General features: G+C 39.0%; 4 protein-coding genes and 1 long non-coding RNA gene across 11 annotated transcripts; 1 reads left to right on the forward strand and 4 right to left on the reverse strand.

Annotated features, from left to right (window-relative positions):
* Positions 1-19,819: 19,819 nt before the first annotated feature.
* On the reverse strand, positions 19,820-29,392 carry LOC121479683 (killer cell lectin-like receptor 3). The gene is made up of 7 exons (XM_041735410.1): positions 29,241-29,392; positions 27,653-27,820; positions 25,947-26,033; positions 24,507-24,719; positions 22,340-22,482; positions 20,585-20,691; positions 19,820-19,982 (listed from the first exon to the last, which is right to left on the reverse strand). The coding sequence occupies exons 2-7, from the start codon at positions 27,762-27,764 to the stop codon at positions 19,820-19,822; spliced, it is 825 nt and encodes a 274-aa protein (XP_041591344.1). The 5' UTR covers positions 27,765-27,820; positions 29,241-29,392.
* A 14,262-nt stretch (positions 29,393-43,654) lies between these two features.
* On the reverse strand, positions 43,655-51,362 carry MAGOHB (mago homolog B, exon junction complex subunit). The gene is made up of 5 exons (XM_041736698.1): positions 51,200-51,362; positions 48,398-48,456; positions 47,427-47,537; positions 45,240-45,322; positions 43,655-43,995 (listed from the first exon to the last, which is right to left on the reverse strand). Exons 1-5 carry the CDS (start codon positions 51,291-51,293, stop codon positions 43,896-43,898), a joined length of 447 nt encoding a protein of 148 aa, XP_041592632.1. The 5' UTR covers positions 51,294-51,362; the 3' UTR covers positions 43,655-43,895.
* A 1,436-nt stretch (positions 51,363-52,798) lies between these two features.
* On the forward strand, positions 52,799-75,545 carry LOC121480266. Its single transcript, XR_005984921.1, has 3 exons — positions 52,799-52,877; positions 68,123-68,317; positions 71,876-75,545. It is a non-coding gene; the product is annotated as an uncharacterized LOC121480266 (long non-coding RNA).
* Positions 58,170-90,654, reverse strand: STYK1 (serine/threonine/tyrosine kinase 1). Of its 5 annotated transcripts, none has more exons than XM_041736696.1 (11): positions 77,252-80,483; positions 75,721-75,870; positions 72,467-72,615; positions 71,894-72,028; positions 69,141-69,407; positions 68,195-68,376; positions 66,273-66,356; positions 64,778-64,986; positions 63,146-63,186; positions 62,258-62,354; positions 58,170-60,196 (listed from the first exon to the last, which is right to left on the reverse strand). In XM_041736696.1, the coding sequence occupies exons 3-11, from the start codon at positions 72,510-72,512 to the stop codon at positions 59,971-59,973; spliced, it is 1,287 nt and encodes a 428-aa protein (XP_041592630.1). In that variant the 5' UTR covers positions 72,513-72,615; positions 75,721-75,870; positions 77,252-80,483; the 3' UTR covers positions 58,170-59,970. The 5 variants fall into 5 exon arrangements, with proteins under 5 accessions (XP_041592630.1, XP_041592629.1, XP_041592628.1 ...); XM_041736695.1 differs by having other exon boundaries at positions 75,717-75,870; XM_041736694.1 differs by lacking the exons at positions 75,721-75,870; positions 77,252-80,483 and adding an exon at positions 90,449-90,654.
* Positions 90,655-114,496: 23,842 nt separating this feature from the next.
* Positions 114,497-141,550, reverse strand: YBX3 (Y-box binding protein 3). Of its 3 annotated transcripts, none has more exons than XM_041736257.1 (10): positions 141,036-141,550; positions 136,455-136,518; positions 135,369-135,402; positions 132,618-132,707; positions 129,820-129,942; positions 125,598-125,801; positions 119,901-119,998; positions 117,452-117,623; positions 116,694-116,793; positions 114,497-115,062 (listed from the first exon to the last, which is right to left on the reverse strand). In XM_041736257.1, exons 1-9 carry the CDS (start codon positions 141,304-141,306, stop codon positions 116,728-116,730), a joined length of 1,122 nt encoding a protein of 373 aa, XP_041592191.1. In that variant the 5' UTR covers positions 141,307-141,550; the 3' UTR covers positions 114,497-115,062; positions 116,694-116,727. The 3 variants fall into 3 exon arrangements, with proteins under 3 accessions (XP_041592191.1, XP_041592193.1, XP_041592192.1); XM_041736259.1 differs by lacking the exon at positions 141,036-141,550 and adding an exon at positions 138,647-138,719; XM_041736258.1 differs by lacking the exon at positions 125,598-125,801 and having other exon boundaries at positions 141,036-141,545.
* Between the last annotated feature and the right edge of the window lie 2,629 nt (positions 141,551-144,179).

The following is a 144,179-nucleotide window of genomic DNA, read 5'->3' on the forward strand; positions in this document are numbered from 1 at the left end:
TCACCTGTCCCCAACAAATTACCTAGAAAACCTTCCAATCATCCTGAAAATCTACGAATTCGGCCTGAGATTTAAAGAGAGAACAGCTGGAACGCTACAGTGAGAAGAGTTCGCGCTTCTATCAAGGTAGGAAGACGGGGAAAAAGAAATAAAGAAACAAAAGGCCTCCAAGGGGGAGGGGCCCCGCGAGGAGCCGGGCTGAGGCCGGGGCGAGTGTCCCCAGGACAGGAGAGCCCCATCCCGGAGAAGCAGGAGCTGCACCAACCTTCCCCGCGGAAAGGGGCTCGCAGGGAGTTAGAGCAGGACCCAGGAGGGCAGGGATGCCCTCGGGCTCCCCGGGACACTAACAGGCACCTGCCCCCGGGAGATGCGCCGAGCTCCCTAAGGGCTGCAGCGCGCAGGACGGGACCCGGAGCAGCCCAGAGGGGCTCGGGCGGCGGCTCCGCGGAGGGGGCTGCGGGGCGGGAGCGCGGATCCAACAGCGCAGGCTCCGGAGCACAGGGCGCCAGGACACAGCCCAGGACCCGGCCTCCCCCGGGACAGGCAGAGGCCGGGAGGGCCCAGGACAGCAAGGACGCTCCTGACCCGAGGTGAGCAGATCAGCGGCCCCGTCCTGGAGCCTCCAGGCCTCTGCAGGCTGAGAGCTCCTTAGTTACTGCAGGAGCTGAATCCAGGGCTCCAGGGCTGGCCGCCTCCCCTGTGGTTGTTCCTCCTGGGGCCTCATGGGGTAAACAACCCCCACTGAGCCTCACAGTGGCCTCACCTGATAAGCCAAGCCGGATAAGCCGCTTAAACATCCTTCACAGAGCCCTGCACCAGGCAGGGAGCTGAGCAGCTCACCCAAGTGCTAACACCTGAAAATCAGCACAACAGGACCCTCCCGAGATCACCAGCTAGACGGACAGGGGGAAAAAAAATATTGACCAAGCAGCACTGGAAAGTTCCTGGGGAAGTCAAGGGACTTACAATATACAGAATAAGAGGATACTCCCCCTTGTGTTTTAGTTTGTCTTTTATTTACTTTCTTTTTTTTTTTTTTTTTTTTTTTTTGCTTTTTGATTTCTGTTTGCTTCCCCCACCCCTTTTTCTTCCTTCCTTCCTTATTTAATGTGATTCATCATATCAGCAAGAGAAAAACCAAGAACCACATGATCCTCTCAATAGATGCAAAGAAAGCATTTGACAAAATACAGCATCCATTCCTGATCAAAACTCTTCAGAGTGTAGGGACAGAGGGAACATTGCTCAGTATCTTAAAGCCATCTACGAAAAGCCCACAGCAAATATCATTCTCAATGGGGAAACACTGGGAGCCTTTACCCTAAGATCAGGAACAAGACAGGGATGTCCACTCTCACCACTGCTATTCAACATAGTACTAGAAGTCTTAGCCTCAGCAATCAGGCAACAACAAGAAATAAAAGGCATTCAAATTGGCAAAGAAGAAGTCACACTCCCTCTTCACCGATGACATGATACTCTACATAGAAAACCCAAAAGCCTCCACCCCAAGATTGCTAGAACTCATACAGCAATTTGGTAGCTTGGCAGGATACAAAATCAATGCCCAGAAATCAGTGGCATTTCTATACACTAACAATGAGACTGAAGAAAGAGAAATTAAGGAGTCAATCCCATTTACAATTGCACCCAAAAGCATAAGATAACTAGGAATAAACCTAACCAAAGAGGTAAAGGATCTATACCCTAAAAACTATAGAACACTTCTGAAAGAAATTGAGGAAGACACAAAGAGATGGAAAAGTATTCCATGCTCATGGATTGGCAGAATTAATATTGTGAAAATGTCAATGTTACCCAGGGCAATCTACACGTTTAATGCAATCCCTATCAAAATACCATGGACTTTCTTCAGAGAGTTAGAACAAATTTTTTTTAATAAATTAATTTTTATTGGTGTTCAATTTACCAACATACAGAAAAACACCCAGTGCTCATCCCGTCAAGTGTCCCCCTCAGTGCCCGTCACCCATTCCCCCCCACCCCCCGCCCTCCTCCCTTTCCACCACCCCTAGTTCGTTTCCCAGAGTTAGGAGTCTTTATAGAACAAATTATTTTAAGATTTGTGTGGAATCAGAAAAGACCCCGAATAGCCAGGGGAATTTTAAAAAATAAAACCATAGCTGGGGGCATCACAATGCCAGATTTCAGGTTGTACTACAAAGCTGTGGTCATCAAGACAGTGTGGTACTGGCACAAAACAGACACATAGATCAATGGAACAGAATAGAGAACCCAGAAGTGGACCCTCAACTTTATGGTCAACTAATATTCGATAAAGCAGGCAAGTCTATCCATTGGAAGAAAAGACAGTCTCTTCAATAAATGGTGCTGGGAAAATTGGACATCCACATGCAGAAGAATGAAACTAGACCACTCTCTTTCACCATACACAAAGATAAACTCAAAATGGATGAAAGATCTAAATGTGAGACAAGATTCCATCAAAATCCTAGAGGAGAACACAGGCAACACCCTTTTTGAACTCAGCCACAGTAACTTCTTGCAAGATACACCCACGAAGGCAAAAGAAACAAAAGCAAAAATGAACTATTGGGACTTCATCAAGATAAGAAGCTTTTGCACAGCAAAGGATACAGTCAACAAAACTAAAAGACAACCTACAGAATGGGAGAAGATATTTGCAAATGACATATCAGATAAAGGGCTAGTTTCCAAGATCTATAAAGAACTTATTAAACTCAACACCAGGGATCCCTGGGTGGCGCAGCGGTTTGGCGCCTGCCTTTGGCCCAGGGCGCGATCCTGGAGACCCGGGATCGAATTCCACGTCGGGCTCCCGGTGCATGGAGCCTGCTTCTCCCTCTGCCTGTGTCTCTGCCTCTCTCTCTCTCTGTGTGTGACTATCATAAATAAATAAAAAATTAAAAAAAATATAAACTCAACACCAAAGAAACAAACAATCCAATCATGAAATGGGCAAAAGACCTGAAGAGAAATCTCACAGAGGAAGACATGGACATGGCCAACATGCAGATGAGAAAATGCTCCCCATCACTTTCCATCAGGGAAATACAAATCAAAACCACAATGAGATACCACCTCACACCAGTGAGAATGGGGAAAATTAATAAGGCAGGAAATGTTGGAGGCACAAATGTTGGAGAGGATGGGGAGAAAAGGGAACCCTCTTACACTGTTGGTGGGAATGTGAACTGGTGCAGCCACTCTGGAAAACTGTGTGGAGGTTCCTCAAAGAGTTACAAGTAGACCTGCCCTACGACCCAGCAATTGCACTGCTGGGGATTTACCCCAAAGATACAGATGCAATGAAAGGCCGGGACACCTGCACCCCGATGTTTATAGCAGCAACGTCCACAATAGCCAATCTGCGGAAGGAGCCTCGGTGTCCATCAAAAGATGAATGGATAAAGAAGATGTGGTCTATGTATACAATGGAATATTACTCAGCCTTTAGAAATGACAAATACCCACCATTTGCTTCAACGTGGATGGAACTGGAGAGTATTATGCTGAGTGAAGTAAGTCAATCGGAGAAGGACAAACAGTGTATGTTCTCATTCATTTGGGGAATATAAATAATAGTGAAAGGGAATATAAGGGAAGGGAGAAGAAATGTGTGGGAAATATCAGAAAGGGAGACAGAACATAAAGACTCCTAACTCTGGGAAACGAACTAGGGGGGTGGAAGGGGAGGAGGGCGGGGGGTGGGGGTGAATGGGTGTCGGGCCCTGTGGGGCGGCACTTGATGGGATGAGCACTGGGTGTTATACTGTATGTTGGTAAATTGAACACCAATAAAAAATAAATTTATTTTTTAAAAAAAAGATGATGTGCAGATGGACACCAACAAGAGAACTTTTTAACATAATGGAACAGAAAGCAGGAAATATCCCAGTTGACCTGGGTCATGCATTTTCTACCACCTACCTCTGGTCTTTGGGTGATTTAATATCTCAGCAGTTCTGGACACTTTTAAGCTCTCCTCCAGAGAAGGTAGGATACTTGGTCATCCTATAGGGAGGTTGGAACCACAAAGCTATCATTTTGACCCCTGATCGAGATGGAACTGAATTGAACTAGTTCACAAATGAGATTCCCTTGAGAATAAGGCAGCTACAGAAGGAAGGAGTGAACCTTAGTGAAGGGGAAAAAAAAATGTAAACCTTCATTCTGAGAGCAAATCCTATTGTGGAAATAGGATTTAATCAGAAAATATGGCTCTGAAATGGAAAGGCTAATGGAGACTTTGAAGAAATGAACAACAGTTTCTCTGATCAGAAAAAGCAATTCCAAGGAAAGAATCTGAGACACACCATAGGGAATTGGCAAATATAGCTAATACTTTCATTGTGAAATAATTAAAAATAAACAATAACAGAAGGTCTTGAAGTGTGGTCCTGGGACCAGAAACATCACCTGAAAACTGTTTAAAATGTATTCTCGGGTTCCATTCCAGAATCACTGAACAAGGAACTGAGGTGGGTCCCAACGATTGTACTTTAACAAGCTCTCCAGGGGATTCTGAGGCAAATTAAAGTTTGAAATCTACTGGTATTGACATCAGAAGCAAGTGAGTCATAGCTGTGAAAAGTCCCTAACCTTAAATCTATGAGTGGGATAAATAACAAAGAGAAACTAAAAAGTTAAATAACCAGAGGCTGACCATAGTTCAGAAGTAAAGATGTCCCTAGATATAAAATCCCTTCTTAACACAAAATGGGAGTATATTGAATCATTTATGTAGCATCTCATTATATTTCTATAGAATAAGAACCAGACTGTGGGCTCCCTGAGTGGCTCAGCAGTTTAGCTCTGCCTTCGGCCCAGTACGTGATCCTGGAGTTCTGGGATTGAATCCCACATAGGGTTCCCTGCATGGAGTTTGCTTCTCCCTCTGCCTGTGTCTCCGCCTCTCTCTCTCTCTCTCCCTACTTCTGTGTGTCTCATGAATAAATAAATAAAATCTTAAAAAAAAAAGAAGAAAAGAAGAAGAACAACAACAACAACAACAACAACAACAACAACAACCAGACTGAATTACACTTTATGTTTCTGCCTCCACACACGATTTTTGATAACTGAAAAAGGTCATCTCCAGGCCCAGGCTAGTAGAGCATCATCCCTCACTTGATGGTAATACACCAAGAGCAGGCACAGTGTCAAGAGGGATTCTAGTCATAGCCTACAGAGATACAGCTCTGAACTCACCTGTCAGTGTTATATCCCAAAGACTTATCCACTTAATGGATTTACATTTGCATTTTCTCATGCTCACCTAGTTACCTACCAGCACTTCAGTCTTCTTGGTCCACCTTCACTAATTACTAATTGGTTAAAACTCAGATACTATCATCATTTGGTATTGCTTTATCAAAGTATATTCAAGCCAATAGTAAAAATATAAAATATAATTAACACATCAGTAAGTTTTAGGTCACCTGCTACTTGTCTCTACAACCTCAACCCTCCACCACCATGAGGATAACCTAAAGCCCATTATAAAAGACACTATCAGCCCTGGAAGTTATACTATATGTTGGCAAATTGAATTTAAATTTAAAAAATAAATAAATATAAAAATAAATAGAATAAAAGGCACTATCAAATACTCTATGAAAATAAAATGTAAAAATAGACCCAGATACTTCCTGAGAGATTATCAACATATCTAACCCAGCAGCTGGGGACTGCCTCAGTATTTTAGCTAAAACCACACAGGAAGTCTCAAGCTCAAGGATCTCACTGTGTACCATGAGGCCTAGTGCAGACCCTGTTCAGTGTGTGGAGGCACAGTGACCCTGACAAGGGCCTCCTCTCTTCCCTCATTTTCCTGCAAGGTCTAGAAACAAGGCAAATGGTAAATTTTTAAAATAACTTTGACTCAATATGGACCTTTAAATCCTTGGCTTACTTTAAATTTGGCCTCTTGGGTATGGATTCTTCCAGTATGGGCAGTAATCAACATTCATATGAGAATCTGATATTGTGTTAAAGAGACTGATGCTTGAAAATGCTGTGTTTGTGGCCAGAACTTGTTTTTACCTTATTGTTTTTGTGTTTCAGTATTTTTTTGTCTCCCTCCGATCTTGTGGAAATCTGTATTAGAAAAACTGATTCCAGGGATCCCTTGGTGGCGCAGCGGTTTGGCGCCTGCCTTTGGCCCAGGGCGCGATCCTGGAGACTCGGGATCGAATCCCACGTCGGGCTTCCGGTGCATGGAGCCTGCTTCTCCCTCTGCCTATGTCTCTGCCTCTCTCTCTCTCTCTCTGTGACTATCATAAATAAATAAAAATTAAAAAAAAAGAAAAGAAAAACTGATTCCAGCCTCAAAATCCAAATGGCAAACTCAAAAGCCAAGACTTTTTAGTAACAGTGTTCTGTACTGTAATCTACCTGGATAACAGTGTCAAATAATCTATTTCTCACAGGTAGATAATATCTTTTCCATCAGATAAATACTTGCAAATATTATTTGCTCATGTATCATGTTTCCTCTTGGAAATCTTTACACAATAAAAAATATGTACAAAGTTCAGTATGTCACACTCATAAATAGAATATTTGACAGTTCAAATTGGGAAAATTGAGACTATGAAAATGTATTATGCTGTTATTGATCTTTTGCATCTGTCACCTTACATTACAGAATATCTGCCTCTCTCTCTCTCTCTCTCTCTCTCTCTCTCTCTCTCTCTCTCTCTCTCTCGGCCATATGTTCCCTAAAGGCAGAAATTGTGTCTTACTTCTGTATAACCAGCACACAGTGTGATATCTGGCATATAAAAGACACTAGATAATGAAAAATAAGTGAATACTTTTATGGTTTAACATAGTAGAGGACAAAGAATTTTAAATTATAGTAAGTGAAAAAAAGCTTCCATTCCATTGCTTTGTTGTCCTCACACGTGACTTCTTACTGATAACACACAATGTTACTTCTAGCTAGCCATTGTTAAAAACTGGGGCAATAAAGAAAATATGAAGAAAAAAACCTGATAAAATATATTTCTATATATTTTCATTTCATGTTTTCTATATATATATTTTGTACATGATAGGGACCACACATTATTTTGCAATCCATTTTTTAATTAACATTAGTCAAAAGCATTTGTCATATCACTGAACACTTCATAAAAATAATTTTAAAGTTTTCATATATTTCAATTCAGATAGTTGTATCATATATACTTAACCCTCCCACTATTGTTGGACATGAGATTTTCCCTGGTATTCAGCAATTAAAATAATGTTGTGATAAAAATCTGAGTGTGTACGATTTTGCTCACATATTGTTTTCTGAAGACAGATTTCTAGAAGTAGAATCATGAACTGAAAAAGTAATACCGTTTTTAATACTAAAATATATTTTGCTAAGTTCATTTCAGTAATGGCCTGCTAACATTCCCAATAGCACTTTATGAGAATAGATATTGCTTTATTCTTTGGAGCAAGATTTATCTCTAAATTTAAGAGCCTTGATTTTATTTTATTTTTTTATTGGAGTTCAATTTGCCAACATATAGCATGACACCCAGTGCTCATCCCATCAAGTGCCCCCCTCGGTGCCCGTCACCCAGTCACCCCCACCCCCACACCCGCCCACCTCCCTTTCCACCACCCCTTGTTCCTTTCCCAGAGTCGAGCCTTGATTTTAGAGCTAAGTCTGTGCAGTGATGCCATCTGGTGGTCATACTACAAAATTACAACATCAGAAATGAAAAAGATCTTTTGGAAACTATGTAGTAAGCAGGATTCAATTTATATCACAGGTCTCATAAGTTTTCAAAAAGCACTCTTGTTATTTGGGTTTTTAAAAATTATCAGTAACCAGATAAAATAAAGCTTAAATAAAATTCATGGTGGCTATTGTATTAAGTGCTGGATAAGAGATGAGTCACAGTGCACCACCTCAAAGAGTTTATAGTTTAATCAGGACACAAATTAGGAAACAAACTGACCAATACAAACTTGATCAATGGCTTTTGCAAATGGAAAATAATATTTACTAAAATTTATAATTTGAATTATTTAATTTAAAATTGCCTCCAATCATCTTCCCCACCTTCTGGTATTAATGCCATTGTGTAATCCTTTTCTCAGTAGTGTGAACTAGTTCCTATATCTCTCCCCCTTTTCCCCCCACCCCCACAAGAAACAAACAGCTATGATGTGAATAGCCCTATGGAGAGATCCATGGAGCAAGAAATTGAAGTCTCAGGCAATAGCCAGTGAAGTCCTGAGGACAGCCAATAGCCACATAAGTGAGCTCCAAAGCAGATCCTTCCTTATCAAGCTCAAGTTGATACCCGAACTGTGGCCCACCCCTGGGGATGGCTTTGTGAGAAACCGTGAGTCAGAGGGACCCAGACTAGCCATGCCTAGCTGCTGATGCACCAACACTGTGAGATCAGTTGTAGGATAATTCATTACACAGAAATAGCTATTTCACAAATACAGGAATTTGAAACCTGCTTAAATATTTGAACATTAATTTCAACTTAATTGCTCAAGTCCTATACAAAATTTAAAATGCAGTAAGAGTCTCTTTTTAATACCTCAAATGCCTTGAGTGCTAAACGTATGCAAATAAGATTATTTCAAAATCTATTGCTATTCTTACACTTAAACTCAACTTAAAACATAACTAGTTTTTAAGCTTCATTTTGCTTATTATTCATATAATGTTTTTATACTTCTCTAAGTCAATAATTGTACTTTCCAATTACTATGTCCTTTGATACTTTCCTGGGCTTACGGTAATATCCTTAGAACAAAAAGTAAAATATTTCAGGAAATGTTTTATCAAACAATTGAGTGTAGGACCTGTTTCCTTTTCCCACTGTGATCTTACTGAAACTATAGACAATTAAATTACCTACTGTTTTAGGGTTAAAATTTAGTTGTTACAAAAATACCATACTTAAAATTCTTATCTTTCACATAGGTTTCAGATTTTTATAATTTAAAATTTTTACTATAAATAATGTGTTTTAAATCTCATTTAGTCAACATTTCATTATGCATTATTCTATTATTATTATATACTAATATGTGTTACACTATTTCAAACTATGTACAGGCATACCTCAGAGATATTGTGGGCTCAGTTCCAGATGACCCCAATAAAGCAAATATCACAGTAGGGTGGGTAATGAATGTTTTGGTTTCCTAGTGCCTAGAAAATTATGTTCACACTATACTGTATTCTTTTAAGTATGTAAGAGCATTATATCTTTACAAATATGTATGCCTTAATTTTAAAATATTTCCTTTCTAGGGACAGCCTGGGTGGCTTAGCGGTTTAGCGCCACCTTCAGCCCAGGGCGTGATCCTGGAGACCGAGGATCAAGTCCCACATCAGGCTCCCTGCGTGGAGCCTGCTTGTGTCTCTGCCTCTCTCCCTCTCTCTCTCTCTCTCTCTCTCTCTCTCTCATGAATAAATTTTTTAAAAGAAAAAATATATCATTTCTTAAAAATGTTAACCATCATGCGAGCTTTCAGTGAGTCATGATCTTTTTGTGGTAAAGGAACTTGATGATGATGGCTGCTGGCTGGCTAGGGTGCTGGTTGCTTAAGGCTGGGGTGGTTGTGGTAGTTTCTTAAACTAAGATAACAATGAAGTTCACTGTATCAGTTGACCTTTCCTTTCACTTGAACACAATTCCTGACATTAGTATTTATCTCCTTTTATGACAAAATGCCCTTAAATACCCCAAACACACACTGACTCTATGTCAAATAAAGTAAGATTATCTTTCCTGTGTTTTCTGTGCTGTGATGAATTCTCAGACCCAGGAAGAGATGATGACCTATTCTCTGAGAAGTTGGACTCGGTCTCAGAAGTCATGAGGCATGTGAGACTAGTATTAATTCTTCTTCACCATTAAAATGCTTCTGATGAGTAATTGTTCAAATCTGATGCAAGGAGAAAAATTTTGATCCAGAATAAAGAAGAATATTCTAGAAGCAGTTAAAATCCGTGATTGACTAGCTTGGGGGGAAAAAATGAATTTGATTTCCCCAGAAGTGTTCAAACATGCTAGCAAGTCCAAGCTAAGTGTTCACCACTTAGCAAGGACTTTTGAACAGAGAAGGTCCTGTTCAAACACTACTATTCCCCAAAAATAAATGTTAACTATAATTGTATTTCCTGTTAGAAGTCCTGGATTGTATTCTCTTCCTTTTGTCATGAGAGTTCACATTGTGTAAATATCCTCCTCAGTCATTTCTGGAAAGTAGAGAAACATGGAGAAAAAATATGACGAAGTAAGAACCTCTTCCATAATGGTTCAAGAAAAAAAAAGTCATTACATACAATTCCTACATCCCATGTGACATATGGAGTTTAGTTGTCAAGAAAAAATAATATATGAGTAGGCTTTCTTCCTTTTTGATGACAGTTCCTTTGAAGGGCCTTTCTAATAAAGTTTACATTCGAATTTCCCATTTGTTATCCTCTGTAGATCTGAGGGATGCTACTGTACCAATCATGGATGGAGAAATAGCTTAACCTAAGGAGGGTGGAAATATTAAGTGTTAGGACAAGGCATCACAACCAGAAAAATTAAAATTACAGGTCAGGAACTAAAACACATAAGAACAGACCTATCAGAGAAAAGCAGGCTGAGAAGCTGTGGCTTTGGCTGCCTGAGATTGAAAGCACTTTTATTTCTAAGCCACAAATCACAAGATTTCCATTTGTTTTGCCTTGTTTTGTTTTTAATCTTAAACCATCTTGTTTTATAGCACAGCACATCCTCTGTACATTGTAAAACCAGATGATAAGAACACAGTGTATAGCTACAATAATAGTAAATACAGAACTCTTCTGATTTCTCCACCCTGTCTTTTCCATGTGTCAAATTATGTGTTTATGTTTCAATTTAGTGCGAGTTCCCTCTTCTGGGTGATCAGGAACCACCTGAAGTTGACAACCATGGGCAGGTGGTTCTTAGACATAAATTTCAACCTAGATAACAAATCCAGAGATCAAGTGACTAAGCACTGCTCTGAGAGTTCAACAACATCAGCAATGCCATTGACTCTCAAAATCTTCCTAATCTGTCCCTGGGCATGTTGACAACCTCATTGCTACAGTATAGCTGCCACAGCTCCAGGAAACTCAGTATTCTGGAAAACAAAAAGAGAATAGAGAAAATGCAAGCCATTCCAAAAATCTAGCAAACTTTGTCTTAAGTTTCAAAGGCCAAAGTCAGGCTCTATGGCCACTCTCACTGCAAAGGGGAACCAGCAAGGGGAGTAACCTATGAGAATTACAGGAAGAAAGATGATTTACAGTGGCTCATGGATAGGCCAATAGTCTCTGCTACCCTAGGCTAAGGCTAACACAAGATTGAACTAGATATCAACAAATGTTTGATTTACTTACTACTTATTCCCCCAAATAAATGTAGAAGTAACAGATCAAGAGGTACTTTTACCTTTCAGATAAAGAGCTGGGAACTATATACCACAGATTATAGGGAATAAAGAAAAACCTTCTCTGTATCCTCTGCTAGTTTATCTATAGCAGTCATCAGTAAAAAAAATAAAATAAAATAAAATAAACAAATGAATTAATAAAAGACAAACTGTAAAAGCAAAATAATCTAAGTAATTGCCTTTGAAAAAATAAACTCAGTAGAGTTAAAAGGACTCCACCTGAGGTATATGTCCAGGGTAGTGGTGATACTAAAGAATATCCGAGTTAGGAAAAACTGTAATGGAAAAGAAAAGAGGGATTAGTTTCTGGACTTCTATCAAAGAAGAAAAGAGAAACAGTTTGGGCCTCAGCAGGAATCTTCAGACACTGCTTGATCTCTCTAAAATATCTATTCTCACATCCATTCTTTACAAAGCTGCCCTTCAGTTTTCTGCTCTGGCTGAAGACCATGCTGGCTTGTCCCTATTCACAGCTCCTCCAGCAAAGCCCCATATCATACCTTCAGGCAGAACAACAGTCTGTGGAAAGTTATGCGTTGGGATTACAATCACTCACAGTGAAATGCATTCTCCTGTCTTGTCCAACTGACAAAATACATACGCTTCCTGCAAATATAACTGAATGGATTTTTCTGAAAAAGTCTTCCCTGTGCCTGCCTGATCAGAGTTCATCCCATCCTTCCTATGGGTTTTCAGAGCACCTTAATTATGACCCAATTACTTAGGCTTTCATATTCTGTTTCGATTATTTGTGGATATTTCTCCCCAATGAGGTGTGAGCACTCCAAGGGGAGGGCCTGTGATTTCATTACAGTAGCACTTCAGTACTAACTATAATGCCTTACACATAGTGTTAAACAACTGTTGAACAAGTAAATAAAAGAACAAATGAATGCTCTTTTGAGGGACATAATTATAAACAAAACTAAAAAGAAGGAGCCATTAGTTGTGTTTTAAAGTATCTAAGAAACAATAATTGGATTCTTTCAAATGGGTTTGTCTCAACAAGAATACAAAGTGTTCATCTTCAAGAAGTTTCAACTTGTAAGGAAAAACGAAATCTCGTGTAGTTATTTATCTGTATGCCTCCAGAAAATTTTTAAAAACATTCCTCATCTGGATTATAGTTTATAATTAAGAATAAAAGCTAACTAAAAAGGATGATATGAATATTCACAAAAAAAATATTTCTAAAGAAAGAAGATAAATGTGTATCTTCACTTTTCTTAGTCTTTGAAATTCACTTCCACATGAAGGAAACTCTGGAGGACCAGCATTATTCCATCACCAGAATAGAAATTCTTCTACTCAATGACCTCCTTTTAATTTAATATGATTTGAGGCAACCTGAGTGGCTCAGCAGTTTAGTGCTGCCTTCAGCCCAGGGCCGGATTCTGGAGACCCGGGATTGAGTCCCACGTTGGGCTCCCTGCGTGGAGCCTGCTTCTCCTTCTGCCTGTGTCTCTGCCTCTGTGTCTCTCATGAATAAATAAATAAAATATTTTTTAAAAATTAATATGATTCTACTTGAAAATATTCTGATACAGAAGGTTTATGCCCTTCCCCTAAAGTTTTTTTTTTTAATTTTTTTATTGGAGTTCAATTTGCCAACATATAGCATAACACCCAGTACTCATCCCGCCAAGTGCCCCTCCTCAGTGCCCATCACCCAGTCACCCCAACTCCCCGCCCACCTCCTCCTCCACTACCCCTTGTTCATTTCCCAGTTAGGTGTCTCTCATGTTTTGTCACTCTCACTGATATTTTCACTCATTTTCTCTCCTTTCCCTTTATCCCCTTTCACTAATTTTTATATTCCCCAAATGAATGAGAACATATAATGTTTGTCCTTCTCTGACTGACTTATTTCACTCAGCATAATACCCTCCAGTTCCATCCACATCGAAGCAAATGGTGGGTATTTGTCGTTTCTAATGGCTGAGTAACATTCCATTGTATACATAGACCACATCTTTTTCATCCATTCATATTTCGATGGACACCAAGGCCCCTTCCACAGTTTGGCTATTGTGGACATTGCTGCTAGAAACATTGGGGTGCAGGTGTCCTGCCATTTCACTGCATCTGTATCTTTGGGGTAAATTCCCAGCAGTTCAATTGCTGGGGTTGTAGGGCAGATCTATTTGTAACTCTTTGAGGAACCTCCACACAGTTTTCCAGAGTGGCTGCACCAGTTCACATTCCCACCAACAGCGTAAGAGGGTTCCCCTTTTTCCACATCCTCTCCAACATTTGTGGTTTCCTGCCTTGTTAATTTTCCCCATTCTCACTGGTGTGAAGTGGTATCTCATTGTCTTCCCCTAAAATTTATTGTCCTGAGTTTATTCCCCTGCTTTTGAATTTCAAATATTAATCACCATCAGGCAGAATTAAGGATGTCAAAAAAATCTCTAGCAACAGCGGCTGATCACACCTCTGACATGATTGGAAAGTACCACAGTTTGGTCAGAAATAGTGGTGAAAGCGATTCACTTTCCCTCCTATAGTCTGAACAGAAAGAAAAGATCTGAGGTGCAGGACAACTGACAATATTCCCAAGCAGTAGGACAGGGGATCTCAACATTCAGAGGCATCCTGAAAGTTTCTGTTCTTATCATAATTCTTCCCTATATTTAAATTTTTCTTAGAAGACCCTTGCTCCTCTCTTCACCTGGGGCACAGAGCCAAAAACAAGTATTACTCATTAAGTATTTTTGACTAGTAACTGGAGAAAAAAATAATAATTTAATGATAAGGTAATAAAAGAAAGGAAGTGAAGAAAGAGACATAAAAATGAGAGAGGGAAATGGGATATAATTTGGTCAAAATCATGAGCTAGTTAGCTGGCAATCTCTGTAATCATTTTGCATGTCGTTTGCATACAGAGCTCTCATCTTTCCCTGATGTTTGCATGACGGCAGAGGAAATCCAGGCCAGACAGTTAAAGAAAACAGACAAGAGAATTCTCTGCTTTGAAAAACTTACAAATTCAGGCTATAGGAAAATGGGAGAGAAGAAAAATTACCTAAATAGAGAAAAGATTATTATGATGATTTTAATCATGAAATATTGTCATTCTATAATTACTCTTATGGTTTTACTTTCTTAAATTGTTGGGCAGAAAATAGCACAATGTTTCTTTTCTTTCAATAAAAGAATAATGGTCAAATATTTAAATTATACTATAAAATACATGTTATATTACATGTACAACATTACCACCATGTCTGGAAACATAAACACAGTTATATAACAAGGGTTTACTATTAACTTTTCAAAATACCACATTACATGTATGTGCTCTGTGTGGTTCCTCATTAGCAATGTGTTATGCAAACAAGAATAAACTTCCTACATTAATGTAACATTTACATCCATTCCTAAACATGTTCTGTGAAGAGCTGCCTCTTCAGTGAGGAGCTGCTTATTCTTCTCCTTCTGACCCTTCCCTGCTCATGCTCTCTCTTTCTCTCTCTCTGAAATAAGTAAAATCTTTTTTTAAAAAAGGTTTCAGTTAAGAAGCCAGGAAAATAAAAGCAGTCAGCCAAAATTAAGTAGAAGAGAGAAAATAATAAAGATAAAAGATGAAATAAATAAGACAGAAAACAGACAAACATAAATCGATGGAACAAAAATCTGGTTTATTGGCAAGATTAATAAAATTGACATAAAGGCTAGACTGATAAAAACAGAAAAACACAAATACAACAATATCAGAAACACAAACAGTATCAGAAAAGAAATGACAGGAATTATAGATCCTACAAACAGTAAATAGATAATAAGGGAATACTACTGTTATGGGTTAAATTGTATCCTCTGAAAAGATATGCTTAAGTCCTAACCCCTATATCAGTGAATATGACCTTATTTGGAAGTAAGGTCTCTGTAGGTGTAGTCAAGTTGGAATGAGGTCATTAGAGGGCTCTACTGCAATATGGCTGGCATCCTTACAAGAAGAGGAAACTGTATGTAAAGTCAGAGACGCACATGGAGAATTCATGTTATAACAGAGGCAGGTAGTGAGACACAAAGCTGCAAGCCAAGTAATGCCATGAATCAATGGCCACCGTGAAAAGCCAGGAAGAAGCAAGGAGAGATACCACCCCAAGTCTCAAAGGAAGCATACTGACACCTTGGTTTTGGACATCTGTTTTCTGAAACAGTGAGAGAATAAATTGTGATGGCTTTAAGCTGCCAAATTTGTGTCATTTTGTCACAACAACCCTAGGAAACTAATACGACTGTGAGAAACAAGAAAATGACACATTTGGTGATTTAGACAAAATTAACAAATTTCTTGATCAAAACTGATAAGAAACATAATGTCTAAAGAGCCTCTGTTAAAGAAATGGTATTCCTAATGAAATATCGTCTCCCAAGAAAACTTGAATAAAGATTATTTCTCCAGGACATTTTAAAAAACATTTAAGGAATGAAAACTAAAATCCTACCCCAAAAATAGATATTCAGTGTTGAGCGCTGCGGCAACACGATCAGGGTCCCGAGGATAAGGGGATGAGGAAAATAAAAGAAAAGAGATGGGGACAGGAGGGACACAGTGGATGATGTCCAAGCAGTGCCAGCTTTATTCAAGGTTTTACAACATTTTATAGCATGAGCAAAACAAAGCCAAGAAGGTGTTTATTTTTAGCAGGTTTGTGAAACCCTCCAAAGTTCCCCTTTCTCAGCATGCAAGACAGACTCACGGGTGCCAGAAGACCTTGGTTAATAGATAAGCTTGTTGCTCCAGATGTGCACACTTCAAAGGAATATTAGGTATAGTAAACAGACCAGCAAGGACAGACAGACCCTTATTTACATTTATGCCCAGGTCAGAATAAGTTGTATCTATTGTGTTATGTGGGCGACCATGTACAAGCGAGCCCTGAGAACCATTGCTCAAGCCCATTCTCAAGCGTCTACCAACTATTCACCCTTTAGGCTCTCGAGCCTTTTGAGTGAATGAGGGACGCAAGTCCGGGCCTGGTTTGGTTCAGTTACTCCAGCTAGTTCGTTGTCGCCCACATTTCAGAAACATCTCAAATGAATACACAAGGCCAGTATTTCTCCAATATCATAAACAAAAAAAGATATTTAAAAAAAGGAGGGGGGATCCCTGGGTGGCGCAGTGGTTTGGCGCTTGCCTTTGGCCCAGGGCGCGATCCTGGAGACCCGGGATCGAATCCCACATCAGGCTCCCGGTGCATGGAGCCTGCTTCTCCCTCTGCCTATGTCTCTGCCTCTCTCTCTCTCTCTCTCTGTGACTATCATAAATAAATAAAAAATTTTAAAAAAAATTAAAAATAAAAATAAAAAAAAATAAAAAATAAAAAAAGGAGGGGCACCTGGGTGGCTCAGTGTGTTAAGAGTCTGACTAGTGATTTTGGCTTAGGTCATGATCTCAGGGTCATGTAATGGAGCCTCATATTGGGCTTCTGGCTCAGGGGGGAACCAATCTTTTCCTCTTGCTCTGCCCCTCTCCCTACTCACACATGCTCTCTCTCTCTCTCACTCTCTCTGTCTCTCTCTCTCTGTGTCTCTCTCAAACAAATAAATGTTTTTTAAAAAATAAATAAATAAGTCAATATCCATCATGAATATTAGTACACAGTTTTTAACAAATATTACCCAAACAAATCTACCAATATATAAAAAATAGTGATAAATACAACATGACCACATGGGAATTATCCAAGAAGTATAAGATTGTTTAACATGGAAAAAATCAATTAATGCCATCTACCATACTATAACTATAAGAGAGTATCTATAGAAACATCTCAAAAGATGCAGAAAAATTATATAACAAAATCCAACTCCCATTCATGATAAAAATCTCAATCAACAAGAATAGAAGGAAATTTCTTCAACATGATAAAGAGGGTCTCCATAAAAACTGCAGCAGACCTCACATATAAGATAGAAGAACTAAACATTTTTGTAACATGGGGAACAAGACATGGATGAGTACTATCATCAATCTCTTCAACATTGTACCAGAGGTCGTAACCAGTACAATAAAGGAAGAGGGAAAAAAAAACAAAAAACAAAAAACAAAAAAAACAAGGAACGGAAGAAGTAAGCCTTTCTACAGTCTATTTTTAAGATTTATTTACTTATTTATTTATTTAAGAACACATACAGTTCAGTAAGAAGACAGATAAACCCAATTTAAAAAAAGATTGAACGGGGTGCTTGGATGGTTCAGTCAGTTAAGCATCTGCCATTGCACAGGTCATGATCTCAACATCTTGGGGCCAAGCTCCCTGCTCAGGGAGGAGCCGGGTTCTCCCCCTCCTTCTCCCTCTGCAGCTCCCCAGCTCGTGCTCTCTTGCTCTTTCTATCAAATAAATAAATCCTTTTTAAAAAATAAAAAGATTGAATAGACACTTCAAAGCACAAAACCTAAACAAACACTTCCCAAAAGAAGACATACAAATGGTCAAAAAACACATGAGAAGATGTTCAATATTATTAGTCTTCAGGGAAATGCAAATTTAAAAACACAATGAAATATCATTGCACACCCATTATCATACTGGTGAAAGTTCAAAAGACTGACAATATCAAGTATGAGCAATGATAGGAGCAACTGGAACTCTTGTGTGTTGCTACTGGGAATGTAAATGTTGCAACCACACTGGAAAACAAGGTAGAAGTTTCTTATCAAATTAAACATGCATTTACCATAGGACTCAACGATCAAACTCCTAGGTATCTAATTTAAAAAAAGGAATGAAAACACATGTCCACACAGAAACTTGCACATCAGTATTCATGACAGGTTTATTCATAATAGCCAAAAATAGGAAATACATCATAAGTCCTTAGAGAGATGAAGAAATTGTGGCATATACATACAATGGGATATACCTCAGCAACAAAAGGAATGAACTAGTGATACATGAAAGAACATAGACTAATTTAAAAAAAACATACTGAGCAAAAGAAGTCAGATACAAGAGTACATGATTATGAAATTCTATATGAGGCAAAACTAATTCATAGAGACAGAAAGGGTAGCACTGATTGTCTGGGCCGAGCGGGTAGTGAAGGGGAAGAAAGGAATTTTTGCAGGTGATACAAATATTCTGTCTTGACCTGATGACGTTTAAGAGGTGTATACAGGCTCTCTGCATGGAGCCTGCTTCTCCCTCTGCCTGTGTCTCTGCCTCTCTCTCTATGAATAAATAAATAAAATCTAAAAAAAAAAAAAAAGAGGTGTATACAGTTGGTAAAAATCCATTGACTTCATGACTTCAAATGGAAGAATTTTCTTGCATGAAAGAAGGACTCAAAAAATTAATTTTTTAAAATTCAAGATCAAGGGGCACCTGGGTGGCTTAGTTGGTTAAGTGATCGACTATTGTTTTTGCCTCATGTCATGATCTCAGAGTCATGAGACCAAGCCTCAGGGAGGGCTCCATGCGTGGCATGGACTCTGCTTTAGATTTTCTCTCTTCTCTCCCTATGCTTCTCCCCCTGCTCACATGTTCTCTCTCTAAATAAATAAATAAAATCTTTAAAAAAATAAATAAAATGTCAAGATCAAGAAAGACAAATAAACCTGAGGAATTCTCCCAGATTAAAAGAAACCAAAGAAGTTTCTCAGTTGAAAAAATTCAAATATGGGCTATAGATGAAATTACAGTACTTTCTCAATGTTAAATTTCCTGATTTTGACCTTTTTGCTATGGTTATACAAGACAAAGTAATTGTTCTTATAAAATGTTTAGACAATAGGACATAATGTCCCCAATTTATTATCAAATGGAACAGCAAGAGAGTGGGGAAGAGAGAGAGAGGAGAACTGTAAAGCACAGATAAAATATTAACAAATGGTAACTACCTGTCAAGGTTATATGAGCGTTTTTACACGATTGTTTCAACCACTCAGGAAGTATAGCAAAGTAAAAACATTTTAATTAGAGTTGATTATCTATTTTTATGAGAAGAGTGGCAAGATAGCTATTTTTTAGTTCTTAATTATGCCATCTCTCACACCCAGAGGCTATTGGAATGATTTATCCTATTAATCAGGAAAAGACCCAAGCTATTAACAAGGACAAAAACCAGGCTATCAAGAGGTGTCCAATTAGTTCTATGGGTGGTTCAGGCAAAGAGAAAGAGAGAATTTCTCAGGGCCATTAAAGAAAGGGGAAACTGCTCTCCAAAGAAAAAAATCATGCCCTCTTCCTCAAGAAGACAGATGACATCTGATCTCTTAAATCATAGTCCAAAATTATGATTTCTTCTTTTGTCAGCTCATCACAGAAAACTAATTCCTACTATCAGAAACATTACTTCATAAATAATCACAAATTATCACAGAAACAAATGAACAAAAAAGTGACAAAATTCCATTTCACCTTTTCTTCTTGTATCTTTGGAAGGAGGTAGACAAAACATTATCAATTCTCTTCTCACAGATACAATGGTATGGATTAGAGCAATCAATATTTGTTACTCTTGTTGAGCTCAAAAATGCACATTGTCCTCTTCCAGAAAAACTCATGAAGGTAAAATTACTGTAGAACAGAAAACACAGCATCAACTGTTTCATTCTGAAGCTTACAATAACATAATTTATCATTTTTTAGTCCATTGCCTAAAGGTCTAGAATATGGAAATGTTATAACTTCATCACTAGCAGATTTTCTTTTGGCAAGGCAAAGATCAAATTAAAAATTAAAGTACAGTTTCTACTGAATCCATATTTCTTTCTTGTAAAGTAGAAAAATTGTAACTCAAACCATTGTTAGTCAGAGACCCAATATAAAGGAGTTTCAGATGAATTTGGTTGGGGGATCCTCAAAATACTCATTTGTGATTGTGGGAGGGATAACTAGCTGAGTCACGATGATACAATCACTTCATATTACTTTATGATTTTGTGTACCTCATAATGCATTGTCTGAGCATGTGTTTGCCATAATAATTCTGTTAATATCTCTATGACATTTCTCATCTTTTTTCATTATACTTACCAAAACATTTTCTTAATCATTCTACTTACTCTTACCAATGACCTCTGTGTGAAAACCATGTGAAATAAGAAAAGATATTTTTAGACACAATCTTCCCAATCTCAACACCACTGTTGGAGCTCCAATGCATTCCAGACACTTACATCCCAAAAGGTAGGTCAGTGTCAACCCATTTCCATTTTTTTTCCTTTATATCATATGATAATCCAATCCAGTAGTTTTTCTTATAAGTTTGTGTTTGAATGAAGGTCTGTAAAGGAAATAAAACATTTCATGTGGCTAGTCTCATCTGTTAGATGAATGCAAAGAAGGAAGGTTAAGGCCACAGCTCTTTCTATGGCCAGTACTCTGCACTCTCCATACCATCCTTCATCTCTACTTCCTAGAAGACGCTCTCTCTCCTCCAGCCCCTTGCTTGTATTTTCCAAAGTAGTTTTTTTTTCCTTGTAGTTTATTTACTTAATGTTAAAAATGCCCATCTGTCTCATGGATTATTTAAAACTTAAAAAATTTTAAATCTAAATATCTAACAAAAAAAACATAAAATAATGTATGACACTTGAAACTACTCAAAATCATGCTCCAGAAAAATATTTAAGGATGTTAAAAGTGATCATTTCATATTCTTAACTGAAAAATGAATCTTTACAACAAGCATATGTGGGAAGTTGTGTATCAGAGCCTTCAGCCTCTTAAGAGAAAGGTTTGCTGTAATTTACTAGTTAGAAGGAGTGAAGGGAAGAGGGGTAGGACTTAGAAATATGTAGTGTCAAAAATGTAATATATCAAAGTGACATTTTATATAATGTCTGATTAAATGGTTAATGTATTTCAAAATATAGGTTTAAATATAAGTATGTTTTACTGCAAACAAACATTATTATATGACTTGCTCTCATAAATTCTTTTATGTTGTGATTTAAAACATCTATTAGATTTGCATATAAATTTTGTGTTGCTTTCCTAAGTGATAAATAGAGGCTTCAGATCTTTAAAAACATTTCTCTGTAAAAAAAAAAAAAATGTGTGTGTGTGGATAGTTTTTACTGGTTATAAATTTAAAAGATAATTTTGATATTGTTGTCACTTAATTTTCTCTTTTTTGAAAGATATACATCTTGATACAATATATTAGAATATGGATCAAGAAAATATTACCTAAAGATGCAATGAAAATCACCATGAGGCTAATTTGTAAAGTAATCATTACTTGAGCACTGGGTGTTATGCTATATGTTGACAAATTGAACACCAATAAATAATAAATTAAAAATAAATAAATAATCATCACTTTTAGGTTCCTCATGATTATGTTCATATTGCAGATGGAAAGACTAAGACCCAGAGGGTAAGTAATTCACCCAAGGTCACTCAGCTAGTAAGTGGCAGAACTGGATTTGCCTGATCCCAGGCAATCTGGCTCCTGGATTCCTAATAGCACCTTCTGGATTAAGTTGCCTCCAGGTTTTTGGTTGCCATTTTATAAGGATAAATAGCCACTGCATCCAGGCTATAAATAACAAAGGGTTAAGGACTCCATCAAAGGAGAGTTATGCTTTTCAGGGAGCTTACCCACACACACCCTAGAAAAGGAAATGAATGCAAAGACCCAAACCAAATCTTCAAGGGGATTTCCATTTTCAAAATAATCATGGTCATCATGACAGATAATATATATTGAATGCTTGGTAAGTAGGAAGATCATATATGCCTATCGGTAGGCAGGGTTTCCCAGAACACTTAACTTTCTTAACTACAAATTTTTAATCACTCAACAGACACAACACAGAATAACTGAAGCTCCCTCTTTCTGAACTCTCCCTGTTCTTAATATCTTGGGTCCCAGCATGAAAGACATAGTCCAGAAAAATAAAAGTAAATGTAACAGTCCACAATACCAGTTCATCTTCATCATTTATCTTCAAAAGAGATAAATTACAACTTTGGCATGTCTTTTTACATCCAATCCATTTTTCACTTTTAGAAGTGAAATAATAATACTTTATTCTATGACAGGACTGGTGGTTTTCATGGAGTTTGCCTACAACATATAAGGTGAAACATTATGTGGTATTCTGTTAAACAGAGCAATATATTTTTCAGCCCTCCATAACTAAAAAAAACTTAATAGCTATCAATAATGATAACTTTCAGTTCATTAAGATTCTGGAATACCAAGAAATACCTCCCATGTCAATTGCTGCATTATTCACAATAGCCAAGATATGGAAACAACCCAAATATCCATCGATGGAAGAAGGGATAAAGAAAATGCAGTATATACATACAATAGGATACTATTCATCTTTAAAAAGGAAATCCTACCAAACGTAACAGTATATTACATTAAGTGAAATAAACCAATCACAGAAGGACAAATACTGTAGGATTCCACTTATATGAGATACAAAAAATAACCTTGGAGAAACAGAAAGTGGAAGGTGGTTGCCAGTGGCTGGGGCAGGGGGGAATAAGGAGCTTTTCTGTTCAATGGGTAGATAGCTTCAGTAATGCAAAATGAGTAAGTTCTACAGATTTGCTGTATGACATAGTGCCTATAGTTAAGAATACTTGTGAACTTAAAAAAACTTGTTAAAAAGGTGGATCTCATGTTAAGTATTCTTAACCAGCCCCCAAAAAAGAGAAAAAGGAAAACTTTCGGAAGTAATGGATATGTCTATTATTCTAATTGTGAATGATTTTATAGACATATGCATATATCCAAATTTGTCAAATATATACATCAAATATGTGCAATTTTTATATGTTAGTAATCTCTATAAAGTTGATTTTTAAATAATAAAAGCAAATTTTTAAAAAGATTCTGGAATGCCTTCTAAATAAAAGAAGCAGGGATCCCTGGGTGGCGCAGCGGTTTGGCGCCTGCCTTTGGCCCAGGGCGCGATCCTGGAGACCCGGGATCGAATCCCACATCGGGCTCCCGGTGCATGGAGCCTGCTTCTCCCTCTGCCTGTGTCTCTGCCTCTCTCTCTCTCTCTCTGTGACTATCATAAATAAATAAAAATTAAAAAAAAAAATAAAAAAAAATAAATAAAAGAAGCATTATTCTTTGGAATTTTTTCTTTTCCTCATTTATTTTAAAAAGTACCAAATTTTTAGAATACTATTGATTCTTTCATAACAGAGAAGATAAATTCCTACCATATCTAAATGATATTAAATATGCAAAATCTTTTTGTAAACTCCAAACCTATACAAATATTTAATAGTTATAGATTAACCAGGTCAATTCATTCCACAATTTGCATAATAACAGATTTTATTATATGAGATTTAATATCTTATCTCTTGGATGTTTTTAATGGTTTTATTACAAAGAGTTCACAAACATTGACACTTCGGCAAAACTTGCAGAAGTACTGCAGAGAGCATATAGACTAAATATCTGAGGTCAAGGCAGAATGGAAATACACATGCAATTATCTTTACAGAAGCCTCCAAATCAAAGGCTTGTGCCCATTTTAGGCTAAATATATTTTTACTAACAGCCTCCATATTCTTGTCAGCAACAAAGTGAGTGTCTAATTTGCTCACATAACCAAAATGATCCACATTTTCCAGGAAGCTGACAAACTATTTCACCTTCTGGGAGCAGTAGGAATGCAGGAACTGCCACTAATCTGAACACAGATCCTGGGGTCTCAGTCTCACATCTGACACAGGCAAACACAAATACTCATCTTACATCTATGAGATACAAATGAAAAGGTGTCAGGACACCTGGGTGGCTTAGGAGTTGAGCGTCTGCCTTTAGCTCAGGGTGCGATCCCCAGATCCGGGATGGAGTCCCACATCAGGCTCCCTGCATGGAGCCTGCTTCTCCGTTTGCCTATGTATCTGCTTCTCTCTCTCTCTCTCTCTCTCTCTCTCTCTCTCTGTCTCTCATGAATAAGTAAATAAAATCTTTTTAAAAAAATTAAAAGGTGTCTAGTAGACCTGATCACTAGCATATACTATAAGCCTGCCTATTAGGCCTCAAAGCTTCTGGAAGGTGAAGAAATAATAGTAAATCATGCAATCTTTCATTCAAGATTCTCTTCATACCTTTATTTTTGCTCTGAAACGTCCTATTTGTAAAGAGTAAATCCTGTTCCTTTTTCTGCTGAAGCATTTCATTTTTGAGAATGTTATATTCTAAACTCTTATTTGTCAAAAGTTGGTCCTTTAAGTAGCTGTCATTTTGCAAAATGTGGTACTCTTGAGTCAGGTTTCCTATCATTTCCCCCAGGTGATGGTTTTCTTGAATAAACTGAAAAACTAAAATAAATATCACAGATATAATACAAGAGTGCTCATAATGCTTCAATGTTAAAATTTAAGACAAAATAAAAAGTCTCACTTTGACAACCAACCCCTTCCATTACCTTAAATGGTTATTGTGACATTTAGAAAGTAACACCTCTATAAACTGACCATAGAAATGGAAACATCAAACCCCACACTGCAAACAACTTACCTTCAATCGGAGAACAAACATTATATGGTCTCATTCGTATGGGGAATATGAAAAATAGTGAAAGGGAATAAAGGGGAAAGGAGAAAAAATGAGTGGGAAATATCAGAGAGGGAGATAGAACATGAGAGACTCCTAACTGGGAAACGAACAAAGGGTGGTGGAAAGGGAGGTGGGCGGGGGTTGGGGGTGACTGGGTGACAGGCACTGAGGGGGGCACTTGATGGGATGAGCACTGGGTGTTATGCCATATGTTGGCAAATTGAACTCCAATTAAAAAAAAATCCCCCCCCAAAAATAAACAACTTACCTGTAGATTAAGTAAAATAAGGTGTCTGAATAAAATTATGATGGTAACACCTTAGCATTCAGTTCAGTTTCTTTTTAATAGGACATTATTTATAAATAGGTACCAGAGTAAAAATGAGTCAATCAACACTTAGCAATACATCTTCTAAGTATGAAAATCTGTACTAAGAAACATGAAATAATAGTATCATTGCTATTGGAGTAGATCGAATATCCACAGGAGAAAACAGAGGAATGCTTAAATATGTACATTTATCTTGGTGTCACACGTTAGTGATTTTCTCTAAAGATGTCAAGAAATTCAAATAAAAGATAAAAGTTGAATTCATCTTCATCTAAGATCCACAAATAGAATTAATCTTTTTACTAAACTATATTCACATTACATACTTGGAAAAAAATCAAGAGAACATCATAATTTCTTTTGAAAAGTTGTTTCTCAAAGAATGTGTATGTAAGATTCACAATGATCTAAACTCAGAAGGCATTATATGACTAAGTCCTGTACCTGAAGGAATGTTACCATGTATTATACAGAAGGAGACAGCTCATTAAAGTACAGAGTCATTGGAATAGGCAAGTAAAATGAAGGTGACACCATGACATGTCTGGGACATTCCCTGATGATAGCCAGGGAACAAAAAATGGAGCGAGGTTAATATTTGCACAATTAGTGATCACTGCTATTACTCAAACTTGAAGCATGTATTTTAATTACTTACTCTTTGTCCCCAACACGGCAACAATGATCAGTAGTAGTAAACACAGGATCCCAAGAATCACTACGAGATGTCTTGGCACTGGAAACCCTTTAAGTAAAGAAAGAAAATCATCAGGAATAGAGCCTAGTCTACTACTAACCTTAACCTGAGATACCATTTGAAACAAAGAGACAATCTTCTCTAAATTTTTACAAAAAATATCATACAAATTGATATAAATTTGCAACCTAGTAATCACAGTTTTAAAGTCTCACATTTCTGACTGATACATACCCACTGTAGAAATCTACACAAGAATAGTCCTCTAGGATTTTAATTTTTTTTTTAAATTTTTTATTTATTTATGATAGTCACAGAGAGAGAGAGAGAGGCAGAGACACAGGCGGAGGGAGAAGCAGGCTCCATGCACCAGGAGCCTGATGTGGGATTCGATCCCGGGTCTCCAGGATCACGCCCTGGGCCAAAGGCAGGCGCCAAACCTCTGCGCCACCCAGGGATCCCGTCCTCTAGGATTTTAAAAGAACTTCCCCTACTAAAGCACAGATGGCATAATAAATAGAATTGTCCAATCACTACGCTGTACACTTGAAATTTGTGTACATTGTGAATCAACTATAACTCAAAAAAGAATTCAACCAAGTTTTTTTTAAAAAAAAAAAAAAGCACAAATGAGAATAAACATAATACTTATTTATAATAATTTACACTGATGTGTTTACTCCTCCCTGTGATTACAACTCATCATGAAGAAGAAGGAAAAAGCAGTCAAAATTCTTGAGGAATTGGTAGTCAATAGTGGGTATTGTGAGGCTGGAAATGTAACTGAGGTCCATCCTTAAAAGAATTAATAGAGGGGATCCCTGAGTGGCGCAGCGGTTTGGCGCCTGCCTTTGGCCCAGGGCGCGATCCTGGAGACCCGGGATAGAATCCCACATCGGGCTCCCGGTGCATGGAGCCTGCTTCTCCCTCTGCCTGTGTCTCTGCCTCTCTCTCTCTCTCTGTGACTATCATAAATAAAGATTTAAAAAAATGTTAAAAAAAAAAGAATTAATAGAAATCAACTTTCCTTTCTTTTCCATCAATCCTATTTTTCCCTAGCCAATATTACATTTATCCTCATACTTTTGAAGTCTTGCACCTGAAAATTCTATTTTTCACTGTCACTAAATTAAGACAATAAATGTTATTCTCAATTTAGAGGTTGTGACAATATTTGAAGGTAGAAAGCTAGAATAGAAAAGACAACAAAGAGTGAATGCTCCTTTTGAATAATTTTCTATTTCTTCATTGCCAGTTAAGGATTGGTAAATAATTAAGACACTTGAAATTTTTTGTCTGAATTAAAACATTGTTTCTAATAATTATTTTCATTTTTCAAGAATTCTCTAAGACTTTTATTTCTCTAGGAAATTCAGTGTTTTCTTGAGACTCTAATCTGTCCTTTACTTCTAAAGGTCTCATGGATTCCTCTTTACCAAATTTAATTAAAAAATTTTATTGGCCTTGCAAATTTAAAGAATTTGTTAATTTCTCCATTTTCACACACACACACACACACACACACACACACACACACAAAGAGGCTTGTTCTCCTACTCTACACCATTATGGCTTATTATTACCGTTTAAGAACCTGAAGGACAGACAGGAACTTTTTTTCAAACATCAAAGTCTGACAATCCATAAGAGATGCTTAAGACATATACCTTTGCCATCCTTTTTCCCAGGGCTTTGAGTCGTATCTGCCCTTAATCTATTTTGTGACTCTGGAGACTGAAGAAATCTCAGGGAAGAATAAATTACTTTCTCATTGCTCATCTTTACAGTAAGAAGGGAAATATGCTTGGCATTAAAACCTCACAATGGGATTACTTCTGAAAAAAGAAAAATTAAAATGTCAAGCAGTAGAAACATACTAGGGACATGTCTAGAAGCATGTGTGTGTATCTGTATGTGTGAATGTGTGTTTAACTCCTTCAAATGCCTAAAGTATGTAGACTAACCCTGATTTATATAAGAAACGGGAAACCTTTCAATCTTTCTGTTAAACTCATTTATGTTCCTAGTGATTTTTTCCATGATTATTAGAAAATATAGAAATAATTTTTTAATATCTCAATGGATTGAATAGGCTGGGTCCTATTCACCCAGCCAACTTAGTTCAAAATGTTGAACATAAAAAAAAAAAAAAAAAAAATGTTAAACATACATATACAAATGTCGGGCAAATCTGGCACCAGTATAAATCACTAAGACACTTTTAAAATTATCAATTCAAACAACAAAAATTTTGTTGAAAATTTATAAATATATAAATTTTTATATAAATAAAATTATAAATTTTATATTAATATAAATACTAATTTATATTATAAAATATAAGTATCCTGGTTTTAAAAGCTTTACTGCACATGTTCAGATCTACATATAAATATTTAAAAGTTTTTGTATTCTTTTCAGTTATGACATAACTCTACCAGAGTGTTTCCCAAAGTACAACCGATACACCATCTACAAAAGAATTAGAGGTTAACATCGCAGATTGGTCAACAACACAGATTCCAGTGCTCTATGCAAGATATGCTGAATAAAAATCTCTCAGTTGGAGCTAAAACATCTGTGTTTGTAACCCGTAATGATACCATGTATATTTGAATTTTAGAAATAATTTTTAGTGTATAATGTTGCCAGAGAAGCCTCTGTGAAAATAAAATTTATCAGTAGGTAGTCATTTGTTAATATCCATAAAGGATTCCATCTCTGAATGGATATCAATATAAAAAGAAATTATTAATTAGTAAATCTTTAAAATTTACCTTCACTTTTATATTAATCAGTATGAAAAGATAATATCTGAGAAACAGAAGATAAAGAAAACAAATTGCAAATGTAACTATTCTCCTTAAATTTTTTTGTTGATTTTACAAAATCAACAAAGTTTACCCACAATCTTCCCTAATTACCTAAGGATAAGGAGTCTTTTCTATTATAAAATCCTTTAAGACAGATAATATGTAAGTCATACAACACAAAGTAAAAATCTTTCGAGATATCTATTGAGAAAAAAAATAACTTTCCCTGAATGTTGCACTGCAGTTTTCACATCCTTTAGAGTTAATGCAGTTCGAATGTAATCAATACAAAATGCTTTTCTATCAATCCCCATATTTACGCCAAGCCTTTTGTAATAAAATATCTACTTCCTAGAATATTGTTTTCCTAGAATCTCTTTATAAGTGAGACTAGTAAAATACTCAGATAACAAAGATTTGGGAGCACAAAAGTAGATATTACCTGTGTCTATGCCCTGCTGAGATACAGGCATAGAAAGATGATCCAAAAAAGATATGGAAGAAGTTGGCTTTTCCAATCCTGGATTCCCTTACATACCTGAGGGGCTGTAAGAGAGAGAGCAGAAATGATTGTCTTTAATGGTACTCCTACTCAAAAATTTACTGCCCCTCCTCTTGACCAAAGTGGTGAAAGGAAATTCTATGAAAAGGCTGATATCTTCCTCCATTTCAAAATAACCAATCACTTCTTGACCAAAGTGGTGAAAGGAAATTCTATGAAAAGGCTGATGTTGAGGTATATCTTCCTCCATTTCAAAATAACCAATCACTTCATACTCTTTGCAAAATAACATTCAAATTCAGTATTTGTGGACTGAAAATATAAATTAACAGAGCTTTGGAAAAAACAAGAACTAATATCTTTAACAAAAACTAGCATACTTAAAAGAAACTATTAGAGAAAACAAATGATTAAAATGTATAAGTATACATATTCATAAGAAATACTATAACTAAATTCTAAAACCCTTAAGGAGCCTGTCAGAAACTTTATCTTACATGTTGCTATTTGAAAAAAAAAAAAGATTCATTTTTTTGTTTACTGCATACTACAGATATATGTATTTTAGAAATTATTTTAAAATACCCATAATCCCACTATAAAAATTTTGGTGTATATTATTCTATTTTTAAACCACACACTATGTTTACCCTCAAAATTGACATCATTCTATACATAATATTTTTGATCTATTATTTCCTAATAAATGTTTTCTCACTTAAAATATTCATCTAAAATGTGATTTTAAAAACACATATAGGGAAGCAAGATGGCAGAGGAGTAAGGGGTCCTCATTTCATCTGTTCCCCCAAATTTAGCTAGATAACTTTCAAACCATCCTGTATATCTATGAATTCAAGCTGAGATGTAAAGAAAGAATGCCTAGAATTCTACATATAGAAAAATGACTATATCTTGCAAGAGGTGTGGAAAGCCTCCAGGGAACAAAGACTTTCCCTGGCAAACTGTTTACACTAAGCCCAACCACCTGGCAAGGGGCAGTAAAACCCTGCCCAGATACAGACACCTGAGAATCAGTATAGCAGGACCCTTCCCTAGAAGACTACTAGAAGAATAGGAAACATCAAGTGTACTGACCAAGCAGCACTGGAAAGGTCCAAGATGGGGGAAAATAGTATATAGAACTAGAGGTTTCTTTCTTATAATCATAAGATTTTATCTTTCAGGTTAAAATTCATTTATCTTTCAGGTTAAAATTCTCCAATATTCTTTCTTTTTCCTGTCTTGACTATAATATTTTATCAACTCTTCATTTTTAAGGTTTTTTTTTCTTTTTTTGACTTTAATATTTTACAATTACATGTTTTAGATATATTCTTCATTTCTTATTTCTTTCACCATATTCAATTTTATTTTTGTATATATATATATATATTTGCTTTTTTAAATAATTTTGGAATTTAGTGCCTTATAACATACAAAGCAAAATACACTCAGAACAAAGTGGATCACCACTTTGGTGAGATTATATTCTCTTGGTCCACTCTGTGAGATTATATTCTCTCTCCCACCATTCCCCTTCCTCCATTTTTCTTTAATTTCTTTTTCTTTGCCCTTTTTCTTTTATTTTCTGGTCCCTGATCTCTTCAGAATTATCTAGTGTGTATTTTGCGTAAGTTGTGGTTGTTATTTTTGACTCTGCTCACTCATACAGCCATTCTGCACTGGAAAAAATGACTAGAAGGAAGAATTGACAAAAGAAAGAACTAGAGGTAATACTCTCTGCCACAGATCTACTGGATATGGATTTAAGTAAAATGTCAGATGGAGTTCACAATTACAATTATAAAGTTACTGGTTGGACTTGAAAAAAGCTTAAAAGACTCTAGAGAATCTCTTAGTGTAGAAATGAGATCAGATTGAAATTAAAAGTCCTCTGAGATGTAGTCTAACTGGATGCTCTAACAAGTAGGGTAAATGAGGCACAAGAGAGAGTGACATAGAATACAAGTTGGTGGACAGAAGGAAGCTAAGGGAAAAAGAGAAAAACAACTAAAAGACCATAAGGAGAGGCTCCAGGAACTAAGTGGTAGTTTGAAAAAAAAAATAACATCCATATTATTGGAATTCCAGAGGGCATGGAATCAGAGAGAGGACCATAAGATATGTTTGAACAAATCACATCTGAGAACTTCCTTAATCTAGGGGCAGGAATTCACCTCCAAGAGATGGAGAAGACACCTCTCCAAATCAACAAAAACTGAATCCACACTCTGACATAATATCGAAGCTTGCAAATTTCAGAGATAAAGAGAAAATCGTGAAAGCAGCTCAAGAGAAAAGATTCCTAACATATAGGGGAAGAAATATCAGATTAACAGCAGACCTATCCACAGAGACCTGAAAAGCCAGAAAGGGCTGCCATGATATATTCAGGGTACTAAACAAGAAAAATATGCATCCAAGAATACTTAATCCATCAAGGCTGTCATTCAGAATGGAAGGAGAGATAAAGAGCTTTCAGGACAGAGAGAAACTGAAAGAATATGTGACCACCAAACCAGCTGTCCAAGAAATATTAAAGGGGATCCAGTAAGTGAAGAAGGAGCCCAAAGAAAGAAAGACAATCTGCAGAAACAAGGACTGTGTTGATAGTACAATGGCACTAAATTCATATCTTTCAATAGTTACTCTGAATGTGAACAGGCTAAATGTTCTAGTCAAAAGACAGGGAGTATCAGACTGGATTTAAAAAAATGCTGTCTACAAGAGACTCGTTTTAGACCTAAGGACACCTTGAGACTGAAAATGAGGGGGTGGACAACCATTTACCATGCAAATAAACCTCGAAAGAAAGCTAGGGTAGCAATCCTCATATCAGATAAATTAAATTTTAAACCAAAGACTGTACTAAGAAATGAAGAGGGACATTATATCATACTTAAAGGGTCTATCCAACAAGAAGACCTAACAATTATGAATATTTATACCCCAAATCTGGGACAACCAATTATATAAACCAATTAATAACCACAATAATGAAACACATAGATAATAATACATTAATAGTAGGAGACTTCAATACTCCACTCTCAGCCAAGGACGGATATTCTAAACGGAAGATAACAAAGACAAGGGCTTTGAATGACACACTGGACAAGATGGACTTCACAGATATATATAGAACATTCCATCCTAATGCAACTGCATACACATTCTTCTTAACTGCACATGGAACTTTCTCCAGAATAGACCACATACTGGCTCACAAATCAGGTCTCAACTGATACCAAAAGACTGGGATTATTCCCTGCATATTTTCAGACCACAATGCTTTGAAACTAGAACTCAATCACAATAGGAAATTTGGAAGAAACTCAAACACTTGAAGGTTAAACAGCATCCTACTAAAAGATGAATGAGTCAGCCAGGAAATTAGAGAAGAATTAAAAGATTCATTCAAACTAACAAAAATAAAAGCACACGGTTCAAAATATTTGGAATATAGCAGAGGTGGTCCTAAGAGGGAAATGTGTCCCAATACACACCTCCTCAGAAAATTGGAAAAATCTCAAATACACAAGCTAACCTTATGCCTAAAGGAACTATAGAAAGAACAGCAAATAAAGACTAACCCAAGCAGGAAAGATAAATAATAAAGATTAGAGCAGAACTCAACAAAATAGAGACCAGATGAGCAGAAGAAAAGATCAAAGAAACTAGGAGCTGGTTCTTTGAAAGAATTAATAAGATAGATTAAACCCTAGCCAAACTTATTAGGAAAGAGAAAAGATTCAAATTAATAAAATTGTAAATGAAAGAGGAAAGATCACAATGAACACCAAGGAAATACAAACGACTTTAAGAACATATTATGAGTAACAATATGCCAACAAATTATGCAATCTGGAAGAAATGGATGCATTCCTGGAAACTTAAAAATTTCCAAAACTGAATCAGGAAGAAATAGAAAACCTGAACAAACACAGAACCAGCAAGGAAATTGAAGCAGTCATCAAAAACCTCCCAAGAAATAAGAGTCCAGGGCCAGATGGCTTCCCAGGGGAATTCTACCAAACATTTAAAGAAATAATACCTATTCTACTGAAGCTGTTTTAAAAGATATAAGTGGAAGGAAAACTTCCAAACTTGCTCTATGAGGCCAGCATTACCTTGATCCCAAAACCAGACAAAGACCCCATCAAAAGGAGAATTACAGACCAATATCCCTCATGGACATGGATGTCAAAATACTCACCAAGGTAATAGCCAATAGGATACAACAGTACATTAAAAGCATTATTCACCACAACCAAGTGGGATTTATTCCTGGGATGCAAAGATGGTTCAACATCCACAAATCCATCAACATGGTAGATCACATTAATAAAAAAAAAGACAAGAATCACATGATCTTCTCACTTGATGCAGAAAAAGTATTTGACAAAATGCAGCATCCTTTCTTGATGAAAACTCTTCTAAGTGTAGGGAGAAGAAATATGCCTCAATATCATAAAAGTCATATACAAAAAGCCCACAGCAAATATCATTCTCAATGGGGAAAAACTGAGCTTTCCTCTCAGGTCAGGAACATAACAGGGATGCCCACTCTCACCACTGATGTTCAACATAGTACTAGAAGTCCTAGCCTCAACAATCAGACCACAAAAAGGAATAAAAGGCCTTCAAATTGGCAAAGAAAAATTCAAAGTCTCCCTCTTCACAGATGACATGATACTGTATATAGAGAATTCAAAAGACTCCACCCCAAAATTTCTAGAACTCATACAATTCAGCAATGTGGCAAGATACAAAATCAATGCACAGAAATCAGTAGCATTTCTATATACTAACAATGACACAGAAGAAAGAAATTAAGGAATTGAACCCATTTACAATTGCACCAAAAACATAAGATACCTAGGAATAATCCTAAACAAAGAGGTGAAGGATCTGTACTCTAAAAAACTATAGAACACTTATGAAAGAAATTCAGGAAGACACAATGAGATGGGAAAACATTCTATGCTCGTGGATGGAGGAATAAATATTATGAAAATATCTATGCTACCCAGAGCATTTTACACATTCAATGCAATCCCTATCAAAATACCATAGACTTTCCCTCACAGAAGTGGAACAAATAATCCTAAGATTTTTATTGAACCTGAAAAGATCCCAAATATCCAGAGGAATGCTGAAAAATAAAACCAAAGCTGGAGGCATCACAATGGCCTGACTTCAAGATGTATTACAAAGCTATGATCATCAAGACAGTATGGGATTGGCACAAAAACAGGCACATAGATCATTTTAACAGAATAGAGAACCCATAAATGGACCCTCACCTCTGCAGTCAACTAACTAATCTTCGACAAAGCAGGAAAGACTATCCAATGGAAAAAAGACAGTCTCTTCAATAAATAGTGTTAGGAAAATTGGACAGCCACATGCAGAAGAATGAAACTAGACCATTCTCTCACACTATACACAAATATAAACTCAAAATGAATGAAAGACCTAAATGTGAGACAAGAAACCATCAAAACTTTAGAGGAGAACACAGGCAGCAACCTTTTTGACTTCAGCCTCAGCAACTTCTTGCAAGACACGTCTATAAAGGCAAGGGACACAAAAGCAAAAATGAACTATTGGGACCCCATCAACATAAAAAGCTTCTGCATAGCAAAGGAAGCAGTCAACAAAACTAAAAGGCAAACTACAGAGTAGGAGGAGATTTTTGCAAATAATATATTAAATAAAGGGCTAGTATTCAAGATTTATAAAGAATGTAGTAAACTCAACACCCCAAAAAACAATCTAGTCAAGAAATGAACAGATGACATGAACAGATATTTCTCCGAAGAAGACCTACACAAAGCCAACAAACACATGAAAAAGTGCTTCATATCACTTGTCAACAGGGAAATACAAATGAAAACCACAAAGAGATACCACCTTACACTGGTGAGAATGGCTAAAATTAACAAGACAGGAAACAACAAGTGTTGGTGAGTATGTGGAGAAAGATGAGTGTTATATCTTTATAAGATTAATCAGGCAATGGCTTGGAGGGCAGATAGGCATAGAGAAAGCTGTGATTTAGTGGGATGGCACTGGTCTGGATGTGCAGTTACCAGGGCCCAGTGCAGAATGTCACCAGAAGTTTAACAATGTATTTCCATAGAACTACTCTATGACCCAGCAATTACACTACTGGGTGTTTACCCCAAAGGTACAGATGTAGTGAAACAATGCAACACCTGCACCCCAGTGTTCATAGCTGGAATGCTCACAATAGCCAAACTGTGAAAGGAGTTAAGATGTCCTTCAACAGATGAATGGATAAACAAGTGATTTTATACACACACACACACACACACACAATGGAATATCATTCAGCCATCAGAAAGAATGAATACCTACCATTTACGTCAACATAGAAGGAACTGGAGAGTATCTTGCTGAGTGAAGTAAGCCAATTGGAGAAAGACAATTATCATATGGTTTCACTCATATGTGGAATATAAGAAACAGTGAAAGGGAATATAAGGGAATGGAGGGAAACTGAGTGGGGGGAAATTAGAGATGAAGACAAAGCAAACCATGAGAGACTCCTAACTCTGGGAAAGAAACAAAGGGTTGCAGAAGGGTAGGTGAGTGGGGGACTGGGGTAAACTGGGTAAAGGGCATTAAGGAGGGCACATGATGCGATGAGCAAGGAGTATTATACTATATGTTAGCAAATTAAATTTAAAATAAAATATTGGGGGGATCCCTGGGTGGCTCAGCAGTTTGGCGCCTGCCTTCGGCTCAGGGCATGATCCTAGAGTACCGGGATCGAGTCCCACATCAGGTTCCCTGCATGGAGCCTGCTTCTCCCTCTGCCTGTGTCTCTGCATCTCTCTCTCTCTCTCTCTCTCTCTCTCTCTCCCGTCTCTCATGAATAAATAAGTAAAATATTTTTAAAAATAAATAAAATATTAAAAACAAAAATAAAATAAAGATATATATATATTCATTAATCATACAGATTGTAACAAAATTTACTTAGGCAATACCCTACTGTTGGACATCTGGGTTGTTTCCCATTTTTTTGCTGGTGTAAAAAATATTTCACCTACTTTTGAATGATGTCTTAGGAAAAATATTTAAACATGAAATTAGAGGGTCAATACAAAAAAAATGTTAACACATATTGCCCAGTGCCTTCCAGTGAAGCTGCTCCCATTTATATATGACCAATTGTGTGTGAAAATGTTCACATTTTATTTTTTTAAATAAGATACTGTTGAAGTATTCCTCTACTTAAATTTTATGTGAATCTTATTTCATGAAGATCCACAACCTTCCAGCTAGTGGAAATTGGTTTCTATAGCTGCTTCTGAGGCAGGACTTATCATTATACACCCAAATCTCACTGAAGTTCATTTTCATATACACAGGCCTTGTCAATCTTCTGACATACAGCTCTGTGAAGTCAACTAAAGTACTCCTCAAAGCAAATGATTAGGGTTAATATAGAGTATGGCAGAAGAGGAGTGAGGTGGGATGAGAAACAGAAATTGGTCATCTAGAGACAGCTCATCCTTCACCAGTCTCTAACCAAATTCCTTGCTTATTCTTTTCATCCCTTACCAACCTCCAGCTGCAACTAAACCATGGTACTTTAGAAGGTCTTCCCATTCTTCAGTTTGCTCATGCCCCCCACCTCTCATCCAAACTACTTTCCAAACAGAGCTACTGAATATTCTGACCACAGGGATCAGTCTAGGTTATGCTGCTGTTCCTTGGCCCTCCACTGACCCACTTCAGCCCCCAAAGCAGTCTTCCACTAATCATCATGTGCAAGCAGTCATCTAAAATATTTCCCAGACTGATGTAATTCAATTATATAAGCAAAGTTTTATGAGTGGAGTCTGGACACTTCAGTAAACCCATTGCTGGGCATTTTCTTCTCTCCAATCCTGATTAGGCTTTGTTAATCTCAAAACAGAGAAATCCTAGCCTTCTATCCTAACACCATAATTAATTAATTAATTATTAATTATTATTAATTATGTCTGCTGAGACAACATAGGAAGTGGGAATGGGAGAAATATTAATGGTCATTAACTGTCATTTATTGAAGGACCCACTGGATATAAAACCATATCAAAACCTCCCAACAGTGATAGCTGTTTATTATTGTCCCCATTTTACAAATGAAGAAACTAATGTTAAGAAGTTGACTTGCCAAAAGACACATTATTGCTAATTCTTGACCCATGTTTAAAATCAGGTTCATTGAATGTTAAATATTATTTTTTGAGGTCCAAGTTTCAAACTTTTCCTACCTGTAAAAATGTGAAGCAAGTCTCTCAATCTTCAAGACTATTTCCTCATATGTCTGTAAGAATATCATTCACTTCATAGGCTGGGAAAAATTCAATGAAATTAGCACTAGATATGATTTCCAGACTTCAAAATTAATAACTATTCATTTTTCCCCTCTCTCCTAAGGTTCTATAAATAGTGGAAGAGCCAGGATGGCAGTCCAGAAATGCTGACAGGCTGAGCTACTTTTTCTCTCCTCACATGTCAGTTTTGCAGTGTAGATGCTTGGGAAAAGTGTGTGAGGAGGGGCAGGGGGCACATTAATACAATTTAGGAGCAGGGAACATATGGCAGTTCACTCCTGACTCCCTAGAAAAACCATTCTGTGACCTCAAGTCCAATTATTCCTATGTTGCTGTCCCATGCAGATACTAGTAATGCTGAATCTTTATTCTGTTTTGATTTACATCCAGAGTCGGGGAGAGTGTGACTAATTCTCACGATGGAGGCTAGACAGGTACAGGATACTGTTTTACACTACCACAGTGGTCTGTCTTCTCTACGTAAACACTGTAAGCCAAGCACCATGTCGGTCTAGTTCCTTACTATAACTACAGCATAGACAAGAGATGTGATGCCTACATGTGCACATGATGAACAGGTTGTTCAAGTTCAGAGAAACTGACTATAAAATCTAGATTTTTCAGTTGTAGAGAGTATAATTAAGATGAATGATTAGAGAGCCAAATTGTGTAGCTGCTCCCTCCAAACTAGGTGTTTGGCTTGTTTGTCTTATTACTAAGACCTACTTTCTGGAAAGAAGCAAATTTATTCTTAAAAGAGAAGACAAGCAGCATCAGATAATAATGGCAGCGACTTCAGTGGGGACTAATTGAAACACCTAGCATGGCCTTTTGATCAAAGCAGCACAAAACTGGAAGCACCAAACCTCATCTGTCACAAATACTAGTTTATAAAACAGAAAGATGAAAATTTGAAGAATATTTTGAATGTTGATTGTACTGTCTTCCAAATTCACTTATGTGCAAACACATATACACACTAGGAATATATAAAGCATTCATTTATTTACTTCCTGGCTGCTTTGCTACAAAGCCTTCTTTCACTTGGGACACCAGATATTTTACAGCAACCCTTACTGACCATATTAGCTTTGTCAGCTAGCTTAGTTCACAGCTTCTATCACACCATCAAGTTTTCTGGTCACACCTTCAAACCACAATGGCTTATTTCACAGCAGCTTGCTGTTCTTACACTTGTAGGCCAAAGTGAAGGATGTCTAGAAGAAACACTGGCTCCCAGGGAAAGATGGTCTACATCCCTCTAAGTGAGAAGAGAACCTCACCTAGCCAGTTTCCCACCGCCACAGTTAGACTCAATGCCTAACCTTTATGACATGCTAAATTTCTGGTTCTTGCTGTAAACACTCAACAGCCCTTGTTTGAGTTTCCGGTTCCCCTAATTAGCTACTACATTTCTCCTTCCTTTTTGCAATAAAAGCTTATCAAGTGCCCTAGAGTTAAAATCCTTTATAACAGCCCAACTTCCCTTCAGGGGTCAATCAAATAGTATGCACCCTTCCTCCAATTTCTAAATAACTAAATGAGAAGACCACCTTAGGAAATAAGTGAGCTTGAGAAAAGTATGGCAACCAAAGTTCTTCAGAGGGCTATTTGGGCTCTCTGCCACTAAAAGAAAACCTGTCTATTCACAGGCTGAAAGGGAAAATAGGTCTGCAAAGTAAAGGGATAATTAAGAATTTGATGATTTTTTTTAATTTTTATTTACTTATGATAGAGAGAGAGAGAGAGGCAGAGACATAGGCAGAGGGAGAAGCAGGCTCCATGCACCAGGAGCCCAATGTGGGATTCGATCCCGGGTCTCCAGGATTGTGCCCTGGGCCAAAGGCAGGCGCCAAACCACTGCGCCAATCATTTGAATCAAATGATTCAAACTGAATCATTTGTTGATTCAGTTAGTGTTCCCTCCACTATTTCAAACAGCTCAGACCCTTAAATCATTCATTTACCTTTGTTGTTTATCTTTTATTAAATTTTGTGGATTTTATCTTCTAGCTCATTACCATATAATGCTAGGAAGCCAATTATTAAAATAATCAACAAATTTGATGTTCACTCAAAAACCTACACATAGATGTTTATAGGAGCTTTACTTAAAATCGCCAAAACCTGGAAGCAACCAAAATGTCCTTCACTGGATAAATGAATAAAATAAGAAGAAATGAGCTATCAAGTCATGAAAAGACATGAAGGAAACTTAAATGTGTATTACCAATAAAAGAAGTAAATCTGAAAATCTACATATTGCAGATTTCCAACTATATAGCAGTGTGGAAAAGATAAAACTATGGAGACAATACAAAGAGCAGTGGTGATGATAAGGGTAGGGGATGAGGGTAGGGAGAAATGGATGGAGCACAGAGGAATTTTAGTGTTGTGAAAATACTAGCCCTGATACCATAAGGATAGATACGTATCATTACACATTTGCCCAAACCCTTACAATGTACACTGCCAAGAGTGAACCCTAATGAAAACTATGGGCTTTAGGTGATTGTGAAGTCAATAGAGCCTCATCAAATGTAACAAATATAACACTCTGGTGGGAAATGTTGGTAACAGGAAGTTATGGATGGGTGACACTGGAGTATATGAGAAATCTGTCCCTTCCTCTCATTTTTCTATGAACCCAAAATTGCTCCTAAAAAAAAGTCTTTAAAAAACATCACAGGGATTAGTGGTTGAACTTACAGTACAACCCATGTTCACAAGTTTCATGTATTTCAAAACAAAATAGTCTAGCAATAGGATATACAAAATAACAATTTAGCTATCATTTAAATTTATACTTAAAGTCATCATATGTATACCCTCAGCCTGGTATCAACGAAATACCCGCCTGCACTCTAAACTATAAGCAGCAGAGGCACAATACCTGGAAACTCAAAATAAAATAAAATAGAATGGTAGAGGCTGACAGATCATCCCAATTCTCACCATTCCTCTTTGCTGTGCCATCGTCTATTGCTTTGGTTAAGCAACATTAAAGTGCTCTACTCAAGAAATTAGGATCACAGTTGGACCACATCCAAAAGACACAACCTTATCCAAAGTGTTTGAATATACAACTCTGTGGCAGGAGTATGTACATTTGCAAAGTTCAATGTTAACTGAAAGGTTTTCCATTACGAACGAAATTAATCTCCCAGATCAGACTAAGTTACAAAGGCAAATAATCTGATGGCAGTAAATACAAAAGACAACCAGATGTCAACTTTTGTAAAGCACCTACTTCATGGAAAATATTGTGCTAAGTGATGGGAAGCAACACTCCATCCCATAAAGGAGCAAAGGAAGGATGGGGCACAGAACCAATACTTGGGAAATAAGTTTTGATTCTTGCAAGAAGTCTCTTTATGATGGGGAGGAGGGGAAGGGAAAACGTATCTGTGGACCTGAGTGCTGTAGTATTCTAGTTTCACATAAAACTAGAATTATACAAAATGTGTTAGTGATCACTGTCCACAACAGCATAAAATCAAGTAAGAGCCAGTTCAATTAAGGTATAGGAATCAGAGACAGGGACACCTGGGTGGCTCATCAGTTAAGTATTCATTGCCTTTGGCTCAGCTCCATAATCTCTATGTCCTAGAATGGAGTCCTGCCTCAGGTTTCCTGCTCAGCAGGGAGTCTGCCTCTCTCTCTACCACTGCCCCTCTGCACCACTCATTCTCACTCTATCTCAAATAAATAGTCTTTAGAAAAGAAAAAAGAAAGAAAGAAAAAGAAAGAGGAAAGAAAAAAGAAAGAAAGAAAGAAAGAAAGAGAAAGAAAGAAAGAAAGGAAGGAAGAAAAGAAAGAAAGAAAGAAGAAAGAAAGAAGAAAGAAAGAAAGAAAGAAAGAAAGAAAAAGAAAGAAAGAAAGAAAGAAAGAAAGAAAGAAAGAAAGAAAGAAAGAAAGAAAAAGAAATCAGAGACAATATAAAATATTTATCTTACTGACCTAGCCTCCAATCTTGGTTTGAATAGGAGAAACTCAGCAGACAGTGGGGACAGAGCATAACAAGTTAAGTGAGCACTGGAAGTGCTGAGAATGAAGACAAGGAGTAACATGTTAAAGATGTTTTAATCTAAGGACTATTACTCCCAACACTGTTCCAGCTTGATCATCTTATCAATGTCTTACTCAGGAGCCACAAAACAGTTATTTTGAGGAGCAACCAAACATTGTGGGCACACAGGTTAAAAGCGCACTTGTTTCTCCCTTTCTCCTTGAGGTTGGCACCTAAGTATAAGAAAATTACATGATTTTATACTGCATATCAATGTCTACAACTTGAACAGAAATATTTCTTTTCATAAGAGACCTGGAGGTGATAACAGTATCATCTTGCACAGTGAAGATCAGGCAACTTTCCAGGGCAAACCTGGATGATGGCTATACATTTTCACTCAATGTGCAAGATCAAACAGGATTACATGGCAAACAGGATACCAAGAAAGGCTCTACAGCTACAATGTCCAAAGGGTAGGCACAAGGCACACCGTCTACCTAAATTTGATCAAAACTACATAGCACTAAAAAGTGGCCTGTTGACACCAATTACACCAGTTATTTTATTCTTAAGTGAAAAATCAACGGACAGGATTTAGAAGAGATTTACTTCAGTAAAATATTATTAAGTATAGAATCTAGAGTGGTTGTGAGTATTCATTTTACAATTCTTGTAACAAGTTTTATACTTGAAATTTTTCATAATTTTGAAAAATATTTTTAATTGAATAGGACTATAAATTCAGTTAGACTAGCCACATCTCAAGTACTTATGTTGCTACCTTATTGGACTACAGATACAGAACATCTCTATTATCTCAAAGAAGTTGACTGGACAGTCACTAGAACAAAGCTCAGGTGTACTGGCAAACCTTCAGAGACCAATTCTACCAATGAGGTCACCCAGTAAGTCCTGACTGACCACAGGGCAAGTGAATTATCACTACCAGGATGGCACACTTTTAAAAAGTAGAGGTTCAGATGGAGGAAGAACAATACCAGGGGCATAGTTACTAACAGGGGAAGTAATTAAAGATCAAGTCTATCAGCAAGAGGTTGCAGGGAACTGAAAATCATGAGTTGAACCTATGCTCATTTATAATTAGAATACATAGACACGAACATGTGCATTAAAGTCTCAATTTTTAATAACTTATAATGCTGAGAACTTATTTCCTACAAAAATACAATATATTGTGAAATATCTTATTGATAAAATCTTTTGTGAAATAAGGAGGGGATCCCTGGGTGGCTTAGCAGTTAGGTGTCTGCCTTCGGCCCAGGGCATGATCCTGGAGTCCCAGGATCGAGTCCCACAACAGGCTCCCTGCATGGAGCCTGCTTCTCCCTCTGCCTGTGTCTCTGCTTCTCTCTGTGTGTCTCTCATGAATAAATAAATAAAATCTTAAAAAAAAAAAAAAAGAAGGAATAAAGGCATAATAAAAGATATGTTTAACTTGGAGTGCTGACTTCACTCTTGTAATCCTGTAGGCAATTACTGACTATGCCAAAAATATTTAAATTCCCATAATTTCCGTAAGGTTGTGATAAATGTAAAAACCTGCTGTAAACAACTACTAGGGCAGCCCCAGTGGCGCAGCAGTTTGGCGCCGCCTGCAGCTTGGGGTGTGATCCTGGAGACCCAGGATCGAGTCCCACATCGGGCTCCCTGTGTAGAGGCTGCTTCTCCCTCTGCCTGTGTCTCTGCCTCTCTCTGTGTCTATGAATAAATAAATAAAATCTTTAAAAAAAAAAAAAAAAACAACTACTAGAAGCACCAAAAATTAAGTCCCATTATGTATGGAAGAAATAAAGGAAGATTACAATTGCCTTTAATGAATGAAAATCTAGCAAAATGTTTCTGCCTGAAAGAACTTCTGGCATAGGATGTATACCTACTAAAACAATTCTTTATTATCTTAAACTGAATAAACAGACTTGGCCTTCTGAAAAAAAGAACAAAAGCAAAAAAATCACTCTCCATTCAGGCTTTGATATGTTTTATTAGAGCAAACTCTCAACAAAAGGTTGCTTTTATTTACAGAATTTCATGTGTGAGGACTGTCTAACCACTTGGACCCAAGTGAGAATAACCATTAGCCTATTTATGTATTTTCTTACTTGTAGTTGGCATACAAAAAAAAGTTTCACATTTATAAAAATCCCAATAGTGTAAATGACAAACCCCTAATTAAATATAAAAACAGCTTCAAAAACATACAATTTAGATTGGTTTAATCTTGAAATGTAATCCAATAAGACTAAATACTAAACATTTCAGGTCCTGTACCAAATAGTAAAATACTCGAAGGCCTTCAGGATCCCTAAAATTTAAAAAGATAAAAGTTATTATTTCGTTCCTAAAATAAAACACTTAATTTTAAAGTTAATTCCCAAAACAAAACAAAAACCAAAACAAAGGCATTCAGGAGAAAGGAACGATCTGTCTCAACTAAAATGAAGAAACTAAACAATTATCTCTGGATTTTCTACAAAAAATATAAATTTTCTTCACCAGTATTCATTACATATTTAAGTATTTTCTTATAAAAGTAATAGCTATACATATCAAGAACAGAGAAAGTATATAAAAGTATAAAGATAGAAAAAATAATACTCATAATACTATTAAATGTCACTCCTCACAGATTAACTATAAATATTTTGGCATTTCTCTATTTTCATAACTAAAATCATTCCCTGTCCTCTTTTTAACATTACTTTTTTGGTTACATTAAAAACAATTCACAAATGACTTTTAATTAACAATTCTTTGTTAAGACCTTTTGATTTCTTCCCAATTATAAGACTTTAGTGACCATTTTCTTGAATAATAAAGCTTTTTCGTTACTTTGACAGTATATCCCTAAAATAGATGTTCAGAAATGAAATTACTAAGTCAAAGATGAGTTTACAATCTTAACAGTTTTTCATGTATAAACATCACACTGCTTTCCAAAGAAAACTGTACCAATTTAAAATCCCAGTTAGGGTATGAATGCCACATACTCCCTAACTGTGGGAAAATCAATGGATAGTTCAAAAATCTGGTTGGTCTTGATGAACCTAGCCTTTTGTATGTAACAGTTACTATGCATTCATTCTTTTCTCCTTTCCTCTAATTCTTTTCTCCCTTCCTCTAATTAATTAATTTATTAATTAAATTTCTTTCAAATGTTAAACTCAAGAAGAAAAATGATGTGATATTAAGCTACTGAGGTGATATAATCAATAAGGATTTCTTTAAAAGATTATGAAACTTTATCCAGATTTTTACCAAAAACAGCTATTAAAATTTGGTCACAAAAAAAAAAAAAAATATTGGTCACTCTTATACATAGTGATCAAATTAAGATTTTTTTTCTTTAAATCAGAAAAATACACTGTTAGTCACTGTCAAAGTGGTTAGGCAAAGCAAGTCTTTAATGACATAAAGTCAGAATTATATCTGGAGAATAAACTGGTAAGTTACTATTGAAATAATTCCAGATTATGGCTACCATTCCTTCTAAAATGAGCCTGTCAAATAAATTACATCAATTTAGTCAAAATACTTTAGCATACTCACTTTGACTGATTTACATCAATAAGAGAACCTATTTTTGATGTGGTAAAAGAAATGTGTTCATCTCCAATTACAATCTCAAGCTCCTGAAAAAAATAAAATAGATTAATGTAGTTAATATAAAACTCCATTTCAGAGACATCTGAATTCTTGTTGTCAAGAGATCCCAATTTTAGCTGCAAGTTTTCTAGCAGTCAGAGGAGAAAAAAAAAAAAAAAAAAAAAAAAAAACAGAAAAAAGAAAGAAACTTGACCTGATAGACATAAACTATGTAAAATAAAAACTCTGTAAAATAAAAATCCCATTGACTGCTCAGGAGTCCCCAATATTAGGATCAACTAAGACTGTTTTCCACAGATATTATAAATAAGACACTATACATATAAATGATGTATGTAAGAGTGACACATAAATGACTCATAAAGCTTATGAAAACAGTGATATTTACAAGCAAATGATGGTACTGATATCTGAGTCCTGGGCTATTAAGACTGAGAGACTCATAGTTGTTTAACTTCACAAAGCATGTAAAATTAATACCTACTAAAGCAAATGTAACATATTACAGACATTCTTAGTGTGCCCCAATTATTGTATAAATTTTTCCCTAGATTTTATCTGCAAATCTAAAATCAATAATTAAGAGGCTATGTGTGTAGTGATTTGTCAGGTAAAATACCAAATGCCATTAAAGAACATTTTAGCTATGTTTTGACGAAGAAACCTAATTATACACAGTTTATGACATGCACAAAATGGAGAATTAACTAAGGCTCTCAAACTATCATAGAATCTTTGACTTAAAGATCCAATTGATAGGGATACCTGGATGGCTCAGCAGTTGAGCCCCTGCCTTTGGCTCAGGTTGTGATCCCCAAGGTCCTAGGATCAAGTCCCGCATCAGGTTCCTCCAGGGAGCCTGCTTCTCCCTCGGCCTGTCTCTGCCTCTCTCTGTGTCTCTCATGAATAAATTAATTAATTTTTTAAAAATCCAATAAATGATTTCTGGAACATGTCTACCCCTCCCTACTAACCAAAACACATAAACCCATCATCAAGCGGGTAGATGAAAATACTGAGTTCTCTGAGTCTAAAAGAGATAAATGATTTGCTGTTATGGTGTCTGTTTTTTAGTACATATGTACCTATTGCATAAAAGAAACCAAGATTTAAAAAGTTACTTTCCAAAACTGTTTACAATATGTCACATAAATACTATTAACTATTACCTTTGCTTTCCTAAAAAATGTCTCTTTAAATAGAAGAGTTAAGTGATTGCACAGAACATCAGCATTTAATTTCTCCATATTTTCTTCCAGTCAAGGAAGGGGATATAAAGTATAATCCTCAGGAATATACAAAAATGAAATTAACTGTTTCTTCCTCCAGGATTTGTATTTCAATTCTCCAAGAGTTGAAAAGACCCAATCAAACTGTCTTTCTACAGAGGGAAATTAAGCCTTCAAACTTCTCCAGAAGCCCTTTGAGAAACATTAATTACTCCGAAGGGAACAACAGGAGGCAAATGCGGTGGTCAATTTGCACAAAGACGCAATCAAGACCCTCTCTTGGGCCCAAGGGTGCAAATAAGAGTTCTCAAAGTTATAAAAATGAAGAAAGTGAATTTTATTATTTTTTTTAATTTTTATTTATTTATGATAGTCACAGAGAGAGAGAGAGAAAGGCAGAGACACAGGCAGAGGGAGAAGCAGGCTCCATGCACCGGGAGCCCGACGTGGGATTCGATCCCAGGTCTCCAGGATTGCGCCCTGGGCCAAAGGCAGGCGCCAAACCGCTGCGCCACCCAGGGATCCCCAAGAAAGTGAATTTTATAGTCAATAAGAATCTTGTCTTGAATTTCACACTGTACTTTTTCTTAATAGAATTAATATACAATAGCAATTATTCATAACAGTGTGAAAACATCATAACTTTAACTCATGAAGCTACATAGAAGACTCGTCAGGAAGATGTCTAAATTCAGAGCTCTGCACTGACTCCTTTACTATTCAGAAGTAGTACAGAAAATGAGACTAAGTGAAATAAAATCAAAGAGTACTGATCAAATGCCTACTAAATAAATGGAAAACCAAAGAATCAATGAGGATCTATTCTAAATAAATAAGTAGAAACACAACATTTATATTACCAGTTTCTACTACCATGCCTAAAGAACCACTGAACACGAACCTGTCGGCCAACTCTGTCAGGGGGAGGCCACAATGCATCATCTTCTTTTGTAATTTCACTGTCATCAATAATCCTCTTCAGTTCTTCCATTACACTCTTGTGTACATAAGCCTGAAAACAAGTTACAATAAAAATTCCACAATGTCTATTTCTTCCCACAACTCAAGATGAAATGATAATACAAAGTTACAAAACCTAAATATTCAAAGAGAGTATCACAGGAAAATCTAATACTGATTCCAAAAGTACAAGTTGAGAGGGAATCACTCATCTTACAACTTTATTAACTCTCTTGCCCTTTCCTTTAATATATATCTGTTACTAAATTAAAATAAATAAATTAATAACTTCCACTAGCCCCCTTTTAAAACTTTGATCTGCCTTTGTAACACGGGACTCAAATACATCTGAATGGTTAATGGTGATTTGGAAAATCTGTGTGGTGAACAGAGACAAATACAAGTACATATCCCAGTTACTGCTCTGAACTTTTTCTTACTTAGCCCTAACTTTTGAGCCTTTCATGCAAAATTCACTGTGTTTAAATCTTGATTATCCATTAGTTTATTTATTTTTTTTTTAATTTTTATTTATTTATGATAGTCACACAGGAAGAGAGAGAGGCAGAGACACAGGCAGAGGGAGAAGCAGGCTCCATGCACCGGAAGCCCGACGTGGTCTCCAGGAGCCAAACCGCTGCGCCACCCAGGGATCCCCCTATCCATTAGTTTAATAAGGAGTGGGATAAGGAGACATAATTAATTATAAAATGAATGAAATTATATGTTCAAAAGTGGGACTACAACTTAATATACTCAGATTGCATCTACTTCTGTTACACATGCTACCCTTATATCTAATTTAAAGACTTCTTTACAGCAATACAGCCTTAGGTGTATTTTTGTAAATTCAAAAATGACATGAAGAAAATGGTCTAAATGTAGAAAATTAGACATTCAAAAAGAACTTACCTCCTTTCTGATCATGACATCATTTTTGTAATTGCTGTTGTTCGCATATCTAAGCTTTCCTGTGGGGAATACAAAAAAATTCAATTTATAACTGCAAAAACTGCTATAAATAAATAAACAAATAAATAAATGACAATGTAAGCAATTTTGAAGGTAAAGACGATTTATACTACTATTTTCATTAATATGTCTGCCCTTTCAGCATAAAATCAATGCTAGACCTGTAAACACTCAAATATTTGTTGGTAAAAAGTTGGCTAAAGGTGAAGCCAGTCATTTTCAAAACTTTCACACCTTCAATAGATTTTTAAAATATTTAACATAATTTTTAAATATTTCATGCCTTCAATATAATTCAATATAATAGAGGGGTCATTTTTAAGGCTCATTTGCCTAAGCTATGTCATGAACTAGACAGGGACTCTGAAAAAGGAATTAACATTTTCTTTAAAGCCTATGTAGTAGGTCTCTATTGGCCCTAAGTCATTTACCCAGAGCATTAGATCTGATCAGTAAAACAACCCTTAGAAGGTTTTATTCTCTCAACTATTCATAGTTGAGAAAACAGAGTTAAATAACTTGCCCAGGGTCACAAAGATTCAGTTCTAGGTCTACCTTCTTCCAATACTCATGCTTTCCCCACTACTCCAAAGTGTTCTTTTAATTATCTCCTTCAAATTAATCTATGCATGGCAATGCTACTATTTAACACTGTGGCTAAGATACAAAACTATGTATTGCTTCTAGATAAAAGTCGGCCAGTTTGTTAGCTGACCTACACTTAACTTTAATCCATGACTTTTGTACTCCCTGATGCATGCTTCTCCTCATAGCTATAGTCAGTTGTCCATATACATATGTAATGTGGTCCTGATCTCTAAAATGATAGGTTACCCTAGTGCAGTGACCCTTGATCACTGAAGGAAGTATATGGAATGGTGTGGTGGCAGACAACTGGATGAAAACTACTGTTCTGGCATGAACTCTCCCCGATAATGAGACTACTTAATTTATGTGACTAAACATGATCTAGGCAAGCTGAAAGCTGTTCACAGGCAAAGGCACTAAAAGGAGTATCACCTAAGAAAAGATTAGATGGAGAATTCAGGTAAATTTGGCTCCTTAGCTAAATTTAGAAGAGACATGGCAAGAACATAGGAGAACAGTGATTAAGGTTTCTGAACTGCAGGGCTGTAGTTACTTTGAGTTTCTTTATATGTCTGATACTATTCCCCCTTCCCTAATATGTGATGCTTCTGTGCTTTATCTTTCACTCACAGAACTCTGTCCAAAGCATAACACATAATTTAATATCCACACTGTTTTATGGCTAGTTTTACATCTTTGTTACCCAAAGCAAAACTCCTTCAGAGAAGTTGAAGAGACTTGCTCATTATTGTACCCTCAATTTTTGTATTTTACATGTTGCCCAGCATATAACGGGCATTCAAAGACAGAAAAATCTATGCAGGTGGACTGTCCTGGTTCTAAGGAGAGTTCAATATACAGTAACTCTCTAAAGAGAATCAGGGCTCTCAAAACATAAAATATGCTGCACCTGCAAGGCAGCAGTTTCCACCTTATCCTTTGTTCATGCTGCTTCCAACGGTCTGAATGTTTGTTGTTGTTTTTCCCTCACAGGCCAAGAAAATCGCTATTCTCGAGATGCCTGGGTGGCTCAGCGGTTGGCGTCGGCCTTCGGCTCAGGTCGTGATCCCGGAGTCCTGGGATCAAGTCCCATGTCGGGCTCCCTGCATGTGGCCTGCATCTCCCTCTGCCTGTGTCTGCCTCTCTGTGTCTCTCATGAATAAATAAATAAAATCTTTAAAAAAAAAATGTCTATTCTCATTTCAAGACTCATCTTGAAAGAGGTTTTGGGCTACCTCCACCATGATCTCAAACCCACTTTTGCCCCCACATTTTTTTTTTTTTGGCAAGTATTTCTGGCATTTTGGCATGTAGAGAGAGTGTTTGAGACTCTAGTCCATGGTCTCCTTGGTGACGGCCTCTCTGAACTAAATTCCTTTCTTGTTTCACCAACAGTAGATTCTCTGCCTTTGGATTTTATCAGCGGCGCGCCCCCAATCTGGTCTGTTTGGGAACCCCAGAATAGCCCTGCATACCAGCTACAATTTCAACTGTTACCTTCTCTAGGAAGCTTTCCTTGACGCCTACATGTAGCCCTAAGCATTCCCCTCTTTTGTATTCTTAACGCATCCTATGGGAACAACTATATTTAATCACCCAAACCACATCGTTATACCCATTCTTCCATACGTGGAGCTTCCTTCTTCAGAGTGGGTCTCATTCCTATTCCTAGACACGTGGCCTTACAGGCAGCGCCTGAACGAATACAATGGTCGAATGGGGAGTCCGAGAATTACCGGTCCCCGAAAGATTTTAAGCATCCATTGGACCAGTGCGTGGTGGGATGTTCTTTAAAATGTTCAAGGATGACGTCAAGTAAACTAGACGGCTTTACGGTCTCTTCCGGTGCGCTGAACGTAGGATTCTCATTATCCTAGGTTCAAGTTTTCAGTACCTGGCAGGATTAGATTTTCTGAATTCATTTACACCCGTGAATTTTCTTTTATGCAGAGAACCAATTTATGCTTCCGAGAGTCTTCAGTTCGTATTTACTCCGGCTCTAGCAGTGACCTCGGCCCCCACGACAGACTTGCAAGCCCACTGCCGCGGGCTCACCGCACCCCGCCTCCGCGGAGTCCTCTCCGCCCCGCTTCCCCCAGCCGCGCATCGCGCTAGGCTGCGGCTGCGGCGGCGGCGCCCCGCTCCGCTGCTCACCGTCTGGCCGAAACTCGAACTCCAGAAACTCGTGTCCAAACTTGCCCTTGTGCCCTACGTAGTAGCGCAGGTAGAAATCGCTGGCCATAGCCATGTTTGCGCCCCCTGAAGCCCGCCCAAGGCCTGGCCAACGTGCCGCCGGGCGCCTGGCAGCCACGTCATCGCGCGGGATAAATGCGTCACTGCGGGCGCGCCTTTCCGCTCCCCGGTCCCTAGAGGACCGTGGGGAGGGGGAGGCGGACTCAGAGGCGCCGGGGCGATAGGAACTTTGCTTAACTAAGGTTGGAAGACCATCCCCCCCCCCCAAATTAAGTAGATCATATTATATTGGCAAAACTAATAATAATTTTTTATGGGTTTAGAATGAAGGTTTGCAAGTCGCTTTTCCTTCTCGAATCTCTAATTCTCGCGGCATCCCGTCCTCACGAGGTGGGTGTGGCATCATTCCCGGGTAACTGGTGGAAGAAACAGCCCAGAATCAGAATGGTGGACCCGGACTCCCGCCCTTTCCTGCAGTTAGATTCTTAACCGGGGCTTTCCCCTTTATACAATGATTGAACCTAGAATAGAGGCGAAGTAGAAGGAATCCATCAGACGAGAGGTCTGAAATTTGAAAAACGCTTTGAAACTAAAAATCTCTGACATTTACTGTGTTAAGAGACTTCCTCTTAATAGTAAAACTTCCATCATTCAGTAAGGGTTGATCTTTGGTAGCCTGTGGAGTTTGGGGAATGTGACTTAAGATCAAATGGTTTAGCCCACATTTTTTTTTTAATTTTATTTCTCCAGTGGGGGAGGGGCAGAGGTAGAAACAGACTCCCCGCTGAGCAGGGAGCCCAATTTGGGACTGCATCCTGGACTTGAGGATCGTGACCTGAACGGTAGGCAGATGCCCAACTGGCTGAGTCACCCAGGCGCCCCAGCCCACGATTCTTACCAGAAAGAATTAAATTGGGGAGGTTAAAGTAGTGTTCCAGTATAGAATGGGTTTTGGAGGAAGTGGAAAGAAACTTTATACACAGTCTGCTTTTCAAATATTATTGATCACCCTGTTTTTACCATCAGAGTAATTCTGTTGGGTGACCTTTAACCTTCAGCAGGATATAGAGGAAAGAGTGGCAGTCAGAAGACCTGGGATTCCTTCCCATCACTTACCTCTACCAACCGTGGTTTACTTAATCACTGTTGACGCCTGTTTGTTCACCAACCGAGTGAATATCCTACAATCAACTTTTCCAAGCTCAGGAATTACTGAGAAGATCAAATGAGATAATAAATGTATAATAAGATTTAAAATTTGTAAAACACATGATGACTTTAACATTTAGCATTTCTTATGTGCCAGAAATGGACAGACACTGGTAATAATAATAGACCCCTTTATACTGTTAGTCCAGAGAAGAAAGCAATCATGTAGACATGTATTAACATGAGGAGGCAAACCTTAAAAGAAAGAATATTTTTAGCTCTTTGAAGAAGATACAGGTGCAATAATAGCAGAACTTTGTACACCCAGCTTCAGCTCCTGACTCACTGCTGTTCCCTATCCCAAAGGAACAAGTTCATCAGGGAGCCAAGCTGCAGCCATGGCTTTTAAAGACATCGGGAAAACACCAGAGGTAGCAATTCACAGAATTAGAATTACCTAACCAGCTGCAACCTAAAGTCTTTGGAGAAGGTATGTACTAACTTGATCAGAGGCGCAAAGGAAAAGAATCTCAAAGTGAAAGGACCAGTTTAGATGCCTACCAAGGCTCTGAGAATCACTATAAGAAAAATTCCTTATGGTCAAGGTTCTAAGACCTGGGATCGTTTTCAGATGAGGATCCACAAGCGATTCATTGATTTGCACAGCCCTTCTGAAATTATTAAGCAAATTACTTCCATCAGTATTGAGCTAGAAGGTGAGGTTGAAGTCACCATTGCAGATGCTTACATCAACCTTTTTAATAAATTGGCTATCAGTTATTTAAAAAGAAAAGAAAGGATATTCTTAAATGCTGGTAGTACAGCAGAAGCAAGTCATTTTATTGGGGAGTAGGGGAAACTGAAGAAAGGGAAGTATCAAGGAAGGCTTATGACCAGACCTACTATTTAAATTAGACCTCCTTGAATAAATTTGGTATATGTTTAAAGGGAAAGAAAGCATTCCAGGCAGAAAACAGCCTAAGCAAAAAAAACAGCCTAAGCAAAGGCATAGTGTGTGATTTGGGAAAGCGAAGAAATTCACTATAGTTAACACATAAGATTCATGCGAGTAGAAAAACTAGAAAGGCAGACTGGGCCAGATTATGTTGAATCTGTATTAACATATATATCGTCAATATAGAAATCTATATTAATCATTGTATAAATGTTAATATAGAAATTATTCAGCCCCTGTTATATGCTGCCATTATGGAAAATAAACAAGACACATAAAGCACTATCCCTTATCGTTAAGGTGAACTAACCATTCGGTTTGAGAGTTTCCAGGGATGAACTGAAAGTTCAGTTTTAAAGCCCGCAAAGTCCCAGGCAAACTGGGATGAGTTGGTCAGTGTACTTACTACAAGAATAGCCCACAGAAATTTGGCCACAATATTCCACAGTAGCCCTGAAAATACAAGCAGTAATCCATTTGGCTTGTTTTTTGCAGGGAGCATCATTCAATATCTTTAGATTCCCTAGTGCATGTTCTTCAGACATTTGGCACACATGCCAGTGTTCATCTTCAGGCTTACGTAAGAGAGCTACCAAGTGCTAGAACTAAGACTATGTAGGTAGCATGTGTGGAATGCACAGTGTTAAGATCTTTATAGGCCGCTTACTGTTTTTATCCCCTATAAAGACTTCTGAGGCAAAGACTAATCCTCTCTAACCCTCTCTGTTTTTAAAATGAAATGTGAAAATATATGTACTTAATCCTTTATATATATAAAAATAAAATAAAATAAGCCTTGAGGCACCTGGGTGGCTCAGTGATTGAGCATCTGCCTTTGGCTCAGGGCGTGATCCCAAAGTCCTGGGATTGAGTCCCACATCGAGTTCTCCACAGGGAGCCTGCTTCTCCCTCTGCCTGTGTGTCTCTGTCTCTCTTTGTGTCTCTCATGAATAAATAAATAAAATCTTTAAAAAATAATAAGCCTTACTATCTCTTGTATCTTATAAGGATTGCAAAGTGATAAAGCATTTGTTTTTTGTGGTCTTCTTGGGTGTTACACAACAGAGATGTGGAAATGTTCTGAATAGCTCTTAAGCACTTGAAACGTGGCTGATGAGATCAGGAACTGAATTTTTAGTTCAATGAAATATTTCATTTGTAAGAACCACTTCATATACTTTAACTTGGGCTGGAAACAAAATATTTTTCAAACTGAGAAATCTCAATCCCAGTTGCTGTAGGGTTCAAATTAGAGCATATTTACTAATATTACCAGAGTTTATTTAGGAAAATAAATGTTTGGGCAGCTTAAATGAAGCCAAATAAATAACTACTTCTGTCTTCGCTAAGGCAACCTATCTGTGGTTAGCTTTAAAATATCCTGCAATTGGGACGCCTGGGCGGCTCTGCAGTTGGGCACCTGCCTACAGCTCAGGTCATGATCCCGGGATCAAATCCTGCATTGGGCTCCCTGCAAGGAGCCTGCTTCTCCTTCTTCCTGTGTCTGTGCCTCTCTCTCTCAGTCTGTGCCTCTCATGAATAAATAAATAAATCTTTTAAAAATATAATAGCCAAGAAATACGCATTTGATTTCCAACTCTAGCCGAAATTAAGGCTTAATGATTTAATCAAATACACAATATTCATTGAAAAAATAATGATTTTCCCCTGAGATTTTAAGTTTATTGCTTTCAGCTTCACAGTAATGAATCAAGTCAGAGGGCTATGGTCAGAGATGATTATTTCTTATAAGTGTTAGTCTGTTAAAATATTCTGATTTTACCTGCATCTAAAATTCTCTTTTCCTTTGATCTCTCAGATCTCTGTCCTCAGATTTTTCTTTTGCCTTTTGCCTCGCTATTTAAAATTATCAAATCATTCCTACTTAAAATTTTCAGAAATAAGTTCTGAATTTCCTGAGATAAATACTGGAGAGGATAGGTTTTGTTGTATTTTATCAGTAGCTTTTGAATAGTTTGAATTTTTATTTACAGAACAAAACTGCCAGGGCTATCTCATTCCATTAAATGGATCAGAGTAATAAATCAAGAATATTATATAATCTAAAACCACATTCTAATTTAAAAATTAGATTTAATTTAAAAATTTTTACTGTCAGAATGAGATGGTCTGTTTCAGCCTTTATGCCATCCACCCACCTTTCTCTTCTTTCTTCTGAAATAGACTTCTCCTGAAGCCAGGTAGCTCAGTCAGTTAAGTGTCTGACTCGACTTCAGGTCAGGTCATAGGATCAAGTCCTGTCTGGACTCCATGCTTAGCGTGGAGTCTGCTTGTCACTCTCCCTCTTCTCCTCCCCCTGCTCATGCGCATGCCCTCTGTCTCTCAAATAAATAAGCTCTCAAATATATAAATAAATAAAATCTTTAAAAAATAAAATAAAATACATTTCTCTATGAAATTTTAACCATAATGTCTTTTTAACCACTCGATGATATTACTTTTTTAAAACACCATCATGCAGAAACACCAAAATTTTCACACCATTTTTTCCCAGATATGTTCATATGTGGTGAACACTATTGCTAGATTATTATGATATGATGATATATTTAATTCCAGTATTCAAAGTAATGATTTTTTCCAGTATATGACAATGCTATACACTTCTAACACATAGCATGACTACTAACTCTTCCAAAACAAGTAAAAACGTCTCTAAATTAAGTATAATAGGCTATCCTCCCAGTTTCCCATAGCATTTGCCATACGTATTTGTTTAAATGAGCTATGATAAAGCAAAAATTTAATAAAAATTATTATAGCAAGGTAAAGATTAAGAAGATTCTATCCGGACAGATAGACAATTGCTATCTCAGCGGTTGGCTCAGCGGTTTAGCGCCACCTTCAGCTCAGGGCATGATCCTGGAGACCCAGGATGGAGTCCCATGTCGGGCTCCCTGCATGGAGCCTGCTTCTCCCTCTGCCTGTCTCTGCCTCTCTCTCTGTGTGTGTGTCTCTCATGAATAAATAAATTTAAAAATCTTTTTTAAAAAACATTCTATCCATTAGCTTACTTTTCTTCAAAACTAGTGAAAAAATTACTCAGTTTTAATAACAAAACACCTAAATCTACCATGGAAAACCCTAGTGTTCTGCATAAGCGTGATTTGAAACTACTAGTTCATACTATTCTAAGTTACACTACATTTTCAACTTTCAATTAGACACTTTTTCCAGATGGGTGTTTGCTCAGTTCCTAGCTATGTTAGAACCTTTTTTAACCAATAAAGGATAAATTGGAAAAAAGATCTGGGGAGAGGGGAATCAAAACTATGAAACAAATGCTAGCCCAGATTCAACTTAATTGAGTGGTAAATATTTTAATTCTCTTTTCCACTCCTTAGCTCAGAAACACCTGGTTTGGCTGACCAGTTAAAATGCCAAAAATATAATCCCGCTTTTGGAGAAAGCCTGGCCAAATAAGGGAAAGACAAAAAAATAATAATAATAAGGGAAAGACCCAGTTTTCTTAGATTAAACAATTACTGTATCCATTTTTCTCAGCCTAAATCCAGGACAACAAAATTAAGGGCAAAAATATTTATTTTTTTAAGGGCAAAAATATTTAAATAGCAATTGTCTACTGCTTTCCCTCCTACCAAAATAACTAGTAACATACAGTATAAAAGAGCAATGCTCTGATTCATTATGCATCATTTTCTTCCTAACCTCACTATGCCCCCACCTACTTCCCTATTTGCAGTTCCTCAAATAAATTATGCTTTTTTCCTTGCCCCAGAGTTTTCACACACATAGTCCATCTCCCCTCTCCCAGATGGCTCTTCTCCTCACTCTTTATGAGGCTCACTTACCTACCCCTAAGGTGTAAGTTTAAATGCCATTTCTTCAGGGAGGTCTTCATTTTACATTTTACATTTCCTTCTACTATAGTTTTTCTTCATAGCACTTACCACTATTTGTATTATGCCCACTCAAATATATAAGTAAAATCTCTTTCTAGACTGTAACCAAAACTCTCTGTTTTGCCCAACACCTAGAACAGTGTCTGGTACAGTTGGCCCTAATGTTAACTCACCTTTCTTAAAATATTTGAATTAATACATAAATATTTTGTAAATTTAATCAAACAGCCAAGCAACAACAATGAGATTCTATAGGACTTGATTGTTTTGTACCAAGCCACTCTACCTCCCTTCTCCCTATTGCAACTTAACACCCACACATTTAAATCCTTACTAGTGTGGTATTCCTACGGGAGCAAGAATCATTATTCAGTTGGATGATTAATCATGACCTCATTAGGATTCTAATGTCTACAAAATTTTCAACTACCAGTTATCTTTCCTACAGCAGCCTTAGGTGTCTCCCAGAGCACTCAGAGTATTCTTTAAAATCACATGTCCAAGTAAATTGTCATTGTCATGGTATTTTCAGTATTTTTAAATAGTAGGAGGCTACTATCACCATCCAGGAGCTCATATAAAATGATGAGCTTATTTTTTTAGTCATGTGGTACTTGTCCCATACCATCCTTCAGTATGTGACTGACAGACTGAGATTCTCTTTTTGGCTACAGTATACATTTTTTAAAGATTTTATTTAAGATTTTATTTATTTATTTATTCATGAGAGACACACAAGGGAGAGAAAGAGGCAGAGACACAGGCAGAGGGAGAAGCAAGCTCCATGCAGGGAGCCTGATGCGGGACTCGATCCCAGGAATTGATCCCAGAACTCCAGGGTCATCCCCTGAGCCAATGGCAGGCGCTAAACCACTGAGCCACCCAAAGATTTTATTTATTCTTGAGAGACTCTTAAGAGAGAGGCAGAAGCATAGGCCGAGGGAGAAGCAGGCTCCCTGCGGGGAGCCTGATGTGGGACTCAGTTCCAGGACCCCAGGATCATGACCTGAGCCAAAGACAGACACTCAACCAACTGAGCTATCCAGGCATCCTGGCTACAGTAGATTCTAAATGTAAAAGATATGAAATATTCTAGGAGAGGAAGGGAAAAAGAAAGAAAATCACCATTTATTGAGCACATATGAGCCAAATATATACCAATATATATTCTTGTTCAGTCCTCACAACAACCCTGTGAGGTAGGTATTATCTCCATTTTACACATAAGGAATCAGTTTTCTGACAATGTAGATTGTCTTGAATTTTTCTGTTGACATGAACTTCCATTTGTTTACTTCTCTCCTCCCTGTTGTAGAGATTTGGGCAGCTGTATACTAGAAGGTCCAACTTTTACTCAATAAATATTAATTTAACAAAATAAGTTCCACAATATATTAATGAATGTTTGAATCAGAAACTACCAGCCTTCTGTCTCAAATTACATCATTTTCTAACCCTTTTAAAGCATTCTTGCTTGGCTTTCACATTTCTTACTTATTAAATCCATATGTAGTACAGGTGACCCTTGAACAATACAGGGATTAAGTGTGCCTATCTGTGCACAGTCAAAACTCTGCATATGACTTTTGACTCCAGAGCTTAACTAGTAAAAGCGACTGTTTACCAGAAGCCTTACCAAAAACAGTCAACACATATTTTGTATGTTCTATGTATTATATACTGTATTCATACAGTAAAGTAATCTAGAAAATAGAAAATCATAAGGAAGAGAAAATATATTTACAGGATTGCACTGTATTTATCAAGAAAAAAATCCATGTATAAGTGGACCCACACAGTCCAAACCCATGTTGTCCAAAGGTCAACTGTATATTCATTACCAGCCTAATAGACTCTCTAGCTTCTAGTTAAAGTAGTACCAGCTGGATCCCTGGGTGGCGCAGCGGTTTGGCGCCTGCCTTTGGCCCAGGGCACGATCCTGGAGACCCGGGATCGAATCCCACATCGGGCTCCCGGTGCATGGAGCCTGCTTCTCCCTCTGCCTGTGTCTCTGCCTCTCTCTCTCTCTGTGACTATCATAAATAAATTAAAAAAAAAAAAAGAGTTTTAAAAAAAATAAATAAAAAAAAAAAATAAAGTAGTACCAGCAGAGTTCACTTGTCTCATAATTAGATGAAAAAAGAGACCACCTATCTCTTAATCTATACCCAAAAGGAAACTTGTACGTTTTCTTTCATGGTCCTCCTCCTGTCCTGCATGAACAGACCAGGATTGAAGAACTTTATCTCCTTCCTCCACCTTCTGTTTAAAGGATAACCTTGATCCATGTCTATACTCCTGAGCAAAAATAACTTTTGATTTTCTTTCTCATCAACTTCTTTATCAGCTCTCTATTCCCTCAGTTGATTCCAACTTCTCTGGACCCAATAATAATCTAGATAAAAATATGCTTCAAGAGGAAACCAGCCTGTGTGGGAAGATCAGCTTATTTAGCAATGCCAGACACATAGATTTCTAAACTTTCTTTGCATGTGATACTCTCCACCACATCTACTCTGGGTCTTCAGGATTGGGGTGGCAGAAATGAAACTGGACTTCTGAGTCTCCAGGGCATGTATATGGAGTATGTTTCCTGATCTAGCACCATTTTGGATAACTAGGAAAATGTGTAGGGGAATATCCTATTTTTCCCTTTATGTCTCACTAGAAAGCTATTCTCTGTTCTCAGAGGAATTCATTCCAATAGTATATGATCACACATAAATATTCTTTCCCCAGGATCTTCAAAGGATGCTGTAGCTATAGGAGAGGCTGTCCATGCTGATACCAGCCACAGCTGCATACAGTTCAGGCACCACCAACTCTGGTACTTGCAACACAGCTTTGTCATCTGCAGTTTGAGCAGCAGTTTCTAGGCGTGAGTGTAGCTCTTGAAGTGAGGGGCGGCTCTCCTCACTCCAGCGCCAGCAGGACTTCATAAGACTATACCTGAAAGGGGAACAAGAGAAACTAACTTCCTTGATAAGACAAATGTTTGAGGAATATGTCTCTTCTCCTAACAAACCTTAACAACAACAACAAACCCTTGCAGTCCTTTAATCTACTTCTCATTGTCCTCTCATAGTCTTCCCCATTAATAATATTCCTTCTTATCCTCAGAGACCTTGCCTAACTGAACCCGTTTCCCCCAGCCAAGTCAGTGTCTTGCTATGCCTAAGATGTGGCTGTTAACACCCAACTCTGTCTTTGCTCATGCTATGCTCAGTTGCCTGAGTATCTTCCCCATGGTTGTCATTTCCTACAGCTTTGTTTTAGATCTAAATCCTTCTATGCAACCTTCCCTTATAAGCCTCAGCCCACACTGTGTCTCCCACACTCTTTTCTGCAGTAAAGAGTACAGTGAGACAGTGTAAGAGATGCTAATTTAATAACACTGATAACATTTAGCAAGAACTTATTTTATAAGGCATGGTGGTGAAACTGAGCTTGCATTATTTTATTTTAGCCTCACAATAACTTTGAGGTAGGATTATCATCATTATACCTATTTTAAGATAAGCAAACAATGTCCCATAAAGTAGCAGGACTAGGAGTGTCTTTTTAACCCTATGATGTGAGTCTGAGCTTTTCAAAATCTTTCTTTTATGTTGCCTCCCACTTTATGTTGATTTTTCAAGGTTGTTTCAGGTATGTCCTCATCCAAATATTAAATTCTCCAAAATCCAGTAATAGTCCTATAAATCTGTGCATGTCAGATTGATGGGGTGAAATTAGGCAGATGCTCAGCTGAACAGGATTGGAGTAAACCGAGGCTACCCCAGGTTTTTGCAGATACTTTATTGGTTAAATGTCTCCCCTCCCCTAATATAAAGGACAGAGTTTTACACATAGATAATAAAGCCTATAAAAAATATGTTTCAACAATCATTCTAGTATACCCAGGCAGTATTATACTGTATATATATGCATGTGTGTATATATATATGTATGTATATAGTTATGATATTTGACATTTATAATCTGCTCAATACTTTAACTATTGGTGGGAAACTCAGTTGATGGAAATCTACCCTTTCAAGGCTGAAAAATTATAACAAAAATCTTATCAGAAATTTATATTAATATACTCTCCTCTGACTTCTTACATTTTATTTAACTTTTTCTTATATTCTATAGCAATCCCTTTTTGTAATTTATAGGTTAGAAAATACTGTGTATAATTTTTAACTTTTCCATTTTCTGCCTCTGCACTGACTCATCAGCTGTCCCCTTCTGCTGATATTATTGGATGCTCCTCCCATCCTTCTAATTTCTTCTACCCCTCCTTCTTCTGGTTGGCTTCTAATTTGCTCAGAACTGGGAAAAACAGTCAATATTTTATAAAAGTTATATACCAAATAAGAGCCAGTGAGTTACTCTAGAATAATGGATTTTATAGCAGCTATATTAGAACTGAGGCTGGCAGTCTCTGACTGACAACCTTTAGACAAAACACTAATGTATTTGCATTGGATTTGGTCCACTTCTTACCTATTTTAGAAGCTTCTAGAAGAACTAAATTTTATCAACTTAGATTGCTGATATAGTTTTCAGTAGTTGCCTCAACACTATGTGTGTGTGTGTGTGTGTGTGTGTGTGTGTACACACATACATATATATACAGATTTAAGGAAATATATATATGATATATGAGCAGATGTATTTTACTGCATAGGTTTGTCTAAGGCTTTATATTAGCACATAAAGGTGGGCTAGGGATCATCTGAGCCACTTTAAAAGGGCATGGTTGATGGAGATCAAAAAGGAGTTGTTGGGCAGCCCCAGTGGCTCAGCGGTTTAGCACTGCCTTCAGCCTGGGGTGTGATCCTGAAGACCCAGGATGGAGTCCCACATCAGGCTCCCTGCATGGAGCCTGCTTCTCCCTCTGCCTGTGTCTCCGCATCTATCTCTCCCCCTCCCTCTGTGTGTGTGTGTGTGTGTGTGTGTCTAATGAATAAATAAATAAAATCTTAAAAAAAAAAAAAAAAAGGAGTCATAATGAGAGAAGAATAGGCCCTAAAAGCCACTTACATGGTATGTGTGCAACTACTGGGTTTCTTCATGATTTTCCTTCTCTGGAGATGCTGTAGGATGCTGGTAGGAGGGACTTCAGGATATGGTGGTGCCCCTGTTGGGATGGAAAAAAATGAGAGTAGGAAAGGAACTTTAAGTCCTCTAGAATATGAACTATATCATGACACTTCATCCACCAAGCTAATTGCTTGCAAAAGGTAGAGCCAAAGGAAAGATACTAGATACAATATAGCTGCTCCCTAGTGATCAAGGAAGAAAATAACTTAGAGAATTTGGGGGATGAAAAAAGGTGTTTGAGAGGAAAAAAACTGATAATTAAAGAAAATGTTGAGCCTTTATGAAAGTAATAACGCAAAGTGAGAAATGAGAACAGCCCTCCACTCCCCAAACATGGAAAAGTACTGCATTTTCTCCATCAAATAGATTAATAAATCTAAGGACAATGTGTTTATACAAAATCACTCTTGGAATTATTCTTAGGATTTTAAAACATCTTTGGAATTGGTAAAGTGGGGGATCCCTGGGTGGCGCAGTGGTTTGGCGCCTGCCTTTGGCCCAGGGCGCGATCCTGGAGACCCGGGATCGAATCCCACATCAGGCTCCCGGTGCATGGAGCCTGCTTCTCCCTCCACCTGTGTCTCTGCCTCTCTCTCTCTCTCTCTGTGACTATCATAAATAAATAAAAAAATTAAAAAAAAAAAAGGAATTGGTAAAGTGTTGAGGAAAAGAAAGAAAAAGAAAGCAAAATTAAAAAGGTAAATAGAGGAGAGGGATTTCATGTAAGCCCAGTTTAAACCTCTTTCCATAGCATATGCCCTCCCCCAAACATCCCCCAAACATACTTGTTTATTTGCATACAGGTACTACTTTAGGGATCCGCCTTACCTAGAGTCACCATCTCATAAAGCAGGATCCCAAAAGACCAGCTGTGAAAGAAACAAAGCCATTTACTTAATTTCTATTTCTGCCTTTTTTCCTAAAGAGAGCTCACTTAAACTATCAGGGTCCTTCAGTAAGAATCATATAAAGGCCATGAAGGGGAATTGAAAGTGTCTCGTAACATAAGCAAAGTAATTAGAAAGCATTTCTGTTCAATACCCTTCAAGTTTAATCTCCTTAAAGACTGGATTTATGTCTCTTTTCTTCTATATTTCACATTCATAGATGTTTACTATCATTTGCTAAATTGTATGTGTATGTGTTCATGCAAACACACAAGCACATCTACCCAAAGAAATTACCTTCTGCATCTTTTTCATCCTTTCCATTCACTCCTGCTGAAATTTTAGTCCTTATTCTTAGCACAAGTCCCAGAGAGGTTTATCATTTATCTATTTCCTCAATAGATCTAACTGCCCAACCTAGAAAAAACACTAACAGAATAAGTTTTACACATAACAGGGCTAGATATTTGCCAGAGCAGTATGATTTAAGGCATACTTATTTCACTCTTCTATCATATCACCACTAAATGATCAACATTTCCCAGTTATGCTTATTACTCTAAGACCTCTACTGAAAAGCAGATGTCAGTGAAGCAGCAATGAAAGTCTCTTAATTGACTCACCATATTAACTGATATTCTAAATTTCCTCTGCTGCTCATGACATTTATGCTAGTAAGATATTATGTTATATCCATGTGCTTCTCCAAGCTACTAAATCACATGGTTACCAAAAGTCAATTGTGATTCTTTACAATACTATTTACACTATCAGATGTAACAATGCTATTATGTAATCAATTAAATATAAATGTAAAAAAGTACTAGCTCCTGAAAACTAGGCTGAATGCTTTGAAAGTATTCTATAATAATACACTACTGAAAAAGAAAGCGTTGTCAAATTGCATGGGTAAGCTAACAGTAGAAAATTGGAAAAAATAATAATAAATGTCTGCAGTTAAATTGCTTCACAGCTGTTGATGTTTTTTTTTTTTCAAATTTTTCACTCAGAATCATTGCAAGCTGAAACTCAAACATAATGTGTTATGAATGCTATTTATATTTATACAAGAAATACAATGTATTAGCTCACTTAGTGGGTCAACCCTCATAAAAAAAGGCCTTGGCCCTCCCCCAAAGATCAACAAATAATTGTATATTTATATATGTTTGAGGTCAAAATAAATTACTTGATGTATGTATATTACTTTTTAATTTTAATAATCCCTGGTTTAACTGAACTTTTGATTAAGTGGACCTACCTCCTTCAGATAAAAAGGACTGTACTATCTAGTCCTTTAGATATTGGTAGGAATAATCTTTTCATTTTTCTTTTGTCTTTCCTAATGAAGACTGCTAATCTAATACAGAAAGAATATTTTAAAAGGCACTAAAAGGGATCGCAGCCAGATGCCAAATATGAGCTCTGTCACAAAACACACATTTCTCCTGGAGAGTCTGACTTCTGATATTTCACGTCACACAGAATTTACAACAGATGCAGTCATGGTCAGGAACCAGAGGACACCTAGGTCAAGAAGGGACGAAGTCTAAAGGGCAGAAACAAACCGTACACATCTCCTCTGATGCCAGCTGGTCTCAGCAGAAGCCGTTCTGGGGCGAGCCACTTGAGAGGTACCATGTGAGTAGCCGGGATGGCCCCTCGGGCATGGACTTCATAAGCCAGGCCCAGTCCACAGAGCTTAGCAGTAAGATCACTTTGGATCAGGATATTTCTAGCTGCCACATCCCCATGGAACAGATGCTTATCCTGGAGAAATTCCTGTCAGCATAAGATCAAATATGGGTCAGCTATCTGAGGTTGTAGCTGGAGTCACAGACAAAGAGAAGCTGTCCTAGGAATCCTCAAAAAGACAAGGACATTTTTGACTGAACAAATCTCACTGATAATGACATAACACTTCCAAGTCACCATAATGAATCAGACATTTTTGCATTGTTTAGGACTACTAAACTGAGCAAATAATCCAAACAGCATTAATACTGAGTTTGGAAAGTATGATCTCTCACTGTGTCAAGCCCTGACCCCTGCCTGAGTTTACATTTCTCTTAGTTAGGATCCAGCTAGACCCTGCAAAAGGAAGCAGGTTTCAAGTTTCTAGCCACAGTCCCCTAAACAAGATAATATATATATAGTGAAATTGTGTGTCATAATAATAAATTTATATCATCCCATTTTGTCCCTAAAATAACTAGGTCAGATAAGATAGGGAAGTATCGTTTAGATAAATCTAAATGATTATATAAGGTCACACAGTTTTGAGTGGTATATCAAATACTTAAAATAGCTTCAAAGAGCCTGATTTTTCTAAATAGCAAATGCTAATTTTAAACACAGTTATCTAAATAACTTCAAAGAAATTGCCATCTATATTTCCTTATTCTGGTAAAGGTACATTTTTTTTCTCTTAAACACTGAATTATTTCTCCTACATCTTTATTTAATTTAAAATGAATGAATGATCTTGCTGTTGTCCCTCTTATTTCTTCTCTTCCACTTGTTCCTTGTTCTTTTTAAAGTCTGTTTTCCATCACATTCAGTATCAAAGCAAGTCTCCAGCCAAACGTGTTCTGAACTCGTCTTTCTTGTTTTTTCAGGCATAATATTGTGCACTTCCTTCTAGCTCTGCAGCCTTTCACCTATTTGATTTCTCTTCCCACATCTCCTCCCAACTCGCTTGCTATTTGCCATTTTACATCTCTTAATATTAGTACATGTGGGAAAGTAAGAGTGTCAAGCATTTAACTCTTGGCCATGGTTTTTGAACTTTAAGACTGAGAAACCTTTTAAAACCCTTCCTGTTCCTTCTATAAACCCTAAGTTGATGACTTTCAGCCTAGAATTACCAATGTTATAGTGTCTTATCTAAATAATTTCATAAAGAATAGAAAAGCTTATTAGTGCTTGAATTTCTGCCCCTTAACTTCCATCTGAGTCTCTTTATAATATATACCCCATTTGGAAATAGAAATATGAGAAATATGGTGTCAAATATCAAGCTAACAAGAAAAATCCATACCATCTGTTGGCATTTTGCTCAGCCTTACCAAAGCCAGGAGGACCTGACTCCCAATGTGATATACTTGTTTTTCTGTAAGATCATAGAGAAGGCTGTTCATGGTCATTACATCCTAAAAAGACAAAGAAAGAAGCATTATGTCAAAATGACATGAACAGATTTGAAAAAATAGGGGCAGAGATATTCTTAAATGTAGATATCAAGGCTAAAGAAAAGATGCAAAACATAGGAACTAAGATTCAAGGAGAGGCTAATATGAGAGATTCTCAGATATGCAAAGTACAATGATTTATTATCCTGGAAAGACAATAAAGAAGGTAGATGAATAATAGGATAAAGGAAAAGCAGAATAGCAGGAAAGAAAGGCAAATATATATGAGTATATATAGTCCCTGAATAAAGCAATAATTTTCCTGGGGCACTATGTGTGTGTGATATTAATTAAACATGTTAACTCAACACATTGAATGACTACTATGTGCCAGGTTCCAGTACTAGGGATTCAGAACACAAGAGTAAGCAAAATAAACATGACTAGGGATTCAGAACACAAGAGTAAGCAAAATAAACATGTCAGCTGCCTCTGCTACTTAAAGTGTGACGCTGGAATCAAATAATCATACATAAATATTGTTACATATCTACAAGCCCCATGAAGGACATGGAAAAGAGAGCATATGATGGTGACAAAAAAAGAGATTGGAAGGATGAGTGGACAATGACTATGCAAAAAAAAAAAGAAAGAGAAGTTTGGTGTGATGAAAAAAGCATGCAGATGGTCTAAAATAGAGAAGCAAAGTGGTGCCTGGGTGGCTGTCAGTTAAGCATCTGCCTTTGGCTCAGGTCATGATCACAGAGTCCCAGGATCAAGCCCCACAATGGGCTCTCTGCTCAGCAGAGAGCCTGCTTCTTCCTCTCCCTCTGTCAAATAAATAAATCTTAAAAAAAAAAAAAAGACTGAATAGATCTATAACAAGTAGAGATGGAATTTGTTATTTTTTTAAAAAAATGAAAAAAAGAAAAATAGAATAGTGAGGTTAGAGCCGAGAACAAGTTATAGATGGATAACCTCTTACAAAGGTTTAAATGCCTAAAGACTTGCACATCGTCCTATTTGCACCACTAGATGGAAGGCATTAACAGGGTCTTTTTATCATACACATTTAGTAGCAAAATAATCAGTCTATTGAGGAGGCTTGATTAATATTGAACTTATTCATTAGTAAGTGACAACTAACTATGGAAACATACAATACTTCAAAAAGAGCAATATGTAGAGAAGTAGGAAGATTGTAAGGAGAAGGACTTGCACTATAGTCTAGAAATTTCTAAACATTTAAATTTTTTAAAAAATGAATTTGAAGTACAAAAAACATTCATGCTGAATTTCTCCTCAAGACTGGCATACTAGAGTGATGTTACAGAATAGAGGACACACTTAAGGCTAACAGCAATGAAATTACAATAAGTACTAACAATAATTTTTACACACATAGTTTCTGTTAATTTTAATAATAACTTATTATTATTCCCATTTTACAGATTCAGAAAGTTCAGGCTCAGAGAGGTGACTCGCCCAAAGTCACATAGCTAGTAGAAAATAAATCCTAAAGTTCATACTCTAAATCTGTCTGCACAATATGGTAGCCACATGTGGCTAATTAAAAGTTTATTATTTAACAGTAAGTAAAATTTAAAATTCAGTTTCTCAATCACATCAGCCACATTTCAACTGCTCCATAGCCACAAGTGATTAGTGGCTACTATTGTGGACAGAGCAGATACAGAGCATTCCTGTCATCATAAAAAGTTCTTTTGGATGGTGATACTCAATCATTGTTATTTTATTACAATAATGTCTCTCTGCTTTGTCATTAGCAGGCTATTTGACATGTGAACAACTATCAGCCAGGTCAAGCCTTTCCTTCCTAACACCTCTACCCTGCTCACCCGACGACAGGTCCAGAGAAAGCTGAGCAGGTCGCCTTGGGCCACATCCTCCAGCACCATATAGAGTGGCAGCCTTTCTGTGCAGCAGCCTTCCAGCTGTACCAGGTTCTTGTGCTTCCCCAGGTACTGATAGAATTGGATTCTCCCTAAGAAATCCTGCACCTCGTGGAGCCCAGCTGGTTCTGTAGAGGACAGATGAGCCATGGGAAACAGTCAGAACATTACCAATAAAATGGGAGGTATGAGGGAAGAAGCAACCTCAGATGGTAATTCTCAATTACCAAAGGAGAGTAAGTATAGGCAAAAAGTAGAGAAAGGGAGCTGATTAGAAGATAATTCTCAATGTCACTGATTTATTTTTTTGTTTTTTGTCAAAGCAACATAGAATCATAGGCATTAGAACTGGGTAGACTTTAATCTGCCTAAATAGACAAGAGTTCACATTCAAATATTATCACTGCCTAGGCCTTTTGAATAGTATTCTTGCTTACCCCAGCTTTGTGCTGTTTTATGTATCCACTACTACTGGTCCATATAAAGAGAAAAAAAGAAAAGAGGGAGGGAGGGAGAGAAGAAGGAAGGAAGGAAGGAAGGAAGGAAGGAAGGAAGGAAGGAAGGAAGGAAGGAAATAGTTGCAATAATTATTGCATATTAGGGAAAGTGATAGTGCAAATGAAGGAACAACCTCAAATCCTCATGCACTAATGCCCAGTTTTTATATCAGCCTCAACAGGCAACACTGAGCTACTGAAAGACCCCCAAGAAAAACATTTCTGCCTCAAGTTTTCACTTTCTATTCCCATCTTGCTCTGCAAGCAATTGTGATCACAGCTATCTATTGATTAACATCTAAGTGTCTGCAAGCTTAACAACCACCCAGGCTTGGGGCTCCCAGTGGAAAAGTAAAAAAGAGAAAGAAAGGGAAATCAAACATCTCTCCCTTTACCTTTCAAAGCCTTGAGGATAACACTCTTTGGCTTATCAGTGTCCCCACTGTGCATCTTGGTTCGATAGATAGCTCCATAACTACCCTTGTGAATCTGCTCCAGAACTTCAGAGAGTTGCTCTCGGGGCACTTGCAGCTTAGCCAGAGCATGAGTGGTAGTTTGTAGGACACTTTCCATTGATTTCTCCGTAAGTGGCACCAACACACTTCCTCCATGTCCTGCTGCCTCCCAGCTTCGGCCCCTAGATGGAGGCACAGGGCCAGTGCCTAGAACAACGATCATACCAGTCATCTATTCCCTACCCTAGGTAGGGACTCCGAGAGAGCAGAGCCTGGAACACACTGGCAAGGAAGTTCCTCTAGCAATTTTCTCTCTGGCCGATGCTTCTGTGAACTTCTGATGCTTCTCTATGAACCAGCACCAATACCAACCTTGTAAAACATTTATAATATAACCCTATTACTTCTAAGACAACTCAGGATGGACCTCTGGAAAGTGGTAATGACATTTCCTCTCTTTCTTAGGATTATATGTATAATATGGAGACAATTAAGCAAGTTCCTGGGTAGGTTCTCAAACCACAGACACCTGAAAGGTGGTGGTAACTACCCACAGGAACTAATGTTTAAATCAATAAAATGGCTTTTAAAGGTGGAGGGAAGGTATGGATAACTATTCAACTCTAAGCCATGATTATTCCCCCTCCTTTATGATGTTCCCAAAGTCAAATTATTGCATATTTCCTAGAATCTCAGTCCAAAAAAAAAATTTGGTACTTTTCTCTTTTCAATTTTCCTCCACTGGAAAAGATAAATTCATTCTTCTCATTAAATCTCCATTCATTCATTAACCTATCCACTTATTTGACAAATATCATATCCTACATGCCAGGAATTGTTCTCGTGTTGGGAATAGGCAAAGTCTAGGTTCTGATGATTATTTTCTAGTGGTAGGAGAGAGAAAGCAGATAACATACCAGGTGATGAGTGTTATAAAGGAAAATAGCAGAATTAGAGGCATCAATGATGCTATTTTATATGTGAAGGTCCGGAAAGGCCTTTCTGATAGGATGATATTTGAAAAATGCCTGGAAACAATTACAGAACAAACCATCTGGAATCAGGAAGGATATTACAAACAGAGGGAACAGGAAGAGCAAAGGTATTGAGGAAGAAGCATATTTGGCATATTTGAGGAAGAAAAATGAAGTTAGTACAGCTGGAACTATGTGGCATAGTTGGAGAATTATAAGAGATGAGGCCAGAGAAGGTCCAGATCATGGAAGGTGATTGAAAGAAATTTGTCTTCTTTTGTTCCAAGAAATAAAAATATTGCTATTTTATTTAATTCCAAGCAGAGAATAGCCAGGACTGATGTGGGCCTTAAAAGAATCATTCTGCTGCCCTGTGGAGAACAGACCATAAAGGGATAGGAAATACGCTCCAGATAGGAGCATATTTCAATGATCTCTGAGAAATGAGAGTGGCTTGAGTTTATTCTGAAGATAGAGATAACAGGATTTGCTAATGGATTGGATACAAAGTATGAGAGAAAGGGGAGTCAATGACATCTTCAAGATTTTAGACTGAACCCTAGAAAGCCAGAGGACATGTGTGAGGGAATTTCAGAACCTTTGCTGTGGACATATTACGTATAAGATGTGTATTGGATCCAAACTGCCAAATAGGTGGTTTAGTATATGAATCTGAAGTTCAAGGGAGACTACAATCAGAATAGAGAAAGTGTTTGAATCCATAAGACTTAAGGGAGTGACTGTAGATTTAAAAGGAAAATAAAGTGTTTCAATAAGGAGAAGGGGCAAAATTGTTTCAAATGCTTTTGACAGGCTAAGATGAGGACTCAATATAGCTATCATTGGCAATCTTGGAAAGAATTGTTTTGGTGGAGTGGTAGGGAGAAGAGCTTTATTTTAGAATGTTCAAAAGAGAATGTGACAAGCAGAAGTCATGAGAGTGAGTTTAGATACCTCAGAAGTTTTTCTGTAAGTAAATTAGAAGAGAATTGGGATCTTTAAATTTTTTTATTTAAATTCAATTTAGTTGACATATAGTATATTATTAGTTTCAGTGGTAGAATTTAATGATTTATCAGTTGCTTATAACACCCAGTGTTCATTACATCATGTGCCCTCCTTAATGGCCATCACCCAGTTACTATTTTGAGAGGGAATGGGGATCAGTCACTATAGAGTTTCTGATCACTGTCAGGCTTTTTTTTTTTTTTTCTTTCCTTCTTTTAACCCTTAGTTTCATGAGAGCTAATTCACTTTCATTATATGCTCAGTGGTACTTCAGAACAGGACATCATCTCCTACTTAATGCTTCAAAGACTGTTATGAAGGCTACTTCTTTTCATTATAGAGTCCAGGAGCACAGAGGATGGCTGGAATGTATTACAGAGTAAAATGTCATCCTTCAAAGCTGGTAACAAAGCCTTAGGCCTTAACCACTAATCTTCCTCCCCAATACATTGACACTCACATGGCCAAATGTTTGATAATGCAGTAGGAAAAAGAAGACAGAAACAGGCCACATGAGGCCTCTCTTGCCTACTTCTGTTTCAACTAATAAGCATATACTGAGTTTCAAAGAGCTCACCTCGCCTCAACTCCACAAGAGGGGGGCCTCACCCTCCCGTAGCAGGGACCTCACCTTCTAGACTTGAGCTCACTGAGACTTGGATCTTACTCCATTTTCCCTGGACCTCTCCCCAGCTCCAGCTTAAGTTTTACCTCGGAGTCCAGGAGACGGCTGTTGAGCTCTTTGTCCTCTGATAAAAAGCCACAGGATGACCGCAAGAAGGATGAGGAAGATGCCTACCAGAATGGTTGGGATGATGATGATCTCATACTGCTGCTCCCGGACAACTGGGTAGGAAATCAAGCAGGAAGAGATTGAAGAATTTCAATCTGATGTTCACACAACTTCCCCTATCCACCAGTCCTCAGCTCCTCATACATGAAATGATCATCTCTTCTTTCTTCCCCTCCACTTCCATGCCGTGGAGCCAGTATTGGGAGCACCTCTCTAATCAGAAACCCCAGTGTCCCTACATTTTAGCCTATCAAGCGTGCTCTGTGTCTCATCATTTTTCCTACTGAGGTGAAGAATGCAGCATCTGGATCTCTGATTGGCACTTATCACTCTTCAAAGACAATGACCTTTAGTGCTCAATCCTTTATTAATGCTGTCTTCATTTCTATTAGAAGTCAACTCATCGGCCTTCTAGAATCTATGCAGATCTTAGTCTCTGTCATCCTAGAATCAGTAGATAGTTATGTGATGATCAGTAGATAGGTCCTTACCACACAGCTTGTCACTGAGACTGCATTCCAGTAGCTTTCGTGCCATGCTTCTCTCATCTCCCAGGCCAACACAGCTGTCTGCTCCTTTTCTTGGCCCTTAGAGAATGCACAGAGCACCACTGAGAATAATTCCCAAGGACTCAGGTACTCTGAAAAAAATAAAATGGAGCATACAGAGAATTTTAAGATCCCACAAAAGATCATTAGGTATTAAGTACATGGCTGCCTGGAATTTTCTGAGTCAACCATTCATCTCTTTCCATCTACCTGATATTCAAGTGTGAAGAATTTTGTTTTGTCCTGGCATTTTTCTCTTTTCTATTATACAGAAAGTATAGCCCTGATCCAGTCTTACCTTTCATGCCATTGTTTCTCAAATTATTTTAAAGGTTCCCCTCCTACCCAAGACCCCTGCTCCAATGTTTAAGTTCATGTTCACAGCACCTGTTTGAGCAATTGTGGTCTGTGGGTTATATGGAAATGACCTAACTACCCTATAATCCCAAGCAGGTTTAATTTTTTTCTATGTATTACTTATTTTTTAATTGGAGCTTCCCCAGATCATTATATATAGACAGACACAGGCATTCATTCCTACCAGCATACAGGTTAAAGGGAATATCAGAACCAAGCCATCTTCTTTCTCTCTCAAACTAGATAGATAGATAGATAGATAGATAGATAGATAGATAGATCATCAAGAGAGAAGGGGGCATGGAAGCATACACAGGAAACCTGACTACCTGGAGAGCCCACCAAAGCCCTTAGAAGATGCTCATATTCACTCATATATATTCTTAAGTTTCAAAAATAAAAAACTAAAGTGATATACCATAAAAAATCTTTCTCCCACCCCATCCTTCTCCATGTATTCAGTTCCCAATTCTCCAAGTAAGGTATTTTCTTGCTTACTGGGCCAGAGATTCTTTATGTACATCACTGTAATTCTATATGATCAGCATATATTTGAAATTACACCTCCCAAAAACTGGTTATTTCTTTCTGAAGAGAACTTCAGAGAGATATATATATACATATATAGATATATATATAATATATATATAATATATATAATCATGTACATAAATTATATATGATTATATATATGTGTATATATAATTATATATGTAGCATATATGTTATGTTTATATAACATATATATTTTTTATAACTTTTATATTTTATAACTTTATTTTTCCCTTAGTTCACAAGAGTCTTCCCTGGTTCTAATTAATTCTGACTGATCTGAAAAAAAAAAATGGTGATTTTTTTTTTCACTATCTAGGTGATCCTAAGTATGTGATCTAGTTTTGTAGTAATTTGATAACATGCTAAAATTTTACAAATCAGAATTACAGCTTGTAGGATATTGTACATATGTGCTATCTACCATATTATGTGGTCTTCTATCATATGTTATGCCCTGTTGTTGATACTAATAACCATAATGTGACTTAATGTGACAGAGTCTCTTAGTTCCTAAAACACATAGAGAAACCTTCCAGTTCCAGCTTCATCCCCTTTTCACTATTCCTGGAGCTCCATGTATGGAGAGATAAAAATTAGACAATTTTCTTATAACTCAGGAGAAAGACAGGTGGTTGGTTGACAGAAGCTCATGTATACAAAAGAGTAGCCAAGAGGAAAACTGGGGAGAGGGGAGGCACCTTCTTATTTGTGGGCTGTACATAACAAGGGATCTATGAAGTCAATGAATTATAACAAAGTCCATCTAGTTTATAAGCCAAAAAAGGCAAGGCAAAAGGTAATTGAGAAAGTTTCCACAATTCCATAAGACCACATAGAAGGAAAAGCACTGGTGCTAGGGCAAGAATCAGAAAGTCTTGAGAGGGTGGAGAAGGAGAAGATCTTAAATAATAAAACATCAGCATAGTCAGGAGAATTCAAAAGCTGTTTGAAAATTTCTCACTGCCATTCTCATTCTCGTTTTCCTTTCCTCTTACTTCCTTTTCAGTGCATTATCAGATGTAATTGTGTTCATTCAGGGAGCAGCCAGTTGAACGAGTTTGGCTCTCTGGGGTGTGTTCAGTGAGCATAATCTCTCTTAACCACAGTACAAGTGGAAGAAAAAGTCAGTCAGCACCCAGCTCCAACTTGGAAGCTCTGCCCAGAAACCAAACTACACACCCACTAATACATTCTGAAGGAAGAAATTTAAAGGCCTGTGTGCACATGTATCCTCACTTGGAACTGCTCATTGTGAGCCAAATGCAACTATAAGTACATGGCCAAAGACTCAAATCCATGCTTATTCCCTTGCACTTACACATCATACTTATTAGAGCACAATGTGATCATTTAGATACAGTATGACCTTCTATTACATTTCCTGAACAAAGTTCATTTGTGCATGGATACTTTAAAGAATCTAGGTTTATTAACAACTAGAAGCCCAATGTAATCGGATGCTGGAGCAAGGAAACAAATGTATACGTCTATGGTGAGGACCACTCAGTAGATCACTTTCCAGGCATTTGTACAATAAGCTCTTTCCAACTAATACAGTTTGACTAGAGTCATATGGAATATACCAAATGAGTCTAGAATTTTTAAGGTAAACACACCAGGCATACCCACCCACATAGGCATGGAAACCTACACAGGAAACCTTACTACCTTTAGAGCCCACCAAAGCACATTTATCAGATGTTCAGATTCACTCATAGCAATGATATTCCTCTCAACATCACATTTCTCTCTGCAGTTAATATTCAATTACCACATAACTTCGCCTGCTCACTGTGTCAACCTGAGAAAAGACATGCCTTGATGCCAAAACCTTCTAAGATGACTCTTCCTATCAATGTTCTTGACCAACACTTCTTTGCAATATGACCAATACTCTATCCCTCTTAATTATATCTAGACAGTTTTCTCACTGTGTTAAGACAAAAATGTAGGGGTGCCTGGCTGCCTCAGTAAGTAAAGCATGCAACTTTTGATCTCAAAGTTGTGAGTTTGGGCCCCATGTTGGGTGTAGAGATTACCTAAAAAATAAAATCTTCAAAAAGAAAAAATGTATATTGGTCAATGCTTCTTCTCTTACCTAGACTGTAAAGTCCTTACATATATAAAACATTACCCCACACTTCTCTCCTTGATGCCGTATATTACTAGATTCAAGCCACTGGAATCAAGGATCCAGTAAAGTTAGGAAATTGTTTATTCTGATAATTCTATCCAACTGGTTGGAAAATATGTACACAGTTCACCTATAGTTTACACATACCTACATCTAACAGTGCCAAATCTCCTCAGGCAGGGCTCTAATTAAAACAATATCATTGCCTCATTTGTGGTTATCATTCCTTATTTTCTCTCTTCTCAATCTCTTCTTTCTGTTGGCATACTGAAAAGTTTAGCTTCCCTCTTGAACTGAGAATCTAGAGGAGGAAATAACACAATGAAGAAGGAATGAGAGTGAAATGGGAGCAGGGGTAAAGTCCAGCCCAAACCTTTGCAAGATTGTAGTCTGGAGACCAGACAGGTGAATGATTCTAACTAAAATTAAGCTAACTATGAACATAAACTCACCAAACTCTCACACATAAGCACAATGCAAGCATAATGCCATGCCACATCTTTGTATCTGTTTCATCACACACAAAAATAGCTTCCTTGCAAGAATAACACAACCCTCACTAGCAACACTTCTGTAAAGTGAGCACAATATAGTCTCATAGAGGAAGTTACCCAGGAGTGTCCAAAAGAAATTCTTCATACCAAAATACATCTACAAATAGAACATTAAAAATGAGATCCCCTCTCCTGTATTCCATACAATACATTGTGAGAAATTCCTTCATTGACCTCTGTCTAACACCTGGTCCCATTCCCATAAGATATGACTAAATATTACACCAGCCTCACCCTCAACCTTACCGCCTGTGTATCAACACAAGTAGGTCTGCCAGCATGTTCTTTTTATGAAGACAAATGACTTCAAATGACCAGACTGACAAATGACCAGATAGATGCCATATCAGGTAAGGGAGTTATTAATAACTATGGGCTATGGGGCAAAGGACTCAAAGACTTCAGGTGAGGAGGGTAAAATATATGGAGGTAACAGCCCCCAGACTGAGGCAGTCTGCCTTCTAGCTCACCTTACCTTCTCCTCCCCTCCCTTTCATCTTTATCCTTGAGCTGTTTAGCAAAATGAGCAAACAAAACAAAAACCAAAAACCATTTAATGGAACAAACACGTTAAATTGGAAATGAGATAGAAAACTGTTCAGATCTATCTACAGGATTCCAAAATTACTTAATCTTCAACATTCTGAAAAGCAATTTGTCCTTCCTATTTTCAGCTCTAATAAACATATGTTGAGCAACTACAATGTGCCAGGTATTGTGCTAGGCACCTTCACACAAAAGAGGAAACAGGCTCAGAAAGATTAAGTTCTGAATCAGCCAGGGTTAAAAAAATTAAAAACATAAAAAGCAAGTAAATAACAGCAAGGTTTCGTACCCCTGTCTCTTAATTACAAACCCAATATTCCTTAAACTACTACACATCTGTACTTGTCACTCAAATGGACAAGACCAATAGTGTCAAGAAGGAATTATGTCAGAATCCAAAAGAACCATAGAAAGCATAATGCTGAAACCAAACTTCACCAACAAATACAACACAACTTGGGAAGGACAGAATCTGCCTGTTGTGTGTTCTCCAGGATCTTATAGGACACAATGTCTGCATGTCTGTCTTCAAACTGTATTAAAAAAATAAAGGTAAAATCAAAAACTTTTCCCAGTACTCACCAGATCGTGGAATCTTGGATCATTTTCTTTGTTTGGTCATTTTCTTGGGTCTGATCCCAATCCTATTTCTACCTTCTGCTTTTTGAGGGAAAGGGTCTAGTTTCCAGGACCAGCAATCTTTCACTGTGAGCATGAGGATCAGGAAAGGGATAGAATTCCCAAGAGATAGGGCACAGGCTAAAGAAGTAGGATCACTATGCAACACTCAAGGCTCCACCTTTCTCCTGAAGCACACTTGTCAGAGGACAAAGAGTAAAGGGAAAGGCACACTGAAGAGATGACCATCTTTCAATCCAGAAAACCTGACTAATGTAGATAACTTGCCTTGTGCAGGGTGATAGCTCCTGGTGTGGATGAGGCAGAGAGAAGAGGAGGTTACCCAGAGGGAATCCCTTGTCCTCCTGTTCTTCTCAGATATTGAAGAATCCTCCCTCACCTTCCTAGAAACCCAGAGCTTCAAATGCACTTTGAAATGGTTGGAAGAGAGTCTCCTGTGGTGCCTGGGAATCCTGACCTTGTTTAAACAAGTGTCTTTCAACAAGGAGACTGTTATCAGCTTTTCTTGTTTCTTATTTTTACTTATCTACAGGAATTCCTAAAACACATGCTACACAAGAGAGATGAATTGAAGAATCTTACTTTCTATCCTAGCACCTTCTGAAAAGTTTGCTTTATAGAGGAGCATTGTGATTGCAAGACAGGCCCCCTAACATCTAGATAAGAATTGCAGTAACACTACATAGCCCATCAGATTTTGAATATGATCACAGAGATTAATTTTATTTCCTTTGAGATGTTATACAAATTCAAGACATTTTATATTATTATAATTAACATTCTATTTTTCATGTTCTTGATAACATAATTCTCCATCTACCATGTTCAAACCTAAAAAGCTCAGAAATAACATATATCTCAAATTATCCTCCCACTGATTGTTTTCTCTTCCCAAGATCACTAATCAACAACAGTTTTCCCAGCCCAGAAAAAGTATTCTCAATAAGGAAAAAGCCAAAGACACACAACTACTACCCTCCTCTAAACATAGAATTGTTCCTGATGCATCTGTGTCTCCTTTCCTACCTTATGGAAACACCAGAAGACCTGCTTGGGGCTTCTCTCAAACAACTCGCTGCTATTGTTCAGTCACATTGTATTTGCAAGGATCAGTCCCCCACTTTGCTACTCATTCTGCCAGGCTTTTCATTCAGGGGTGGTGGGGAGATTCTGGTACTTCAAAAATATTGGCAGTTTCCCCCATAAATGAGGAACTCTACGTTGTCCTGCCACTCCTCCAGCATATTCTAGCACACTGCCCTCTGGCAGAGAGGAAAGCCATACTGAAAATGACAGAAGGAAGATATTCTGCGAAAGATTGCAAGAACACACACACACACACACACACACACACACACGAACACACACATTTTCTCATACTCTGATAAATGAGTCCCAGATCCAGGCAGGCCCATTTGAGAGACAAATGGGCAGGAGATTTCACAATCAGGAAATCAGCTCAATTGCCTTTACCTCAGTACTGTGTCTTACAGGGTGTGTCCCTGTAAAGATTCTATACACAGAAGGTAATCCTAGGTAAACAACAACAAACACCTGGCAAGACAAAAAAGACGCCTCTGGGAATGTCATTCTGCACAACAAGGAACAAGCAGCCCATCCCCTTGTTAGAAGAGGGTCCCTGTGCTTCAGAGCTGAGCAGTCTGGAAATTGGGAGAAGTGGATCGGCAGGGAGCTGGTACTATGATAACAGCACCAGCTCCCTGCTGTTAAAGAGAAGTTTTGAAGTTCTAGTTTGGGTTTAATAGGTGATTTAGCAAGCATCCAGAGGCAGAACACCTAACCTTGCCATGCCTTCCTGTCCTAGTTTAGGGAGCAGGACACCTCTTTCTCTCCTGAGAGCAGAGAAGAACCACAGAGCACAGCAGAAAATGAATCTCACTGGAAGAGGGTCAGGGCAATGAGCAAGCCCCTCAACCAGCCATCCCACCTTACCACTCAAATTCTAAAGGCTCCTTCATATCTGTATCTTCCTACCCATATCATAGCAGCGCAAGGAACTCTCAATTTTCATTCCTATCCCTACCCTGCCTATAATTTCCTATGGGCTAGTGGTAAGAGAAGGAGATTTGGAGGCAGACTTCCATTTGAATCTCAGGTCCACCATCCATCATGCCTGTGGATAACTTATTCTAACTTTTCTGAGCCTCTGTTTTTCCACATGTAAGTAGAGACAATATCTGCCTGTCAAGGCAGTTGAAAGCTCTGTGGGATAACTGATGTAAGATACCTACTATAGTGCCAGGCCCATGACAGATGATCAATATATGATAATCTCTCCCCACCTCCCTCCATCCTGTGCCAATCTCCAGGGAGATTGGGAGGTCGTCAGATAGCTGTACCAATCAGTAAATATAAATAACCCCAAATAAGAAAACAAAACGCCCATTGTCAAAATATTTATAATATTTGTAGATCTAACTATATTTTAGTCTTGTGTGTAAAGAGGAAGTTAAAGTAATCATAAAATTAATGTGGGTTTTAAAATTCTTCATATCAACTAGAGATGATTTGACAGTCTAAGTATCATACCTGTTAGGAGGTCTCTGAATTTGACAAACATGTTGAGGAAGGGATATTTAAATAAGACTGATCAAAGAGCATAATGCTGTAAACTAAGGTAAAAAACAGAATGTCAGATAGTGATATATTATTAGTTAATTAGTTAGTTAATTCACCTTCTGTCCCTAAATTTCTCAACTCCTTCTAGCTGGTTCTGTTGATACCACCTATCTGCTGGCTACACTTTTACCCAGCTCCTGAACCAATCTTGATAGAGGCAGTAAGGAGACCAATAGTCTCAGCTTCTTCTCCCCATTATTCTTACTGTACTCCCCAATCTGAGAAAATGTATGATTGCTTATTATTCACAAGGGGTATCCAGTTATTCATGCTTAGTACATAAGTACTGTCAATATACATTCACATAGGAAAAGAGAATTCAGAGTTTTTCTTTATCCTTTTAAAAAATGTAATACCTTCTATCATCCCCTCAAAATGACTATATGACCTAGTCCTTCTTTGCTATATGTTGACAGAAAGAATCAGATCTACAGAAAAGTTAGGAATAGTAAATGCACCCTGCAAAGATGCAGAAAGCAGTTTAAAACAAAGGCATGTGTTGAGACACCTGGATGGCTCAGCAGTTGAGCGTCTGTCTACCTTTGGCTCAGGGCGTGATCCTGGGGTCCTGAGATAGAGTCTTGCATTGGATTCCCGGCGGGGAGCATGCTTCTCCCTCTGCATATGTCTCTCCCTCTCTCTCTGTCCCTCATGAATAAATAAATAAAATCTTTTAAAAAATAAAAACTAAAATAAAACAAAGGGATGTGAATATTCCTAGAAATACCAGTCACGGTCCTGGTTTCTTGATTTGTCCTGGGAATAAAAATGTGGCAGGGAAATGAGCTTTAAAGCTTTGTTTGGGGGTGCCTGGGTGGTTCAGTCAGTTAAGCATCCGACTTGTGATTCAGCTCAGGTCATGATCTCGAGGTCATGAGATGGAACCCCATGTTGTGCTCCACTTGAGATTCTCTCTCTGCCCTTCCCCTTACACTCAATAAATAAATAAATAAATAAATAAATAAATAAATAAATAAATAAAATCTTTAAAGATTTGTTTGATTTTATTTTGAAATGAAAGAGGCAACAAGATCCCAGTAGAGATAGGAAGAGAACAAAGATCATAAGTTTATTGTCCAAATCCAGAGGAAAACCCTCAAGATTTTTGCCTAATATATATTTAAATTAAACAATGAAAGTTTATTTGGTACTTTCCACCATCCCTTGCTCTGGTTCCCTCTCTCCTAACATAGGTTTGGATCTTTTTCAGGACCCAGGAAAGGTTAGATATAGGTATTGTATCCTGGACCTATATTCTCTCTCCCTCCTCTTCCATTAAACTCAGTTTCCTTCCATGAGTCAACATGGAACAGAGTTCAGCCAATAAACCAAGTGAAACAATCTGCTTTGGACTCTGCCCTGCTCTGCTCCTCCTTAACAGTCATTTACGGGTAGCACAGCTTCCTTGATATTGGTTTTTGCCTCCCACTACAGCCTAGCACATTTTATGGCATACAATTACAATAACAAACATCCATATAGTGCTCCCCATGTGTTAGAAACTGTTCTAAGCACTTTACATACACATAAAGAAATGGGGCCACAGAGAAGTTAAATAACTTGCTCCAGATCACATAGCTAGTAGTAGAGATTTGAAATTTCCAGGTTGTGTGGGTTTGGAATCCATTTTCTTCAGTTATACCATCTTCGTAGCAAATTCTTGAAAATCTTTTTCTTTTTTTCTTTTTTTTTTTTTTGAAAAACTAGAATTACCTTCAATATTGCCTTCCTTTTACCAAGATATAATTCACATATTATAGAATTCACTCTTTTTAAAGTTTTTTAGTGGTTTTTATATCCACAAAGTTGTACAACCATCATTGCTATCTAATATTAGAATATTTTCATCATCCCCCAAGAGAAATTTATACCAGTAGCAGTCACTACCCAATACCCACTCTCCCCAGCCCTTGCCGATCACTAACATTTTTGCTGTCTCTATGGATGTGCCTTTTGAACATTTCATATGAATAGAATCATACGATTTGTAGCTTTCTCTCTGGTTTCTTTCACTTAGCATATTTTTAAGGTCACTCATTGTAATACTTAGGGTTCTCTAGAGAAACAAAATCAATAAGATATATAGATGTATATATGTAGATATACATATCTATATATAAACATATAATATATATTTCATTGAATATGCAGATATATAAGAGGAGACTTATTATAGGAATTGGCTTATGAGGTTATGGAAGCCAAGAAGTCCCACAGTCTGCAATCCGCAAGCTGAAAAGTCAGGAAAGCTGGTGGTACAATTCAGTGTGAAGCTGAAGCCCTGAGAACTGGGGACCACTGGTAGAAGTCCTAGAGCTTGAAGACCAGACCACCAGGAGCTCCAATGCTGAAGGGCAGGATGTCCTATCTCAAGAGAGAGAAAATCACCCTTCCTCCACCTCTTTGCTCTATTCAAGCCCTCAACAGGATGGATGATGATCACCCACACTGGTGAGAGCAGATCTTTACAAAGTCCACTGAATCATATGCTAATCTTTTCCAGAAACATCCTCACAGAGACACTCAGAAAGAATGTCTCCCAGCTATGTGAGCATTCCTCAGCCCAGTCAAATTGACACATCAAATTAACCAACACAGTCTGCCATCCAAGAGATTTTATTCTTTTGAAAACCTGACCCCACACTCTCTCAATCTTCTCTCTCTCAGCCATTTCTTTCCCTAAGCGTTTTCTCTCCCTGCAGAAAGTGTTCCTGCTTATCCCCAACAGAGAATCTCTTCTCTCCCCCAATTCATGTCCATGCACCTTACACCTGCCTCCAACTGTGAACATCCTTCTTCCAATCCTCAGATCTATTTCTTGGGTGTGATCTGACCTCAGTACAGCTGTGTTGAGGGATGAGGAAAGCCCCAGGTCCCCATATTTGTCCACCATCTTAAGTCTACCTCCTAACCATCACATCCATGTTGTAGCATAAATCAGTACTTTATTCTTTTTTGTGGCTGAATGATGGTTTTAGTTCTTATATTTAGGTCTTTGACTTATTTTGGGTTAATTTCTGCATGTTATGAGGTAAGCATTCAATTTCATTCTTTTGCAAATGGATATCCAGTTGTTTCAAGGCAATTTCAGTGTTTCAGTGTTGTACATGAATATCCAGTGTGTCCATACAATTAATTGTTTTGGCACTACGTAGAAAATCAAATGGCCATAGGTATGAGTTTATTTCAAGACTCTTAACTCTGCTCCATTGGTCTATATGTCTATCCTTATGCCAGTAGTACACAGTCTAAAGTACTTAGCTTTGCGATGAGTTTTAAAATCATTAAATTCGAATCCTCCAATATTGTTCTCTTTCTAATGTTTGTTTTAGATATTTTAAGACCCTTATGTTCCACCATGAATTTTAGAATCAGCCTGACCATTCCTGTAAAGAAGGCCATCTGGAATTTTGGTAGAGATTACATTAACTATGTGGATCAACTTTGGGAATACTGCCATCTTAACAATATTAAGTCTTCCTACCTAAGAATACAGACTGTCTTTCCATTTATTTAGATCTTTAATTTTTTAATGATATTTTGTAGTTTTCAGTGTACAAGTCTCATTTGTTGTCACTGCTAACATTTACAGTTCCATGGCCTCTAAAGGTTAAGCCAAAATTTGTGTATGACTTGGCAATACCACAGAATGTTCTGTCTCTGAGAAAATCCATTCTAGAACAGGTTGGACAGTGAATGCCTCTTACAGGTTGGCCAGACATGCTACATATATCTAATACCATAGCATAATAAAAGGCCACTACTTGTCCTTCTCATATTTGGATAAATGCACAGACCATAGAGGAGCACGTTTTCCACCTCTTAGTGTCAGAACTCAGTTTCTTTTCTTTTTTTCTAAGATTTTATTTATTTGTTCATGAGAGACACACAGAGAAAGGCAGACACATAGGCAGAGGGAGAAGTAGGCTTCCCGAGGGGAGCCCAATGCAGGACTCCATTGCCAGACCCGTGATTCATACCCTGAGCCGAAGGCAGATGCTTAACCTCTGAACCACCCAGGTGTCCTCCAGTTTATTTTCTTTCAGGAGCCTGAGTTAATCTAATTTCTCAGATTGTCACAAATTTGTGGTACTAGAGATGATATCCAAATAAACACATCTCTCTAGATTGCTATCAACATAAATGCTTCTTCATGTCTAACCTATGGAGAACACTGCTCTCTGGGCACCCAAAATACGTTTGATTGAGGTTTAAATAAAAGCCACAAAGGAGCAGCCCCCAATATCACTGTTTAATCCTACATCTCATGTGTAAAAATATAAGAATATAAGAATTTCTACCTAGCACAGAGTTCAAAGAACTTCTTTTCATGAGTGACTTACCTCACATGCTATCTGAATATCTATAAATCCACAACCTGTGGCCTTGCTGATACTATCAAATCTTTATTTATTTATTTATTTTTTTTTTTACTATCAAATCTTTATTGGCCGTTGATTTGTAGTTAACATAAGCTTGTACTTCCATTTTTAAGTCAGCTTGCGTCCATTCCCCAGTCAATGCTAACTCAGTGAATTAAAAATAATCAATTTTAATATCAGCCCAAGAGCAACCTTGGGAAGATAAATGTGGTGGTGGTGAGGGGGTGGTACTTTATAGATAATTATAAAATCACATGTGGTTTATTTGTATTTCTTTTTTCCCAACCCTACAGAATCAGAATATTCCTCAAAGTTATCTTCATTTTTATAATAGAAAGCCACTTCAGAATACTCCACGACTGTCTTAACAACTTCACATGTGGAAACTAAGTTCTGAGTGATAAAATGACTTACCCTTCTTAGGTCAGAAGATCTAATCAGAAGTGAAAGCTCCTGATCCTGAATTCCTGATTAGACCATCCTAAGAATGGAATGTGGGTGAGGACAAGAACTACAGGGAATGAAATCAAAGTCACCTGGTGATATGGGAGATGCTTAGGCTTCAAGAAAGAATGCTTAATCTTCAAGAAGATACTTCAAGATAGTATCAGCAAATAAAACAGGTTCAACTTTCAATATCAAAAAGCCATTTGATTCCTGTGCTATAAATGAGGTAACCATAGCTGTACCTTCCGGGCTGCTATAGCCACACCTCCCTGCTAAAAAAATAATAAAAACAGCAACCCTGCCTTCCATCTCTTATTCTATCTGACGAGCATGCTATGAAGTGCAACACCTTCTCCACAAATGCCATAGAATCCTAAACAACCAGAGAGCCCTCCAAAAGCAACAAAAAAAACCTCACCTCCTTAACTTACCAATGAGGAAACTCAGGCACACAACTGAAGGGTATCTTCCAACAGTTAATTAGCCCTTAAGCTAAGACTACTAGTGTGAGTCTTGAATCTCCACCTGGTGCTCTTTCACTATCATTTGCCACCATTCATAAAGCTAGCTAGAGGTCTAATCCCTTTTTATTCAGTTAAGTTTTGTAGGGATGAGGATAAGGAAAAAGATCCTAGTTTTTAGAATTAATTATGTATGTGTACTTTCATAGTTTCTTCTTCCTGCCAGGTCTTTGGGTTGTTTATGCGTCTGGACTAGCCCCTGGAAATCTACCTCATACCTGCCCAAGATTTTAATAAAAGAATGAAGGACACTAAGGTAAGTCCCTTGCTCTTTGCTCATGAAAAGAGTGCCCGAGTTTAAAAATAGATTTCAGGTCCCAGCACTCAGGACAGGATTCTTTCCATTCCACACTGATCCCTGTACAAGTAGCTGCTCTGTGTCTGTGTGTGTGCACTCGTTTCCTTCTACTTTCATTCTCTCCAGTTAGAAACTGTGTCCAAGAGATGACATGCTAATATAGAGCGTTGAATACTCAACATGCTTACTCAGTGTTTAATTGGTTTTCCTGGGATCCCTGGGTGGCGCAGCGGTTTGGCGCCTGCCTTTGGCCCAGGGCACGATCCTGGAGACCCGGGATCAAATCCCATGTCGGGCTCCCTGCATGGAGCCTGCTTCTCCCTCTGCCTGTGTCTCTGCCTCTCTCTCTCTCTGTGACTATCATGAATAAATAAATAAAATCTTTAAAATAAAAAAATAATTGGTTTTCCTGTTATTATCTGTGTCTTCCCAACCAGATGGTAATTTCCTTGAGGGCATGGCTAGCTTCTTAGCACCTCCATTAGCCCAGCCCAAAAGTAGGCAGAGGGCAGTAGCCACATCTGAAGTCAGAGGTATGGTGGGGAATTGAAACTGGCTAAATCTAGGCTGGTTGGGAAGGACAAGAATGAAGTGAGAGAGACAACTTCATGCGAACAAGAATTTAAGGACCTTGGCTACTTTCTTCATTGCTGTATCCCTTCTACCTAGACCAGTGTCTGGCACATATCAAAATTCATATGCTTGTTTAATAAATAAATAGCCAAATTACCTATAAAAATAGCTTGGGGGATACCTGGGTGGCTCAGTCAGACTCTTGATTTCAGCTCATGTCATGATCTCAGGGTCATGGGATCGAACCCTGCATCAGGCTCCCCACTTGACATGGTGGGGCATATGCCTGAGATTCCCACTCTCCCTCTCCCTCTGCCCCTCCTCTCTCTCTCTCTCTCAAATAAGTTAATAAATCTTTTTAAAAAAATAAAAATAACATTGGATCCAAAAGAAATTTTCATAGAAAAATAACCTATACAAATTAATTAGATATGAAGAATTAAACTATAATGCTAAAAGTACAAGTAGGGTTGGGGAGTCATTTTTAACAGTGTTAGATAGGAAGTATCAAGGTACCCAGGTCTCTACTCAATGGAAACACATTTGTAGTTCTATCAATAGGCAGGGTACTGGTTTTCTCTATAAAAGGGATACAAAATTCTTTGCTACACATAGAAAGCAAAATATTGATCCCTCAGAGTGAAAAGAGAACGATAAATCCAATAAAGAAAACCCAGTCATTTGAAAGCTCTGTGTGACTGGTGGTAAATGGCCCCTCAAAGATATCTCTGTCCAAATCTCCAGAACTGTGAATATGTTAGTTTTTAATAGTGTTAAAGTAGCAAAGGGGAATTAGATTGCAGTTGGAATTAACACGAAGATTATTCTGGATTATCCAGTGAGTCTGACATAGTCACAAAGACCATAAATGTGGAAGAAAAGGCACAAGTGTCATTCCCAGCATAGGGAATGTGTGAAAACCTTGATATGGCTTTGAAGATGGAGGAGCCGTGAGCCAAGGAATGCAAGCAGTCTCTATAAGCTGAAAAAAGGCAAAAAAAGGGATTCTCCCCTAAGGTCTCCAGAAGGAATCTGCTACCCATTTTAAACTTCTGATTTCTAGAACCTATAAGGTAAAAATCTGTGTTGGTTTAAACCATCTAATGTGTGGTGATTTGTTACAGCAGCAACAGGAAACTAAGAGTTCCTGGGTGGCTCAGTCAGTTAAGGATTGAATCTTAATTTTGGCTCCTGTCATGATCTCAGGGTTGTACGATCAAGCCCCATGTCAGGGTCTGCACTGGGCATGGAATCTGCTTAAGACTCTCTCTCCCTCCCTCTGCCCCTACCCCTGTCACCCCACTCAGTATACATGCCCTCTCCTCCTCTGTCTTCTTTGAAAAAAAAAAAAAAAAGGAAACTAACATACTCAGTTTAAAAACAGAGCTGCAGAACCACAAAACTCCCAGTAGGAGTTTGGAGCACCTGCTTGTGGAAGCTGGTTGTGAGGTGAGGAGTTGGGAAAGGTGGAAAACACAGTTTCTACAGAAGACAACTGAAATAGATGTGCTCAACTAACTTTGAGTGTGTACATAATTCAAGAACAAGGAACTGTTACGGGTTGAAGTGTGCCACCCCAAAATTCATATGCTGTACCACAGAATGTGACCTTATTTGGAAACAGTCTTTACAGAGGCAATTGAGATAAAAGGAGGACATTAAAGTGGACCTTTACTCAATATAACTAGTGTCCTTTTAAAAGAGGAGAATTTGTTATTCCTGGGTGCCTCAGCAGTTAAGCATCTGCCTTTGGCTCAGGGCATGATCCTAGGATCTGAGATCGAATCCCACATCGGGCTCCCTGCATGGAGCCTGCTGCTCCCTCTGCCTGTGTCTCTGCCTTTCTTTCTCTCTCTCTCTCTGTCTCTCTCTCTCTCCCTCTCTCTCTCCCCCCGTATTTCTCTCAAGAATAAATAAATAAATCTTTAAAAATAAAAAAATAAAAGGGGGGATTTGAAGAAAGCCACGTATGCAGAAAGGATACCATATGAACATAAATAAAGACAGCCATCTCCAAGCCAAAAAAAAAAAAAAAAGGCGGGGGGGGGGGGGGGGGCTGGGACAGAACTTTCCCTCCTAGCACTCAGAAAACAACCTTGATCTGCCAACAGCTTGATTTTAGACTTCTAGCTTCCAGAACTGTGAGAGAATGAAGTTATGTTGCCTAAGCCACTCAGTTTGTGGTACTTCCTTAGAGCAGCCCTAGCAAACTAATAGTGATTAAGGCTCTGAAGAAAGGGTGTATGATTTTCACTGAAGCAAAACAGATGTTTTGTCCTATTGCCTTTTGCTTTCTTGTGCTTCATAGATCATGTGTTTCATACAAATTGCAGGTGTGTACCAAGCTTACATTTTTTTCCTTTTTCTTTTTTTTTTAAGATTTTATTTATTTGAGAGAGAAAGAGCACAGCAAGGGGGAAGACTGGGGGAGAAGCAGACCCCCTCCCCTGCTGAGTGGGAGCCCTACTAAGAGCTTGATCCAGGGACTCTGGGATCATGACCTGAGCCAAAGGCAGATGCTTAACTGACTGAGCCATCCAGGTGCCCCTAACCTTATATTTTTTTCAACAGCATTTGTTCACTTTGTGTCTCTGTTGGTTATTCTCACAATATTTCAAACTTTATAATTATTGTTGTTATATTTGTTACAGTGGTCTGCAATCTGATTATGACTCCCTAAAACCTCAGATGACAGTTAACATGTTTTTAGTAATAAAGTATTTTTTAATATTTATTTAATTATTTTAGAGGAGGGAGGTAAAGTTTTTTTTTTTTTAATTCTATTTATTTCTTTGAGACAGAGCATGAGCTCCAGTGAGAGAGAGAGAGAGAGTGGTGGGGAGGGGCAGAGGGAAAGAGCTAAACAGACTTCCTGCTGGGTGTAGAGCCCAATGAAGTGCTGGACACCCATCCCAGGATCCCAGGATCATGACCTGAGCTCAAGGCAGATGCTTAACCCACTAAGCCAGCCAGGCACCCCAAGAGAAATATAGTTTTAAGCAGACTCCATGCTGAGCATGGAGCCTGGTGCCTGGCTCAATCTCACAACCCTGAGATCACAACCTGAGCTGAAAACAAGAGTCCAACACTTTGCCCATACCACCCAAGCACCAGAGCAATAAAGCATTTTTAATTAAGATATGCACATTGTCTTTTTAGACATAGTGCTATTCCACACTTAATGGACTACAGTACAATCTGCTTAAGACTCTTTCTCTTTGCACCAGAATCAAAAATTTCATTTGACTCACTTCATTACAATATTCGCTTTATTATAGTGGTCTGAAACCACACCCACAATACCTCTGAAGTACGCCTGTATAATTTACTCTTGAACAATGCAGGGTTTAGGGACATGGATCTCCTGAGCAGTAGGAAATAAGCATACAAATTTTGACTCCTCCAAAACTTAACTACTAATAGCCTATTCACCGGAACCCTTGCGAATAACATAAACAAGCAATATTTGTTTTGTAGATTATATGTATTACATGCTGTATTCTTACAATAAAGCAAGCTAGAGAAAAGGAAACACTATTAAGAAAATCATAAGGAAGAGAAAATATATTTATAGTACTGTAAGGTATTGAAAAAAAAAATCCAGGTATAAGTGCACCCACACAACTCAAACCCCGGTTGTTCAAGGGTCGACTGTACCTCCCCGTGCCTCACTGAAAGGCCTAGCTAGCCCCTCGCTGGCTGTAAGGACTGCTGAGGAGGGTCAGTCAGGTCAAGGGCACCGGGTCCAGATGCATTTTCAGTGTGTGTGTGCTGCACGTTACAGGAGCTTTAGTGCGTGATTTCCACACTACAGATGGCTCTCCCTAAGTAGCAGGAAGACAGCTTGGTCTGAAATGTCTGAGAAACTCAGCCGGCGAGGGGGTCCCTAGCAGAAAGGGGCCACACTCCTAGAAATGAAAGGAAAGGCAAGAGACAAAACAGGGATGAGGTTGACAGGGAGAAGGGAAAGAAGCACAGAAAAAGAGAAGACAAATTAAGAAAACAGAAATCCGGTCACCAAGGAACAGCATATCACTGCACAGTCATAGAAACATAAAAGTCGAAACTCACAAGATGTTTTTACCAAAGAAATACAGGTTCGTTCACCTGGTGATTATTGTTCGTTTGCATAAAATTCGCACCACCGCTCACAACCGTTCCACTCTCCCTCTCGTCCTCCCTCTTTTCTTCCCAAACGTCCGAGTCCACCCCCACCCCTCCAGCTGCATCACTGCCATCCGGCCTCCACCCTTCCTACCCCCAAATCCCAGTTCACTACCGGTAGTGTCCCTCCTCCGGCCACTCTGCTTTCGGATGCAACGGGACCAGCCAGAGGGGGGAAAAAAATCATCGGTTTGGGTAGACAAGGTGTGCCAGTCTCAAGGAAATGCTTCTCGGTCCCTCCTTCCCACTGGTGGGGCGTGGCTGCCAGCAAAGGATGGAGTCGGGGCGGGCTCCCCGCAAAGGGAAACCTGCGGGCACTGAGGTTTCCGGGACTCACCACACACTAGCCAGCAGGAAAGCTGCTGAAACGGTAAAACCTCGTCGCTGATCTACTCACTGAGTGCCTCCCCTAGAGATTGCTCCGGGGTCGGGTCAGAAGGAGACGTCAGTCCAAGCGAAACGTGCAAAGGCCTGATAAAGCGCAACAGCACCACCTACTGTCCGACCTGATCCCAGCGGCCTTCGTTGGTGCTCCAAAGGGCTCCAAACAGCTGGTCAGGGTCTAGCCTGATGAGTCCCCTCCTGGGATAATTGCAACCTCAAGCCTTGGCTGGGGATTCCCTAAGGAATAAGTGGAAATAAAAGTATCAGCAGGTAATCATTCATTAGCATATGCTTTCTAAATACACTCTGGGCTGTCTTCTGGGATATAGCATTAACGAAAGTAGTTGTACCTGACCTGCCCCATGGAATTTACAATCATAGGAAACACAAAAGAGAATACACGGCTGAAAGAATTCCAAATTAGATGCTAACACTTCATACAAATTCTATTAGAGAAATGCAGGCCGCGGATAACTTAAACAGGTGGCTGGTTTATTCAGCACTGATAGATCGAAATCAAACAGAAAGAAGCACCTATTAGAACAGAAAGAATTTAGGTGCAGTGTAATGTGGAGTATTTAGAAATTGAGGTACTTTGGTTCTCTAGAGGCTTCTCCATTAGAGTTTTTCTTCCTTCGGAGCTCTTTTAAGATCGGATGAACTGTACTAAATGTCACTGAATTGTACATTTAAAATGGTTAATGGGTGATTTATGTTATATGAATTTTACATTAATTTTTTTAAAGGGATGAGGTCTCATCGGCCAGTTGTTCTTCCTACCTTTTCTGACATGATTGATTAATAAAAGCCAAGTGAGGGATGCCTGGGTGGCTCAGGGGTTAAGGGTCTGACTTCAGCTCGGGTCGTGATCCTGGAGTCCCGGGATCGAGTCCCGCATCGGGCTCACTGCATAGAGCCTGCCTCTCTCTCTGCCTTTGTCTCTGCCTCTCTCTGTGTGTGTCTCTCATGAATAAACAAATAAATTCTTAAAAAAAAAAAAAAAAAGCCAAGTGAGCTGACCTGACTTCATATTATGCCATCTTCTACTCTGCTTCCCCACGCGTCCAAATCTCCTGAGGCAGAGGCTGTAGCTTATTCATTTGTCATTTCTGCAGCATCCTATTAGACTGCTACATCTCTATTCTAGTATACAGAATTTTGTTTAAAAATCTCATTACTGGGCACCCCGGGTGGCGCAGCGGTTTAGCGCCGCCTGCAGCCCAGGGCGTGATCCTGGAGACCCTGGATGGAGTCCCACGTCGGGCTCCCTGCATGGAGCCTGCTTCTCCCTCTGCCTGTGTCTCTGCCTCTCTCTGTCTCTATGAATAAATAAATAAAATCTTTAAAAATAAATAAATAAATAAATAAATAAATAAATAAATAAATAAATAAAATCTTAAAAAATATATCATTATTGTGAAGGAACCACTGATGGGAGTTATAATCTCTAGAACATAGGGATTGGAAAAAAAAAATACAACGGAGGAAGAGGCCAGAATTTATCCTCCAATTTTATTGAGCAATTCAAACAAAAGAAGAACTTATGAACAAAGTGGCTAGATATCTGTTATTTCTTTTTTTTCTCCCCAAGTGTTCATTCCCTTATAATTTTTATTATTACCTCTTTCTCGAACTCCTGGTCCTCTGGCTCATTTTCAGCAATGCTGCAGTCCCGCCATTCCCACCAGGTGGTTATTTCTGCCTCAAAATTCAATCAATTAGCATTTGTTTGAGTTCTCATTATCTGCTCTGCTCATGTGAAGTGTTGAGCTGTAGGAATTCACACTGAAATATCCACTGGGGACCTCTTCATTCTGCAGTTTACTCCAGACGACACTTTCCTAGATTCTGCTCTCCTCAGAACTCCTGCAACAGCCAGCTGTTCCTGTGTTACTCAGGGCATTCTCTTTTTGTAGGATTCTGCAATCATGAGGGATCCCAGCTTGAAATCTGGTGTGGTGGATGCTTCTAAAATCTATTTACATGAAGCACAGAGAAACTCCTGGGAAAGCATTCATTTTTAAGGAAAAAGAGAGTTGGGTCAGGACTTATAACTGAGATCTAGGGAAAGGAGACTGTACCTGTGACTCATAGAGTTATTTCACCAAGCAGCAACAACAACAAACTGTATTAAACCTTGGGTAGAAGCTGCTTTGGAATTGTTTCAAAGGCATTTAACACAGAAGGGAAAAAAATAAAAAATAAAAATAAAAAATAACACAGAAGGGAGGCAGATTCTCTGACTTTCTCTGAAAATGCAGTCCAGCGTCATTATAAGAGGGCAGCAGGATGCTGACGCCTACCTGGAAACTTGCACCACAGGGAAACAGAGCAATCCTCACAGAGGCTGTAAATACAGTCAGCAGAAGAGTCACTGCAGCCACATCTGGAAGCTAGCTGGGCCTTCTCAGGCCTCCAGAGTTCAGTAACATCAGCAGAGAGAATCCAAGGCGGAGAAGGAAACTGGGACTCGCGCAGGAGCTGGCTGGGATTTGGGTTGGTGAGAATTGACGAGGTGTCCCACTGCCCTGAGGACTCCCAGGGCCAGGTGAGGAACCAGCTTTTTGAGATGTATCTGAGGTTCTGGAACTGACTAAAGACAAAGATGAAAGAACGTAGACGATCACTATCAATATGACCTCATGTTTAACCCAGGTCGGTGTGTCCTAGGGAATGTGGATTGTGGGTATCTAACTCCACATGTATATGTTGTTTCTTTATCTAGTTGCTGATGTAACAAATTACCACACACCTAGTGCTAAAACAATACAAAATCACTATTTTACAGTTCTCTATGCCAGAAGTCAAACTCTGACCTCTTTGGGCTAAAGCCAAGGTGTTGGCAGGACCGTGTTCCTCCCTGGAAGTTTTTTAAGAAAATCTGTTTCCTTGGCTTTCCCAGCTTCTAGACACCTCCCACCTTTCCCGGTTGATCCAGCAATGGCCAGTCTAGCCCTTCCCACATCACATGTGTTTTTCTCTGACCCCTGTTCTATCACTATCTCTGACCTCAACAGGGAAAGTTTCTCTGCTTGTAAGGACTCCTGTGATGTTTAGATTGGGCTCACAGGATAATTGCCCATCTAAAAGTCTATAATCTTTGTCATATCTGTAGAGTCCCTTCCGTTGTGTAAAATGACATAAACCCAGCTTCCAAGGATTAGATTGTGAACTCTCTGGGGGTGTTATTCTGCCCATCACACATTGCTTGGATGAGACTTTAGCATGAGCTCCGTATCTCCTACCTCTTTGTACTACCTATTTCCTGCACACAGTGAGAGATGAGTAAGTGTTGTTGACCACAAAAGAAGCATCTCCCTTGCCAATTACTTTTATTCTGGGAAAGAATATTCCTATTCCCCATGGGGAAAAATGTGATGATGTGAGGCATTATGCCAACCATATGCTCCACTTATTTCTTTCTTCCCCTTTTCTCCCAAGATTCCCAAGATTCTCATAAAATCATTCAGTGTAGTTTTGAGATCGGTGACCTATAGCTAACTTCCATAGCTTATGCCAACTTGGACAGGTTGACCTTCCTGGGTCTCAGTTTTCTTACTCTTGAAGAGGATGGAGTAAATTAGCTCCAAGGTTTGCCAAGTTTTGCATCCCGTGATTCCCTAACCCTTGAACACAAAAAAATCCTCTGCTCCAAACTCTTGCCCACTGAAGCCTTTCCCACAGGACGACATCTCTGGCAGGTATTCACTCATCCAGTTCTTTCTAAACATCCTCGTATGAGGACCTGCTGCCAGGTCCTTCACTGCGTCCATAATAGCTCTGATTGTCAGAAAAATTTTCCTCATACTACGTAAAAAATGTAACTTAGCTTCACTAACCCCCCAATTTATTTATTTGTGAAATGGGAGTAAAGATATCTCTCTCATCAAGGTGAGTTCATATAAGAAAATACACTTGAAAGTATTTGAAAATCAATAGCATTTATATATGTTGTCATATTATCTGACACTATTAATAATAACACTCTATGATTAACCTCTACTTATACAATCTATGATGAGTTGTACGTTTATTTTTTTTTTCATTTTATCTTGTTTATTTCAGGACCATTTAGGCAAAACATTAAAGATAATCTGGAATCAATCTCTGGCTTACACTTTTCTAGCTATATTACTGACACATGGTCAACTATAAGTTGATTAAAAAATACATATTTAAAAATTTATCCATAACTCATAGGGCACCTGGCTGGCTCAGTCAGTAGAGTGAGTGTGCAACACTTGATCTTGGGGTCGTGAGTTCAAGCCCTATGTCCGCTGTATAGCCTACTTAAAAAAAAAAGTATGTCTCTTATTGATAACAGTAAAAAGAACAGAATTTTAATATATGCCACTGAATAATTCTCTAAATATTGGTACTAATTAGTTGAAAATACCCTCTGGATATGACTTTGCAGAAAGCTACCTGTCTCCCAAAAGGGCTATATGATTCAAGTTGAGAGTACCACATTCATTTAACTATGCAAATTGAAAAGCTGGGAAGCTCTGCATTAAGGCTTATCACTCTTTTCACCTGGTTTCATCATGACTTCACTCTACCAAGTGCAGCATGAAGAACCAACTAGTCTTTTTGTAGGTCCTTCCTTTGCCCTGCGCTACTATGTAGTATAATGAGAAAAGCATAAATCCTATAGCCAGACCAGGACTGGAAGCCCAGATTCACCTCATAACACTTCATGCTTTGGAATTGTGAAGACTGGAGAGGAGGGGCAAGACGGCGGAAGAGTAAGGTCCTCAAATCACCTGTCCCCACCAAATTACCTAGATAACCTTCAAACCATCCGAAAATCTACGAATTCGGCCTGAGATTTAAAGAGAGACCAGCTGGAATGCTACAGTGAGAAGAGTTCACGCTTCTATCAAGGTAGGGAGACGGGGAAAAAGAAATAAAGAAACAAAAGGCCTCCGAGGGGGAGGGGCCCAGGGAGGAGCCGGGCTGAGGCCGGGGCGAGTGTCCCCAGGACAGGAGAGCCCCGTCCCGGAGGAGCAGGAGCTGCACCAACCTTCCCGGGCGGAAAGGGGCTCGCAGGGAGTTAGAGCAGGACCCAGGAGGGTGGGGATGCCCTCGGGCTCCCTGGGACACTAACAGGCACCTGCGCCCCGGGAGATGCGCCGAGCTCCCTAAGGGCTGCAGCGCTCGGCGGGACCCGGAGCAGCTCGGAGGGGCTCGGGCGGCGGCTCCGCGGAGGGGGCTGCGGGGCGGGAGCGCGGATCCACCAGCGCAGGAAGCGGAGCACAGGGCGCCGGGACACAGCCCAGGATCCGGCCTCCCCCGGGACAGGAAGAGGCCGGGAGGGCCCAGGACAGCGAGGATGCTCCTAACCCGAGCCGAGCAGATCAGCGGCCCCGCCCGGAGCCTCCAGGCCCTGCAGACCGAGAGCTCTGGAGCTACTGAGGGAGCTGACTCCAGGGCTCCAGAGCTGGCCCCGCCACTGGGGTTGTTCCTCCTGGGGCCACACGGGGTAAACAACCCCCACTGAGCCCTGCACCAGGCAGGGGGCAGAGCAGCTCCCCCAAGTGCTAACACCTGAAAATCAGCACAACAAGCCCCTCCTCCCAGAAGACCAGCTAGACGGACCAGTTCCAGGGGAGGTCAAGGGACTTAAAGTATACAGAATCAGAGGATACTCCCCCCCGTGTTTTTTGTTTTTGTTTTTTGGGGTTTTTTTGGGGTTTTTTGTTTTTTTTGGGTTTTTTTTTTTTTTTTTTTTGCTTTTTGCTTTGTTTGCTTCCCCCACCCCCTTTTTTTCCTTTCTTTCTTTTTCTTCTTTTTTTTTCTTTTTTTCTTCCTTATTTCTTTTTTCTTTTTCTCTTTTCTTTCCTTCTTTCTCTTCTCTCTTTGTCTCCTTTTCCCAATACAATTTGTTTTTGGCCACTCTGCACTGAGCAAAATGACTAGAAGGAAAACGTCACCTCAAAAGACAGAATCAGAAACAGTCCTCTCTCCCACAGAGTTACAGAATCTGGATTACAATTCAATGTCAGAAAGCCAACTCAGAAGCACTATTATAAACCTGCTGGTGGCTCTAGAAAAAACCATAAAGGCCTCAAGAAACTTCATGACTGCAGAATTTAGATCCAATCAGGCAGAAATTAAAAATCAATTGAATGAGATGCAATCCAAACTAGAAGTCCAAACGACGAGGGTTAATGAGGTGGAAGAACGAGTGAGTGACATAGAAGACAAGTTGATGGCAAAGAGGGAAACTGAGGAAAAAAGAGGCAGGCAATTAAAAGACCATGAGGATAGATTAAGGGAAATAAATGACAGCCTGAGGAAGAAAAACCTACGTTTAATTGGGGTTCCCGAGGGCGCCGAAAGGGACAGAGGGCCAGAATATGTATTTGAACAAATCCTAGCTGAAAACTTTCCGAATCTGGGAAGGGAAACAGGCATTCAGATCCAGGAAATAGCGAGATCCCCCCCTAAAATCAACAAAAACCGTTCAACACCTCAACATTTAATAGTGAAGCTTGCAAATTCCAAAGATAAGGAGAAGATCCTTAAAGCAGCAAGAGAAAAAAAGTCCCTGACTTTTATGGGGAGGAGTATTAGGGTAACAGTAGACCTCTCCACAGAGACCTGGCAGGCCAGAAAGGGCTGGCAGGATATATTCAGGGTCCTAAATGAAAAGAACATGCAACCAAGAATACTTTACCCAGCAAGGCTTTCATTCAAAATGGAAGGAGAGATAAAGAGCTTCCAAGACAGGCAGGAACTGAAAGAATATGTAACCTCCAAACCAGCTCTGCAAGAAATTTTAAGGGGGACTCTTAAAATTCCCCTTTAAGAAGAAGTTCAGTGGAACAATCCGCAAAAACAAGGACTGAATAGATATGATGACACTAAACTCATATCTATCAATAGTAACTCTGAATGTGAACGGGCTTAATGACCCCATCAAAAGGCGCAGGGTTTCAGACTGGATAAAAAAGCAGGACCCATCTATTTGCTGTCTACAAGAGACTCATTTTAGACAGAAGGACACCTACAACCTGAAAATAAAAGGTTGGAGAACCATTTACCATTCAAGTGGTCCTCAAAAGAAAGCAGGGGTAGCCATCCTCATATCAGATAAATTAAAATTTACCCCGAAGACTATAGTGAGAGATGAAGAGGGACACTATCTCATACTCAAAGGATCTATCCAACAAGAGGACTTAACAATCCTCAATATATATGCCCCGAATGTGGGAGCTGCCAAATATTTAAACCAATTAATAACCAAACTGAAGAAATACTTTGATAATAATACACTTATACTTGGTGACTTCAATCTAGCTCTTTCTACACTAGATAGGTCTTCTAAGCACAACATATCCAAAGAAACGAGAGCTTTAAATGATACACTGGACCAGATGGATTTCACAGATATCTACAGAACTTTACATCCAAACTCAACTGAATACACATTCTTCTCAAGTGCACATGGAACTTTCTCCAGAATAGACCACATACTGGGTCACAAATCGGGTCTGAACCGATACCAAAAGATCGGGATAGTCCCCTGCATATTCTCAGACCATAATGCCTTGAAATTAGAACTAAATCACAACAAGAAGTTTGGAAGGACCACAAACACGTGGAGGTTAAGGACCATCCTGCTAAAAGATGAAAAGGTCAACCAGGAAATTAAGGAAGAATTAAAAAGATTCATGGAAACTAATGAGAATGAAGATACAACCGTTCAAAATCTTTGGGATGCAGCAAAAGCAGTCCTGAGGGGGAAATACATCGCAATACAAGCATCCATTCAAAAACTGGAAAGATCTCAAATTCAAAAGCTCACCTTACACATAAAGGAACTAGAGAAAAAGCAACAAATGGACCCCACCCCCAGCAGAAGAAGACAGTTAATTAAAATTCGAGCAGAACTAAATGAAATCGAGACCAAAAGAACTGTGGAACAGATCAACAGAACCAGGAGTTGGTTCTTTGAAAGAATTAATAAGATAGATAAACCATTAGCCAACCTTATTAAAAAGAAGAGAGAGAAGACTCAAATTAATAAAATCATGAATGAGAAAGGAGAGATCACTACCAACACCAAGGAAATACAAACGATTTTAAAAACATATTATGAACAGCTGTACGCCAATAAATTAGGCAATCTAGAAGAAATGGACGCATTCCTGGAAAGCCACAAACTACCAAAACTGGAGCAGGAAGAAATAGAAAACCTGAACAGGCCAATAACCAGGGAGGAAATTGAAGCAGTCATCAAAAAACTCCCAAGACACAAGAGTCCAGGGCCAGATGGCTTCCCAGGGCAATTCTATCAAACGTTTAAAGAAGAAATCATACCTATTCTACTAAAGCTGTTTGGAAAGATAGAAAGAGATGGAGTACTTCCAAATTCGTTCTATGAGGCCAGCATCACCTTAATTCTGAAACCAGACAAAGATCCCACCAAAAAGGAGAATTACAGACCAATATCCCTGATGAACATGGATGCAAAAATTCTCAACAAGATACTAGCCAATAGGATCCAACAACACATTAAGAAAATTATTCACCATGACCAAATAGGATTTATCCCCAGGACACAAGGCTGGTTCAACACTCGTAAAACCATCAATGTGATTCATCATATCAGCAAGAGAAAAACCAAGAACCATATGATCCTCTCATTAGATGCAGAGAAAGCATTTGACAAAATACAGCATCCATTCCTGATCAAAACCCTTCAGAGTGTTGGGATAGAGGGAACTTTCCTTGACATCTTAAAAGCCATCTACAAAAGCCCACAGCAAATATCATTCTCAATGGGGAAACACTGCGAGCCTTTCCCCTAAGATCAGGAACAAGACAGGGATGTCCACTCTCACCACTGCTGTTCAACATAGTTCTGGAAGTCCTCGCCTCAGCAATCAGACAACAAAAAGACATTAAAGGCATTCAAATTGGCAAAGAAGAAGTCAAACTCTCCCTCTTCGCCGATGACATGATACTCTACATAGAAAACCCAAAAGCCTCCACCCCAAGATTGCTAGAACTCATACAGCAATTTGGTAGCGTGGCAGGATACAAAATCAATGCCAAGAAGTCAGTGGCATTTCTATACACTAACAATGAGACTGAAGAAAGAGAAATTAAGGAGTCAGTCCCATTTACAATTGCACCCAAAAGCATAAGACACCTAGGAATAAACCTAACCAAAGAGGTAAAGGATCTATACCCTAACAACTATAGAACACTTCTGAAAGAAATTGAGGAAGACACAAAGAGATGGAAAAATATTCCATGCTCATGGATTGGCAGAATTAATATTGTGAAAATGTCAATGTTACCCAGGGCAATGTACACGTTTAATGCAATCCCTATCAAAATACCCTGGACTTTCTTCAGAGAGTTAGAACAAATTATTTTAAGATTTGTGTGGAATCAGAAAAGACCCCGAATAGCCAGGGGAATTTTAAAAAAGAAAACCATAGCTGGGGGCATCACAATGCCAGATTTCAGGTTGTACTACAAAGCTGTGGTCATCAAGATAGTGTGGTACTGGCACAAAAACAGACACATAGATCAATGGAACAGAATAGAGAGCCCAGAAGTGGACCCTGAACTTTATGGTCAACTAATATTCGATAAAGGAGGAAAGACTATCCATTGGAAGAAAGACAGTCTCTTCAATAAATGGTGCTGGGAAAAGTGGACATCCACATGCAGAAGAATGAAACTAGACCACTCTCTTTCACCATACACAAAGAGAAACTCAAAATGGATGAGAGATCTAAATGTGAGACAAGATTCCATCAAAATCCTAGAGGAGAACACAGGCAACACCCTTTTTGAACTCAGCCACAGTAACTTCTTGCAAGATACATCCATGAAGACAAGAGAAACAAGAGCAAAAATGAAGTATTGGGACTTCATCAAGATAAGAAGCTTTTGCACAGCAAAGGATACAGTCAACAAAACTGAAAGACAACCTACAGAATGGGAGAAGATATTTGCAAATGACATATCAGATAAAGGGCTAGTTTCCAAGATCTATAAAGAACTTATTAAACTCAACAGCAAAGAAACAAACAATCCAATCATGAAATGGGCAAAAGACATGAACAGAAATCTCACAGAGGAAGACATGGACATGGCCAACATGCACATGAGAAAATGCTCTGCATCACTTGCCATCAGGGAAATACAAATCAAAACCACAATGCGATACCACCTCACACCAGTGAGAATGGGGAAAATTAACAAGGCAGGAAACCACAAATGTTGGAGACGATGCGGAGAAAAGGGAACCCTCTTACACTGTTGGTGGGAATGTGAACTGGTGCAGCCACTCTGGAAAACTGTGTGGAGGTTCCTCAAAGAGTTCAAAATAGACCTGCCCTACGACCCAACAATTGCACTGTTGGGGATTTACCCCAAAGATACAGATGCAATGAAACGCCGGGACACCTGCACCCCGATGTTTCTATCAGCAATGGCCACAATAGCCAAACTGTGGAAGGAGCCTCGGTGTCCATCGAAAGATGAATGGATAAAGAAGATGTGGTCTATGTATACAATGGAATATTCCTCAGCCATTAGAAACGACAAATACCCACCATTTGCTTCAACGTGGATGGAACTGGAGGGTATTATGCTGAGTGAAGTAAGTCAATCGGAAAGGGACAAACAGTGTATGTTCTCATTCATTTGGGGAATATAAATAATAGTGAAAGGGAATATAAAGGAAGGGAGAAGAAGTGTGTGGGAAATATCAGGAAGGGAGACAGAACATGGAAGACTCCTAACTCTGGGAAACGAGCTAGGGGTGATGGAAGGGGAGGAGGGCTGGGGTGGGGGTGAATGGGTGACGGGCACTGAGGGGGGCACTTGACGGGATGAGCACTGGATGTTATTCTGTAAGTTGGCAAATTGAACACCAATAAAAATAAATTTATTATTTAAAAAAAGGAATTGTGAAGACTGTGGAAAGTTCTGCTCTCTTAACCTATTTCTTCTCGCCGGGTGCAATGAAGGGCTTGCCCACCCCCTTAAATGTAGGTACAGCCATGTAACTAGCTCTTGCCCATGGACAAAGAGCATTAGTGATGTGCCCCTCATGGTCTGAAACACACTTGCTGTCTCATTGCCCCATCTACTGGCTGCATGACAGCAGGACAAGCTGAAACTCACATTAGATAACAGTCACAGCGTGGGAGGAGACTATTCCTCAGTAGTCCCTGGGAGGAAAACTACCCAGGGGAGCCACCTAACCAAACACATCTGCAAGGGAAAAAAAAAATGTATTCTATTAAACCACTGAAATTTAAATTGGTTATTACAGCAGCTCGCATGAGTTACCCTGAGGAATGTAGGCATACTAATTTTTCAGAGCCACTGGTTTCCACATCAGTAAAGGAAAGTAGTATGTCTTGTAGTATAGGTAGAAGATGATATATTTACAATGCTTGGAACCAAGGCTACTTTAGTGAGAGCTATGTAGGAGGAAAATACAAAGATTTGCTTGTATATTTACCTTGAAATATGTAAAAATGAGCTTTCACTAAATTTCACTACGTTTAGATATAAAAGAGTGATGATAGCACAGTGTACATCTGTTTGTCAGGGTCTGGGTATCACAAATGGAAGAGGAAGGATCCTGAGGGAAAGAATGGCAATCACATGAAATAACGCAGCTGATCATTTGCAAGCTGTATTTGTTCATGCATGTTTAACACAATGCAACCCGTGATGGTATCATTGTGGTTTATTTCATAAAATCAAAACCATTAAATTGTATAAACATAGCAATACTTTGAAATGAGAAGGGGAGTAATACTTAAAACCATTTGTCCTACAGTGAGCATAGTGTAAAGAAGTTGAATCGCTATGTTGTACACCTGACACTAATATAACATTGTGCCGACTATATTCCAAAAAAATTACAAATTTAAAAAATGAAAGGGATCCCTGGGTGGCGCAGCGGTTTGGCGCCTGCCTTTGGCCCAGGGCGCGATCCTGGAGACCCGGGATCGAATCCCACATCGGGCTCCCGGTGCATGGAGCCTGCTTCTCCCTCTGCCTGTGTCTCTGCCTATCTCTCTGTGTTTGTGTGTGTGTGTGTGTGTGTGTGTGTGTGTGTGTGATGAATAAATAAATAAAATCTTTTTAAAAAATTATTTTTGAAAAAGAAAAAATGAAAATAAGGAAAAAAATTGTCCTATGCAGGTACTCACTGCTTGACAACTGTCAAAGTACTTAAGAGAATTGTAGCATATAGAATATTATCCATTCTCCTTTTATATAAAGGCAAGTGTCCTAAATTTCCTACCTTTTCTGTGATCGGTGGCTGGCAGAAGCATGCTACCTAGCAGATAGTTTTAGAAAAATGAACATCTTCAAAGTAAAAGTGATTTTTTTAAATTTTTATTTATTTATGATAGTCACAGAGAGAGAGAGGCAGAGACACAGGCAGAGGGAGAAGCAGGCTCCATGCACCGGGAGCCCGATGTGGGATTCGATCCCGGGTCTCCAGGATGGCGCCCTGGGCCAAAGGCAGGCGCCAAACCGCTGCGCCACCCAGGGATCCCAAAAGTGATTTATTTTTAATGAGTAAAATTGTTCACAGTGAATAAAAATTGATTTTTTTTTAAAAAAAAGAACCTTTATTATGAGGTTTCAAAATAGGTTTTTGGAAGTGGAACTATTCATCATCTTGTGTTTTTGTTGCTGAAGTAAAATATTGCTCACATATGATTCTCTCATATTTACATATTACATATTATGAAAGTTAAAAGAAATTTCTAACCTCTTTCAAAGTTATCTAGTTTCCATTTATTTTGAAAGGTATTGTTATGCAACAATTTCTAACTGGTTTACATAAACGATTTTGATACCAGGTAAATGGAAATTTTCTATGAAAATTTCAACAAAAACATTTAAATAATTTGTCGATGGAGTAAAAAGTATATATGACAGAAGCAAAATATTTCTCTTCCATTTGAACCCATATATAGCTATTACAGCTATTTGTCAGCCATTAGAGCCATGGAAATCAACTATCAAATTAATCTGAACAAAGAAATGAATAAGGCAATACCTTTACAAATAAATATTTTAAATCACCATACTGATTATTATTAAAATATCTTAGAAGTTTGTTACACTAATGAAAACCTTTTGTACAATATTTCATCTTTTTTTCTTATGTTTTATAACATATGCTGAGTGTATACTTATGCATCCATACATGGGGTTTATTTTTTTTTAATTTTTATTTATTTATGATAGTCACAGAGAGAGAGAGAGAGAGAGAGGGGGAGAGACATAGGCAGAGGGAGAAGCAGGCTCCATGCACCGGGAGCCCGACGTGGGATTCGATCCCGGGTCTCCAGGATCGCGCCCTGGGCCAAAGGCAGACGCTAAACCGCTGCGCCACCCAGGGATCCCACATGGGGTTTATATACTATAAATATACATGTTTCAGAGCACAGGCTCACTTTAAAAAATTGATTCAAATTGACTTTTAAATTAGAATGGATGATTAAAAGAACATAGAGATGATGGCTCTCAATGGTAGTGGTATTATTTGACATTTAAATAACTTCACTTGGAATCACTAGCAAAGTATGAGGAAAACTGTACAATGGAGTCTTCTGTTTATTAACTTCGGGTAATTTATTCCTGAGAGTTGAGGCAGGGAAAAAGACCAACCCCCCACACACACACACACTCTAAGTTAAAAGTACACAAAGGGGCATTGTGAGGAGTGAGATTGAGAAGGGAAGTGCCAATCAAAAGCATCGGGCAAGTCTTCCTGCGTTTTATCTTTCAACAGCTGTCATATCTGTTAGGAAAGATGGTACTGATATAATAGCCACTATCTCGGTATCCACTGATTGCTGCTTGTTTGGGGTGATGGAAATGATTAACAGCACATGGCACCACCAGTAGTTTACCCTTAAAATGAATGAGAAGAGGAGGAAAAGCAGGAAGCAGAGATGTAGGCGGGGAAAGGTCTGGAAAGTTCAGCTCTGTAAAGAAAATGACTTCAGGCATTAATCACTACTAGTCTATTTTACATTGAATGACTTCAGGGTTATCTCATTCTATATCTGTCCAAAAGACTCTGGTATTACAATTTAAACATACTATTCTTTTTTTTTTTTTAAGATTTTTTATTTACTCATTTGCAGAGCACTAGCACTAGTGGAATGGTGTTGGGCGGGGGTGGGGGGGGTAGAGGAGAGGGAGAGGGAGAAGGAGAAGCAGACTCCCCGCTAAGTAGGGAGCCTGATGCAGGGCTTCATCCCAGAACCCTAGGATCATGACCCGAGCAGAAGGCAGATGCTTAACCAACTGAGCTTCCCAGGTGCCCCTAAACACACTATTCTAAACAGACACGAAGTGATGAGCAGAACAGGGAGAGTGTCTGATCCTTGTTCAGCCTCTCCTTTATCTGAGTTAGTTATATTTATTTTAAGATTTTATTTATTTGAGACACAGAGAGAGGCAGAGACACAGGCAGAGGGAGAAGCAGGCTCCATGCAGGCTCCAACGCAGGGAGCCCGATGCGGTACTCGATCCCAGGTCTCCAGGATCACACCCTGAGCTGAAGGCGGCCCTAAACCACTGAGCCACCTGGGCTGCCCCTGAGTTAGTTATATTTACAGCACAACAGAGCTTGTTTCTCCCTCTGCTGTGTCTCTGCCTCTCTCACTGTGTGTGCCTATCATAAAATTAAAAAAAAAAAAAAAAAAAAAAAAGAAAAGGCCAGCACAACATTGTTCCTGCACACCTGAAACACTCTACATCGGCTATTGCTGCCACAAGCCTTTGCCCCACAATTATGTGCAGATATAGGTTACAATTCTCAGCCAGTGAAATATAATTCTCTGGTGCCATCCCTGGGTGTGACCTTGACAGAGTAAAACACAAAGGTGATGGCCTATTAGAGTGGAGGGAAGGCAAAGGATAATTCAGAAATGATTTCACTCTGACCACCAGTTGAAACCACCAAATCACACAACTCCTTTCCTTTCAGGCAAAGACACTGAGACCATGATGTTGAGTGGGTAGCTGGAGGTTAAAAATTGTGAGAGCTTTGGACTTGAGCCTAGACCTACTCATTTCCAGGCTTTTCTCTCTGTGGTCTCCATTTCTGTGGGTTTGAGCCTTATAATAAATTTATGTGACCTGGATCCATGACACCTTTACTTACTAAATGGCAACAAAAGGTGCTAGGGAGGGCAGCCTGGGTGGCTCAGCAGTTTAGCACTGCCTTCAGTTCAGGGCGTGATCCTGGGGACTCAGGATCGAGTCCCACGTCTGGCTCCCTGCATGGAGCCTGCTTTACCCTCTGCCTGTGTTTGTGTGTGTGTGTGTCTCTCTCTCACGAATAAATAAAATCTTTAAAAAAAAAAAAAAAAGGTGCTGGGGAGCAGATACCTAACTACTGGCTCAGTCGGTAGAGCACATGACCTTTTTTTTTTTGTTTTTTAAGGATTTTATTTATTTATTCATGAGAAACAGAGAGGGAGGGGCACAGGCACAGGCAGAGGGAGAAGCAGGCTCCATTCAGAGAGCCTAACGTGGGACTCGATCCTGGATCTACCAGGACCTAGCCCTGAGCTGAAGGCAGCACTAAACCGCTGAGCCACCCAGGCTGCCCTAGAGCACATGACTCTTGATCTCAGGATCATGAGTGCAAGCCCCATGTGAGTTCCGAAGCCTACTCTAGAATGATGCCACAATTGTTGTGAAGATCTAAAACAGTGAGAACATTGGTACTTAACATATTCTTCATTTGCACCAGAAACTTTAAAGTTTCTAAGTTAGCGGCACTTGTATGGTTCAGATGATTAAGCATCTGCCTTCAGTTCAGGTCATGATCTCAGGGTTCTGGGATCAAGCCCCACATTGGGCTCCCTGCTTGGCAGGGAGTCTACTTCTTTCACTCCTTCTGCTCCTCTACCTGCTAATGTTCTGTCTTGGTATCTCTGTCTCAAATGAATAAATGAAATCTTTAAAATAAAATTAAGTTTCTAAGTTAATGATACCATAATTTATTTTTTTTTCCACAAAATTTTTATAATCTCGTATTTCGTCCCACTCAATTCCTTAAACTTTTGAAGGAGTTAACAGAGGTTCAAGTTAGGTCTACATGAGTCCACAATAGAGGTTTCAAAGTAGGAGAGGTGCTAAGCCTGTGCCCTTACTTCACAAGAGCTGGCTCAAACTAGGTCTTTTGACAAACTCAGTATAGAGCCCCAGATTTCTTCCGTACCCCCCAAACTCAGCAGTATCATGTTCATGGAGCAGAGACCACTGGGCCCAGACAGTTAATTAGATGCTCCCTCAGTGTAAGAATATAGAAAAACTTAACACCACCATCAATCAACAGGATCTAATTGACATTTATAGAACACTCCACCCAAAAATAACAAAATTATTCCTAGAAACCCATAAAATATTCACTAAGACTATACCTTAGACCATAAACCAAAATAATACTCAACATATTTTAAAGTATTAAAATCCCACAGTGTGTTCTCTGACTATAATGGGTAAAATTAGAAATTAATATCAGAAATAAAATGGGGAGAAAAATCACTAAACACTTAGAAATTAAATCCCACTCTTCTAAGTGGATCAATGAGAAAGTCCCAAGAGAAATTTAAAAATACATTGAACTGATTGAAAATGTAAATATATTTGAAATGTGTGAGGTACAGGTAAAGCAGTGCTAAGAAGGAAATTTATAGCATTAAATGCTTATATTAAAATTGTAAAAAATTTAAAAATTTAAATAATAATAATAAAATAAAATTGAAAAGGGGTGACTGAGTGGCTCAGTTGGTTAAGCATCTGACTCTTAATCTCAGCTCAGGTCTTGATCTCAAGGTGGTGAGTTCAAGCCCCACACTGGGCTTCATACTGGGTATGGAGTCTACATTAAAAAAAAAAAAAAAAGGATAAAAGTCTCAAATCAATAATCTGAAGAAATTAGATAAAGAACAAAGCAAATCCAAAGCAATCCAAAAGAAGAAAACAATATGGAGTAAAAGTGGAAGTCAATAAAATAAAAAATAGAAAACCAGGAAAAAAAATCAATGAAACAAAAGCTGGTTTTTTAAAAGATCATTAAAGTTGAAAATCTCTGATGAGACTGACAAAAAAAAAAAGAGAAAAGAAAATTATATCAGGAATGAAACATCAGTACCATTTCTGCAGATACCAGACAATAAAGAAATAACTTAATAACTCTTCATACATACATTTGATGATTTAGATAAAATAGAGCAATTCTTCAAAAAGCACAAACTACCACAATCCACCCAATATGAAGTAATTTGGATAGGCCCATAACTATTAAATTAAATTTAGAGTTCAAATTTCTCAAAAAAGAAATCTCTAGAATCAGGTGGTTTCACTGAGGAATTCTACCAAATATTTGAAGAAAAATGAAGAATTCTACGCTATGTCTTTCAGAAAATAAAAGGAGCCCTTCCCAGCTCATTTTACAAGACCCATGTTATCTTGATAGCACAACCAGAGGAATAACACAAAAAGAAAACTACATACCAATATCCCTGATGCACAGAGATGTAAAAATCTTCAACAAAATATTAGCAAATCACATCTAATAATATGCTTAAAAATTTATGCAGTATGAAAGTCTTAGTCTGTTCAGTATCCTATTGCAAAATACCCCAAACTGGGTAGCTTCCAACAGTTCTGGAGGCTGAGAGTTCAAGATTGATATGCCCATAGTGTCAAGTTCTGGTGAAGGCCCTCTTCCTAGCTTTTGGCCCACATCTTCTTCTCAGTATGTCCTCATACCAGGTAATAGGCAAGAGATCTCTGAGGCCTCTTTTTAGAAGAACATGAATCGCATTCATAAAGGCTCCACCATCATGACCAAAGAAGCTCCCAGTATCCACTTCCTAATACCATTACATTGGCATTAGCATTTCAACATATTACTTTTGCAGGGGACACAAACATTTAGACCATAGCAATGACTGAGTGCATTTATTTTAGGAATAATAGGCTGGTTCAAATATTTGAAAAGCAATCAATGGCATGCTCTATATTCATGGGCTAAAGAGACAGAATCATGATCATATCAACTGATGCAAAGTATTAGACAAGATTTAACACCCAATCAGAATAAAAACTCCCAGCAAACTAGAAATAGAGCAATTTTCCTCAATTTGAGAGTGTCTAAAAAAAATGCTACCATGACAAATTGAACTCCAATAAAAAAAATACAATAAGTAAATAAATAAAATTTTAAAACGCTACCAAAAATAAATAAAATAAAAATTTTAAAACTCTACCGCTAACATGATACTTAATGTTCAACAACTGAATGCTCTCCCCCACTAATATTTAGAAACAAGGCAAGAATATTCACTCTAACCATTCTTAGCCAATACAGTATTGGAAGTCCTAGCTAGCCAGTACAGTAAGGCAAGAAAAGGAAATAAAGGGGAACAGGTTAGAACAAAAGAAATAAAGTCCTGTATTTGCAAATAACATAATAAAAATCTTGTTCCTAACTACATAGAAAATCCCAAAGAATCTACCAAAATAAACAAACAAACCCTGGAACTGACAAGTTCACTGAATTTGTAGGATAAAAAATCTGCATCTAAAAATATATTGTGTTTCTATATACTAGTGATGAGGAAGAGAAAGCTGATATTAAGAACGATACTATTTGCAATTGCTAAAAACAAAATGAAACCCTTTGATACAGATCTAACAAAGCATGTACAGGACTTGTATGCTAAAATCTAAAATACTGATGAAAGAATCAAAGATCTGAAGCAATTAGACACATACCATATTTATGGATTAGAAGACTGAATGTCAATCCTCCTCTTTTTTTTTTTTAAATCAGTGAAAAATTTTTTTTTTAAGATTTTATTTATTTATTCATAGACAGAGAGAGAGAGAGGCAGAGACACAGGCATAGGGAGAAGCAGGCTCCATGCAGGGAGCCCGATGTGGGACTCGCTCCCGGGTCTCCAGAATCACACCCCAGGCTGCAGGCGACGCCAAACCGCTGCGCCACTGGGGCTGCCCTGTCAATCCTCTTCAAATTGATCTATAGATTTAATACATTTCCTATCAAAATCCCAGCAAGACTTTTTGTTAGAAATAGACAAGTTTATCCCAAAATGTACAAAGAAAGGCAAAAAACTAGAATAGCTAAAATAATTTTGAAAAAAGGATAAAATAGGAGGATTCACTCTACCTGATTTTAAGGTTTACAGTACTCAAAACAATGTGTTATTGGTGGAGGGATAGGCAAACTAGATCAATGGCACAGAAATAAACCCACCTTCAGTATGGCCAATTGGATTTTAGCAAAATAAGTGCAATTAAGTAAGAATAGTTTTTTAAGAAATGGTTCTGGAATGACTGGAAATCCACAGGCAAAAAACCGAAACCCAACCAAAATCTTCCTCTCCTACATCTGAGAGGAAACAGAAGAAAATCTTCAAGACTTAGGTTAAGTGTTCTTAGACATGACATCAATACTATGATCCCTAAAGAAAAAAATAATAAATTAGACTTCATCAGATGTAAACACTTTTGCTCTACAAAAAGTACTGTTAAAAGGATAAAAAGAAAAAAAAAAAAAGGATAAAAAGACAAGTCATAAACTGAAGGATAAATGTTTGCAATTCACATATTTGACAAAGGGCTCATATCTCAACTGCATTCAGAATTCTCAAAATTTAAATTGTTTAAGCCTAAAATAAAATAAAAAGTCCAATAAAAAAATTTACAGAAGACATGAACAGACACTTTACCAGAGAGGAAAAATACATGGCAAATAAGCACATGAAAATCTATTCAACATCACTAGCTATTAGGGAAATGTAAATTAAAACCAGAATAAGTATCACCAGACACATACTATAGAAGAGCTAAAATTTTGTGACAATTCCAAATGCTGAAAAGGACATAGAGAAATGCTCATACATTGCTGCAAATTAAAATGATATGTATAGGGATCCCTGGGTGGCGCAGCGGTTTGGCGCCTCCCTTTGGCCCAGGGCGCGATCCTGGAGACCCGGGATCAAATCCCACATCAGGCTCCCGGTGCATGGAGCCTGCTTCTCCCTCCGCCTGTGTCTCTGCCTCTCTCTCTCTCTCTCTGTGACTATCATAAATAAAAATAAATAAATAAATAAAATAAAATGATATGTATAAGTCTGCTAAGGGTGCCACAGACTGAGTGACTTAAAGAATAGAAATTTATTTTCTTACAGTTCTGGAGCTGCAAGTCCAAGATCAAGGTGCCAGCAGTTTTGGCTTCTCCTAAGGCCTCCTTTGGCTTGCAATAGCTGCCCTCTTGCTGCCTCTTCACATGGCCATTCTTCTGTGCATATGAGCCTCTAGTGTCTGCATCTTCCTCATTTTGTACCAGCACCAATTCTACTGGGTCAGGGCCCTACCTTAATGGCCTCATTTTAATCACCTCTTCAAAGATCTAATATCCAAATATGGTTACATTCTGAGGTACCAGGGGTTAGGACTTCAACATTAGGAAGGAAACAATTCAGCCATAACAGTCATTCTAGAAAATAAGTTGAGGAATTTCATAATAAAACATGTAGGTGCACACATACATGCACCCATGTGCAAGTACACACACACACACACATACACACACTATTCCCAGTATCTTTATTGCTTGAGAAGTTCTGTTCTCAACAGACAAAAGGGACTATTGCCAGCAGTGGTGTCATGTCCATGCAGTAAGCACAGGAGTCATTTTGAACCCCATATGTGAAGTCCTCTATGAACTAAAACAGTGAGATCAACACCCGAGAAGATATTATGGTAAAAACAAAGTAGTGATTTGTCGACTCTTATATCACATGCGTCTAACCCTCTTACCAGGATACTGGGCAAACTAGAGAGGAGTAGGGAGGGAACCACAAGCTAATCAAACTGTGTCATGTTACCAACGTGGATTTCAGTTCCAGTACAGCTTGCCATCCCTACTGAGAAAATGTGGGTGATTCTGGAGCTAGATTGTCAGATGAAATGCTTTCACCCAAAGAAAATGACAAAACTAATATAGTTTATCCACCTCTGTTGGATAAGATTACCTAATTTTTAGAGATTTATATCAGCCAGTCTCTTTCTAGATTTCTCCTATTAAACAAGAGACACTTGTGCCATGATTTACAAAATCAGTCCTCTGGAGTCAAGAGATTACATTTATTTTCTCCTCAACTGAAACCAAGTACTAGCTCCCAGAAGTTTCAATCTGCATCAGCTCTACGATTTAAAGAACTTTATTACTTCAAAATCTCAAAGTACTGGTCTGTCTGAATACATTTTTCACTCATATGTGGACTATAAGAAATAGTGAAAGGGATTATAAAGGAAAGGAGGGAAACAGTGGAAAAAATTTAGAGAGGGAGACAAACCATGAGACTCTGGGAAACAAAGGGTTGTGGAAGGGGAGGTTGGGGTAACTGGGTGACAGGCACTAAGGATGGTACTTGATGGGATTAGCACTAGGTGTTATATGTTGGCAAATTTAGTTTAAATTTTAAAAATGAAAAGCAGAGCATCACTCTTGGCAAATAGTGGGCCTGAAAATATTTCCAGTTGTGTGGGGTTTTCTCTACAGGTGCTGTTCCGTCAGATATGCTAACTCATGAGCTTGCTACCAATCACAGCTAATATGTGATCATGGGATGACAGCCTTCTAGTTAATCTCTGGCTATGTTCTCATCCAGACAGCCTTTGTTTCTTGAATAGCAATTGAAGTCCCTGATCTCTTGCTGTAAAAAAAATAAAACAAAACAAAACAAAAAAACAAGAACTTATTTCAGGCCCATCCTCACATCAATCCAACTCCTATTCTTTCTTGTGTACCTTCAATGAGTGTTTTAGGGTTGTACTTACACCCACTATCAAAGATTTTTTCCAACTCTTTGCATTCATTGTTACATTGTTTTTTCTCTACAAATAGATTAATTGTAAACCCAAAACAAGATAGAATTTAGAGGTAAGGATGTTGGCACTATGACATAAAGTGTTTATAACTGCAATTTTTTAAAAGCCTCAATATCCAATAAAAGGGCTGACAAAATTATTGATAGCTATAAAACGGAAATGTTGTATAGTCAGTACAAATGATAAAGAGGACTCTACCTATGCTGGATAACGGGATAGCAGTAAAGATAATTAGATGGACAAAAAATGTCTGCCAAGAAGTGTATGGTCTTAAGATATTTAAAAAATGTTTGAAAAACTTCACAAAAAAATTGTTTAAAATGAGCAGGGAAGAGGAAGGGGGGCAATTAGAGCACCAGCTGAGCAGTAAACCTACCTACAGGATTTTAAAATCAGATATAATGTTTGTTGTTAGAATAACAACAATTAGGGATCCCTGGGTGGCGCAGCGGTTTGGCGCCTGCCTTTGGCCCAGGGCGCGATCCTGGAGACCCGGGATCGAATCCCACGTCGGGCTCCCGGTGCATGGAGCCTGCTTCTCCCTCTGCCTCCTGTGTCTCTGCCTCTCTCTCTATCTCTCTGTGACTATCATAAATAAATAAAAATTTAAAAAAAATAAAAATAGAATAACAACAATTAAAACCTCTCCCCCCTCCCCAAATTGCATGTTTGCCAAACACACACACACACACACACACACACACCCAGGAACATAAAAGATCTGAAATACTTAAACAAACAAACAAACAAACCTGGTTGCCTTGAGGGAATCAGAACTAAGATGACATTTCTTCACAAAATACTTTATACCTTTGAATATTTTTGCCTTGTGTATATTACCAACTTTGTGTTTTTTTAAACTTGCAAGGCAATACAGGGTTCTTGAACAATCCATTTTCCCTTGCTTGCCATTTCTTGAACAGGCCAAGTACACTCCCTCCCTGCAGCAGTCTTTGCATCTGCTCTCTCTGCCTGGAATGTTCTTCTCTCTAGCTATTCAAATGATTCTGAACTCCCACCTCATGAATCCATTTATTTATTGTTATCATTTAGAGACCCCCTCCCATTTAAAATGAACGTATCTCTTACAATTATGCCCATCTTTATCCCTTTACCATGTTTTCTTTGTAATACTTATTGACATTTGATATTAAATTTCACATTTGTTTATTCTCGATATTCATTCACTACAATGCAAGCTCACTGGGACTAGAATCCTTTGTTGGTTTGTTCCCTCCCAGCCACTAGAATAATGCTTGGCACAGACCCAGGGGTCAGTATGTACCTGATTTCAAGGATAAATAAATCTGAAAGGTGCAGTGCATCTGAGAAGTAACTACATAGCACTGACATATACTATAACATTTCTCAATTTGAGGGCACCATCTCCCCTGGCGAAAGAAATCTGTAGTGCAGTTGGAAAGGGGCCCCCCGCTTTCTTTTCTGAAAGACACACATGTAAACATACAAAACGGCAGTTGGTGTTGAAAATGTCAGGTTGGAAGTTCAAGAAGGTCAGAACTCCTAACTCCTTCATTTATATAAAGAAAACTGTTCATCTGAAGGCCATCGAGTCACCTCAGCGAAGATTATTCAAGAGATACAGAGTACCCAACAAAGCACACCTACTCAGACAAGCACTTGGCTCATTCCCTCTTCCAAGAGGAATCCCACGGTCTCAAACTCATCTGCCTGCATTTATAAAAGAGCACAAATGCACCTTTACAACATTTGGCTCTGAGTTTACTTTTTATGTGAATAAAATGATGCGAAAAGACAAACCATATACTAAGATAGGAAAACATACTCCACAGTTATACACCTCTTCCTTTCAAGGATAAAAATTTTATTTTTGAGGAACTTCATACTGCACACTTTTAAAGAGTCACATAAGAAAGCAAAAATGTTATCCTCCCCTCATCCTAGAAATAAATAAGAAGGGCATAAAATTTCTTTTTAAATCACGACACTTGGAAGTTTAGCACCAGCATCCAAAATGAACAAAAAAGGAAAAAAAAGCATTTACTATATATTTCAGATTTCTTTGGTTGGGGTTCTCCCCATGTGGTATTAATATTTCTTCTTTCAATTCATATTACCAAAACAGTAAAAACCAGGAAAAAAATATAAACCTAGTGGTTGCTGAAACTGGGGAGGTTGCTCTCTTGTCTTTTGTGCAGGCATTCCCGGGATCTCAGCTTGCTAGAAATATTGGCTGACATTTTTCTTTTGTAGTTGTCTGTTTCATAAAGAATAATAGTAAACATTCTAATGTCCACATCTTGGTTATTAGTCTTCCACATTATTGCTTGGATGTTTCTTTGGTGTTGGTAAGGTCACGGTCTGCTTTATGCTTTATCTTTTCTAATGGTCATTAATTCTTTAGGTCACCTGGAAAAAAATTAAAACCAAACTTAGAATGACAAAATGACAAAGAGTTAAAGAATAAAAAGTCAAAAATATAATTCAAGAAGCTCTAAACAGAAATCTATAGATTTGTAAACTATACATTTAATGAAACATTTTTATAAACCAGAACATTTAGTACATGGTAATAAAAACTTTATAAAATTGTATGAAAGAAAATTACCGTCACTGAAGCCTTTTCAAATAAATGATACTACAGAATCAATAATTCTTCATATCATCTTAGTGGCTGCACAGTATCTCCTAATATGAATACACCCCCAAATTAAGCCCTTTCCCAATGTTAGAGTCTAAGTAGTAGAAATGTTTCTCTGCATTTTAGATTCTTTCCTTAGAAGACCTAGAAATAATACTACTAAGTAGAAGGTTACAGCCAAATGATGGAAACAATTCTAAATCCGTTAATGCAAGCAGATTTAAAAGAGGGAGTTTAATTCTATGACATATATTGTCCATGCAACCCAGAGATAAAATACAATATTCCTAGCACAGCAAATATGTCTACCTGATGGAAGGCTATGAATCTTCAACCTCTTTTAACTAAAACCGAATTATTTATTTAATGAAAAGGGCAACAACCCAAGAAATACTCAAAAATTTTAAGTCCTGGGAGTTACTAGGTAAAAAACTCAGAATGAAAACAACTATGGGCTTCAAAATTCCTTCAAGGTGGCTTCACAACTGGGCCAGTCTTTCTAGTTTGATTTCTGCCTACAAAAAATGCCCACGGTCTACACTGAGAAAAGACAGCAGGAAACACCAATGAAGAGGGCAAGCAAAAATAAAAAAAAAAAAAAAAAAAAAAAAAAAAAGACGCCAAGCTACCTTTCCGGAGAGGTTGCACTTTACCATGCCCTGTTCAAGCGCATCACACCTGTTCTTTCACTAAATCTCTACAACCCTAGTGAGTAAATCTAGGCAGTATCCCTGTCTTATCAGCAGCAGACACGGCTAAGGCAGGGGATACAAACTGCAGTATCACCCAGCAAGTGCGGAGTAGCAGGTCCTGCACTGAGTACATAAACCTCTTGGTTCCCACTTATTATACTGCCCTGCCTCAAAATAAATTATATTGGTTATCAAAGGGAAGAAAACAATCTCTGAATTTATTCTGTAGATCAGTCTCCTGTTCAAACTGGCCACTGGGTGTCACAGAAGTAAAACCTTCAAAGTTTTCTTAAGAGATACTAGTATTACAAATTATGTCTAGAAAAGGATGCCTAGGTGGCTGAGTGGTTGAGCATCTGTCTGCCTTCGGCTCAGGGTGTGGGTCCTGGGATCAAGTCCCATATCAGGCTCCCTATGAGGAGCCTGCTTCTCCCTCTACCTGTTTCTCCCTCTCTCATGAATAAATAAAATCTTAAAAAAAAAATTATGTCTAGGAAAAAAAAATGACTATCATTAACTGTCAAATGTTTATACTCTGAAAGCCTAGCAAAATAAGGTCAAATCCCATTTTTAACCACTAAAACTACTCTTTCTCCAGAATCCTAAAGGAGATGAGGGGTCGGGCCAGATGACTCACAAAACCAGTTCAGGCTAGAAGTTAACAATACTTAAGAGAAAATATCAACTTCGGCCCAGGGAGCTCTTACCTGGTGATGGTAAAGGTGCCTGGGGAGCCTGGTGTTACTCAGCACTGCTCTGCTCGGTGGCTGGAGCGGGGTTCTCAGATGGAACTTCACCTGCCTTGGTCTAAAACATGAAACAACACCATAAATCAGAAATTATTTCAGATGACAATGGAATGTTCAAGACCAAAAGGTCTCAAAAGTTGGAATCTTGCTGCTTATGAAGGTAAATTACTGTGCAAAATTAACTATTCTGAAGCAGGAGTCAAAAATTGGTACCACAGAAGAAAGGCCCATAAATGGCAACTAAACACCACCCACCACTCTCCATAACAAAAAGTCTCCAATACCCAACTGCTTTCAGCACATGCTTAGTTAGAGAAAGGAACCTCTCAAAATGCCATCCTTTGTTCGGGGAGCACTAAACATTTTAATTCTGAATCCTTATTAGTATGCATAATTCTTTCAGAGAATGCTGATTAGCTGAATTCGAAGATTTGGTTTGTGTTATGAGAATAGGCTATTCTCTCTCCCCATAACATATATCTAATATTAGATATATAATATTATAGAATATATATTAAAATATTATCTTTCATATGCAATATATAGTATTAGGTATAAAATACTTATAAATGTTATTATAAATAATACTTTATATAGAATGCTATATAACTGACAGTTACCAGGTTATCAAGCCACTTTTAGGACGAAGTATTAAATAAAGTCTGAGATGATTAAGGATGACCTGGCAACATTCCCCTCTGGCTGTTTGGATTTACCTCTTTGCCATCTTGTGAAGGAGCATTAGGAGGACGGGGGCGACGCCGATAGTTGTATGGGCGCCGGTATCCACGGCGAGCAGATGGCTGGTTTGGACCACTGGCTGCTTGTTGGTTCTCTTTATCTTCAGCCTCACCAACAGCTGGGGCAGGTCGGGGGCGAGGAGGGCCTCTAGAGCAGAGAACATGAAAGAGAACAACTGCAATGGAACAGGAGGCCTCAAGAATAATCTTTATTTTTGAAAATTAAGTCAAGTGATCAGTATTTATTGCCAGGATTATACACAGGCTAATGCAGCAAATCGAACAGAGATTTTGTTAAAAAGACAAACAAAAAAGGCCCTATTTTTCCACCATTTCCCCCCCTTCATCTGAACACCTATTTGTTGTGAATAAACCTACACTAGACAGACTATGATCCTGACAGGCACCTGACAGGCAACAAGGACAGGAAAATTTCAAAAGAAAAGCGATGCCTGGTATCTGCCCTCCATGAACAGTTTAGTGGAGGCAACGGGGATTAAAAGTGGCGGAAAACTAACATTACTTTGTGCCAGAGCCTGCACTGCCACATTTGTGTTAAATACTTAATTTCAATTTCAGTGCTAAATCTGGGAGTTGGATTTATAGTGAGAAAACTCGAGAGAAGTGGTAGAGAGGGCAAGTATTGGTTGGACCATAGGGAATGCTGCTTTTTATAGTTCGAAAAAGGTAAAATGTAGTTTTCCAAAGATCGCACAGCCAGGGATTGCCAGGGCTGGAATTTACATATACCACTATCTCCTTTCTGTTTTCATTAAAGCATTTCTATGAAGTCTCTTATTTTAAAGGTCCTCAGTAATTGATCATTAGGAGTGATTATGTTGGGCAGCCCCGGTGGCACGTGGTTTAGCGCCACCTGCAGCCCGGGGCGTGATCCTGGAGACTCTGGATCGCGGCCCACCTCGGGCTCTCTGCCATGGAGCTTGCTTCTCCCTCTGTGTCTCTGCCTCTCTCTGTCTCTCTATGAATAGATAAATAAAAAATCTTAAAAAAAAAAAAAAAAGAGGAGTGATTATGTCTAAAACTGGAATGAATCTTGTGAGGAATAAAGGATACAGAGTGGTACAATCCTTTCCCAAAATAATATACTTCCTCTCTATTCAGGAAACCCATAGTGGCCAACTAAATGTGGAAGAAATGTCAATCAGGAGTGAAGGTCTACTTTTTTCATTTACATCAAGGGAACAGGTGAAGGAACAGGAAGATTTATGATATAAAGAGCTTAAGATAAGGATCTTAAGAATTGTAGTCCAGGGATCCCTGGGTGGCGCAGCGGTTTGGCGCCTGCCTTTGGCCCAGGGCGCGATCCTGGAGACCCGGGATCGAATCCCACGTCGGGCTCCCAGTGCATGGAGCCTGCTTCTCCCTCTGCCTGTGTCTCTGCCTGTGTCTCTGCCTCTCTCTCTCTCTCTCTCTCTCTATCATAAATAAATAAAAATTAAAAAAAAAATATTTAAAAAAAAAAAAAAAAAAAAAAAAGAATTGTAGTCCAATTCAGCTTTCACAAGGGATAAAGCACAAATAACTTACTCCTTCAACTAATATGAACATCACTGGTGTACTACTGCCTGGTATTTACTGAGGGCTTACTATGCCAGGGACCATTATCTCAGATCCATTAGTACTTTTAAAAATTATAAAATATTCCTTAACGTCCATCTTAGAAGAAACCTAAGAACTAAGTCTTAAGAATCCAGGAACCTTCAAAAGGAGACACAGGGGGATCCCTGGGTGGCGCAGTGGTTTGGCGCTTGCCTTTGGCCCAGGGCGCGATCCTGGAGACCCGAGATCGAATCCCACATCAGGCTCCCGGTGCATGGAGCCTGCTTCTCCCTCTGCCTATGTCTCTGCCTCTCTCTCTCTCTCTCTCTCTCTCTCTCTGTGATTATCATAAATAAATAAAAATTTAAAAAATTAAAAAAAAAAAAAAAAAGGAGACACAGGTACTAACTGGAAGGTGGGAATTTAAACACAACTTCATCTGTAGCCTGACTTAACATCTAGATTGCCTTGGTTATCAGAATATTCACTATCTCAAATACTCTCTTGGTGCTCACTTCTTCCTCCAGTTATTTGTAGCACTACTACGAAATTACCCATCAACTAATTTACTGTTTATTTCATTAAATATAATTTCAAATTAAGTACTAATTCATACCATATGAAAGCTAACAAATAACAATAGTTTGGTACAGAGATACCTAAATATTTTGTTAAGTAGGGGGGAAATGTCACATGGCCATCTGAAGACATACTGCAGAGTTCCCCCAAAACTTAGACATGTGGTCCTAGCAGCCACTTCTTCCAGTTACATAACAGATCCATCAAACAAACCCACAAGGGTCTCATCCACTATACTCTTGCTCACAAGTTCTGCAACTGGTCGTTAGTGAAAAACATCACATACCTCCGGTACCTTGGGCGGTAAGTTGGATTTCGATGAACCGGTCCCTGCAGCTGTGTCCCCTCTGGGACTCCCTCCTTCATCTCTCCAATCTCACCAGCCTACAAGAAGGCAGTGAGAGCTGAAAATGAATGTCATACTACAAGATATAAGAGACATAGAGCCCACAGTTGCACTCAGAATTTTTTTTAAAAGTAAAATAAAAAGAGGCTTTGTTATGAAGCCAAGAATCGTCAACTTTAACTGTTTACTGATTTAGATCTTCATAAGTGATAGCAAAGAAAAACTGATTTCCATTTGAACAGTCTTTTTGCCTGTCACACAGCACCTAATTTTATTTTGTAATACTAACTTAACCTTTTGAAGTGTTCCACTCATCTCTTACAAAACAGAACAAAACAAAGCCCCTACATTGCAAAATGAAATAAAATGATACACATTTGAGCCGATAGGAATCTTTCCCACTTTTCAAACTCAGACCCACTAATTCTACAGAGTATCCGTTCAACCATTAATGGTTTCTACATTCAAAGGTTTTCCGATACCTCTTAACCACACTTTCACCTCTATTGCTTCCTCTCATCTCTTTGCATTATTTAATTATAATCTTTAAAGAAATCAAATTATACTTTCTTGATGATCAGTTTATTTTAAGCTGGGGGTATAAAATTCGTTTACTGTGGAGCCCCCAGAAAAAGAAACGACTAAAGACTAACAAGACAACCCACCAGACATCTCTGAAATTCTTTATATACAGCTGCATCTCAACCTTCTTTTTCAAAATACTAACATCCCTTGCCTCTCTGTATTTCACTAAGAAAAGAGAAGCAACTAGCAAAGAATTTCCACATTCCTTCACTCAAAATCTGCCCCTGTACTGTACTCGTGTTTGCTGTCATTTGCTCCCCTCTCCTAACCCTGGGTGTGAGTGGTCCATGCTCCTATCCAAAGCCAACTCCTCTCTTACCTCCTAGAAGGCATCGACTCCCTATCCCTCCTCCCCATTTCCTCTCCCCATTTCACTGTATCCCCCTTCTCTAATCCTTCATTTCCATCCAGGCATATAAACATGCTGAAATAGCATCCGTCCTTTGCAATTCTAAAAAAATAATCACAAATTTACAGAAAGTTTGGAAATCCAGAACTTAATCCACAGTCCCCGTTCAAACATCACTTGTTCTGCTAATGTCCTTGACAGCCAGAAGCCCCATTCAGAACCATGTACCCTGAATTTAGTGGTCTCTTTGCCTGAAAAAGTTCTTCAATCTTTATACTTGGCTTGCCTGACTGTGACACTTTTAAAGATTACAGGCCAGGCATTTTATAAAATATCCTTCAGTTTGGGGTTGTTTGGGGTTTCCCCATGATTTAGCTTATGCATCTTTGGCAGAGAAGCCAAAGTCACACTGCATTCTTCTCATTGCATCCTGTTGGATGGCATATGGTTTCAATTTGTATCCTTACTGACAATGTTCACTTTCAGAAGTAGTTAAGGTGGTGTCTGCCAAGGTTGCTCAGCTGTAAATTTACTCTCTCCCTCTTTGTAATTAGTGAGGAATTTGAGAAGCACTCTCAAAGTCTCTAAGTATTTCATTCCTCATCAAATTCTCAATATACTCATTTCTGTATTTATATCTGTACAGATTCATGGTTTTCTATTTTATTCAATGAGTTATAATCTGTTACTATCCTTACTGGCCAATGGGAGTCCTTTCAAGCTGGCTCATGTCCCTCTGACATGTCTCCAACATTCTTTGAGTACTTTCTTGCTTTTTGGCACAACAAGATGTTCTGGGCTCATATTGTACTTTCTCTGGCCCAGCTCTGAAATCAGTCATTTATCCAAGAGTTTTTTCTTATTGGAGAATGGTATTAGGAAATGAAAAATTGCAGACCAGGTATGCCCAATTTTATTAAGGAGCCCCTGTTTCCAGGCTATTTGTAGAGACAGACATAAGAAACACACACACATCCTAATACCTATATATATACACATACACACATACACATACACATGTATACAGTATGAGTTACACATATATAAATGTGTGTATGTGTGTGCGAATGTATAGCATATTTGACTTGCCCCTCTATAATGGCTTTAGGAGTAAGTTGTTGGTGAGGGAACGGTTAGGGAGGCCAGGAGAGAACTCACTAAATGTAAAAACAAAATCAAAGCAAACAAAAAATCCTTCCCTGATCCTGATCCTATATCCTCCTCCATTTCTCTGACGTCTTCTACAGACATACAGACTAAATGAAAACCACTCGCACCACCACAGAAACCTCAAGGGAGAATCTTTTCTTCCTTGTCCTTTGCTGTCTTAAATTCACTCTAACCAGACTTTTGCCGTTACCAGAACCCTAACCTCAAGTTAGCAAACCCAGTAATCAATTCGCAGCTCAACTTCCTCTGCTTAACAGCATCTAAAGCAGCATTTCCTTCTTGAAATATGTTCTCCCTATCTGGTCCTTTATCTTCCTCATCTTGCACGGTCAGTGTGCCCGAGGACTCAGTCCTAGGATCAATTTTTCAACCTACACTCACTTTATAGTTAACACCATCTGTGCCAGGGCTTTTAATATGTCCTTATGGCTCCAAAGTTCGACATAGTATCATCTCTCTGCCTCGGACTCCCTTCAGCCAATCCCTGGCATTCCCTCTGCTGTTCCTGGCCTTTCCTGCTATCTAAATAACTCACTCCCTCATTTCACTTAGGTCTCTCCTCAAATATGACCCCAAAGACTTTGTCAACTACCTTATCTAAAATGACACCTTCCTAACTCAAGCCATGTTCTCCCTCTCAACTGTGCTTTATTTTTTCTGCCTAGTTCACATCTCCACTTGGAGATAAAATTTAATGTGAAGGAGGTGGAGGGAGAAAAGATCTCCAGATGATTTCCAACTTTCCCCCAAACCCAATCTTTCTTCAGTCTTCCTGTATTTGTTCAAATCAGAAATCACAGGGGTATCCTTTACTCTTCACACCACACATTCACTCCATTATCAAATGCTGTCACTTCTAGATTTAAAATATTTTCTAAATCTGGCCACTGAGCACACCTCCACTGCTAGCATTCTCATCCATGCCATGACTAACTCTACACAGGAAGATTATAGCAGCTGGTCTCCCTACGTCCACTTTCACCTCCTGTGGTCTAGCTTCCATAAATAGTCCAATGAGCTCCTTAATATGTGTCTTCCCTGTTTAGATCCCTTTACTGGCTTTTCATCACATTTAGAGTAGGTCAGCAGTCCTTATCAGTCTACCAGACAGGCTGGATATACTCTAAGATACTGCCCTAGGGGCACCTGGGTGGCTCAGTGATTGAAAGTCTGCCTTTGGCTCATGTGATCCCAGGCTCCTGGGAATGAGTCCCACAGCAGGCGCCTGTGTCTCTGCCTTTCTCTGGGTCTCTCATGAACAAATAAATCTTTAAAAAAAAAAAAAAAGATATCGCCCTAATCTCATCTCCGACCCCTTACAGCCTCACTCTCACTGTCCAACCACAGGAGCCTTCCTTGAGTTCTCTAATAAGCCAAGCTCTTTCTTCCTTAGGGAACTTTGATGCACAAAAAGCAGAAAGAAACAGCAATTAACATGTATGAAGGATTAGAATTTACTAGAATGATAGGATGGGAAGAACGTCAGCAGAAACAGAGTTTAAATCAAGCTCTACAACTTCTTTCCCATACAACCTTATGTAAAAGTCGCCAATTTTTAAAAATAATCAAATCACTTCATTTATAACAACACCAACAAAAATACAGAAGCCATGCCAATTTTATAAAGCTACAGAAGACAGAATGAGAGTTGATTTCAAACATCTGTCACTTGGTCAATGCCAAATAATTTATACTCCCTTTCTCCATCAGATAGCTCTCTTCTCAAAGACTGCAAATAGTAGCTATTAGCTCAGTAACCAGTTCTACTTAATTACCAAGTGAAAATTAAAGTTAAGCTAGAATATTATCTTTAAAAAAATAAAAGTCATTTGGTCACTGATGTACCATGCTATATTATGTCCTTTGTATATAAGGAAAAGACTATTGGCCTGTAGATTATCATTTTTTCCCCTCTTGGTCCAATAATCTTCAATTTTTATGTAGTGGAAAATGTTTGCAAAGACTTTTCTATTTGACTTCAATAATTTTAACATCCTAGAGATCTCTCTATACTTTTAAGCCATTACACTAACAACTTTGAAGTAGCCTAGCTATATGAAAGAGTTTTAGGGATTTTCATTTGATGCGGTCAACTGTCTTAAGCAGACTTCTTTAGTCAATGAACATCCAAACATGGTATGTATTAGAAAGATAGTAAAGAAAAAATGTTGAAGGAAATCTAACGACAGCTTTTATTTCACATATGGAATGGGTAAGAAGTTCAGCTCAAGTTGGAACACCTCCGTGCAATTATCAGAATAAGCACGTTTCTCAAAATCAGTTTTCAACCAGCTTGTGCAAATGTTGTTCTACATAGCATGGAAGAATCATCAATTCCTAAGATGAAACATACTTTATTTTAAACAATGTAAAAAAAAATCAAGTTCTCAAAAAATGATACATATAGATGTGCTGGCTAAATATTAAGAAAGATTATTTCAGGAAAGCACAACTAATGCCCTAAAAATAAATGTGTATTACAACCTCACTGACTCTTCCTGTTCTCCACTTCCTAGAAGCCCAGAATGCTGCCCTAAAGAAACCTACTATGCCTCATGTACCCAATCTCTCCATATATGCAAGTCTACTCGTTATTTTTAGCACATTCGTCAGGGACAGCTGGTAAAGAGTGGAGGGGAAATAACAAACAGCAATGTAGAAAGAACATAGTCATGCATGATGGACAGGAGAAGCGTAGCAAAGAACAGACCGAACATAGTGTTCAGTCAAAACACTTAGTGGAAAAACAGAAAACAAAAACCAAGGACACCAAGAGGAAAAAGTTGTAGCTAGTGATAACAAAAAAGATATCCTATTCGAAGTCTTCCAAGTTTCTTTGGAGCTGCCAAGGTAGTACAAAGTTTATTAATTATAGGTCAAGTTTGCAAAGGTTCTATCGTTATTTCTCAGTGAAAAGGGAGAATCAATAACTAATCAACAATCTCCACATCTACGTTAGGTTTTCTTAATAATCAAGGCCATCTCATTTAAATGAAGGACTTAGATAGATAGATAGATAGATAGATAAATAAATAAATAAATAAAATGAAGGACTTTACTTAGAAATTTTATCTATCCTGAGGCAGTGTGCTACAATCTTCACCTTTGATTTAATCATCAGAAACCCATGGGAGAGGCACCATATTATTATCCCCATTTATGGATGAAGATTAAATTGGTTATCTTGAGAGCTCACAAATTCAAGCCGCAGAAACAAGATTCAAATCCAGGTCTGCTGACTTCAGTTCAAGCTCTTAATGCATAACCATCCATCTCTCTACTTTAAAATATACCCTGTTCACCAGGGTGCCCAACTAGAGGTACGCTTCTGTGGTTATGCTTTTGGTACTGCTACTAGAATGGCTGCTCTGAAAAAGCACACTCGAGGCCTTGCCTCAGCTTTTGCAGCATCAGGAAGCCACAAGCAAGATTTGATTCCCGGCGGCTGGTGTTGGAGGAGGAGGAGGAAGAGGAGGCAGAGGAAGGATGGAGGGGTGAGGACTGCTGAAGACAAGTCCCAGGTGCAATTTTACCTGCATTCTGTTGGGATGGGGAAAGACCCGTGAGCGACGGTCAAAGGTCTGTCCCACGTGGTAAGGCGGGAACCGCCTCCGGTACTGAGGGCGATACTGGGGGCGGCGCAGCTGACTCCGGGCCCCAGAGAACTGCCCGTCAGTGGCAGGGGGGTCAAATCCTTCACTGCTGCCGCTCCCTTCCTCCTCCTCCTCCCCAGCGTACTAGCAAGCAAAGAAACAGAGATTCAGAAGAAGTTTCAGCAAGAACAGAACCAAAGAATACCGCTTAGGATGAGTATCACCAAAAGAAAAAAAAAAAAAAAACTCCCCCAAAAGAATAATCCCTTCTATTATACAGACAGAATGCATTTAACCCAGGGAATCATGTGATTACCTGGGATAAACTACATTGAGATCAAAGTAGATCTGTGCAGATAAAATATCAAAAAGCAGAAAAGCAAAAGCAATCAACCAATTATGAATTTAGTAGCATCTAATTAGAATTAGTGACTCTCACATATCAACCACACCCCCCCCAAAAAAACAACTACAAGGCTGGTAATAGTTAGCTCTGCCTGCTGTGTGTCTCTCAATGTTTGTCATCCACTGGGGCAAAGTCAGGGCAGAGCAAGAAAAAAAAATATTTTGTGGAGTTCAACAGGTTTGTCCTAGGAGTCCTACATTCCTGCAGCAGTTCCCAAAGTATGGACTAGGTCTCTGAAAACCTTTCAGGGTTGGGGGGAGATGGGTACAGAATTCAAACATTCTTATATAACACTACTAGAACACTATTTGCCTTTTCCCCTCTTATTCTCTCATGGGTATGTGGAGGGTCCAAAAAGCTACAATGACATAATAGCCTCTAAAGCTGACTGAATGCATAATGAGAGATGAAAATCCAGAAGGCTTCTATCAAACCAAGTATGAGAGATCTGCAAAAATATATAGCAACATCATTTTTCTCACTCAATTGAAAAACATAGTTTTCATTAAAAATGGTGTTTGTGTAAGGAGCTTATTTTTAAATCAATTAAATATGTTTTAAATGGCTGCTCTAATTGTTAATACAGTATTAATAATAGATATAAACATACAAACAAAAATTCTGGGGTCATCAATAATATTTAAGCATACAAAGGAGTCCAAAAACCAAAAAGTTTGAGAACCACTGATTCATGGCATGATTCTCCATACATGTTTTGGAATAAAGTATTTATTGCACTTTTATAGTAGTAAGTAATAGAAACAGTTTCTAAATATAGGCCTTAATAACAGCAGAAACTATTGACCTATATTTTTTCCTATTTTTAACCACCATATCACATATTAATATTTTATATTAAAAAACAAACAACCAAACCCCTCAAGGAATTTATTTCAAATCTTAAAGGATATAGATATGCAAATACCAAAGATAGTCAAGAGAAATAATTATAGTTTTCAAAAATGAATAAATTTAAAACTAATAAAATAATAACCCATTTATTTTGGAGGTGAGTATATTTAAGATTTAGAACCCTCCAGGACCAGCCACATGGGCAACTAAATTCTGAAAGAGAACTTTCGACTATTGCCTCGACTAGTCTAATTTCAGAAAAATCAAGCCATTCTACATTTCATAAAACCTGTATCAGACACAATTTCCAACTATATAAAAACATATTAGCATAGAAAATATACACCAACTGTATAAATTATTCTTCCTTTTGGGCTTTTTTGCATTTTTTTTTTTGAGTTTTATATAGCCAAAGCTTCCATTAAGAGTTTTACAAAATAAGAATAATGGTCCTGCCATTGCCAAACATGCTCTTTCCAGCTAAGGAGAAAAGTCTTTCAATAAAATTTCTCACTAAAGTTTTTCTACCATTTATACTTCTGAATTAACCTAGTAAAGTACAGTTGGCCCTTGAACAATATGAAGGTTCAGGATGCCAACCCCCATGCAGTCAAAAATCCATGTGTAACTTCTAACTTCTCAAAAACTTAACTAAAAGGCTATTGTTGGGACTCTTGGGTGGACCATCGGTTTAGCACCTTCAACTCGGTGTGATCCTGGAGTCCTGGATCGAGTCCCACATCAGGCTCCCTGCTTGGAGCCTGCTTCTCCCAATGCCAATGGATCTGCTTCTCTCTCTCTGTGTCTCTCATGAATAAATAAGCAGAATGTTTAAAATAATTTTTTTTAAAAAAGCTTATTGTTGCCTGGAAGCCTAACAATAACATAGTCAATAAACACCCAGTTTCTATGTTATATATATGATATACTGCATTCTTACACTAAAGTAAGCTACAGACAAGATAATGTTTTTAAGAAAATCATAATGGAAATACATTTACATTACAGTACTATATTCACCAAAAAATACCTGCAATTCAAACATGTGTTATGCAAGGGTCAACTGCCATCAAAACTAGAATTCCATGAATCTGATGAACTTGAAAAAGTTAACTTGGTATAATAAATGTTATAGTAGCTCATTCCTACTCCTCACCCCCTGCACAGGTTTTCATTAAAAATTGAATAGGAGGGATCCCTGGGTGGCTCAGCGGTTTAGCGCCACCTTCAGCCCAGGGCCTGATCCTGGAGACCCAGGATCGAGTCCCATGTCGGGCTCCCTGCATGGTGCCTGCTTCTCCCTCTGCCTGTGTCTCCGCCTCTCTCTCTGTGTCTCACATGAATAAATAAAATCTTTAAAAAAAAAAAAAATTGAATAGGATTGGGATGCCTGGGTGGCTCAGTGTTTGAGCATCTGCCTTTGGCTCAGGGCATGATCCCGGGATCCGGGATCGAGTCCCACATAGGGCGGGCTCCTTGCATGGAGCCTGCTTCTCCCTCTGCCCAGGTGTCCACCTCTCTCTCTCTCTCATGATTAAATAAATAAATAAAATCTTTTAAAGAAATTGAATAGGATACCACTATATGGGAAAGAAAAATACAGAACTAGGGGACGGGGGTGGGGGGATAGGAATGGGAAGATGGGTAAGGTAGGTGATGGGGATTAAGGAGTGCGCACCTGTCATGTTGAATGCTGGGTGACATATGGAAGCGCTGAATCACTGTATTATGAAATAATGCATCTGAAACCAATATATTACTGTCTGTATGTTAACTAACTGGAATTAAAAATTTTTTTAATTTTTTAAAAATAAAATAGACCAGTAAAATTCTTAAAAAAGAGAAAAGAAAAATGCAGAAACAGAAAAATAAGATGTCATCAGGTATCTGACAAAAATAAATTTGGGCAGAGTGTTAAGATAACAAAATGAAGAGGGAAAGCATTAAGGTAAGCAGAAAGATACAAACCTATCAAAGCAGAGGGATAAATCATTCTCCTTCTGCAGACATATTATTCTGGTGAGATTTTTCAAAAGGTTTCCTTGGATAATAAACACAGCCACAATCTAGTGTGCACAAAGCATCTTCAGTTTTATCCTATAGTGCCAATCCCAAGGACTAATTCTAGAAACATCAAAAAATGACTCAAATTTAATGGGATCCTCATGAGCACAAATGAATGCGATTCTCTTTGGATGCCTTGAGAGTAATTTAAATTGAGCCTTCTAAGTAAGCTGCAGACAATAGTCTTGGTTGTAAACCACTTCACTTTGGTAACCAATCTAAAGAACTAAAAATCTGGAGAATTACTTACTGCTTCTATATTTTTAAAAAAATGGGAAAATATTATGCTATTTAAATAAAATAGTTACTTAGTCAAGGTAAATTAATACTTCAGTGGTAGTACTGTTTTTTGCCTATTCCCAAGCTATTCCTCATTCTCCCTTGCCATCCAAACACTTATCTTCTTAGAGGTCAACAGTGTTAGTGCCAAGAGATGAGTAACAGGTTTATACCAATCATGGAAATCCCATTCCCCTTTGCCAGTGCATGCCACATGACTAGGTTATGGCCAGATAAAAGAGCCAAATAAAGAGAAAGCCCTTTTGACAATCCTGGCACAGACTATCTTAATTAAGCCTTCTTGTTAAAAGATAATTGTCTGTTACTTGCAGCCAAATTTGTACAAACTGATACAACTTCTGAATGGCAAGTTTCCAAAGAGACCTTTGGCTATGGATAAATGCTGGGCACTAAAAATTTCTCATCAAAAAAAAAAAAAAAAAGGAAAAAAAGAAAAATCATTTTGTGCCTCCAAGAGAAAATATATCTACTTGCTCCAAATGTGTACACTTAATTTAAATGTGAGAATTTTTTCAGTCACCGTTTAGGAAGAGAGCATACATTACGGGGAGGTCCACGGCGTCTGCCATAGTAACCACGTCTGTATCGACGCCGATCAGCAGCATAACGGCTCCCTTCTACAGGAACTCCATCTGGTCCAGTCACATTGGCTGCTTCTGCACCCTGAGAAAGAAAATTAACAAAGATGGCCACAAAAGCTGAACTAACCCTCCCCCCCTCCAAAAAAAGTGAGCCTTGTACAGTCAGAATGTTAAAGACAGGCAGAATGTACTCACGAATTCCTATGGTGACCTCCACAACACACCCAGGTATTAATAAGATGAGCAGGGTGCTTGGTGTACGGATTAAAATGTAGTTTCTTTGCTCACTCAACCTAAACCTTTCCTTCTTGCTTGGTTATACTAAGTTCAAGAGCAGGATGTACTTCTTATATAAACTAATAAATATAACACAATTATAAAAGAAGTAATACTAGACTAGGAAGAATGTTCCTCAATGGAAAATAACTGAGGCCTTATCTTCTTAGAAAAATGTTGAAACCCAGCGCCTGGGTGGCTCAGTCAGTTAAGAGTCTGCCTTCAGCTCAGGTCATGACCCCGGAGTACTGGGATGGAGCCCCAGCAGGGAGCCTTTCCTCCTTCTACCTCTCCCCACTTCCCGCTTCTGTGCGGGTGCACGCTCTCTCAGTCAAATAAATAGTCTTTAAGAAAAAGAAAAAGAAAAACGTTGAGACCTGTGTGATTCTAAGAGGCACTAGGGAATAGCGATTCACAGTCTCAAATGGCTCTGTCCAGCACTGAGTTATTGAGAGGGAAAACTTCACTCCATCTTGGCAGCAACAGAAAAGATGGGTCCTTAACTTAGCAAGATCTAGGTTCCACTAATGTAGTGCCACATTAGACTTTCTCATTACCCTTGAAACAGACTTAGCGTTCTTATTTTCAGATGGACAGATAAATAGTGCTCCAAAAATATAAACAATTCAGACAAAAGAGATTCAAAAGAGTCTATTTCACACTTTACATCAATTTGTAGAATCTCCAGTTCTGAAAACATACACAGGTAAAAAGAACTTGGCAATGCAAAATTTTAAGAGTTCGATGGGATGATAGAGATCATTATATATCAGCATTTGATGATGTGAAACTCCAGATTTGCAACACAGCCTATGGATTACACTGGTAGAGAAATCATTTCAATCTCCCTATTAAATGCAGTAACCTTTCTTCTTTCAAAAAAACAGTTGACAAACTCTTCAGAATGTGGACCATGGAATGGTGTATATGTATATGGAAAGAGCACGTGCATAGTAGCTAACTAGTCATTCACTCAGTGTATAACTCAGCTGCCACAATTAGCTAACATGGCAATCGTACCATATATGGTTTTTAAATGATTTTATTTTTATTCCATATTGTTTCAGTGATGTCTATAATAGACTACCAATTTTTTAAAAAGCATAAAAGGCATTACTAATATTAGAATAAATATATAATAGCATAAAAAGAGTTCTATAGATATAGTTCAAGATGATCCATTAGCTCCTTGCTGTTCTTCAACTGAACAAAGTTGTTACACAGTCTTTGAAGATGTCTCTGGCTTTCCAAAATCAAAGCCAAAGAGAAAACAAAATGATTATATTAAATTTGAATTTTTTTTTTTGGAGTGCCTGGGTGGTTCAGTTAAGCGTCTGATTCAATTTCAGCTCTGGACACAATTTCAGGATTATGAGATTGAGCCCTACAATGGGCTCCATGGTCAGCAGGGAGACTTGCTTGACAATCTCCCTCTTTCCCTCTCTGCCCTCTGCTCCTTTGTACACTTGCTCTCTCTCAAACAAATGTATCTTTTAAAAATTTTTGAATCTTCTTGGAGTACCTAGGTGGCTTAGTAGGGTAAGCATCTGCCTTCAGCTCAGGTCATGCATGATCCAAGGATCCTGGGATCCAGTCCCACACGGAGATCCCTGCTTGGGAAGGAGTCTGCTTCTCTCTATCCCTCTAGCCCTCCCACCCAACTCATGCTCTGTCTCTACGATTTCTAATAGATAGATAGATAATAAATAAAAATCTTCAAATAAATGAAATTCAAAAATTTGAATCTTCTATTGAGATTAAAACATTCTTTCTGTGTATTATTTGTCCAGAAGTGCTTACAAACCACAGCATGAAAACTTTATCCTCATAAAAGAACTCTTTTTCCCAAAGCAACTTTTATTTTTAATACTATGAAAGTTATGGGGCATATGGTTGGTACAGCTTGTAGAGCATGCAACTCAATCTTGGGGTTTTGAGTTTGAGCCCCATGTTGGGTACAGAGATTACTTAAAAAAAATACTATAAAAGCTAAATTTTTTTTAAAGATTTTATTTGACAGAGAGCGCAAGTAGGGGGAGTGAGAGAGGAAACAGCAGACTCCATGCTGAACAGGGAACCTAACTCGGAACTTGAAATAGGACCCTCAGATCATAACCTGAGCTGAAAGCAAACCCAAAATAACGGACTGAGCCACCCAGGCACCGCTATAAAAGTTAAATTTTAACTTACGTTTAAATGTACATTTGGTGCCAAAATAAAATATGTCCTGTAGGTTTTAAAAAATTATCTTCTCCCTCCATACAAAGGGTTCATCATTTATTAAATGAGAAATTAAAATGCCCTTTTATAACAAGCCAAAGAATGTTTATAATGATATTCAATAATCCAAAATCTTCTACTTAAATGTCACTCCTTCCCATCAAAAAGGCAAGTTAATTCATAAGAGGCTGGGAGACCATTTATTATGCAAGAAAACTATGTGCCTGCACACTTTGAGACTCAACCACTATATTCCCTCACCTTCTCTCCTTCAACCACATCAAATTCTACAGTTTCTCCATCTCCTACACTGCGCAGGTATTTCCGTGGGTTATTCTTCTTGATGGCAGTCTGTCAACAGAACAGAAAGTTCTAAATGAAGCAATACTAGCCACAGATTTCATCTTTCAAGTTTGCCTGTATTATTACTTTTTTACATTATTATTCTCCCACTAACCTGGATCTCCAAAACAGTAACAAAATAAACAAACACACACTGTAAATCTCTGTTCCACATCATTTTCTTGATTCAGGCTACCTTTGATAATTCTCCTTCATAGGTGGATTAAACAGAATGTTTGGTTACTTGATAGTTCTGTTACAGCCTGATGATGATAATCGATACTATTAGTTCCCTCAAACTATTCAGTATCTAAGATTCTGACTGTACCTCTATCACTGGTAGGGCAGTGGCGATGCCTTGATGAATTTTTGTATAAACACACAAATACACATTTCAGGTAGAGAGGTTTCTATAGACAAGAGAAACTGCTAACCTCAAAAAGAATTGTAAACTATGTGGAGGAGAGGAGGGATGATGAAAAATGGAAAAAAGGAATTTAAAAATGCCAGTGAGATAAATATTTCTGACGGGAATACACAAAATTACCTCAGGAATGAAACATTACTGATAATCATAATCTGGCCTCTTCCCCCTGACACCCCATTTTATGGATAAGGAAACATGCGGCTGGTAAGTGATTTAGCTGAAAATCTAAAGAAACAGTCTGGAAGTACATGGGGAATGGGTAAGGGAAATCCATCTCCCTGCAGTGTTATCTATGATTATTTATTCAGTATTTGCCCCATCACACCATTCATATCTCACTCACCCCTACACATTCCCTGATGATGCATTAAAAGGTTAATGAATGAAGATATTAGGCTGCATGAGACACCTGCACCTGAAGATATGCCTTCTCAGTCAGTGTGAGGCAGAGAATAATTTCTGCAATGAATTTCCATTTCTTTCCTTGGTCGCTCTAAACAGTTAAAGGGGCTCTGAGTTTCTGTGGAACTAGGTCAACCTTATTTTATAAAGCGATTAGGCATGTGTAATCCAGCCCTTCCCTTACTCTGAGGAGGAGGGAAGAGGGAGGAGGGGAAAAAAATGAGCCAATAGGCCAGAGACCTCACCCACAGAGGAAGAAAGGCAGCTCGGGACAGGATATACACGCTGCAGTTAGAACATTGAGCCATTCCAAAAACAGCCCCTCCCTGCCGACTCCTTCCCTTTTTCCTGTGAAACTGGGCAGGCCTCAACACAGTGAGGTGACTCACCACACAGCCTCATGGGGGCTGGAATCAGGTCACAGACTTGCAGGCTGATGATGCTGGCCACCGGTACCGAAACTTGTGAGGTCCTTTAACTCAGGCAGGCAACAAACCCAGAGTTCCCAATCCAAAACGTCTATTAACCTCTAGCTATTATAAGCAACACTCTTTTTCAGTCTGTTATGACTTGAAAAGTCTCTGTATCCCAACAAAAAAAATCTATCCGGATTATCGAGGTACAACTGAATTATATCCAGTCTAGCGGAAACGTAAACAATAGAAACCACAACTAGAGAGCTTCATCTTAACTATCACTAGCTCATCACACCCACCCCAAAATCTTAACTATCACTAGCTCATCATACCCACCCCAAAATCACACATAACCCTAAACATAAGGAAACCAAAGCACAGAAAACCAGATGCTTGACAGAACTCTGCAGGTAGGGCAGCCCTGATGGCGCAGCAGTTTAGTGCCGCCTGCAGCCCGGGGCCTGATCCTGGAGACCCAGGATCGAGTCCCATGTCGGGCTCTCTGCATGGAGCCTGCTTCTCCCTGCCTGTGCCTCTGCCGCCCCCCCCCCCCCCGTGTCTCTATGAATAAATAAATAAATAACCTAAAAAAAAAAAAAAAAAAAAAGAACTCTGCAAGTAAATGTCCTAGTGTTAGTACCTGGCTCTAGACTTCTCCTGTTTACACTAAGAGCTACCCGCGTATTGGAAACAATTTGCTGAAAAATAAATATACAAAAAGAACAAGAGGAGGCATTTCTTTTTTTAACCTAGAATGCGAAACAAGTCCAGGATACACAATGAAATAAATAGCATCCCAGGCCAGAGTTTAAAGAAAGACAGAGACACTGGTAGTAGAGAAGCCCATGTTTCCCATATTGTACCTATTTTCTACATTTCCTTCAAATCCAAGGGAATGTGTACCTTTTGACCTGGACATGGTGCTCACTATGCCTCATTTTAATAGCAGTGAGGACCATCCTGGGAGTCAGGGCATTTTCTCATGCCTTGGACACACACATCCTGACCATCTGCTTCACTGTGCTTGACTTACTTCAAGTCAGAACTACTCTGCTAGAGGGCCCTTCACCAAAACCCACCCAGGCAAAAGCCAGATCAGTTCCAGCCAAATGTTAAGGAGGAACCACAAAGTCAGGAAAATAAGATGCTAACATGGAAACAAAGTTCTGTTAAGGACTCAAGGCTTTAAAAATTAGAAACTGGTGAACGGAATATTACTCCACCCAACTGCAAACCTAAAAGCAGTTAATATGAAGGGACAGAAGAGTTTATCTGCCAATCTTAAAATGTGGAAGTGAGATCCCTTGCCAAAATAAAAATCACAGGAAGAGTTTAGAGTAGAATAATAGTTTACAGGACTTCATTTTGGAAAAGAGACAACTGGAGATTACAGAACAAATGTAACACATTTAGTATCCTTCTTACCTGATGTACAAATACATCTTCTTTGGTGTCATTTCTGTTGGGAGACAAAAAAGTTCATAAATAAAAAGTACTGGCTATACAGAAAAACTTAAAAGAACAGATGTTTTATGAGTTTAGATCCCAAGATTTCAAAAAGACAACACAAATTTTTGTTTATCCTCTCCACTTCATGCAGATGCCTACAATCAGTCCTTGTGAAAAACTTCCAAAGCTGTCCTACTCCTCCATATTATTAGAGTGCTTAGATCCAAGTGTATAGATTCTACAGAAATGGTCCCTCTCATCCCCTTCCCTCTCAACTCTTCCTAAATCATGTGGAATGTAATCAGAGCCCTAGATTTCCCTCCCAGTAAAAGCAAAGCAAGACAGTTAAAAGGACAGGGCACAGCTGTGAACTAGGCTCTCCTTACACTGAAACCTAAAACAGCACCCCCCCCATCCTGCCCTAACTCACTCCCCCCCCCCACCCCACCAAATCAGATAAGGAAGAAATTAAAGTATTTTTAAGGCATGGGGATGGGGGAGAGGCAAAGAAAATGACAATATCATGTAAAAATATCATCATACTCCCAAGAGCCGATAGTTGTGTTCTTGTTTCTATACAATTAGAAGTTATCATCGTTTAAAGAAAACACTACACTTTCTACATGGGACTTGGGCCAGACCTTACAGATCCAGCTCAATTACTCACTAGTTGTGTGACCTTAGGGAAGTTGCTTAACCAGTCTAAGACTCCATTTCTCCATCCGTGAAATCATGGATATGGTCCCAATTATCCAAAGGCCCTTCCCATTTCTCATTTATCTCCCTCACCTTTTTTTTCTTTTAATGATTGAATTCTATAAAATACGTTACTTATCGGTATTCTGGAAATGTATTTTAATTAATATTTAATCAGCAGTAGCTTAGAAATAAGAATGTTTACAGTGCTTACAACCTTAAAACTTACTCCAGCCATCAACTAAAAACAAAACAAAACAATAAACTTGCATAAGCCATTTAAAAAGCATAGTAAAGGGTTTATGAACTGCTGGTGCCATAAAGCAAGCATGCATTTCAAACATGTACAGAGATACACACACATACCGATTTATAAATCCATATCCATTTCTGACGTTGAACCATTTGACAGTGCCAAGGACTTTGGTGGCTAAAATAAGATTAAGCAGATAAATTAGTATCTGACCTACAAAGAGATAAAGCTCATATCACTAAGGTCTTGATAGCATTATATAAAGCCTAAACATACCTGAGGAAGCCATTAAAGGCTTAATTCTAAAACACAGGAAAAGAACGTGGTACAAGGGAAGATCTCATAGGAAAATATTTTTCAGAAGGGTAAACCTCTCTTGTTAAACTTTTCAGTAAAGTCATAAGATAGCCAGTGGTCATAAGTCTATACAAGTCTGCAATAATTAAAATTGGCAAACATTGTTTAAAGGAAAAAGACACACACACACACACACACAAATACTCTTTAAGATGAAAGCGTTAATGCTGAAAAATTATAAGTGCAAAAGAAGGGTCACAATGAAAGAGAAGGTAGATAGATAAACAAGGTTAAGTCCCAATGACCCTAACACATCACTTTCACACTTTGACACCTTAAGCAAACTTTACTAGTGAAACAGCAGCTCCTACAAAGCTACTGTTTTGTAGCTAATCTACAAAGACATAAAGTAACTTGTCTAGTTGCCAGATGGGGGCCCATCAGAGGAGTCAAGAGTAATAATAGAACTGATGCTGTCTCAATCCCAGTCTGTACTCACCACCCCGAGACATGATGTAACAGGCCTTTCCAAACCATAGTGATGAATCTGGGCTTCTGTTTCATTGTTTACCCTATCTCCACAGTTGGGGAGAGTCAAACTCAGCATTTTTTTTTTTTTTTTTTTTTACAAAATCCCCCTCTTACACCTGATTGTCTTGACTTTCTATCAAGAATAGGACAATTTCTGTACAACACCACACTTCACCAGAATTCAACAGAAAGAATCTAAATAATATAGTCATATAACCTCAACTTCATAGATGCATATTTCAGCCATCAAGGATGATTGAGAAGACTCCTTTGAATCAATTCTGAGTGCTAAATTCAGAACCTCTAGGAAAGGCCTACATCTAAGTTCAGGAAATGCATAAAACAAAGACTCAATGAAACAGGAAATATGACAGTAAGTATACCTTAAAAAAAAAAAAAGGCACAGTAAGAGAAGGAAAGTAACATTAATACATGCTCTAGGAGAGATGCAAAGTCTGTAACTTCCAAGGATAAACAGTAAGGATTCAGTTTTTAAATTCAAGACTAAAATATTAATTAGGACAGCTTTGTTGTGGGCATAGTTCTGAGTTTTGCTATACTGAGATGTTTAAGGAAATAGTCTAGCTCTCTTTGTAAAAAGAAAAATAACTCGTTATGCCTCCAAAATTATTCACCCCACCACTAAGCAATCTCCAGCTCTATGTCCCAGTAACAAAGATCTCTCTACTGAAGACACTGAACCATTGGAATCTTAGTTTTAGGCCACTGTCATCAGAGCAGGTCAAGAAAGAAAAAAAAAAAAAAACAAACAAACACCACCACCTTTTAGATCTAAAGGTACACAGAAGACACTCATTTTCCATAAACCTTACGCTTTTAAGTCACATGTTATTTCAAAGGATAGGTTTTGTTTTAATTTTATTTAAATTCAATTTGCCAACATAAAGTATCTCATCGTGTGTCAAAGGATAGGCTTTTTGTGGCACCTTTTGTTTGCTCCAAAATTTATAAATGAAAATATAAAGACAGGAAATCTTTGATTCATTGTCACATAGTTAATGTCAAACAATCTTTTTTTTTTAATGTCAAACAATCTTGATTAGAAAGGCAACACTGATATAACAGAAACAAAGCTGAAAATTAATTTTTTTATAAATTTATTTTTTATTGGTGTTCAATTTGCCAACATAGAGAATAACACCCAGTGCTCATCCATCAAGTGCCCCCCTCAGTGCCCGTCACCCAGTCACCCCCACTCCCCACCCACCTCCCTTTCCCCCACCCCTAGTTCGTTTCCCAGAGTTAGGAGTCTCTCATGTTCTGTCTCCCTCTCTGACATTGCCCACTCATTTTTCTCCTTTCCCCTTTATTCCCTTTCACTTGAAAATTACTTTCAAGTCTAACTTCATCCCAGGCTGAAGGCCTGTTTTACTCCCCAATTTAGTATTTTTTTAAAATTTCCTGATTCCACAAATATTCCCAACGATGTCGTATGATCAAACATTCACACACACACCTCTTGCTTTAAAACCAGACTCAGAGGAGGAAGTGAGAAGGTGCAGGAGGAAAACCATGTAGAAGCAGGAATCTTCCACTGGGCTTCTTGAGAGTTTTCTTTCAGGTCAACTACTCCCCTGGCCCAGGGCTAACCCACTCAAGTCAAAGGTTGTGTGAAGGAAGTAGAATGGGGGAACCCAAGAGCAGAATTCCATTTCAGTCAGCACTGTGCCTGGCCCATCTGAGGCACCCGTGTGTTTGCCTGGCAAAGGAGAGGAGATAGCAGGACACACTGGACAGGGACAGGCAGTATTGAAATGTCAGGGAGAAGGTCGTCCTCCATTTTAAGAGTTGGAGTTACAGCAGGAAGATGAAAGACCTCCCAAATCCTCACCTGCAATGAGGTAGAGGCTTAACAGCACCATGGAAATGCTAAAGAAATGTATCTGCTCCCTTCATCTTTCAAGAAACCTGCGTTTCAGTTTACAATCCAGCAGTCTGGGCACGGGGGTGGGGGTGGGGGGGTGCTCAGGGGCTGAGCCTCTGCCCTCAGCCCAGGCAGGGGGTGATCCTGGAGTCCCAGGATGGAGTCCCATAAAGGGCTTCCTGCATGGGGCCTGCTTCCTCCAAGCCTCTGCCTTTCTGTCTCTCATGAATAAATAAATAAAATCATAAATAAAGGGATCCCTGGGTGGCGCAGCGGTTTGGCGCCTGCCTTTGGCCCAGGGCGCGATCCTGGAGACCCAGGATCGAGTCCCACGTCGGGCTCCCGGTGCATGGAGCCTGCTTCTCCCTCTGCCTGTGTCTCTGCCTCTCTCTCTCTGTGACTATCATAAATAAATAAAAATTTAAAAAAAAATCATAAATAAATAAATGCCAGTTTAGTTTAGATCCAGAAAGGTCCAAGGATCAAGTGAAAACCTGCAACCACTCCTGTATACAAGAACAAGTCAGCATTAAGAATATACCCTAACACTGGGATCCCTGGGTGGCGCAGCGGTTTGGCGCCTGCCTTTGGCCCAGGGCGCTATCCTGGAGACCTGGGATCGAATCCCATGTCGGGCTCCTGGCATGGAGCCTGCTTCTCCCTCTGCCTTTATCTCTGCCTTGTCTCTGCCTCTCTCTATATATATGACTATCATAAATAAATAATAAAAAAAAAAATTTTAAAAAAAAGGAAAATTTATTTCAAAAAAAAAAAAAAAAGAATATACCCTAACACTGCTCTGGAAAACCCAAGGTGGTCTCTCTCCCACCTCTCCCTTGGTAGTGTTCCAAGACACACGTGTTGGAAACAGGCTCACAAGACAACACTGACCTGACTTAAGTAACTTCTAGTCCAGCAAAATGAGGGCAATTTTGTGTCCAAACCTACGCAGGTCCCACTTAGCACGTTGCCCTCCTCAAAGAAGTCAGTGAAAGCCCAGAAAACAGGCCTGTCACGGCGGGCAACAGGGGGTTGTTTTATACTTTGTTCCCATTATCTCTTCACGTTTTCTTCCTAGGGGATTGGGGAGGCAAGGCTCAGGGAGCTCAAACACGCCCCACCCCAAACACTGGAAATCGTTCAGAAGCACCCTCCACCACCTCCAACTTTACTATTTAAAAAAAAAAAAAAAAAAGAGTGAATGACTTCGACTCCCTTCAGAATGTTTCCTCACCGCCCACCTGCTTCGCAAACCCGCTCCACGCCTCCCCGAGGGCGTCGCTCCAGCCGCCCAGCGCCCCAGCAGGCGACCCGCCCCACAGGACCGCAGGCCCCGCGCCCTGCCTGCCGCCCACCAAGTGCCTCCAGCGGCGGCGCCAGGCGCCTTCCCACGGCCCGGGAGGAGGGCGGCCGCCGCGGCGGGTAAGCGCCGCCTGGCCCTGCGCGGAGGCCGTGGGACCCAGGTCCAAGTTCCCGGACAGGATTGCAACAGCCCCGCCGGCATGTGGCCGCCAGGGGCATGGCGTCTTTCCCGTGCCCGCGCGGGAAGGGCGTCCGGGACGGACACCTGAGCCCGCCCCCCCGCACCCCCGGCCGCTCCCCGAGGGCTCCACGGCGCCCGTCCCACGTGTCCGTGCCTCCACCCCGGGCCGTCGCTCGCTCCTCTCCCTCGGGGCCGAGGTGCTCGCCACTCCTGCGACGCGGGACGGTGCCCGCGCGGGGGGACCGGGGCGAGGACGAGCCGACCCGGGGGCGGGAGCGGAGCCGGAGCCGGAGCGGGAGCCGGAGCCGGAGCGGGAGCCGCGCGCGCGGGGCGGGCAGGAGCGCAGGGCTGCGCGCGCCCGGGAGCCTCCGCAGGGCGGGCCGGGGGCTGCGGCCGCCGCGCTGGGGACCCCGACTGTCGCCCGCGGCCCCGGGGGACCCGCACCGGAGCTGCCCGCACGTGCTCGGCCGCCCCCGCCCCCGCCCCCGCCCGACTCACCGAGAACTTTTTTCTCCGCGTCCTCCCCGCCGGCGGGGGCCGAAGAGGCGGGGGCCGCGGTGCCCGTGGCTGCGGGGGCTGCGGGGGCCGCGTCCCCACCCGGGTTTCCTGCGGCGAGGGCGGCGGGCGCCGGGGCCGCGGCCTGGGGCGCGCCGCTGCCGCCCGGGCTCTTGGGCGCGGGGTCCTGGGGCGCCGCGGGGGCCGCCTCCGCCGGAGCCTGCGGGAGGCTGCTGCTGCTGCTGGTGCTGGTGGCCTCGCCCGCCTCGCTCATGCCGCCTCGTCTGCTCTCGCTCGGCGCCGCGGTGGCGGTTGGCGGGCGGTTAGCGCGGCTGGCGGTCGCGGCTCCGGGGCTCGCTCTCGGGGAGGCCGGTGCGGATCGCGCGGCGCAGGCGGCGGCGGCCGGGGCGTCTCGCGGCGGAGGCGGCTCGAGCTCTCGGGCTGCGCGCTCGCTCCGGGGCTCCTCGCTCGATCTTACTGCCCCAAAAATGGCCCCGCACAAGTTTTTCTAGGCGGCGCACGGGCCCGGGAGGGAAGGGCGGGCGGGGGAGGAGGGTGGGGAAAGTTGGCTTCGGAGTTGGGCGCGACGCTCATTAGCATTTAAAGGCGCCCGATGCCCTGCGCGAGCCGCGGGTCGGCGGCGGCCTGGAGCGCGGGGCCCGGCGGAGGGGGCCGCGGGGAGAGCGGGGCCTGGGGGGTGCTCCGCGGCCCGGTGCCCCGAGCAGCCCGCGCTGCAGGCCCTTAGTTGCCGCGGGGCGGCGGGGCTCGCTCCTCGCGACCTCGTGACACCTGACGCCGACCTGGGGGCGAAGCCCCGTTACGTGGCGCTTCTCTCTCCCAAAGCCCTGTGCAGCCTTTCGACGAGTGAGAAGTACCAGAAACTTTTTTTTTTTAAGATTTTATTTATTTATTCATGAGACACACACACACACAGAGAGAGAGAGGCAGGGGGAGAAGCAGGCTCCACGCACGGAGCCCGACGTGGGACTCGATCCCGGGCCTCCAGGATCACGCCCCCGGGCTGAGGGCGGCGCCAAACCGCTGAGCCACCCGGGCTGCCCACCAGAAGCTATTTTTGACACGATTACAAATGAGACAAAAATCTAACCTCTACTTGGCTGCTTATTCCTAGGAGATAAACTTACGCATGATTTCATCTGTAACTCACAGGTAAGGAGATTGAGGTGCAAACGTCAGAGAATCCATGTAAAGACCAGACCCTACGCCAAGTTCACGGTACCAGCTAACGGGCTGTTGATGCGTGTTGAATGCTGTACTTGGGGAAGAAAACTGGGTAACTTCACATCCTCCCTTCTGCCTCAGTTGCCTTGCTCAGCTGATAAAAGCTTAAGCAACTGAGCCCTCTTAACCCCAGAGGTGACAGGTGCAGAGAAACAGATCACCCAATAGACGATATTCCCAGTTTGAAGGGGCCACGTGGCCTCTAGAGAGTGCACTGCATTATGCTAGACGCACATGGCCGGAGGGACTGCTTAGGACCCTTACCCAGTGGCTATTTGGAATTTAGGAGTATTCGGTATTCTTTGCCTAAACGGTCCAGACAGACCTAGGTATAGATTCTAGTATTGTTGTTTATTGAGGGAGTTTATTTAAGCTAAGTGTGCAATGTCAGGGAGAGTGTTTCCGCTTTTATGAGAGTTCCTCAAAGGTGCTATGGAAAGGAGATGAGATTGTCATATGTAACGTCAGGGTCTGGTCCAGCCAAAGCTCATTTTCTTCTTGTCCTAGACTCCTGAATCATTTACCTATTTTCTTCCCCTGGAATTGTCTGTTTTGTAGCTACCTCCAGTGGGGTGCCATCAAGTGTATCTCATCATTGTATCCCCACTGGCTAACACACTACCTAGCATAGACCTAGAACACAGTAAATGTTTACTAAATTGAAACAAATCAACAAAAAGAACAAAATTTTCCACTTATCAACACATTCGTTATCAATAATTATGAAACTATCCAGCCTTATTACTTACTCCAATCATGAAAAAATACTAGTTAAAGAAAGTAAGTTCTCGGGCACCCGGGGTGGCTCAGGGGCTTAGCACCACCTCCAGCCCAGGGCCTGATCCCAAGGGATCAAGTCCCACATCATCTGGCTCCCAGCATGGAGCCTGCTTCTCCCTCTGCCTTTGTCTCTGCCTCTCTCTCTCTCTCTCTCTCTCTGTCTCTCATGAGTAAATAAAATCTTAAAAAAAAAAAAAAAGATTTTAAGAAAGTAAGTTCTCAGAAAAAAATAACCAAATAGGGATTTTTTTCCTTTTCCATGTGCTTCTGTATTTAAAAAATTACAAACATCTAAATGTTAGGTTTATATTTTAGTTTGACTTCAATATGGAGAGTGTGGTAATGTTCATGTGGATATATTTTAAAATCCTGGTCAAATACTAAGCAAGATTAATATATTTCTTGATTTTAAAGATTCTAGTCTTTAAGTTATAAGCATGATTGATTCTGGTGAGAACTGGCCATTGACTTTCTTATCCAACAAAATGATTATCACTGCTGTTTACCATGCAGAATTGGATTGCAAGAAAAAAGATGAGAGGACTTGAACTCTTCAAATTCCAATCTAATTAATACTCAAGCCCTTTATAAAAATATATGCAGGTACCCCTCTGCTTTTCAACAGTTCTTGTCAAGCCATTTCACTTTCACAAAAGACCTACATTAGTACCTGTTTTCACCTAACAGAAAGAAATTGAGAGAGGATTTCACTTCTATGAAAAATGCAGGGGAAAAAAAGTGTTCAGCATTTGTTTGGGAGCAAGTCCTTGGAGAGCAGTGTGCACCCGGAGCAGTGAGAGTGGCCCTGCCAAGCTCCTGCCCCCAGGAAGCACACTCAGCATCTCAGTTTGGATCTGCCATAGCTTTGAACTGTGTCTGTGAGCATCTGTGTTTTATCTTGATTTATTTTGTGCATCTGTTAGCAAGATGTGTCCTAAGGTATCATAAAAGCCCAAGAGAGGTTATTTTTTGGGTCTGGGAATGCTCAGAAATGTTTCCATATAAATAAATGATAATTGTGTCTTGCTACCACTTTAGGTTCATGGAAACACTCTACATTCCAATAGCAAGGGAAACCTGTGTATATATTCACCCTTGGAAAATATTTCCTAATTAACAGGTGTG

Source organism: Vulpes lagopus, chromosome 21, assembly GCF_018345385.1.
Source record: "Vulpes lagopus strain Blue_001 chromosome 21, ASM1834538v1, whole genome shotgun sequence".
Taxonomy (NCBI): Eukaryota; Metazoa; Chordata; class Mammalia; order Carnivora; family Canidae; genus Vulpes; species Vulpes lagopus.

Excerpts from the sequence above, each read along its gene's own strand:
- MAGOHB (XM_041736698.1), bottom strand. The coding sequence starts at position 51,293 with ATGGCTATGGCCAGCGATTTCTACCTGCGCTACTACGTAGGGCACAAG. Across the intron at positions 47,538-48,397 it reads ATGTCATGATCAGAAAGGAG|GCTTATGTACACAAGAGTGT; the intron begins GTAAGTTCTTTT and ends ACTTGTTTTCAG. Across the intron at positions 43,996-45,239 it reads ATTGATGTAAATCAGTCAAA|GGATCCTGAAGGCCTTCGAG; the intron begins GTGAGTATGCTA and ends TTTAAATTTTAG.
- LOC121479683 (XM_041735410.1), bottom strand. The coding sequence starts at position 27,764 with ATGAGCAATGAGAAAGTAATTTATTCTTCCCTGAGATTTCTTCAGTCT. Across the intron at positions 24,720-25,946 it reads TGCCGTGTTGGGGACAAAGA|TTTTTCAGTTTATTCAAGAA; the intron begins GTAAGTAATTAA and ends TATTTATTTTAG. Across the intron at positions 22,483-24,506 it reads GTTTCAGAGCAAAAATAAAG|GCAAACTCCATGAAAACCAC; the intron begins GTATGAAGAGAA and ends TATATGTTGTAG.
- STYK1 (XM_041736694.1), bottom strand. The coding sequence starts at position 72,512 with ATGGCACGAAAGCTACTGGAATGCAGTCTCAGTGACAAGCTGTGTG. Across the intron at positions 62,355-63,145 it reads TTATGAGATGGTGACTCTAG|GGGCACCACCATATCCTGAA; the intron begins GTAAGGCGGATC and ends CCATCCCAACAG. Across the intron at positions 60,197-62,257 it reads AGTAGTTGCACACATACCAT|TTTCTCTTGTTCCCCTTTCA; the intron begins GTAAGTGGCTTT and ends CAAGGAAGTTAG.
- YBX3 (XM_041736257.1), bottom strand. The coding sequence starts at position 141,306 with ATGAGCGAGGCGGGCGAGGCCACCAGCACCAGCAGCAGCAGCAGCCTC. Across the intron at positions 135,403-136,454 it reads GGATATGGATTTATAAATCG|AAATGACACCAAAGAAGATG; the intron begins GTATGTGTGTGT and ends GTCTCCCAACAG. Across the intron at positions 132,708-135,368 it reads AAGATGTATTTGTACATCAG|ACTGCCATCAAGAAGAATAA; the intron begins GTAAGAAGGATA and ends TTCTGTTGACAG.